The 142,751-nt window shown below is 45.8% G+C and overlaps 2 protein-coding genes across 5 annotated transcripts; one reads left to right on the top strand and one right to left on the bottom strand.

The window, feature by feature from the left end:
- Positions 1-43,867: 43,867 nt before the first annotated feature.
- CMTR1 (cap methyltransferase 1) lies at positions 43,868-90,822 on the top strand. 4 transcript variants are annotated; one of them, XM_037146208.2, is made up of 24 exons: positions 43,868-44,022; positions 46,000-46,137; positions 53,614-53,765; positions 55,228-55,386; positions 57,973-58,065; positions 59,849-59,920; positions 61,082-61,176; positions 61,284-61,356; positions 67,654-67,852; positions 68,623-68,741; positions 71,392-71,488; positions 71,811-71,943; positions 72,646-72,825; positions 77,934-77,990; positions 78,743-78,800; positions 79,536-79,604; positions 80,532-80,663; positions 83,836-83,958; positions 84,624-84,715; positions 85,579-85,647; positions 86,890-86,937; positions 87,814-87,926; positions 88,526-88,634; positions 89,433-90,822. In XM_037146208.2, the coding sequence occupies exons 2-24, from the start codon at positions 46,005-46,007 to the stop codon at positions 89,563-89,565; spliced, it is 2,508 nt and encodes an 835-aa protein (XP_037002103.2). In that variant the 5' UTR covers positions 43,868-44,022; positions 46,000-46,004; the 3' UTR covers positions 89,566-90,822. The 4 variants fall into 4 exon arrangements, with proteins under 4 accessions (XP_037002103.2, XP_037002107.2, XP_037002106.2 ...); XM_037146212.2 differs by lacking the exon at positions 72,646-72,825; XM_037146211.2 differs by lacking the exon at positions 80,532-80,663.
- Positions 90,823-92,152: 1,330 nt separating this feature from the next.
- On the bottom strand, positions 92,153-107,565 carry CCDC167 (coiled-coil domain containing 167). The gene is made up of 4 exons (XM_037146213.2): positions 107,482-107,565; positions 94,068-94,162; positions 93,819-93,871; positions 92,153-92,503 (listed from the first exon to the last, which is right to left on the bottom strand). The coding sequence occupies exons 1-4, from the start codon at positions 107,521-107,523 to the stop codon at positions 92,400-92,402; spliced, it is 294 nt and encodes a 97-aa protein (XP_037002108.1). The 5' UTR covers positions 107,524-107,565; the 3' UTR covers positions 92,153-92,399.
- Between the last annotated feature and the right edge of the window lie 35,186 nt (positions 107,566-142,751).

Below are 142,751 nucleotides of genomic sequence, written 5' to 3'. Positions count from 1 at the left end.
AAATCCCAACAATATTCTCTTTTTCAGAAATAGAAGAATCCATTCATAAAGAATCCATTCTGAATTCATCAGAATCTCAAGGAAACTTATAGCCAAAATAATCATGGAAAAGAAAAAAAATAGGGATTCATACTTTTTGTTTCAAAATTTACTACAAAGCTGCAATAAGCAAAAACAGGGTGGTACTGGCATAAATACAGACATAGAGACCAATGGAACAAGATAGAAAACCCAGAAATAAATTCTTGCATATATGGCCAAATAATTTTCTTAAAATATTTTTTATTTTAAAATTACAGTTGATGTACAATGTTACATTAGTTTTGGGTGTACAACCCAGTGATTAGACATTTATATAACTTACAGAATATCACCCCAGTGTATCTAGTACCCATCTGACACTATACATAGTTATTATAATATTATTGACTGTGTTTTACATCCTCATGACCATCCTGTAACTACCAATTTGTACTTCTCTTTTTTTAATTTTTTTATTGATTATGCTGTTACAGTTGTTCTATTCCCCCCTTCATTCCCCTCCACCCTACCCCCCCCATCCCCACCATTACCCCCCCTTTAGTTTATGACCATGTGTCTCAAGTCCTTTAGATTCTATATTTCCCATGCTTTCTTGCCCCCCATCTATTTTCTATCTACTGTCTATGCTACTTATTTTCTGTACCTTCTCCCCCCTTCTCCTCCTCCCACTCCCCTGTTGCTAACCCTCCTTGAGATCTTCATTTCTATGTTTCCACTCCTGATCTAGCTGTCCTTTTAGTTTGCTTTTGTTTTAGGTGTGGTTGTTAATAACTGTGAGTTTGTTGTCCTTTCACTGTTCATGTTTCTTTATCTTCTTTTTCTTAGGTAAGTCCCTTTAACATTTCATATAATAAGGGCTTGGTGATGATGAACTCCTTGAATTTGATCTTATCTGAGAAGCACCTTATCTGTCCTTCCATTCTAAATGAAAGTTTTGCTGGATAGAGCAATCTTGGTTGTAGGTCTTTGGATTTCATGACTTGGAATACCTCTTTCCAGCCCCTTCTTGTCTGTAAGGTCTCTTTTGAGAAATCCGCTGACAGTCTGATGGGGACTCCTTTGTAGGTGACTGTCCCCTTAGCTCTTGCTGCTTCTAGGATTCTCTCCTTCATTTTAATTTTGGCTAATGTAATGATGATGTGCCTTGGTGTGTTCCTTCTTGGGTCCAACTTCTTTGGGACTCCTGAGCTTCCTGGATTTCCTGGAAGTCTATTTCCTTTGCCAGATTGGGGAAATTCTCCTTTATTATTTGTTCAAATAAGTTTTCCACTGGTGGCTGTGCCTTTCCCCCTTCTGGTACCCCCTATGATTTGGATGTTGGAGCGTTTAAAGATGTCCTGGAGGTTCCTAAGACTCTCCTCATTTCTTTGAATTCTTGCTTCTTCACTGTTTTCTGTTTGGCCATTATTTGCTTTCTTCTGGTCCACTCCATTGATTTGAGTCCCAGTTTCCTTTTCATTGCTATTGGTTTCCCATGCAATTCCATTCATTTCAATTAGTTTCGCCTTCATATATTTGTCTAATTTGTGGCTATAATCAACCAGTTCTGTGAGGATCCTGATCACCAGTGTTTTAAACTGTGCGTCTGAGAGTTTTGCTATTTCTTCATCGCTTAGATTTATAGGCTCTGGGGCTTTGATATCTTCTTGAGCCATTTTTGGTCTGTTTGCGCGCGTTAAGTATGAGGAGCGGAGCCTTGGACACCGCAGTCGCTGGGTTGTGACGCTGTATGTGGCGGCGGGGTCAGAGCGGGGAAATGGCGGCCCCCTCCACTGCCGCTTGCCTCTGGGGCTGCTAGCTCTCGTCCAATCGCCCACTCCCTCACTTGTCTATCCACACACGCATGCGCGACCACAGTCAAACCGCAGCCCTGCTCCCTTGCTGTTTCCCTGAGGTCGCCACTGGGTTGCCCACCAGGTCCAACCCTGTGCCTGGGTTCTGCGCGTCTGAGTCCGTCTGACCGAGTTTTCCTGTGCTACCCCGCTCTGCCAGCTGCTGGTTTCGCCCCTCTTTCCGGTCAGGCTGAAGAATTTGTTATCAGACTTCCGAAAAGTTCAATTTTCTGTGTTCTGGCTGTGTTTTCTGTTGCTAATATTTAGTTGTCTCTAAACTTGGTTGTGTGAGAAGGCACGGATATCCACCTATGCCTCCATCTTGGCGGAAGTCGCAATTTGTACTTCTTAATATGTCCACCTTTTCGCCCATCCTCCAAGCCCCTTCCCATCCGGCAATCCTCAACATGTTTTTGTATCTATGAGTCTGTTTCTGTTCTGATTGTTTATTTATTTTGTTGTTTAGCTTCCTCGTGTAAGTGAAATACAGCATTCCTCTTTGACCGAATTCACCTGGCACATACCCTCTAGGTCTATGTGTTGCAGAGGGCAGGATTTTATTCCTTTTTATTGCTGAGTCATAGTCTGTTGTATATATGCACCACTTCTTCTTTATTCATTTATTTATTGGTAGAAACGCAGGTTGTTTCCATATCTTGGCTACTGTAAATAATGCTCCAATGAATATATGGATGCACATGTTTTTCAATTATGTAGTATTTCAGGTTTTTTTTCAGATAAATATCCAGAAGTGGAATTGTTGGGTGCTTCTTTGTTTCTTGTTATACCCTTGGTTTTAAAGTCATCTTGTATGGTTTATAAGTATTGCTACCCTAGATTTTTGTTTGCTTGTTTTCATTTTCTTGAAATATCTTCTTCCATCCCTTCACCTGCAGTCTGTGAGTGTCTTTCAATTTGAAGTGAGTCTTTTGTAGTCAGCATATGTGAGGGGCTTGTTTTGTTATCCAGTCAGCCAACCTGTATCTTCTGATCAGAGCATTTAATGCATTTGCATTTAAAGTAATTGTTGATAGATATGTGTTTATTGCCATTTTATTATTCAAATTTTTATCTTTTTTTGCCTTCTTCTTCTTAAAGAAGACCCTTTAACATTCCTTGTAATACTGGTTTGGTGGTGATAGACTCCTTTGAATTTTTTCTTGTCTGGGAAACTCATCTGTATTTCAATTATAAATGATAAATTTGCTCTGTAGAGTAACCTTGGTTGTAGGTCCCTGCTTTTCATCCCTTTGAATACTTCGTGCCAATCCCTTCTGTCCTGAAAAGTTTCTGTTGAGAAATCAGCTGACAGTCTTATGGCATCTCTCCTGTAGGTAACTGCCCATTTTCCTCTTGCTATTTTAAATTTTTTCATTTACTAATTTTAGAGAGAGAAGAAGAGAGGAAGAAACATTGATCTGTTGTTCCACACATTTATGCATTCATTTGTTGATTCTTGTGTGAGCCCTGACTAGGGATGGAACCGGCAACCTTAACATATCAGGACAATGCTCCAGCCAGCTGAGCTGCCTAGCCAAGGCTGCTGTGGGCCTCTTTGGGTTCATCATGTTTGGAATTGTCTGTGCTTCCTGGAATTGTATGTCTATTTTCTTCATCAGGTTAGGTAAGTTTTCTGTCATTTTTTTCAAATAGGTTTTCAATTCTTTGCTCTCTCTCATCTCCTTCCAGCACCCCTACAATATGAATGTTGGTACGCTCGAAGTTATTCCAGAGGCTCCTTACACTATCTTCATTTTTTAAAATTCTTTTTTCTTTTTGCTGTTCTCATTGAGTGCTTTCTGTTTCTTTATCTTCCAAATTACTGATTTGATCTTCTGCTTCCACTATTCTACTGTTTATTCCCAGTAAATTTTCAGATTTTATTCATTTCAGTTATGATATTCTTTATTTCTTACTAGTTCTTTTCTTTTTGTTTTAATCCTCACCAAGAATATATTTACTGATTTTGGGAGAGGGAGAGAGAGAAAAAAAAACCACCAATCAGTTGCCTCCTGTATGAACCTCAACCCAGTATAGAACCTGCAACCTAGGTATGTGCCTGACTGGGAATTAAACCCACAACCTCTTGCAACCTCATGGTGCATGGGACAATACTCCACCTGAGCCACCTGGCCAGGCATCTGACTAATTATTTTTTATGTTTTCTCTCTCCTTTTTGATGTTTCCTATCTCTTTGTTGACGTTCTCACTATCATGTACTCTTCCCCTAAATTTATTGAGCATCTTTATAACCAGTCTTTTGAGCTCTGCATCTGGTAGCTTGTTGCCTTCATTTTGTTTAGTTCTTTTTCTGGAGTTTTGTTCTGTCTTTTCATTTGAAATCTGTTGCTTTGTCTCCTGATTTGAGCTGTCTCACTGTGTCTATTTCTATGTATTGGCTGCTACATCTCCTGGGCTTGGTAGAGTGGCCTTATGTAGTACGTGCCCTGTAGGGCTCAGTGGCACAGCCTCCTGAGTCACTGGAGACAGGTGCTCCAAGTGCATTACCCCAGTGTGGGCTGTATGCACTCTCCTGCTGTTGTTGAGCCTCAATTGCTATTGGCATGTCAATGGGAGGAATTTACCCACAGGCAGAATGGCTGCGAGGACTGTCTATGACCATAACAGCTGCTGTTCAGGGGTGGACCTCATGGCACAGGACTCATTCAGTGGGACTCTGGTGCATGATGAGCTGTTCCTTGAATGTCTCACTTGTTGATATGGCTGGGTGGTGCTCTGATGTGGTCTGAGGCTGTCCACGAGGTGTGCTGACTTCAGGGACTCCCAGGAGGTGCAGCCAAGATCAGCCACTGCTTGCATCCTGTTCAGGGCCACCCACCTGGAGAGCTCCGCAATGCAATATGCAGATGACTGCTACCTGTGTGGGCTTGGAGGTGCCTGGGAGAGGCCTAGGTGCAAACCGATGGCCAAATGACTCTTTTTCCATGTAAAAGTAGAATTTATTTACATCATTGTATTGCAAAGGTTTTAACTATGTGTTGAATTCTTGCAGTCTCTGTGTAAAGTATGTTATTTGTTAGACCACTTCTTTCTTTTTCAAGATTTTTTATTGTTGTTCAAGTACAGTCTTCTGCCTTTCCCCCTCACCCCTCCCCACTACTCCAGGCCTCCCCACTTGCCTCCCCTGTTTCCACCCTCACTTGTTATTGTCCATGTGTCCTTTATAATTGTCCCTGCAAACCCTTCATCCTTTTCTCCTAAAATCCCCTCCCCTTTTCCCTCTGGTCACTGTCAGTCAGCCTGTTCTCTCTATTTCAATGTCTTTGGTTATATTTTGTTTGCTTGTTTGTTTTGTTGATTAGGTTTCTGTTAAAAGTGAGGTCATATGGTATTTGTCTTTCACCACCTGGCTTATTTCACTCAGCATAATGCTCTCCAGTTCCCTCCATGCTGTCAAAAAGGGTAATAGCTCCTTTTTTCTTTCTGCTGAATAGAATTCCATTGTGTAAATGTACCACAGTTTTTTGATCCACTCATTTACTGATAGAAACCTAGGTTGCTTCCAGCCCTTGGCTATTGTAAATTGTGCTGCTATGAATATTGGTGTGCATAGGTTCTTTTGAATTAGTGTTTCAGGGTTCTTAAGATATAATCCAAGCAGTGGAATTGCCAGGTCAAAAGGCAGTTTCATTTTTAGTTTTCTGAGGAAATTCCATACTGTTTTCCATAGTGGTTGCACCAGTCTGCATTCCCACCAACAGTGCACTAGGGTTCCCTTTTCTCCACATCCTCTCTAGCATTTGCTGTTTGTTTATGATGGCCATTCTCAATGGTGTGAAGTGGTATCTCATTGTGGTTTTAATTTGTACCTCTCTGATAGCTAGTGATATTGAGCATCTTTTCATATGTCACTGGACCCTCCGTATGTCCTCCTTGAAAAAGTATCTCTTCAAGTCTTTTGCCCATTTTTTAATTGGGTTGCTTGTCTTTTTAGAGTGGAGTCATGTGAGTTCTTTATATGTTTTGGAGATCAAACCCTTGTCTGAGATATCATTGGCAAATACGTTTTCCCATACAGTTGGTTCTCTTTTCATTTTAATGCTGTTTTCTTTAGCCATGCAGAAGCTTCTTATTTTGATGAGGTTCCATTTATTTATTCTTTTCTTTATGTCCCTTACTGTAGGGGACATATCAGTGAAAATATTGGTGCATATAATATCTGAAAATTTCCTGCCTATGTTCTCCTCCAGGACTTTAATGGTGTCACAGCTTATATTTAAATCTTTTATTCACCTTGAATTTATTTTTGTGTATGGTGTAAGTTGGTGCTCAAGTTTTATTTTTTTTTGCATGTAGCTGTCCAGCTCTCCTAATGCAATTTGTTGAAAAGGCTATTTTTACTTCATTTTATGCTGCTGCCCCCTTTGTTGAATATTAATCGACCATAGGGTCTTGGGTTTATTTCTGGGCTCCGTATTCTGTTCCATTGGTCTATGTGTCTGTTCTTATGCTAGTTCCAGGCTGTTTTGATTACAGTGGCCTTGTAATACAGTTTGGTATGAGGTATTGTGATCCCTCCTACTGTTGCATCCGCTGTCATGAGAAACAGAGATTCGGAGACTTTCAGAATTTTCAAGATGTTACTTTAATGGCCAAGTTTTACCTGCGCAGGGGTGAGCTCTCTGAGTGTCCGAGGACACTATGCTCAGGAGAGCTGCAGATGAGAGCCACGCCCCGGCGCTTACAGCTATGTCCTTATATAGGGGTATGCAAGCAAGCTTTGAACAGAAGCAGATATGGCTGTTAGCTATTGGCTAGCTCTAAACAGCTGATTGCCATTGGCTTATTAGGGAAATTGGCGGTTAGCCCTTTTAGGAAGTAAAAATTTCCCTGCTCCTGGTCAGCCTAACTTTAGTTCCTGGTCAGCCTAACTTTATCCGGGGCTCGTTCGGGATGGTCCCTTTTCAACATCTGTTTTGGACCTCAACACTACTTTGCTCTTCTTTTTCAAAGTTGCAGCAGCTATTCAGGGTCATTTATGGTTCCATATACATTTTTGAAGTGTTTGTTCCATATCTGTGAAATATGCCATTGGTACTTTAATAGGTATTGCATCGAATCTATAGATTGCTTTGGGTATCACAGACATTTTGATGATGTTAATTCTTTCAATCCATGAACATGGTATGTGTTTCCATTTGTGTCTTCCTTAATTTCTTTCTTCAGTGTTGTGTAGTTTTCTGAGTACAGGTCTTTTACCTCCTCGGTTAGGTTTATTCCTAGGTATTTTATTTTTATTGTTGCTATAACAAGTGGGATTTTTTTCCTGATTTCTATTTCTTTTTGTTTGTTTGTTTGGGTTTTTTTTTTTTTTGCTTTTTTAAAAATTTATTTATTTTTTATTGATTATGCCATTACAGTTGTTCTATTCTCCCCCTTCATTCCCCTCCACCCTACCTCCCCATCCCCATTACCCCCCTTTAGTTTATGACCATGTGTCTCAAGGTCTTTAGATTCTATATTTCCCATACTATTCTTGCCCCCCATCTATTTTCTATCTACTGTCTATGCTACTTATTTTCTGTACCTTCTCCCCCCCACTCCCCTGTTGCTAACCCTCCTTGAGATCTTCATTTCTATGTTTCCACTCCTGATCTAGCTGTCCTTTTAGTTTGATTTTATTTTAGGTGTGGTTGTTAATAACTGTGAGTTTGCTGTCCTTTCACTGTTCATGTTTTTTTAACTTCTTTTTCTTAGATAAGTCCCTTTAACATTTCATATAATAAGGGCTTGGTGATGATGAACTCCTTGAATTTGATCTTATCTGAGAAGCACCTTATCTGCCTTTTCATTCTAAATGAAAGCTTTGGTAAATAGAGCAATCCTGGATGTAGGTCCTTGGATTTCATGACTTGGAATACTTCTTTCCAGCCCCTTCTTGCCTGTAAGGTCTCTTTTGAGAAATCAGCTGACAGTCTGATGGGGACTCCTTTGTAGGTGACTGTCCCCTTAGCTCTTGCTGCTTCTAGGATTCTCTCCTTCATTTTAATCTTGGCTAATATAATTATGATGTGCCTTGGTGTGTTCCTTCTTGGGTCCAACTTCTTTGGGACTCTCTGAGCTTCCTGGACTTCCTGGAAGTCTATTTCCTTTGCCAGATTGGGGAAATTCTCCTTTATTATTTGTTCAAATAAGTTCTCCACTCGTGGCTGTTCCTCTTCCCCTTCTGGTACCCCTATAATTTGAATGTTGGAATGTTTAAAGATGTCCTGGAGGTTCCTGAGCCTCTCCTCATTTTTTTGGATTCTTGTTTCTTCATCCTTTTCTGTTTGGTCATTTTTTTCCTCTTTCTGGTCCACTCCTTTGATTAGAGTCCCAATTTCCTTTCCATTACTATTGGTTTCCTGTGTATTTCCCTTCATTTCAATTAGTTTTGCCTTCATATATTTGTCTAATTTGTGGCTATAATCAACCAGTTCTGCGAGGATCCTGATCACCAGTGTTTTAAACTGTGCATCTGAGAGTTTTGCTATTTCTTCATCGCTTAGATTTATAGGCTCTGGGGCTTTGAGATCTTCTTGAGCCATTTTGGTCTGTTCGCGCCCTTTAAGTGTGAGGAGCGGAGCCTTGGACTCCCAGGTTGCTGGGTTGTGACTCTGTATGTGGGGGCATGGTCAGAGCGGGGAAATGGAGGCCCCCTCTGCTGTTTCGTGCAGCTGGGTGAGGAGCAGAGCCTTAGGTGGTTCCCCAGGGTCGGGCCACTCAGAGTCGCTGGATTATGACGCTGTATGTAGAGGTGGGGTCCACTGCTGCCGCTTGCCGCTTGCCGTGGGGACCCGCTGGGTCCCCATCCAATCGCCCCTCCCTCGCTTGTCTATCCGCACACAAATGCGCGACCACAGTCAACCTGCAGCCCTGATCCTCGCTGTTTCCCCACGGTTGCTTGCTCAGTCTCTCACTAGGTCCAACCCTGCGCCTAGATTCCGCGCACCTGAGTCCGTCTGACCGAGTTTTCCTGTGCAACCCTGCTCCACCAGCTGCTGGTTTCCCCCCTTACCAGTCAGACTGAAGAATTTGTTGTTAACAGACTTCCAAAAAGTTCAATTTTCTGTGTTCTGGCTGTGTTTTCTGTTGCTAATATTTAGTTGTCTCTAAACTTGGTTGTGTGAGAAGGCACCGCATCTCCACCTATGCCTCCATCTTGGCGGAAGTCTGATTTCTATTTCTGATGTTTCATTTTTGGTATACAAAAATGTCTTTGATTTCTGGATATTGACTTTGCATCTTGCTGTTTTGCCAAATTCATTTATTAGGCCAAGTGGTTTTTTAGTGGAGTTTATGGAATTTTCTATGTACACTATCATGTCATCTGCAAACAATGACAGTTTTGTTTCCTCTTTTTCAATTTGGATGCCTTTATTTCCTTTTCTTGTCTGATTGTTATGTCTAGGACTTCTAATACTATGTTGAATAGAAGTGGTGAAAGTGGACAACCTGTTTTGATCCTGCTCTTAGGGGGAAAGATTTTAGTTTTTTCCCATTGAGTATGATGTTGGCTGCAGGTCTCTCATGTATGGCTTTTATTATGTTGAGAAATGCTCCCTCTATTCCCACTTTGCTGAGTATTTTTATCACAAATGGGTGTTGTACCTTATAAAGTGCTTTTCTGCATCTATTGATATGATCATGTGATTTTTGTCTTTGCTTTTATTTATGTGATGTATTATGTTTACTGATTTGTGAATATTGTACCATCCTTGCATCCCTGGGATGAATCCCACTTGGTCATGGCATATGGTCTTTTTAATGTATGGCTAGATGTGGTTTGCCAATATTTTGTTCAGGATTTTAGCATGTATGTTCATCAGCGATATTGGCCTGAAATTTTCTTTCCTTTTAGTCTTTATTTGGTTTTGGAATTAGGATGATGCTGCCTTCATAAAAAGAGTTTGGGAATCTTCCATCTTCTTGGATTTTTGGGAATAGCCTGTGAAGGATAGGGGTTAGCTCTTCCTTAAATGCTTTGTAGAATTCTCCTGTGAAACCATCCAGTGCAGGGCTTTTGCATGTTGGGAATTTTTTTATTACTGCTTCAGTTTTGCCAGCTGTTATTGGTTTGTTCAGGCTTTCTGCTTCTTCTTCATTGAGTTTTGGAAGATTATATGTTTCTAGAAGTTTGCCCATTTCACCTAGGTTTTCAAAATTCTCAACATATAGTTCTTCCTAGTAATTTCTTACAATCCTTTGTATTTCTGTGGTATCAGTTGTAATCTCTCCTCTTTCATTTCTGATTTTGTTTATTTGGGTTCTCTCTCTTTTTTTCTTGATGAGTCTGCTTAAGGGCTTGTCGATTTTGTTTATCTTTTCAAAGAACCAGCTCCTGGATTCATTGATCCTTAGAATTGTGCTTTTTAGTCTCTATGTCATTTAATTCTGCTATGATCTTGGTTACTTCCTTCCTTCTACTTTCTCTGGGCTGTCCTTGTTGTTGTTCTGTGAGTTATTGTAGGTATAGTGTTAGGTTGTTTGTTTGAAATGTTTCTTCTTTTTTTTTTTTTTTTAGGTAGGCCTCTATTACCAAGAACTTCCCTCTCAGAACTGCCTTCTCTGTGTCCCGTAAGTTTTGGATTGCTGTGAGTTCACTTTCAGTTGTTTCCAGAAACTTTCTGATTTCTTTCTTGATCTCCTTCTTGATCCATTCATTGCTTAATAGCATGTTATTCAATCTCCATGATTTTGAGTGTTTTTGAGTTTTTCCTTGAGGTTGCTTTCTAGTTTCAGTCCCTTGTGGTCAGAGAAAATGCTTGATATGATTTCAATTTTCTTCAAGTTGTTGAGGCTTGTTTTGTGTCCTACCATGTGGTCTGTCTTTGAAAGTGTTCTATGTACATTTGAAAAGAATGTATATTTAGCTTCTTTGGGATGAAGGGCTCTATATATATCAGTTAAGTCCATTTTTCTCTAGGGTGTTGTTTAATGCCACAATATCTTTGTTGATATTTTGTTTGGAAGATCCATCCATTTTTGACAGTGGGGTGTTGAAATCTCTTACTATAATTGTGTTGCTGTCAATATCTTTCTTGAAGGCCTCCAAGATTTTCTTTATGTATTTGGGTGCTCCTATGTTGGGTACATATATATTTACAAGGTTTGTATCTTCTTGATGAATTCTTCTCTTGAGTATTATGAAGTAACCTTCTGGGTCTCTTTTTATGGCCCTTTTTTTTGAAGTCTATTTTGTCTGATATGAGTATTGCTACCCCAGCTTTTTTTCCCTGTTTGCCTGGAAAATTTGTTTCCAGCCCTTTGCCTTCAGTCTGTGTAGGTCTTCTGTCCTGAGATGGGTCTTTTGTATACAACATATGTGTGGGTCATGCTTTCTTATCCATTCAGCTATTCTATGTCTTTTGATTGGGGCATTTAATCCATTTATGTTTAATGTTATTATTGATAGGTACTTACTCATTGCCACTTTTTATACCTGTGTTCCTCTCTCTCACTCTTTTCCTTCCTTTTCTTAAAGCAGTCCCTTTAGCATCTCTTGCAGAGCCGGTTTGGTGGAGGTGTATTTTTTTAAGACTTCTTTTGTCGGGGAAGCTCCTTACTCAGCCTTCCATCTTAATTGAGAGCCTTGCTGGACAAAGTAGCCTTGGTTTCAGGCCTCTGGTTCTCATTACTTGGAATATTTCTTGCCATTCTCTTCTGGCTTGGAGTGTTTTCCATTAAGAAATCATCTGCTAACCTTATTGGGGCGCCTTTGTATGTTACTTCCTGTTTCTCCCTTGTTGCTTTTAAGATTCTCTCTTTGTCTTAGAATTTTGCCATTTTAATTATGATGTGTTTTGAAGTTGGCCTCTTTGAGTTCCTTTTTTTTTTAAAAAAATTATTTATTTGTCTTTAGAGGGGAAGGGAAGGAGAGAGGGAGAGAAACATCAATGTATGGTTGCCTTTTATGCGACCTCTGCTGGGAACTGGCCTGCAGGGAACCAGCCTGCAACCCAGGCATGTACCCTGACTGGGAATGGAACCACGATTGCCTGGTTTGTAGGCCTGCACTCAATCCACTGAGCTACACCAGCCAGGGCTCTTTGAGTTCCTCTTGATTGTGACCCTTCATGTTTCCTGAATTTGTATGACTTTTTCTCTCCTTAAATTAGGGAAGTTTTCCATCATTACTTTTTCAAACAGGTTTTCTATTCCTTGCTCTTCTTCTCTTACTGGTATTCCTATTATACAGATACTGTTACATTTTATGTTGTTTTGACTCTCCCTTACCACCTCTTCATTCTTTCTAAATCTCTTTTTTTCCCTTGCTCCTTCTAGGTGTTTTTTTTTTCCTATCTTGTCCTCCAGCTCACTGATTTGATCCTCTGCTTTACCCAGCCTGCTTGCAATTCCTTCCAATGTGCTTATTTCTGAGATTTTATTGTTCATTTCTTCCTGGTTTTTGTTTAGAGTTTGTTTCCTTTTTCATGGTGATGTAGTTCTCACTGTTCCTTGTAGCTGCCTGTGAGTTCCTTGAGCATGTTTATAACCATTAATTTGAATTCTATATTTGATAGTTTGGTTACCTCCATTTCATTTAGATCTTTTATCGGGGAGTCTTCCATTCCTTTTGAGTGCATGTTCTTTTTTGTCTCCCTATTTTAAATAACTCTTTTTGTTTGTTTCTGCGCTTCCTGATGTTTCACTTTGCTAGCTGTCTTTGTATGGTGAACCTCTATGTTAGGAATTCTGTGAGATTCAGTGGTGTGGTCTCTGACCTCCTTGTCTGGATGCTCTAGGTTTGTTCTTTCTTCCGTTTGTGTGGGTACTCTTATTGTACTTGGGTTTTCACCTTTTGGTGGTTCCTTTGCTGGTGGTTTTTCTCCCAAAGCAGGGATACTGATAGTTGCAGCTCCCACCTATTCTTGTATGTGGCAGGGGGTCAAGGTCAGCAAAATGGATTAAGATAGCAGGAGAGTATTTTATGGGATTTAGAATACCAGCAAGTAAAGAAGAGATAGGAGATTCTTTGGATAAGCACAGCATTAACTGTGATATTTCACCCACCTGGCCACTTTTTATAGAAGGTGAAAGAGCGATAAGACTCTTGTTAGAGGGGAGGATGACTGTGAGCTGAATTCAGAAAACAGAGCACTTGTGCAAGGTTAGATGATGAGATGTAGTGAGAGTAAAGGATAGAAAGTAGTCATAGTGTCAGAGAGAATAGAGTTACCCAGAACAATAATAATGCTCAGGATTGAAGTGAGGAGGGCTAAGATCAGGGAGGGTTGCTGTGTAGTAGGTACAATTGTATAGAATGACAATCATTTACAATAGTACTGGAACAAAAATAATATGACAAGAAATATATGATTTGGATAACCAGAACAGAAAGTATCCAATCAAGAGTTGTGTGTTATTGGAACATGGGTGAAATGAAAGAGGGAAAATTGAAATACAATAAAGAGATAATAAGGAAAGCCAGTCAAACAGTGCAATTAAACAGAGAAATAAAATGAGGAAAACTAAACATAAGGAAGATAAATAAAAAATGCTAATAAAATTAAAATGCTAAAAATAATGAAAAGATAATAATACAATAAACAATAAAATGCCAGCTCTATGGGGTAGCAAAGTGACATTTGTCTCAGTTTCTCAGTTTTTGGGGTTAGCCTTGTGCTTCCCATTTCGATCTGTCTCTTGACCCTTTATAACTCCATGTCTTATTGTCTCACTTGGGGGAAGAAAACAAAAGGAAAAAATAAGAGGATCCAACAAGAAATAATAATAATAATAATAATAATAATAATAATAATAATAATAATAAAGCCTTATGCTGTCTTTAAACTTGTTGAATGAGTTCTGCCGGTCTTCCTAGCTGCCACAGGAAGAGAGGGGCTTGGCTTCACCTTCCTCTCTTCCTATAGTTTTGAGAGGACGGGGACCAGGTCTGGGTCGCAATTTTCTGGCCTCAGCTGGCCCAGGTCCTCTGTGAGCTGCCAGGCTCAAATCAGCCTCTCAGTGTTTGGGTGCACAGCATGGGTCAATCTTGGGCGCAGAGCCCAAGACAAGCCGGGTGTGCGTCGTTCTGCTCAGCTATTCAGCCGGCATGCACAGATGAAATCTCCCTGGGGGTGTGCCAGCCACTGCTGAGAGTTCCCTACAAAGGCCATTCTTAACGAGCACCCTGCTTTTCACACAGCCCAGCTTTCCAGCCTGTCTGGAGACTATCCGGGTCAGGGTCCAACAGGGCCCACCTTCTCCCTTCTCCAGGTGTCGCCTGGCACCTCAGTTTCTCTGGTGCCAGTGTCCACAGTCCCAGCGGATGTGTACCATCTCTGTGTGTCTCCCAGTTCATCTCTATTTCCCCCGTGACTTCCAGTATCCAGGTCCCTTCTGGTGCCAGGCTGCTTTCCCTGCTCTGACAGGAGAGGGGTCTGGTGTCCTAACTCTCCTTCCTGTGTTGTATGGCAGGCGCCAGGCCAGGGGTGCAGCAGCCTTGGTCCCCGTGTAGATCCCGTGGACCTTACCATCCTAGCTCAATCTCCTCACGGTCTGTTTTTCAACGTCCTCTGCAATTTTTTGCCTCCAAACTTCATGTAAGCTGGGATTCTGCTGGCTGTTCCCTCTGTTCCTCAGAAGATCGGCTAGGTGTTCAGCTGGGCACAGAGGGATCTGGGCTCTGCTCCCACCTGCTTTGCCACCATCTTCTGACTCCCCAGATAACTTTTGATAAGGATGAAAAATGCCATTCAATGGAGAAAGGACAGTCTTTTAAAAAAATTGTGTTGGAAAAACTGGATATTCACATTCAAAAGAATAACGCTGGATCCTCATCTTACACCATCTGCAAAAATGGACTCAAAATGGAATCAAGACCTAAATGTAAGAGCTAAAACTATAAAATTCTTAAAAGAAAAAATAGGAGTGAACATTCTTAACACTGGATTTAGCAATGAATGATTTCTTGGATATGACACTAAAAAAAAACACAGGTGATAAAAGAGAAGATAGATTTATTAGACTTTGTAAAAATTAAAACCTTTATCCCTGACTGGTGTGTCTTCATGGGTTGAGTGCTGGCCTGTGAACCAAAGGGTCACTGGTTCAATTCCCAGTCAGCGCACATGCCTGGCTTGCCGGCCTGGTCCCCAGTTGGGGGTGAGTGAGAGGCAACCTATCTATCACACATCAATGTTTCTCTCCCTAAATAAATAAAATCTTTAAAAAAAATTAAAACCATTAGTGTATGAAAGGACACTATCAACAGAGTAAAAAGGTAATGTATAAATTGGGAAAATATATTTTTTAAATATTTTATTTATTTGTTTTTGAGAGAGAGGGGAAGGGAAGGAGAAAGAGTGGGAAAGAAACATCAGTGTGTGGTTGCCTCTCATGTGTCCTCCACTGGGAACCCGGCCCGCAACCCAGGCATGTGCCCTGACTGGGAACTGAACTGGTGACCCTGTGCTTTACAGGCTTGTCCTCAATCCACTGAACTACACCAAGTAGGGCGGGAAAAATATTTTTAAATCATGTATCTGAGAAAGGATTAAGATCCAGAATATATGAAGAATTCCTATAACTCAACAACAAAGAAAACAAATAACTCAATTCAAAAATGCACAAAGGACTTGAACTGACATTTCTCTAAAGAAGATAATGGCTAATAAGCATATCAAGGAACATCACTAATCATTAGGGAAATGAAAATAAAAACAATGGGGTCGAGATATCACTTTATACCCATTAGATGGCTGTTATGGAAACATACACCCCACAAGTCCCCCAGAAAATAACAAATGCTAGTAAGGATGTGTAGAAATTAAAAATATTTCGCATTTGCTGCTGGCGATGCAAATGGTACAGCTGCTGTGGAAAACACAAGGATAATTACTAAAAATATTAAACATAAACTTACCATATGATCCAGTTATTACCCTCCTGGGTAAATACCCCAAAGAATTGGAAGCAGGTACATAAAAAGATACATATACACATATTTTCACTGAAGTTTATTCATGATAACCAAAAGATAGAAGCAATCTGAGTGCCCATTGATGGGTTAATGGACAAACAAAATGTGGTTTGTACATTTAATGGAATGTTGTTCAATCTTCAAAACGAAATCTGACACGTGGTACAGCATAAATGAACCTTGAAGTTACTATGCTAAGCAAAGATAGCCAATCACGAGAGGACAAATATTGTATAATCTCAATTTCCTGAGGTACCTAGAATGGGCAAATTCGCAGAGATGGCATGTAGAACGGTGGTTTTAAGGACTGAGGGGAGGGTAGAATGAGGAGCGATTGCTCAATGAGTATCAGAGTTTCGGTCTGGGAAGAAGGGAAGTTCTGACAGCCGTGTGACAACACAAACGCACTAACACCACTGAACTCTGCGTTTAAAATGGTTAAAGTGGTAAATTATACGTTAGGTGTGTTTAACCACAAAAAGTACAACTAAATTTGCCCTGGCCAGTGTAGCTCAGTGGATTGAGCGCAGTCTGAGAACCAAAGGGTCACTGGTTCAATTCCCAGTTAGGGCACACGCCTGGGTTGCAGGCCAGGTTCACAGTGGGGGCCATGTGGAAGGCAACCACACATCGATGTTTCTCTAACTCTCTTTCTCCTGCCCTTCACCTCTGTCTAAAAAATAAATTAAATATTTTTTAAAATGTACAACTAAATTAAAAATTCACTAGAGGGGCTTAACAGAAGATTCTAAATGACAGGAAATCTGTGAAATTGAGTACAAATAAGTAGAAATTAGGCAGTCTGAAGATTGAAGAAAAATGAACAGTGCTTAGAGGCCTGTGGAACAACGTCAAGTGTACTAACACAGATCTAGTGGTTGTATCCGAAGGAAAGGAGAGAGAGGAAAAAAAATAGGCTTTTTATTTTTCTCCAAGATTTTATTTATTTTTTAGAGAGCGGGGAGGGAGAGAGAAATAGAAGGAGAGAACCATCAGTTGGTTGCCTCTTGAACATCCCCAGCCGGGGACCTGGCCAGTGACCTAATCATGTGCCCTGATTGGGAATCGAACCAGCAACCTTTTGGTTCTCAGGCCAGCTTTCATTCCACTGAGCCACATCAGCCAGGGCAAAAGATAGGCTTTTTAAAAAGAAATAATGGTCAAACACTTTTATATCTGATGAAAACATGAATCTATATAACAAAGAATGCAACAAATCTCAAGATTAATATGAAGAGATCCACACCTAGACACATCATCATCTAATTGTTGAAAAACAGAGAAAACCTAAAAGCACCGAAAGAAAACTGACACACACAGGAGAAAAATGCATGAATACAGTAGGCTGACTTCTCACCTGAAACAATGGAGGCCAGAAGACAGTGGAATGACATGTTCGGTATGCTGGATGAAAACTTCTAGATTCAGCAAAACTACCCATCAAAAGTGAAAGTAAAACAAAGACATTCCTAGATAAAGACAGAAGACTTGTTGCTCTCAGAGCTGCCTTATAACATATGCTAAAGGAAGTCTTTTAGGCTGAAGGAAAATGACTCAAATCCGCAGAAACAAAAGAGGAGCACCATAAATGGTAAATATGTGAGTTGGTATGACTCTATAAACATATTTTTGCTCATTTCCTAACTATCTTAAAAACATAAGATTATTTAGAGCAATTATCGTAGCACTATTACTGTGTGATACTATATATGCTAAAAACTCACTGATATAAAAAAACAGTAACGATTATTTCTAAGAAGGTACAGAAAGCCATTCAGTGTCATGTGCAATGATAGCCAGATTATTGAAAGGTTACAACTCTTGAGTCATTGATGTTATAATCCATATTCTGAGGGCTGAAAGTCATTAAAGGTGATAAAGCCAGGGAAAGTATAAAATTTGTCTTATTTATTATATACACATTTCTTCTTTTAAAATCCTCACCAGAGTCCATGCTTATTGATTTTAGAGGGAGGGGAAAGGAGGTAGAGAGAGAGGGAGAGAAACATTGATGGGCTGCCTCTTGCATGCATCCAGACTGGGGACCAAACCTGCAACCTAGGTATGTGCCCAGACCAGGGATCAAGTCTGATTGTGACCTTCCGGTTTATGGGATGATGCTCCAACCAACTGAGCCACACCAACCAAGACTACATATTTCTTGAATATTTTATTTAGCGTACTAATTACTTATTTTTTCTGTGGGTTCATAAAAACTATTACAACCATAAAAAAGCAAGCTTCAAAAATGTCGCTTTGATCATTAAAATAAATAAATAACATTAGTAATGTATAATGACCTAATGCTGTTATAACTGTATACATACATGCAGATGTACATACATCAGGGAGTTTTCCTTCTTACTTGCAATAGAATGCCAACCACTAAAGTCAGAAATGAGGGTGTTAGAAAGCCACAACTGAGTAGACATCACAGTAAAAATTGGTTCAGGCAGAGTCACCACTGAACGCTAAAACTAGTTGGTACAACTTTGATGGGGTGCAAAACATTTTTATAGCTTTGAAATGCTTGTTAACTGCAAAGGGAAAGAGAGTAAGTTTATGGCAGAGAAACTTGATAGACACACCCTTAAACAGGTGATCCAAGTTACCATTACTACTCAGTGCAAACTGACTTATGCCCCACCCCATAAAAAGGACACAGTATCACTTCTATGGTATCCATGACAAAAGTATGACTTCTATTTAATTATGAAAAAGAATAGACAAATTGAAATTGTGGAGTATTCTACAAAATGACTCTTTTAAAATGTCAAGGTTATGAATGACAAAGATTTAGGAACTATTTCAGATTAAAGAAGACTAAAGAGACATTACATAATTTAATTATAACACTGGATTTGTCCCTGGACCAGAAATCTTTTCAGTTTTAATTAGATATAATTGACAAATAAAACTGTAAGATATTTAAAGTGTCTTACATGATGGATCAGATATATGCATACATTGTGGAAAGCTCCCCCCTCATTTAATTAATTCACACATTCATCACCTCATATGTTTATCTATTTGTGTGTGTGAGAGCATTTAAGTTTTCCTCTCCTTAGCACATTTTTATTGCAAGATACAGTTATCGACCAGAGTCACCATGATATATGTTAGATCCACAGACTTCATTCACCTCATAACTGAAAGTGTATACCCCTTTTCTAACCTCTTCCTAAACATTCCACTCCCAGCCCCTGGCAATCTCCTCTCTACTCTGTTTATATGAATTCAACTGTTCATTTGTTCAGATCTCACCTGCAGCATTTGCCTGTCCCTACCCATCCTATTTCACTTAGCATAATGCCCTCCAGTGTCATCCTTGTTGCAAATCACAGAATTTCCCTTTTTTTGAGGCTGAATAATAGTCATATATATATATTCGTGCACACACACACACATACAGGGCAGGGCAAAAGTAGGTTTACTTTTTTACAAAAGTTGTGTGGAAAATAAAAAATATTAAAAGTAATAATAGAAAAATGAACTGTTTTTGCATACTTACAAAAATTCATCGAAAAATTATTTACTACAGTGGACATTATAAGACAATTGGTGAAATATAAATAAGGCCTGCCAGTTAAACTATGTCAATGTTAACATCCTGATTTCTATCCTTTGTGCTTATGGAACGAGTTAGTGTTTAGGCTTGAAGAGCTACCATGCCTGCAATATACTTTTGGGTGGTTCATGAAAACAATATGTATTTATACAGAGAGATGTGTACGTGTGTATATGAAATAATAATAAAGAGAACTATGTATATATAGAAATATGTGTATATGGAGAGAAAATGATGAAATAAATGAGGTAAAATGTGGGGGAAATCCGGGAAAAAAGTTGAGGGTATGTGGGAATTCTTTGTAGTATTTTTGCAACTTTTCTATAAGTCTAAAATTATTTCAAAATAAGTAAATGGAATCAAATGATTTATTTTGTATCTTTTTAAAAAGATTTTATTTATTTATCTTTAGGAGAGATAGAGAAGTCTGTTTATGTATCTATCTTTAGGATTTTATTTATCTTTACTTATTTATCTTTAGGAAGGAAAGAGGGAGAGAAATATTAATGTATGGTTGCGTTTCGTGTGTCCCCTGATGGGAACTGGACTGCAATCCAGGCATGTGCCCTAACTGGGAATTGAACCTTGACCGTCTGGTTCTGGTTCGCAGACCCGCCCTCAATCCACTGAGCTACACCAGCCAGGGCTATTTTGTATTTTTTTATAAATCCAATTTAAAATAAAATGTCAAAAAAAAAACCAGAAATGGTGAAAACTATGTATCATATTGTTTCACTTCCATTATTTCTGAATGTGATGGGACAAAAAAAACCATAGTGGTGAGTGTGTGTGTGTGTGTGTGTGTGTGTGTGTGTGTGTGTGTCAGCAAAATTGAAAGAGCATCTGTATAAGATATGCCTCTCCACAGTCTCTCAATGTTACCAGCTCCCTCTTTTTGTCTTCTGTATACAGGCTGATGTCATCGAGGAAGAATTCTTATTTTGTAAGTCCTTTTGGAAACTACAAAGGCTGTGAACATTTTGGAAATGATGAAAATATTTTTTTGCCAAATTAAACTTTAGAAAGAAAACCTTCGTACTCATACGGAGAGAGCCCGTGAGGTGATTGGCGACTCATCTAGTCTTGCTGCTTTATGAAAAAGGAAGCTCTTCCCATTGACACTTTTCACACTGACAGCAAAGATCCTTCTTATAGCCCTGAAAAAGAAGTTTTGTCAACAGCCATAAATGTCACCAACTTTATCAGAGGCAGATCTTGACTCAAATGCATTTGTAAAATTTTTGTAAAGTTACGAGAATCACATATGAATTTATTTACTGCCGTAAAGAAGTCTGCTGGCCTTCATGAAGATTTGCCTTCAAGGGGCTGTTCAGAGGACAGGGTTTTACTTTAACTGAAATTTTAAAAAGAAACAAAGAAAATCCACTCTTGAGACACAAGAAAAGGAACTTTATCCATGTATTACCTGGCATATACTTTGAACCATGTAAATGAATTAAACATTTCAGTTCAGTGTTATGAAGTCAGCATTATAGATACTTCTTAAAAATTAGAAACATTTTTGGTTAAGTGATAGAAAAGAAAGAAACTGGACTATAGGCTTTTCTAAAATGGAGTCGTAGTGCAAAATTCTATTTGTTTCTTTGAAATGAAAAACCTGCAAATTTCTGGAACACTTCAGAAGTCTTTCAAGTGTTCCTTCTACCTTGATGGCTTCTCAGGTGAAGCATACATTGCAGTCCCTTTCTTTTCTGATATAACTGAGTCAAAGATGTTAAGATGTTTAGCTAATGAAGGAATTAATCCATTAATCTTCATTCATTAATGGGGGAGTAACTCAGCTTACTTGGAGAATTCTGGCATATTCCTAGAGGCAAGATTATCCTTGCCTTGATTAAAAAGAAATCTAGAAGCTTTAATCCAATTTACAACTATAGATCTTTACGAATCTATGAATGGGGATTTTCAACACTGACCATGAAAATAAAAATTAAACATTTATTAAATATCCAAAAACTTCCCACTAAGATGGAAGTGTAGGTAGATACGTTTTACTTCCTTGCACAACCAAAAGAAGGACAACAACAAATTTAAAAACAAAAAACAACTAGAACTGACAGTAAATCGAACTCTATGGAAGTCCAACAACCCAGGAGTTAAATAAGAAACATTCATCCAGACTGCTAGGAAGAGCAGTGACAGGCAGCCTGGGTAGAGAGGATGTCTGGCAAGGTGAAAGACCTGGCAGTCCCATATTCACATGTGGATAAGCAGGGAGGAACAACTGGGGAATGAGAGAGACTGAGCAACCCAGGATTCCAGTGCAGGGAAATAAAGCCTTAAAATAGTCTGGCTGTAAAAACCTGTGGGGGTTGCAGCAGCAGGAGAAACTCCCAGCTTCAAAGGAGAGTTTGTTGGAGAAACCCACAGGGTCCTACAATGTACACAATCCCAGCCACCTGGGAATCAGCCCCAGAAGGGCCCAATTTGCTTGTGAGTAGTATCGGAAGTAACTGAAAGCAGGGAAAGAGCTGAGCAAGAGGAATTGTTTCCTCTCAGACCTGCCTCCAACTATAGTGCCACATTCAAAGATGTGGGTTGCCCCACCCTGGTGAATATATAAGGCTCCACCCCTTACAACATAGTAAGTACACCAAGACAAAGGAATATGCCCCAAAGGAAAGAACAGATCAAAACTCCAGAAAAAGAAATAAGTGCTGAGGATATAGCCAACCTATCAGATGTGGAGTTCAAAATACTGGTAACCATGATGCTCACAGAAATGATGGAGTACAGATGCAAAATAGAGGGAAAAGTGAAGGCTATGCAAGAGTGAAATAAAGGAATATACACAGGGAACCAAGAGTGAAGTGAAGGAACATATGACTCAAATCAACGATTTGGAGCAGAAGGAACAAATAAACATTCAACCAGAACAGAATGAAGAAACAAGAATTCAAAAATATGAGGAAATGCTTAAGAATCTCTGAGACAGCTTTAAGCCTTCCAATATCTGAATCATAGGGGTGCCAGAAGGAGAACAGGAAGAGCAAGAAATTGAAAACTTATTTGAAAAATTAATGAAAGAAAACATTTCCAATCTGGCAAAGGAAATAGACTTCCAGGAACTCCAGGAAGCTCAGAGAATCCCAAAGAAATTGTACCCAAGGAGGAACACACCAAGACACATCATAATTAAACTACCCAAGACTAAAGATAAGGAGAGAATCTTAAAAGTAGCAGGAGGAAAGGAGACAGTTATGTACAAAGGAGTTCCTATTAAACTATCAGCTGATTTCTCAAAAGAGACCTTACAGGCAAGAAGGGACTAGAAAGAAGTATTCAAAGTCATAAAAGGCAAGGACCTGCACCCAAGATTGCTCTCTCCAGCAAAGCTATCATTTATAATGGAAGGGCAAATAAAATGCTTCCTAGATAAGGTGAAGTTAAAGGAATTAATCATCACCAAGCCCTTATTATATGAAATGTTAAAGGGACTTAGAAATTGAAGAAGATCAAAACTATGAATAGTAAAATGACAACAAACTCACAGCTATCAACAACTGAACCTAAAAAAACAAAAACAAAAACAAACTAAGCAAACAACTAGAACAAGAACAGAATCGCAGAAATGGAGATCACATTGAAGGTTATCAGCAGGGAGGAGAATGGGGGAAAAGGCACAGGGAATAAGAAGCATAAATGGTGGGTGCAAAATAGACAGGGGGAGGTTAAGAACAGCATAGGAAATGGAGAAGCCAAAGAACTTATATGCATGACCCATGGACATGAACTAAGGAGGCGGGGAATTCTCATAGGTGGGGGGTGCAGAACAGAGGGGGATAAAAAAGAGGAAAAAAATGGGACAATTGCAATAGCATAATCAATAAAATATGCAGAAAAAGAAATAAACTTTGATTAGGTTTGGGAAAAAAGATCACATCCAAAGAATGTTGTATGTATAAAATAATAATGGTTCTGCCAAATTGATTGTGAGATTAAAAACAAAACAAAACAAAAAACCAGGAGGCTTCAGTTTTTTTTTTTTTATTGCATTTTAGGACTTCTGGCCAAGATGGAGGTATAGGTAGACACACTGTGCCTCCTTGCACAACCAAAAGAAGGACAACAACAAAATTAAAAACAAGAAACAACCAGAACTGACAGAAAATTGAACTGTATGGAAGTCTGGCAACCAAAGAGATAAAGAAGAAACATTCATCCAGATTAGTAGGAGGGGCAGAGATGGACATCCAGGTGGGGAAGACTCACAGCAAGGCAGTGGCTGGAGGACTGGGGTGGGCAAGGCAGTGGCTGGTGGATCCAGCGAGGTGGTGAATTGTGGACTAGGTAGTCCCACATTTGCATGCAAATAAACGGGGAGGAAAAACTGGGGAGTGAGAGAGACCACACAACCCAGAGTTCCAATGCAGGGAAATAAAGCCTCAAAGCCTCTGACTGAGAACACCTGTGGGGATTGAGGCAGCAGCTGGGGAAACTTCCAGCCTCACAAGAGAGTTCGTTGGAGAGATCCACCCACCTGGGAATCAGCACCAGAAGGACACAATTTGATTCAGGTAGTGGAGAAAGTGACTGAAAGCCAGCCAAGAGCTGAGCAAGCGGCTCTGTTTCCTCTTGGACCCCTCCCCCACATACAGCACCACAACCCAGCAAAATGGGTGCCCCACCCTGGTGAACACCTAAGACTCCACCCATTACTACAAAACAGAAATGCCAAGACAAAAAAAAAAGGCCCAAATGAAAGAACAAGTCAAAGCTCCAGAAAAAATACAACTAAGCAATGAGAAGGTAGCCAACCTATCCTATGCACAGTTCAAAACACTGATAATCAGGATGCTCACAGAATTGGTCACAAATTAGATGAATAAAATGAAGGCTATGCTAAGTGAAATAAAGGAAAATGTACAGGGAACCAACAGTGACAGGAAGGAAACCAGACTCAAATCAATGCTGTGGACCAAAAGGAAGAAAGAGACATTCGATCAGAACAAAATGAAGAAACAAGAATTCAAAAAAAATGAGGAGAGGCTTAAGGACATCTTTACATTTCCAACATCTGAATTATAGGGGTGCCAGAAGGAGAAGAGGAAGAGCAAGACATTGAAAGCTTATTTGAAAACATAATGAAGGAGAACTTCCCCAATCTGGCAAAGGAGATAGACTTCCAGGAAGTCCAGGAAGCTCAGAGAGTCCCAAAGAAGGTGGACCTAAGGAGGAATACACCAAGGCACATCATCATTATATTAGCCAAGATTAAAATAAAGGAGAGGATTCTAGATGCAGCAAGAGATAAGGGGACAGTTACCTACAAAGGAGCACCCATCAGACTGTCAGCTAATTTCTCAAAAGAGACCTTACAGGCAAGAAGAGACTGGGAAGAAATATTCCAAGTCAGGAAAGGCAAAGACTACATCCAAGACTGCTCTATCCAGCAAAGCTTTCATTCAGCAGGGAAGGACAGATAAAGTGCTTCTCAGATAAGGTCAAGTTCAAGGAGTTCATCATCACCAAGCCCTTATTATATGAAATGTTAAAGGCACTTATATAAGAAAATGAAGATGAAAAATTTGAACAGTGAAAGGACAGCAAACTCACAGTTATTAACAACCACACCTAAAACAAAAGCGAACTAAGTGGACAACTAAAACAGGAGCAGAGCCCCAGAAATGGAGATCATGTGGAAGGTTAACAACAGGGCAGTGGGAGGAGGAGAGAGGGGGAGAAGGTACAGAGAATAAGTAGCATAGACGGTGGGGAGAAAATAGACAGGGGAAGGGCAAGAGTAGTGTGGGAAATGTAGAAGCTAAAAAACTTATGACACATGGACATGAACTAAAGGGGGTGGAATATGGGTGGGAGGGGTGTGCAGGGTGGAGGGGAATGAAGGGGGGGAAATGGGACAACTGTAATGTCATAATCAATAAAATATATTATAAAAAACAATCAATTTAGAAACAAAAAACAACCAGAACTTTCAGAAAAAATAAACTGTGTGGAAGTCTGATAACCAAGAGCTTAAAGAAGAAACATTTATCCAGACTGATAGGAGGGACCAAGACAGGTAGCCGGGGTAGACAGGACCTGTGGCAAGGCAGCAGCTGGTGGACCAGGAGATCCCACATTCATGTGTAGATAAGTGGGGAGGAGCAACTGGGAAGCAAGACAGCTGGAGCACCCCAGGGTTCCAGCCCGGGAAGACAAAGCCTCAAAACCTCTGGCTGTAAATACCTGTGGGGGTTGCAGCAGTGGAAGAAACTCTCCCCTCACAGGAGGGTCCTGAAAAGTACAAAAACCCACCCACCAGGCAACCAGCCAGAGAAGGGCCTAATTCACTTCTGGGTAGCACAGAAATTTACTGAAAGCCAGCTGAGAGCTGAGCAAGAGGCATTATTTCCTCTCTGACCCCTCCCCCACATACCGTGCCACAAGAAAGCCACCTGAGTTGCCCCACCCTGGTAACTACCTAAGGCTCCACCCCTTGAAACATAACAGGTGAGCCAAGACAAAGATATATGGCCCAAATGAAAGAACAGATCAAAACTTCCCCAAAAGAACTAAATGAAATGGGGATAACCAGCCTATCAGATGCAAGTTTCAAAACATTTGTGATCAGTATGCTCAGAAAACTCATGGAGTGCAGCAACAACATAAAAAAGACCCCAGAAGAAATAAAGGTTACACTAAGTGAAATGAAAAATCTACAGGGAACCAGCAATTGAGGAGATGAAGCCTGGATTCAAATCAACAATTTGGAACACAAGGAAGTAAAAAAGCATTCAACCATAATAGCAAGAAGAAAAAAAGAATTAAAAAAATGAGGATAGTAAAAGGAACCTCTGGGACATCTCCAAATGCACCAACATCCGAATAATAGGGATGCCAGCAGGAGAAGAGGAAGAGAAAGAAACAGAAAACTTATTTGAAAAAATAATGAAAAAAAATCCCTAATTTGGTGAAGGAAATAGACATGCAAGTTTGGGGAGCACGGAATCCCAAATAAGTTGGACCCAAAGAGGACCACATGAAGACACATAATTAAAATGCCAAAGGTTAAAGATAAAGAGAGAACATTAGAAGCAGCAAGAGGAAAGGAGACAGTTACCTACAAAGGAATTCTCATAAGACTGTCAGCTGATTTCTCAAAAGAAACTTTACCGACAAGAAGAGACTAGCAAGAAGTATTCAAAGTGATGAAAAGCAAGGACCTACAACCAAAATTACTCTAACCAGCAAAGCTTTCATTTAAAATGGAAGGGCAGATAAAGTGCTTCCCAGATAAGGTAAAGTTAAAGTACATCATCATCACCAAGCCCTTATTATATGAAATATTAAAGGGACTTATTTAAGAAAAAAAGATCAAAACTATGAACAGTAAAATGGCAATAACTTCACAACTATCAACAATTGAATCTAAAAAAAACAAACAGAACGGAAACAAAATCATAGATATGGAGATCACTTAGAGGATTATCATTTAGGAAAGAGAAAGCGGAGAATAAGAGAAAAGGTGCAGGATTAAGAAGCATAATTGGTAGGTATAAAATAGATGGGGGGAGGTTAAGAATAGTATAGGGAATGGAGAAGCCAAAGAACTTATGTGCATGACCCAGGAACATGAACTGGGGGCGGGGGGAATGCTGGAGGGAATGGGAGTACCATGTGGAGGGTAGAAAAGGGGAAAAATTGGAACAACTGTTAGCATAATCAATAAAAACATTTTTAAAATTTTTTAAAGATTTTATTTATTTATTTTTAGAGACAGAGTAAACTAGAGAGAAAGAGAGAAACATCAATGTATTGTTGCCTTTCCCACGCCCCCAATCAGAGAGCTGGCCCGCAAACCAGGCATGTGCCCTGACTGGGAATCTAACCAGCGAACCTTTGGTTCACAGGCCAGCACTCAATCCACTGAGCCACACCAGCCAGCGCAATAAAAAATATGTATTTTAAATGTAATATATCCAAAGAAACCAAGCATGTAAGAGTACATATTCTATGATTCCATTTATGTAAAGTTCAAGAACAGTCAAAACTAATCTGTAGGAATTTCACAACAGTGTTGGCCCATGGGACAGACTGAAAGGGAACTTCCTGGGGTGCTGGAAGCATTTTATATCTTGATTGATTTGTTGGTTACCAGGTACATGCCTTGTCGAAACTTATAAAACTGTTTTGAAATTTATGAAACTGTTCACTTAACATTTGTGACCTTCTAACTGCAGAACTAGCTCAAAATGGTGCTATCCTGCTTAACCAGATATTGGTTGCTTTTCAGAGACAACAGACCAAACACGCATGTCATGCCCAGAGGAGAGAATTTTGACCCTCACCTTCACCTGGAGCCAAAGTCTCTCCCTAACACACACACACACACACACACACACACACACACACACACACACACACACACACACGGAACCAAAGGACCAGGACATATCTGGAACATTCTGAAACTTTAACACTGGAAACCTTTCAGAAGCAGAGGGTCCATTATCCAGAAAGATATGGCCCTAACCCTTTTTTCCATAATGACCAAGTTCCAAGGTTCTCCAATTAAAACTTGCCCTACTAGAGTTTCTACATATGTTTTCCTTTTATACCATTAAACAGTCACCTAGACCCCTGGATAAGGGAGTTCAGACTGTTGGGCACTAGATTCCCATTCTCCTGGGTGGCACTGTTCGTAATAAAATAGCCAATATTTCTTCACTGCTATTCTTAATGTTCAGTGTTTGGCTCTGCTGGTGCCTGGGGGATGATCGAATGCTTTTTGTTCTGTAACAATCTCACTGGATATAAAATTTACCTCAATAGCCCTGGCTGGTATAGCTCAGTGGATTAAGTGTGGGCTACAAACCAAGGTGTCACCAGTTTGATTCCCAGTCAGGGCACATGCCTGGGTTGTGGGCCAGGTCCCCACTGGGGGCCATGTGAGAGGCAACCACACTTTGATGTTTCTCTCCCTCTTTCTCCCTCCCATCCCCTCTCTCTAAAAATAAATAAATAAAATCTTTAAAATTTTTTTACCTCGATAAAAAATTACCATGTGTATGAATAAAATAATCAAGAAAGCTGTTACTTAGCTTAAATAAGAAACCAAACTGTGAGATGGTCTTTGATGTGTATGTTTTGTTGCACATTTTTCTTTCAGAAAAGTTTATTTGTATTAACAGTTTAAAATGCATTATTTTTTAAAAATATATTTTATTGATTATGCTATTATGGTTGTCCCATTCCCCCCCTTTTATTCCCCTCCACCCTGCACACCCCTCCCACCCACATTCCACCCTTTAGTTTATGTCCATGTGTCATAAGTTCTTTATTCTTGCCCCCCATCTATTTTCTATCTACTGTCTATGCTACTTATTCTCTGTACCTTCTCCCCCCTTCTCCTCCTTCCACTCCCCTGTTGCTAACCCTCCATGTGATCTTCATTTCTATGGTTCTGCTGATCTAGCTCTGCTCTTAGTTTGCTTTTGTTTTAGGTGTGGTGTTAATAACTGCGAGTTTGCTGTCCTTTCACTGTTCATCTTTTTTATCTTCTTTCTCTTAGATAAGTCCCTTTAACATTTCATATAATAAGGGCTTGGTGATGATGAACTTCTTGAATTTGATCTTATCTGAGAAGCACTTTATCTGCCCTTCCATTCTAAATGAAAGCTTTGCTGGATAGAGCAATCTTGGATGTAGGTCTTTGGATTTCATGACTTGGAATACCTCTTTCCAGCCCCTTCTTGCCTGTAAGGTCTCTTTTGAGAAATCAGCTGACAGTCTGATGGGAACTCCTTTGTAGGTGACTGTCCCCTTATCTCTTGCTGCTTCTAGGATTCTCTCCATTTTAATCTTGGCTAATGTAATTATGATGTGCCTTAGTGTGTTCCTTCTTGGGTCCAACTTCTTTGGGACTCTCTGAGCTTCCTGGACTTCCTGGAAGTCTATTTCCTTTGCCAGATTGGGGAAGTTCTCCTTTATGATTTGTTCAAATAAGTTTTCCACTTGTTGCTCTTCCTCTTCCCCTTCTGGTACCCCTATAATTCGAATGTTGGAACGTTTAAAGATGTCCTGGAGGTTCCTAAGCCTGTCCTCATTTTTCTGAATTCTTGTTTCTTCATTCTTTTCTGTTTGGTCACTTTTATCTTCCTTCTGGTCCACTCTATTGATTTGAGTCCCAGTTTCCTTCCCATCACTATTGGTTCCCTGTGCATTTTCCTTCATTTCACTTAGTGTAGCCTTCATTGTTTCATCTAATTTGTGACCAAAATCAATCAGATCAGTTCTGTGAGCATCCTGATCACCAGTGTTTTGAACTCTGCATGTGATAGGTTGGCCATCTCTTGGTCGCTTAAAAGTACTGGCTCTGGGGCTTTGATTTGTTCTTCTGTTTGAGCAGTAATGTTTGGTCTGTTCATGCCTGTTAGGTATGAGAGGCGGAGCCTTAGGTGTTCACTAGAGGGAGGCGACCCAGGTCGCTGGGCTGTGAAGCTGTATGTGAGGGCTGGGTCAGAGAGGGGCAATGGCATTTGTTCAGCTGTCTCTCAGATTTTGGTCCCCTTGGCTGCTTCTGGCAAGCAAATTGGGCCCTTCTGGAGCTGGTTCCCAGGTGTGTGGGCCTGTGCACCTTCCAGGACCCTGTGGGTCTCTCCAACAAACTCTGTATGAGCCTGAGAGCTTCTCCCCGCACCTCAACCCCAAGAGTTTTTCCAATTGGTGCTTTTAGACTTTAATTCCTGTAGCAGGGGCCGTAGCCTGTGTGGTCTCTCTCACTGCTCGCTCCTTCGCCTGGTTTATCTGCATGAGAATGTGTGACCGCGGTCAGCCAGCCACCTTGAACCCCCACTGGGTCTGCCTGTTGCCACCCCACACCTGGGATCTGCCAACCGAGGCCTGCGTGCCTGGGTTGGTCTGGTAGCCCGCTTTTTCCTGAGCAACCCGACTCCATCGGCCGCTGACTCCGCCCCTCTTACTGGTCTGGGTGAATGGTTCATTGCTGTCGGACTTCTGTACAGTTCAATTTTCCGTGTTTTAGTTGCGTTTTTGTTACTAAAACTTTGTTGTCTTTAAACTTGGTTGTGTGAGGAGGCACGACGTTTCCACCTGGGCCTCCATCTTGTCCAGAAGTCAAGTTTCTTGGCTTCTGTATTTTCTATACTATTCTTAACCTCCCCCTGTCTGTTTTGTACCTACTGTTTATGCTTCTTATTCCCTGTACCTTTTCCCCCATTCTACCCCTTCCTCATCCCTGCTGATAACCCTCCATGTGATCTTCATTTCTGTGATTCTGTTCTTGTTCTAGTTGTTTGCTTAGCTCCTTTTTGTTTTTGTTTTTGTTTTAGGTTTGGTTGTTAATAACTGTGAGTTATTGTCATTTTACTGTTCACTTGGTCACTTAAAAGTATTGGCTCTGGGACTTTGATCTATTCTATTTGAGCCTTTTTTTGGGTGGGGGGGCAGGTTGTGCCTGTTATGTATGAGGGGGCGGAGCCGTAGGTGTTCACCACGGCAGGTCAACCCAGTCACTGGGTTGTGATGCCATATGGGGGCAGGAGAACAATGGTGCTTGCCCTGCTCTCTCTCGGATTTTAGTTCCCTCTGCCGCTTCTCACAAGCAAATTGGGCCCTTCTGGGGCTGGTTCCCAGGTGGGTGGGCTTGTATACCTTCTAGGACCCTGTGGGTCTCTCTCTCTCTGCGAGAGAACTCTTCTGTGAGGCTGAGAATCTCTCCCAACACCTTTTCAATCTGTGCTTTTAGGCTTTATTTCCCAGCACTGGGCCCTGGGTTGCTTGGTCTGTCTTGCTGCCAGTTTTCGCCTGGTTTATTCACACTCAAATGTGTGTCCACGGTCAGCCAACTGCCCTGTGCACCTCATTGGGTCTGCTCGTTTTCTCCCCATGCCCGGGGTCTGCTAGCCTCATGTCCCCTGCGTGCCTGGGTCTGCCAGCCACTGTCTTTTCCTGTTGCGACCCCTCTCGACTGGCCACAGACTCTGCCCCTCTTACTGGTCTAGATGAATGGTTGTCGGACTTCTGTACAGTTCAATTTTCTGTCCTGGTTGTGTTTTCTCTAAATTTTTGTTGTCCTTAATTTTGGTTGTGCGAGGAGGCACAATGTTTCCACCTATTCCTCCATCTTGGCCAGAAGTCCCCTAAACTGATTGTTGTCCTTCTTTTGTTTGTATGAGGAAGCAAACTATATTTATCTATGCATCCATCTTGGCTGGTCACTGATCTATTCTTTGTCCTATAGTATTTTTTTTTCCAGAGGGTCATGTAAATGTAATTATACAGTGTGTAATCATCAGAGCTTTTATTTTTTATTATTTCCTCCCCATGATTTTTTTCCTATTTCTTATTTGCTCTTCCTTTTCTATATTCTTAAGGTAGAAGTTTTGATTGTTGAATTGTGACCTCTCTGCTTTTCTGATAGAAGCATTTAATAAAATTTACCTTTAAGCTTGATATAGCCGCATCCTACTAATTTTGATATGTTGTATTTTCATTTTAATTTTGTTAAAAGTATTCTCTAGTTTCCATTGAGATTTTGTTGACTCATGGATTATTTTAAAAAATTAAAATAGTTTCCAAGTATTTGGAGATTTTTAGTTATCTTTCTGTTATTGATTTCTGCTTTAATGTTATATAGTCAGAGAACTTTGTGTTACTTCAATTATTTTAAATTTATTAAGTTTATTTTATGATTCAGGATGGTCTATTTTGGTGCACGTGTGTAGTTTAAAAGTGCGTATTTTGCTCTTGTTGGGTAGGTGTTCTATATTGTGAATTAGATACAGTTGGTTGATGATATTGTTCAGTTTGTCTATATCCTTGCTGATTTTTTTGTCTACTGTTATAATAGTTACAGAGAGATAACTTTTGAACACTTCAATCATACTGGAATTGTTCATTTTCCCTTTCATTTCTATCAGTCTTTACTTCTATTTTCAAGCTCTGGTGTTAGATACACACATAGGTAGGATTTTTAAATATTCTTGATGAATTATTATTATTATTATGCAATGTTTCTTTTATTATAATGCAATGTCTCTTTGCATTCCTGATAATTTTCCTCACTAACATCTACTTTAACTGATATTACTGTGGAAATTTCTGCTTTATTTTGATGAGTGTTTGCTTGGCATATAATTTCTTAATCTTTTAAATTTTAACTGACATATACCTTTACACAGTGGGGGGGGGCAAAAATAGTTTTACAGTTGTGAGTATGCAAAACAAAGTTTATTCTTATAATATTATTTATTCATTATTATATTATTTATTATTAATCTACATTTGACCACTATATTTAGTAGGTTTTTACAATCAGCATATAGTTGGTTCCTGATTTTTTTTAATTTGAATTTATTTTTAGAGAGAGGAGAAGGGAAAGAAACATCAATGTGCAAGAAAGTCGATCAGTTGCCTCTCAAATGCCCCCAACTGGGGACCTGGCCCACTACCCAGGCATGTGCCCCCAACTGGCAATTGAACAGGTGACCTTTTGGTTCATGGGCCCATCCTCAGTCCACTGAGACACGCCAGCCAGAGCTGGTCCTGATTTTAAAAAATCCTTTCTGATAATCTTTGTCTTTTAATTGATATGTTTAGACCACCAATATTTAATATAGTTATGGATGTGTTTGGATTTAGGTCAGTCACTTTATTTCTTGTTCTATTTTTGTTCACCATGTTTTTAATACCAATGTTCCCTCTTTCCTGACTTCTTTTAGATTATAACAAACTTTAAAATATTCCATTTTAATTTATCTAATGTGTTTTTGACTCTATGTCTTTGAATAGCTTTAAATATTCATGTTTGTTTTTTAAATAAGAAAAAGAAACTTTTCAAGCTGCTTCTAATTGGTTTTCTGATTAGGAAATAAGAATTATATGGGCGGCAAAATGAGACAGAGTGATCTGCATGCATTTGTTTACTCTGTTTCATTCCCCTGCTCCCAAAATGAATGTGAGGGAATATTTACTGATGCTATATATTTCTTTGTGTAGATTCCATTTATTGTCTAGTGTCCTTTCTTTAGCTCGAAGAACTCCTTTCAGTATTTCTTTTTACTGTTCTTCTTGGGCCACAGGTTTCACTTTATTCCATTTTACATTCAATATTGTTTTGTATAATAGTTTCAGGTATACCGCAGAGTGGTTACAAAGTGTTCCTCCCAATATTTCAAGTATCCAGCTGGCACTGTACATAATTATTTCAATATTATTTACTATATTCCTTGCTGCACTTTACATGCCCATGAACATTTTGAGACTACCAATTGGTACTTCTTAATCCTTCACCTTTTCCACCCAGCTCCTCAAACCCCCATCCCTCTGACAACCATCAGTCTATCTCTATACCTATGAGCCTCTTTTGATTTCGTTTGGTTGGCTTTTTTTTGTTCTTTGATTTCATATGTAAATAAAGTCATATAGTATTTGTCTTTCTCTGTCTGACTTATTTCACTTAGCATAACACTCTTTAGGTCCATCCATGCTGTCACAAATGATGAGATTTCATTGTTTTTTTTTATGGCTGAGTAATATTCCATTGTATGTATGTACTACAACTTCTTTATCCATTTGTTTATTGATGGACACTTAGGTTAATTCCATATTTCTGCTATTGTAAACAACATTGTAATGAACATATAATCACATTCTTTTAAATTAATGTTTTGGGTTTTTTTTTGGATATATACCCCAAAGTAGAATCTCTAAGTCATAAGGCATTTCAATTTTTAACTTTTTGAGGAAAATCAACACTGTTTTCCACAGTGGCTGTACCAATCTGTATTCCCACCAACAGTGCATGGGGGTAGCACGTGTCCTTTCTGTATTTCTTGTAAGGCAGGTGTATTAATGACAAATTGTATGTTTTTGTTTAAACATTGTATGTTTGTATGTCTTAACTTTTTTCTTTATGCATCTCCTCCCCCAGTTTGCTTCTTTTCATTGCTTTTTTTTCCCCAGGATAGTTTTTCTGGATATAGAATTTTTGGTTGACAGTGTTTTTTCCTTTCTGCTCTTTGAATGTTATCTGCTATCTGGCTTCCATGATGAGAAATGAGCTGCTAATCTTATTTAGAATCCATTATTACTCCATTTAACCATAATTACCTCCTTATATTATTTACATTATTTATATTATCTCCAAATGCAGTCACATTGGGAGTTTCGGCTTCAACATATTAATTTTGTGGGGTACACAAATCAGTCCATAGCAAGCCCCAATAATAAAGTTTTCATGTCAGTTATATTTTTCAAGTTTATAATTTCTATTTGATTCTTTAAAAATAATTTCTATTTCTTTATTGATGTTCTGTATTTGGTGCAACATTATCATCATATTTTCTTTTAATTATTTAAAAATTTTATTTATTTATTTTTAGAGAGAAAGGAGGGAAGGGAGAGAAACATCAATGTGAGAAACATGTCCTTGAATGTGTCATGACCAGAAACTGAACCTGCAACTTAGACATGTGTCCTGACCAGAAATCGAACCAGCCACCTTTTGCTTGGCAGGACAACACTCAACCAACTGAGCCATAGTGGTCAGGGCTCTTTTAACTTTTTAGATAAAATTTTCTTTAATTATTTAAACATATTATAATTACTGATTTAAAACCATTGTCTACTAGGCTCAGCTTCTGGGCTTCCTCAGGCATAGTTTCTATTGACTGTTCCCCTCACCCCTTCCTGTGGCTGGAGCATACTTTATCATTCATCTCTTAGTGTGTAGGGAACTGAGTATTTAAAATGATATGGAAATTGTGGATATAAGATACCGCATGATCAGTTGAACAGTAGACAGAAATCAGCATGGATATACAAAAACCTAGCAACATCATCTATCAGCTAGATCTAACTGACAATTGTGGAACATGTCACCCAACAACAGCAGAATACACATTCTTTGCAAGTAGATGTGGTTTTGTTGCTAGTTTTTAATGATTTTCCTGAACTAATTCTGTAAAGTCTATATTCTTTGTCATGCATGGGCACTGAAGTTTCTGTTTGGTTAGCTTAATGATCAGCTAATGACTAGACAGATTCCCTTAGGTACCTCAAACCAATAAATTTCCTTGCCTTCATCAAGAGTCTGTAAGGCTTCAATGCTCTGACAGGCTGTTTACAGCTCTGCCTTTGTCTTGTAGAGACTCAAAGTCAGTCAGAGGTGAGAGATTAGGGCCTTCTCGCATCTTTTCTCAGCATGTGCATAGCCCTGCACATTCACGTGGCCTTCTAACTACCTAGGAATATTCTGGGGCTTTTCAGAAACCCCAGTGGGCATCTCATTCCCAGATATTTCTTTTAAGGTTTTTGTTAGCTCCACTGGCAATGCTGCCTCAGGCAGATGCGATATTAAACAACTGCCACTGATTATTTTTGACAATGCCTTTCAAATAGCACTGTGTGCACAAAGGACCTCTGAGTCAGGTAAAATAAAGATAAGCTCTGAGAACGGGACTTTTAAGATGAGCTTCCGGGCAGGTCAGATAGTGACATGTTGAGGGAAAGGGATTGGGGGAGTTCTAAGCCTATTTTGTCCTCTTTAGTGGTTCCTAGGCTTCTGCTTTTTTCAGCTACCACAGTTACCAGGTTGTTGGCTTTCAGGTCTGCCATGGAGCTGGTGATAAGAAGATAGGATGGGCACAAGTTAAATGCAACGAAGCTCATTGTTCTTTTTACAGAAATGTATTTTATTGATTATGCTATTACAGTTGTCCCATTTTCCTCCCTTTATTCCCCTCCACCTTGCACCCCCACCCCACCAGAATTCACACCCTGCCCCCACCGACCCCACTGCTTAGTTCACATCCATGGGTCAGAATTTGTAAATCTTTTTTTTTTTTAAGAGGTTGCTCCAGGGATTACAATATAGGCATACCTCAGAGATTTTGTGTCTCTGTTTCCAGACCACTGCAATAGAGCAAGTCATAATCTTTTTGCTGGTGGAGGGTCTTGCCTTCATTTTGTAAAAAACACCACATCTGTGAAGCACAATAAAGCAAGTGCAATAAAATGAGGTATGCATATATATATATATATATATATATATATATATATATAATATATGCACATATATAAATATCTTTTCAGTCTGTTTAGAATTACTATTTTACCACTTTAAGTGGAATGTAAAAATCTTAACACCTTGTAGGTCCTTTTGCTCTACCTCATCTGTCGTAGTTGGTATATGTAGTACATCTACACCTATTGAAAATTCCATCAGACAGCATTACATATGTGTGTGTATATGATTTTATTTATTTGTTTTTAGAAACAGGGGAGGGGAGGGAGAAACAGATGGGGAGAAACATCAATGGCTTGCCTCTCATACACGCCCTGACCTGTAACCGAACCTGCAAACCAGCTGTGATGCTCTGACCACAATCGGTCAGGGGCCTTTGGCTCTGTAGGACAACACCCGGCCAGCTGAGCCACACCAGTCAGGGCCAGTGCTAAATTTTTTGCTTTTTGCTGTCATATATATTTTTGAGAACTTTAGAGGAGAAAAATATTTACCTAGATATTAACTGTTATTCTAGACATTTCTGATGTGAAATCCACAGCCATTCTATTGTTCTGTCCCTATATAAGGTGCATAGTTCTTATCCATTTGTTTTCAAGATATTTTCTTTGCCTTTAGTTTTCTGCAGTTTGGTCATTATAAGCTTGGAAATAGGTTTCTTTGAGTTTTCCCTGTTTGGAGATGGCTGAACTTCCTTTTTAAAAAAAATATTTTATTGATTATACCATTACAGTTGTCCTATTCCCCCCTCATTCCCCTCCACCCTGCACACCCCCTCCCCCACCATCCCCCCCTTTTGTTTATGTCCATGTGCCACAAGTTCTTTAGATTCTACATTTCCCATACTATTCTTGCCCTCCCCCCTGTCTATTTTCTACCTACCGTCTATGCTTATTCTCTGTACCTTCTCCCCCCTTGTCCTCCTTCCACTCCCCTGTTGCTAACCCTCCATGTGATCTCCATTTCTATGGTTCTGCTCCTGATCTAGCTCTCCTCTTAGTTTGCTTTTGTTTTAGGTGTGGTTCTTAATAACTGTGAGTTTGTTGTCCTTCTACTGTTCAAATTTTTCATCTTCTTTTTCTTAGATAAGTCCCTTTAACATTTCATAAAATAAGGGCTTGGTGATGTTGAATTCTTTGAATTTGACCTTATCTGAGAAGCACTTTATCTGCCCTTCCATTCTAAATGAAAGCTTTGCTGGATAGAGCAATCTTGGATGTAGGTCTTTGGATTTCATGACTTGGAATACTTCTTTCCAGCCCCTTCTTGCATGTAAGGTCTCTTTTGAGAAATCAGCTGACAGTCTGATGGGAACTCCTTTGTAGGTAACTGTCCCCTTATCTCTTGCTGCTTCTAGGATTCTCTCCTTCATTTTAATCTTGGCTAATATAATTATGATGTGCCTTAGTGTGTTCCTTCTTGGGTCCAACTTCTTTGGGACTCTCTGAGCTTCCTGGACTTCCTGGAAGTCTATTTCCTTTGCCAGATTGGGGAAATTCTCCTTTATTATTTGTTCAATTAAGTTTTCCACTGGTGGCTGTTTCTTTCCCCCTTCTGGTACCCCTATAATTTGGATGTTGGAAGGTTTAAAGATGTCCTGGAGGTTCCTAAGCCTCTCCTCATTTTTTCAAATTCTTGTTTCTTCATTCTTTTCTGTTTGGTCATTTTTTTCTTCCTTCTGGTCCACTCCCTTGATTTGAGTCCCAGTTTCCTTCCCATCACTATTGGTTCCCTGTGCATTTCCCTTCATTTCACTTAGTTTAGCCTTCATTTGTTCCTCTAATTTGTGACTAAAATCAACCAGTTCTGTGAGCATCCTGATCACCAGTGTTTTGAACTGTGCATGTGATAAGTTGGCTATCTCTTGGTTGCTTAAAAGTATTGGCTCTGGGGTTTTGAGCTGTAATTATTGAGCCATAATGTTTTGGTCTGTTCACGCCTGTTATGTATGAGGGGCGGAGCCTTAGGTGTTCACCAGGGTGGGGTGACCCAGTTGCTGGGTTGTGATGCTGTATGTGGGGGCGGTGTCAGAGAGGGGCAATGGTGTTTGTTCTGCTCTCTCTCATATTTCTGTCCCCTCTGCTGCTTCCCATAAGCAAATTGGGCCCTTCTGGTGCTGGTTTCCGGGTGTGTGGGCTTGTGTAGCAAGGACCCTGTGGGTCTCTCCAACAAACTCTCCCGGCACCTCAACCCCAAAAGTCTTTCCAATTGGTGCTTTCAGGCTCTAATTCCTGTTGCTGGGGCCCTAGCCTGAGCGGTCTGTCTTATTGTTCTCTCCTTCCCTTGGTTTATCTGCGCTTGAATGCATGACTACTGTAAGCCAGCCGCCCTGGGCCCTCACTGGGTCTGCCCATTGCCACCCCGCTTGCACTCCTGGGTCAGTCCACGGATCTTTCCTGCACAAGCCCCCCCCACCCCCACCCGCTGCTGACTCGCCCCTCTTACTGATCTGGCTGAATGGTTCGTTGTTGTCAGACTTCTGTACAGTTCAATTTTCTGTGTTTTAGCTGCATTTTTGTTACTAAAACTTTATTGTCTTTAAACTTGGTTGTGTGAGGAGGTACAGTGTTTCCACCTATGCCTTCATCTTGGCCAGAAGTCTGGCTGAACTTCTTAAGCCTGTAAGTTTAAGTCTTTTGCCAACTTCTGGAAGTTTTTAAGAATTATTTCTTTCAATATTTTATCTGCATCAAATATATCTTCTTTCTTCTTTCCTTCTGAAACCCTGATGACATGAGTGTTGGACCTTTAGGTTTTTCCCACAGGTTCTTGATGCTCTGCTCAATTTTCCTTCCCTTTGTCACTCATATTTGATACTTTCCATCTATCTCTCTTCAAATTCAGTGACTCTCCATTTGCATCTCCATTCTTCTCTTGAGTCTATCTTGTGAAAATTTTGCTTTTGTAGTTGTATTTTTCAATTCTAAAATTCTCATTTGGTCCTTTTTATAGTTTATCTTTCTATTTATTTTAAGAGTCTTTACTTCTCCTTGGATTATAATTATAACAAATGTTTTCCTTCAAACTGTGGTAAAAAAAAAAACCCAGATAACATAAAATTTACCATCTTAACCATTTTAAAGTGTTAGTAGCGTTAATTATGTTTATATTGTTGTGTAACATATCTTTAGAGATTTTTCATCTCTTTTTAAATTGATTTTAGAGAGAGAGAGAGAGGAAGGAGGTGAGAGAAAGAGAGAGAGAGAGAGATTTATTTGTTTAACCTTTTATAAACCCACATCCTTGGCATATGGCATGACTATTTAACCAACTGAGCTACCTGGCTAGGGCAGAAACTCTTCATCTTATGAAACTGAAACTCTATAACTATTGAACAATAACTTCCCATGTCTTCCTCCTTTCAGTCCTTGGCAAATACAATTCTACTTTCTCTCTCTATGATTTTTACTACTATAGATACCTCATATAAGTATAATGAGACAGTATTTTTCTTTTTATGACTGGTTTATTTCACTTAGCATAATGTCCTGAAGGTTCATCCTTGTTACTCTATGTGATGAGATTTCTTACTTTTTAAGGCCGAAATATACTTAAGAAGGAAATGAGCTATCAAGCCATGAAAAGACATTCAGGGACCTGAAATACACATTTCTAACTGAAAGAGGCCACCCTGAAAAGGCAACCTCCTGCAGATTCCAATTGTATGACATTCAGAAAAAGATAAAACTGTGGAGACAAAAAAACAGATCAATGGTTTCAGGGATTCAGAGGGGAAGGATAAATGGACAGAGCACAGAGGACATTCAGGGCAGTTTCAGATTTCATGCTGCCTTTCAGTCTGGGCTGGGAGATAGTGTGTGTGGGGGGATTTGGGAAACTCACTCCTGATTTGGTGATTGGCTTCCACTTTCCTTCCTCAATAATCCTGCCACCATTAACTTCTCAGAATTCCTAACATAGGTGTTTCATACGTTCTACCTAGGTTTTATATTGTACTTAGTGAGAGAGATGGGATGGAATGTGTTTTCTCCATTTTGACAGGTTTTAGAATCTTCTGTTTTTCTTTCCATTACTTGGGTGTTATATATATATTTGGGTATAAGTAGATTGTCAGATATATGTATTGTGACTGTTTTTCTCTCAGTCTGTAGTTTGCCTATTTAATTTCTTAATGGTGTCTTTTGATGAGGAGACATACCTTTTATTTTATTTTATTTTTTTTAAAGATTTTATTTATTTATCTTTAGAGGGGAAGGGACAGAGAGAGGGAGAGAAACATCAATGTACGGTTGCCTTTCATGCATCCCCTGCTGGGTACTGGCCTGCAGGGAACCAGCCTGCAACCCAGGCATGTGCCCTGACTGGGAATCGAACCACGACTGTCTGGTTCGCAGGCCTGCGCTCAATCCACTGAGCTACACCAGCCAGGGCCATACCTTTTATTTTAATGAGGTCTATGTTAAATTTTTTCTTCCAACTAATGCTCTCTGAGTTTTACATATAAAATCTTTGTCTATTCCAGGTCTGCAAAGATATTCTCCAATGTCACTTTTTCCTGTTTTATTGAGATAGAATTAACCTATAACATTGTAGTAGTTGAAGGTGTACAACATAATGATTTGATATATGTACATATTGGGAAATGATTAACAATAAGTTTAGTTAACATTTGTCACCTCACATAGTCACAGATTTTTTTCTTGTAATGAGGACTCTTTTTTAAAAATTTTTTTATTTTTAGATTTTATTTATTTATCTTTAGAGGGGAAGGGAAGGAGAGTGGGAGAGAATATCAAGGTATGGTTGCCTGTTGTGCATCCCCTACTGGGAACTGGCCTGCAACCCAGGCATGTGCCCTGACTGGGAATTTGAACCACAATCCTCTGGTTTGCAGGCCCACGCTCAATCCACTGAGCTACACCAGCCAGGGCGTAATGAGGACTCTTAAGATCTACTCTCTTAGAAACTTTCAAATGCACAATACGCGATGTCTATGTTGTTAACTATAGACATCTTTGTTTTCTTTTACAAGATTTATTATTTTAGCTCTGATCCATTTTGACTTAATTTTACGTATGGTGTAAGGTAGGAATTAAGGTTCATCTTTCCCCCATGCATTTATCTGGTTGTTGCTGTATTACGCATTGGATTCACTCATATACATTAAAAAATAAACTTGAACTTTTCTATATTTTAAGTGTTTTCCCTAATTACTTAATGCTTTACATTAAAATTAATAATACATCACACAACTGGTAGATATATTAATTGTACTTCAACCTAGTTGATTTTCTTTGTCATTCTGTACATTTTATGTCCTTCAAATTGTTATTTTGAGAATGGGCCCATAAACTTTATCATATTGCCAAAGATGTCCAAGGTACAACACATGTGAAAAACCCCTGTTGATGTTTCCACATGTGGAAAAACACTCAGCTTCAGAATCAAAGAGACCTGGTTTTAAATGCTCACTTGCTGCTTTCTAGCTCTGACCTTGGGCACATCATTTAATCTTCATTGATATTCCGTATTTCCACAGATTCAGTAAATGTCTATTAAGAACCCACTGCCAGCCACCGTACTAAACATCTAACACAGACACATAGACATAACCTTTCCTCTACCTGGTTTACAACTGAGTGGGGGAGACAGATGAGTCAATGGGTGGTAAGTGCTTTGATTAAGAAGTGATGGCGTGCTCAGTGGAAGGATCAGGAAAGATTTCCAGATATAAGGACACTAAACTGCTAGGTAGACATTGGCCAAGCAAAGAGGGGTTGGAGTGACCCAGGCAGTGGAATGAACCCTTAATAGATATGGCATGGTTGAGAAACAGAGAAAACCAGGATAGGGAGAAGGAAGAGACAAGGTAGCAGAAGGGGTTAAACTAGAAGTTTTTGTAACCATCTTAAGGACATTAGCTTCATCCTAAGAGAAATGAGAAGCCATTGATGGGTTTTAATCATTGACCTATTGTGACAGCATCAGAATAAAAAATTTTGAAATCATGTTGGTTTTATGGAGAATGCACTGGAACACAGATTTTCAACCATTTTTATTTCATGACACACAAACTAATTGCTAACACTCTTTGGCACATCAAAAAAAAACTTTTTGCTGATTTGACAAAAAAATAGGTATACTTTTGTTCATTCACAGCAAGATGGCTATTGTTGTGCTGGCTATTGTTATGCCTTTTTTAAAAAGATTTTATTTATTTATTTTTAGAGGGGAAGGGAAGGAGAGAGGGAGAGAAATATCAATGTATGGTTGCCTCTGGTGTGTCCCCTGCTGGGAACTGGCCTGCAACCCAGGCATGTGCCCCGACTGGGAATCGAACCGTGCTCAATCCATTAAGCTACACCAGCCAGGGTGAAAAAGATTTTATTTATTTATCTTTAGAGAAAGGATGAGAGAAAGAAAGGGAGAGAAATAGCAATGTGTAGTTGCCTCTCACACTCCCCTACTGGGGACCTGGCCCACAACCCAGGCATGTGCCCTGACTGGGAACAGAACTGGTGAACCCTTGGTTTGCAGGCCAGCGCTCAGTGAATTGAGCTACAATCCACTGAGGTACACCAGCCAGGGTGTCATGCTTTTATTTGACAGTCTAAGGGAAAAGAGGTCAATGCCCCTGACTAAATAGTCAGGTATTGCCATGTTTTAAATATTCTTGCAGCACACCAGTTGAACATCACTTCACTAGAGGGATTGTGATTGGAGACGGTCAAAATGAGTTGAAAATTATTGGACAAATCCAAGTGAGAGAGGGTTGTGGCAATGGGGTGAGAGAAGAATGGTTAGATTTGAGTAGTTAGGAGATGTACTCAATTAAGTGGATGTTGGAGACTCGGGAAAATGAGGAAGATGGAACCTCCTCAGATTTCTGCTTGGACCGACAGAATGAATGATGGTGCTATTCACTGGAAAAAGGGTAGGCCTATGGGAGAACACTGGGTCAGATTTGCATTTTGGGTGTGAGTGACTGAGGATGTCTTGCAGACTTATGGCCATATTGGCCTGAAAACTGGAAAAGAGGTTTGGGGTGGGAAGCCATCTATGTCCATATGGTAAGTTGCCAACGATAGTATTCCTTCTATTTTTCTGAGGTTCTGCTCAACATCTTTTGAGGATATACTATGTGGTAGATGTTGGGGATCCATCAGTGAACATGAAGACTGGGTTTCTGCTCTCAACCAGTTTACCGGCTACCTCTTTAAACTTGTTCTTAATCTGTAAAATGAATAGAATGAGACGAAGTGAGATGAGGTGAGGTAATGGCACGTGGCTCTTCAATTTTTGTCCTTCGCCCTCAGAGACGAAGAAAAGATACTAAGTTACTTTTGCTTTTGTATCCTTTTCCGGCTTGCTCTTCTGCGCAGGCGCCCTGGATCGCTTGACCGGAGGCGGGGCGGGCCCAAACCCTAGAGGTCTTCCCTGGGGGCCAGGACCTTGACAAACGAAGGGAGCGGCTGTCTCGTGACGTCATCAAACTGCGCTTCCGTAGGGCGGGATCTGAGCGCGACTGCGCGGCCGGCGCCCCTGGACTGGCTTGGGAAACGAAAGTGAGGGAGGAGCCGGCGGCTCTGGCAGCAGCAGGGCCAGGCCCGGTGGCGGCGGCGGCATTGGTGGCCTGACCACTCCCCCCTCTCCGCTCCCTGGCAGCCTGCCCTCTCCCCTCAGTGTGAGTGCCGACGCGCGGCCCCGGGGGGAGCGAGCGGGCGGGCGCGCGGGCTCCGCATCCTCTTCTCCACCGCCGCCTCGCCCCCCCAATCCGCGCGCGGTCTTGACCCTCACCGCCTCCTCGCTCTCTCTTCCTCCTCCCTTCCCCCAACCGCGCTCCTCCAGCTCCCCGGAGCCAGAACTGCCGCTGACTTCGTCTCTGCGCACACATTCACACACTCACGTTATCTTCAAATGAGAAAACTGATCTGGGCAGATGGGAGCTCATTTCTCCCCTCTATGGATAGGGGTGGCTGTGCGAAACGGAGGCCCAGGGAGAGAAAACTGGAGAGGGGATTATGAAGCCCTTCCCTGAGGAAGCAACGGTTATAACCATGCCTTCTGCTTAACAGTTCCCTGCCAGAGCACATTTAGGCCTGTGTAGGTCACTTGAGCTGGGCACTAGTTACCCGTAAGGCCTTACCCTCTCGGGCTTCAGTTTTTTCCAGTGGAAAAATGAGAGCGTTGGATTAGATGATTTGGAAGGTTCTAATCTAAGGTGGTTTGGAGAGGAGCGCCAGCATCTCCTGCCTTTAACACAACTATGTCCTCGCCTTTCCTTGCACCCACCCCAACACCCCAACACTGTCTACATTGAGTTTCCCCGCTTCCAGCCTCCCCCAGACTTGCTAAGAACCACAGGGACCTTTTTGCTTTTGTTAGGAACCTTTGTTAGGGGGGCATTTAAGATGGGTTTAAAGTGAAATGTGGCTCAGCTTGGTCTTGCTTTCCGTTTGTTAAGTGTCTTCCGTTTTTCCTGCGGCTTCAGGATAGCCCCTGCCTGTGCCTCATTCGAAGCTGCCTCCTTAGGAAGGATGAGATTGAGCATTGGGTTGACTGTCTCATCTTTGAGCTGGAGGGAAGTGAAACATGTGATTCGGAGTTTTGTGAGGTTTAGGGGGTCAGTGGTATATTTGGATTTTATTGCTCTTTTGATGCTCTTACTCATATTATATAACGTAAGCATGTTCTTTTGCCCCTGCACCAACTCCCTCCCCAAGGATTGCAGCCCTGCTGGTCACCCACCTGTTTGCTCTGTGTTGAGCCTTACAGCCAGTCAGTTGTGTATGAACTACACGGTATTCGCTACTACTCTTGCTTGCTCTTTAACTTGATAATCTCTTAAAATTTCCAGGTCTTCATAATCTCTTTGTTCCGTCCCATGTTTTTTTTCTTATGCACACCTCTCATGTACCCGTGGGAATGGATGGTGGTGGCATGGTACCTGCCTGTTTTTATTTATTTTTATTTATTTGGTGGAGGTGGTTTCCTGTTCTTATAATAATTGCTTTTGTACTTGAGTCCTGTGCTATGGCCACCTCCAGTTCTGATAACATTCCCACTTTTATTTTCTCATTCTTAAGTCAACCACTGCTTCCATTCCTTACTCTGGTGAAAAACTTTCCCACTGTTTTCAAACATCCTGAAGTAAACCAAAAGCCAGTATTTGTATCATATTATGTAATATCTTAACTAACTTGGTAAAATAAAACAGTGATGGAATAATCATTCTGGGTTGGTCCCTTTCACCTTGGAAACATTGGTTGATATTCATTAGGTTTCATAATAAACTTCCACTGTACATGGTTGTTACTTGTGGGCAATGTTGCCTTAAAAGTATAGAATGACAAATTTCCAAGTCTTTTTCCTCCCTGTGGTGTGTGGAGCTGGTCCATGACTTTTTGGTATCTGACCTCAGTGGCCCAGAGGCCTTTGAGTCTGTGAGTACCACATTTGCCAGTGAAACCAATAGCTATTTTTGAAAACCAGAGCTTGGCTAGCAGTCCTTACTGGACTTCTTTGAGGAACAGGCTATTCAAGTGCTGGCACTGAAAGTTTTTGGAGTTGCCAAATCCTGTCCCATTTATACCTTAGAATTCCTGCTCTGAGCCTAGTGACTCTGACATGAGCAGCCAATTGTCTGGATTTATGGTTGCAGTAACAATGAAGAGGAGAAATGACCCGGAATGCACTGCTCCTATCAAGAAACAGAAGAAAAGAGTTGCAGAGCTTGCCCTGAACCTCAGCTCTACATCTGATGATGAACCTCCCTCCTCTGTCAATCATGCAGCAAAAGGTATGCTTGCCTGTGTGGTGTGAGGCCACTGGTCACCTGGTTTGAATCCCTGGAGTTCGAATTGGGCAGCATACAGTCCACTGCTCCTTGAGGAAAATTAGGCAAATTCTGTAGAGATATGTTGGCTGTAGACTCTCTTCCCTTTCTTACCATTCTCCTAATAGGGTGGGGGACTTGTCTTAAATAAAAATTGGAATTTTTGCAGAAATGCGTTAGTTTTGTTGCTGGTCCTTCAGTAGGTGGCACTCTTTTGCTGCCATAAACCAAGTTGAAGTACAGGCATACTTTCAACAGGATACTGCAAGCTCGGTTCCAGACCACCACAATAACTTATTATTTGTGTAATAAATTATTATACAATGAATTGTAATAATTTTGCTGGTGGAGGGTCTTGCCTTCAATTTGTACAAACCACAGCATCTGTGAAGTGCAGTAAAATGAGGTATGTCTGTAGTGGTGAGCATCGAGTGTCCTGTGCTCTTAATAGTTGTTAATGATCTTGAGGCTCTCTGCTGCAGTGATCTGGCCTAATCCCCCTTAGGTTTTTGCATTATTTTTTCAATTCCCTCAGCAGGAATTGGAACATCCCTGTATTCAGTGTTTACATTAAGCTCAAAGGATTTTGCTGATCTTATTGAAAGTGGCATTTTGCTTTGCCTCTTTTTTAGGATTATGAACATTGACAGCTTCCACAGACACTCTCACTGAGAAATTGTAAAGTGTCTAGGAGCTTACCCCAAGTACCAAGCAATTAATAGTAGTCCCATTTGCATTTACCTTGACTTACTAGTTGTATTAATTTCCTATGACTGCTATAACAAATTGCAGACTAGGTGACTTAAAACAACAGCAGTGTATTCTTCACAATCCTGGAGACCAGAAATCTGAAATCAAGGTGTCAGCAGGGCCAAACTTCCTCTTAAGGCTCTTGGGAAGAATGCATTTTTTACTCCTCTAGCTTCTGGTGGTTGGCAGCAGCGCTTGCTCTTCCTTGGTGTATAGCAGCATAATTACGGTGTCTGCCTCTGTGTGTGTCTGTGTTCAAATTTCCCTCTTCATTTAAGAACATCAGTCATTGGATTAGGGCCCACCCTAATACAGTATTGCCTCATTTAATTTGATTTCATCTGCAAAGATCCTATTTCACATTCCCAGGTGTGAGGTGACATGACCTTTTAGGAGATACTATTTAACCAGCTGTCATGCATTTTGGATCATCTGCCGTATCACTGGTAAATTGGAATGAATTTGGTAACAGATTGGTAACTGTAAGGGTGTGAAGCATCCTTTGAGGGTGTGAGAAAATACAGCTTATTCCTGAGTGTGGCTAGTTGAAGGGCAGTTACTCTTTAGCTGTACTGAGAAGCTGGTCCAGAGAGGAGAAGCTTGACAGGTGTTACAGCTAGTGAAGTATTTGATGTGGCTGTGGTCCTGGCTGGATAAGAGACTCTTATAAACTTGCTTTGTGGGGATATGTGTGCCTTGAAAGTAGTCACGGGTGAATTTCAGGGTAGATGAGGAGAGCTGTATGTAACCGAGGTTACTAAATGGGAAGGAAGGTAAAGAACATACTGGGTGCACTTGTTCTAGGGACTATTGAGGAAAGGGAATTGTGGTTCTCACTCAGGATCTGAGAAGCTTGGTGAAGATAGACGGTCTCCTTGGGTAGGGCTCTGGGGTTTTAGGAGAGAGAGACCCAGAAGGGAACAAGGGAGAGTGTGTGTGGGGGAATCAGTGACACTTAGCTGGTGGCAGTATCTAGTTCCAAGCAGATCTTGGGGAACATTTGCTCTCAAGGAACAGCTCTTTGAAATAAGGAGAGGACCACTTCCACGTAGAGGAAGGTAAGTGTATGTGGTTGAGGATCTTTCAAGTGAACCGGTCTGATTTAAATTTCAAGCTTTCAAAACTGTGACTTTGAATTGAGATTATCTCCCTCCCCCCCATAAACTCCCTTTGATTGTACCAAATAGCTTTAACCTTTTCTGTAAGTAGCACCATGTGACTCAGGATTGACTCTTGCTGTCGTGTGAACAGAATGGGAATCTGGAGGGGGCCGGTACCTTGTATGCTTCTGGCAGTAGGCCCTTTGTCCCTTTCATTTGCAGAAAATGAAGCAGGAGGCAGAGGCAAGCAAACATTGCTAGATTTCCCCGGGTCAACTTACTTTAGTAAGGGGCAGTGCCACTCTGACACACAAACTCTGAGGGCTAGAGTCTAGTGTCTTCATCAGCAAGATTGGGCCCTGTGGCTCCCCTGCCCCTCTACACTAGACCCAGCACGGTGGAGTAAATGTTAAGTAAATATTTACCTAATAAAATTAATAGAAGGCAACAGTAGTATCTTTTCCAAGAAGCTTAAAATGCTTCTCCACTTTCATTTGCCTATCCCCTCTTCAAGTCTACAGAAGGTCATTTCATTAAGTATTTATAATCATTTATGTCATTTCTGTACCGTATTGGTTCCTCTAAGGCATCCCCTGGACAGTGTGCCGTCTCACCAGACATCGTTGTGTGTACCCACTCAAGTCACAGCTTTGAAGCACATGCGTTCCAGCCCCACCTCTCCCTGGACATACTGTTTAAAAGGGTGATTGGAAAATGCTCTTTGGGGAGGACAATTAGAAAAACAAAAAAAGTGGTTATTATTTCCGCCTGTTGGCCTTGTTTGTGCTTCTGCCAGATCAATGTGATGACTCATTAATAGATTTATTTAGTTTAATCAATTTGTTTATTTTACATTATTGACAAGGTAGCTGTATTGCCAGTTTAGAAACTGACATCTGACCAAAGTAAAGAAGAAAAAGGGATTTTGTTTTTATGGCCACTGTAGCATCATGTGATTTTTAAAAAGATTATTTTAAGAGGAGTTTGAAAGCATTTTCAAGCCCAAATAAACCCTTGGAAATTTGCTAGTAAATAACAACCTTTTGAAGTTAAGGAGAGACAGATAGAGGCCATTTTCATCTAGTTCTTTTGGTTCTTTCTCACAGGGAGACTATAGTATAGACCCCAAGACAATTTCCTTTTCTCCTTAGCTGTGGGTCTAGTCGGGGCTTCATTCAGGCTTTCCCACAGTGTGTTGATTTGGAGGTTGCCAGGGTCCTTCACTGGCACCACACTAAAGGTGCCTTCCCCCTACCAGGTTTAATTCTTCCCTAAGTAGGTTTTTTTCCCTGAAACACCATTGCTTTCCTGTCAGTTCAGATTCATGACCTTAGTCAAAAACTTCCTTTATCGGTATCTGTTTAAATTGTTCTAACGAGTCACCATTTATCTGCCATGACAGAGAAATTGAGTCTTTAAACAAGAGTGAGTGCATTCCACAGCAATTGTTAGGCATGATAGGATGTTTATTAAAGTCCATAGTTTATTCTTCTGCATCTTTGTGCTGCTCACCTGGGCCACTGGTGGTCGGATCGGCCTCTCCCTGTGTGTTGTCACTGTCGTTTCTAATCTCAGCGTGTTTGCCCTGCTGTTCTGCAATGTGGAAAAAATTGCCAGCAGCTGGGAAACCTCTGATTCTTCTATAGAGCTAACCTCCCTTCTGTAAAATGGCTCGAGAGTAAGTACCTGGGCCTCTTTCAGGTGGAGAGGAAATCTTCAATGAAAACTCTAAATAATGTTTTGGGTTCTCTGGTAGGTTTTAGAAGGGGAGTTCCTAGGGAGGTAAATGGGAATGCCACCCAGCCTTGGCAAGTTCTTAATGAAACTAATGATTTTAATAGACTGACCTTATTACTCCCCTTAATTTATATCCTCATTACAAGAGTGTCTGTTCAGTGTTTGCTACATTTTTATCAGCCTTGGGAGGCCAGACCTCCTCCTCAGTTTCTGCTACAGCCACAACAGTTGTCTCCTTTTTATCTGAAAAGAGTGGCCCCAAAGGTCCAGGGATAAAAATGAGGAGTGACTGTGGTAGTCTGGGAAACTTTGTCTTAAATCATGTCATGCTAAGAATTGGCTTCAGAACACTACATAAAAGAGAAATAAGGATTATCTGTTTATCCATCACACTTCATCTCACAAAGAAATGTCTAGTAGGGTGGTATTATAGCTCCCATCAGCCTCACTCCCAGGACATGGACAGGTCAACTGTACATTAGGCGACTGACACCTGGGCAAGAGGAATGGAGGGGAAAGATCTTTGTACCAGAGTGTGTGGTGTTGGAATTTTGTACCAGTATTGTCACTGGTTTGCCTAATGAACCTTCCACCCAGATGTGGTTCTGTCACTTTGGTCTAAAAATGTTATGAAGACAAAACAAATGATCTTTCTCCCTGAGGTTTGAGGGTGGCAGAAACCCTGCATGCTCAGGAATGATACTAATACCTTTGACGGATGCCCGTTAATGGGTCTGCAAGCAAATCTAACATCCTGGCAACTCGCAAGAGCTGGACCAAGTGCACATTTCTCCCTTGAGGACACCAGGTTTTCCTAATCTTTTCATAGATAGACCTATGAGTCCCCAGATAGCTGGTGACAGGAGTAATAATTGATTTAACATTGTAGGTTCTGGTTAGTCAGGGCCTGGATCCCTGGGATACCCTGCAGGAAACTGCCCACATTCCTGGCACCACCTCTCCCAGGATTAAGCAGTACCGGTTGGAGGCGTGGAAGCAACTGAGTGAAGAGAATCTGCACCTTTGGAAGGGGGTCTTCGGCATGTGGGCACTCTCCCAGAGCCCATCTCACTCCTCCTCGTGGGAGATAAGCCCAGGCTTAGTCTTCATCCATTCAGGAGGTCTTTTCCCTCAGAACCATTGTTCTCTGAAGATTTCTCTGGAAAGGAACCAAACTCTTCCCAAGGCTTGGAATGGTACTTTTGCAATAGCATTGTATTTTTTACCCTAATTTTTAAACTAATATATTCTTACTTCTCCCATAGAAAAGCAGAAAAGCGTGAAACAAAATAAATATCACTTCACTTCTCAGTTTCCATGGTTACTCATTGTTAATTTTCTGGGTCTTTCCTTCTGAGTGGCACTCTGGCACTCTGATGTGTGCTGCCTTGGTCTGGGTAAACAAGTCGGCTCCTTACCAAGGAAACTGGATAGCCACCTTAAGGGGGACTGGCAGATTTGGTGCCTCTTGTGCACAGATATTCTCAACCAGAATTCCTCCTTGTTAACTGCTTAGGAGCCAGGATTTTGGTTTTTACATTTATTCTGATTTTTCGTACATATTCACACCTCCCTTTTCTTTTGCAAAATGTTGTATCTTTTAACAATGTCTGTCTTAGCAATTCTATTTTTAAGCTCTTTTAGGGTAGGATTGTTACTTTTGAATGGTGCCTCATTATATATAGCATAGACCTTTTATAGAACAGATCTATTAAACAATAATAATGCTACTAAATAATAGTAATAGATAATAAATAATAATAATAATAGATAATAAGTCAATAATAAATAATATAGTCTAAGTAGGACCCAGTTCTCTTTCAGGATATAGGTATTCCATCCTCGTGCTCAAATTTTTGGTTGGTGTTTTACCTTTAAAAATCTTTTTCAACACTTCATTTCTTTTTAGAGCAGTTGAAGGTTCACAGCAAAATTGAGAGGAAAGTACGAAGTTGTCTCCTATACCCCTTGCTCCTACCCGTGCATGTCCTCCCCCATTATCAACGTACTTCACCAGAATGGAGCGTTTGTTACAATTGATGCATCTGCATTGACACGTCACTCTCATCCAGAGCACATAGGTTACATTAGGGTTCCTTCCCTTTTGGTGTTGTGCGCTCCGGGTTTGAACAAATGTAATCACATGTGTCCTTATACTTCTGAGGGCCGAATGTCTTGTGCTATTTGTATGAGGTGTTATACTAGGAAATATCTTAACTAGCTGTACATTTAGTAGGTGCTTATTAGCAAAGGTGGCAGCTGGATAAGAGACCCCTATATTCACTACCAGTGGGCATGTAATTTCTGTTAAGTAGGAAGCTTCAGTCCAGCTGTGGGAGATGGAAGGTTGTCTGGGCTTCAGTACTGGCTCTCGGTGCTGTGCGGATGGGGCGAATACTGATGTCGTGCTGGAGCCCAGTGGAAGGGTGCTGGGGAAGGCTCGGCTCCTTCCAGTGTCAGCCCTTTGCCAGTTTGTGTTCTTGTAGGGAAGCAGATGGATCAGCACACCGGAGTTAGGATGCCGTGCTCATGGGTATGGTCTTGCTCTTCTGCTCACTGACAGTGTGTCTGGGTGATCTGCTGCTTCCAGTACACAGAAAGAGGCGCCTGAATTTGCTTGGGTCTTGGGCCTTAGTGCCACCCTAATTTTTTTCGCCATGCCCCGAGGCCCAAAGAAATACCTGACAGTTCAGTTTATTAAGTGCTTAGGTCTAAATAATAAACATTCATATCCTTAAAACTAATAGATGTTTGAAGAACAATACACATAAATTGAAAAAAATTATTCTTAAATAAGCACAATAACTTACTAATGACATAGTACACATATCTCATTGGGATCAGGTTGGACACCACCACCCTCATTTCCTGTTCTGCATTTCTCCTTGCTTGCAAATTATACTATTTTCCATGGGAATGTGCATAAATTTAAGCAAATGTTTTTGAGCTGTACTCTATTTACAAATTGGGGTGGGTTTGTCTGGGAAATTATCTGAGTAAAATTAATTTGGGTTGAAATAGCTTTCAAGTTAATAGATTCATATATCTATAAGAGGGAAAGAGCCAGTCATAATAAATGTCCAGAGTGGATCATCCCGCTTTTGGCCAGGAGACACATTAACTCACCCCTTTTGGCAGCTGCTAAGGTAGGTCTTAATTGGGATCCTTTGGCAACAAGGTTGTTGGCAATGAAGTTAATGGCAGAGCTCACTCAGGCCACCAGCTCCCTCCAGCAGCATCTCTGCTCTCCGCCTCAGTTGGTGCTGCTGCCTGAGCATCTCCCTCCTCCCTGTCCTTCATCTCTTTCCTCCTCTTTTTCCTGCCTTCTTCGTTCCCCTCCCCCTTCTCTTCTTTTTCTCTGCCCCCCCCCACCCCCATGAGTCAGCTTCTCCCTCAAGCTGTGCTGCAGACCCGCCCTCACCTCTGCATTTGGAGGACCATGAAAACAGGAAACTGGGACATTAAACAGAAACTGTTAGTCTGACAATTGTATCTTCAATAAAGACATTTTATATTTAGCAGCATCCTTTAAATATGTTACTTCATTTCGTTTTCAAACAATCCTGTGAGGAAGGTATTACCATCGAAGTTTGTAGGGGAAGAAATTGAAAGGATGAGAATGGAAATTGATATTTTTGAGTCCCAATTGTATGTCAGGTACCACTAGAAATGTTTAGTGACTTGACGAAGATTACACGGTAAGAGGGAGAGAATACATTTGACCCTGGGTCATTTAATGAAATTTATGTGAGCAGTGCATATGCTGAACACTAGTTGAGTAAATGAAATTGGGCTTCTAGAGGCTATCTTGTGCAACAAAACACCTAAATATTTTCTTTTTTTTCTTTTTTAGTATCTACCACAAGCCTCAGTGGGTCTGACAGTGACACCGAGGGGAAGCAGCGTGGCTCTGACTCTTTTAATGATGCATTCAAAGCAGACTCTCTCGTGGAGGGAACTTCTTCTCGCTATTCCATGTACAACAGCGTCTCCCGGAAGCTTATGGTATGTCCGTGCTTGGGTTGGGTTTCTAGAGCTCCACCAGCAGAGGGAGAAAATAAGAAATGCTACCGCATGATTTTTTCATTTGCTTTTCAGCTACTGAAATTTAGCAGTGTGCAGCCCGTCTCTCAATAGAGTTATCAATCACATTGAAGTCATCTGTGGGCAGTGGCTGTTTAGGCCTGCTTTTCCTGCCTCATTCAGAGCTGTATCACCCTTTGGTCTTCTGATTAATGAATTCTTGTTATGAGTATGTGTGAACATACTTCTTTACACACGGATGTGTGTCGACAGGTAAAGAGGCTTCATGTGGTGAATTTTTGTTCTAGTGAATTATCTCAAAAGATATGAATAAAATCCTGCTCACTCCCAGGTGCCTAAAGTAGAAGGGAGTAGTACAGTCTTCTGTATTGCTTCCAAAAGAAGGCCCAGTTCTCCTTCCCAGCTTCTGTACACCACTGACGTACCACAGAAGGAAGATGACTAGGGAGAGCTGCCTAGTTTCCTCATCAAGCTTGGGTATATATGCAAAGGTTGGAGAAATCCAAGTTTGCTTTCCATCTAGCTTCAGAAATATCACACTCTTCCATTTTCTGTTGGATCCATTTAAGAATGAGAACTGCCAGTTCTGAAGTCATAGTTGGGATTGTAGTTGGGGTGCTGTAAACTTTGGGGAAGTGGAAGATAGGCAGAGTGGTGACAGCCTCTGAGCTGGGGAAGATTTGTTGCTACTATAGGAATTCCATCTGGCTCTTGAGCTGCTAGTGCCCCTTCCAGAGGGGATGCAGAGACCCTCTAGAGGAAGTCAGATCTTAGGATTGGAGTTCTTTTATTAGACAAAGACCTTAGGGTTTGGGATTCAGGTCTCTGATTTTGAGGGTATGAAAGTGAGCCCAGTGATTCTAGAGTTCAGTGTGAGCTTATAGACAATTGTGACGTTTTAAAAAATGGTTCCATCCATGATCTTACAGTACCTTCCATACCTCAGTTTGTGATTTTTCAGTTAATCTCTCAATTTGGGCTCCTGTAGGCCCTCATTGGCTTTGCCTGGCTGAGGTATGGCAAAAGTAGTCACTTGAAGTGGTTCCATTTTAAATTAAGTTCTCTTTATCAACCCTACTTGGAGATCTACTTGCCACTCACTTACACACATTAGCTGGAAGGGTAGCTGTGCAAATATCCAATGATATTCATCAGGTGCCCTTGTACTTTTAATTGCGGCTGTGAGGTCCCTTCTCATCTATTTAACTTCTGGCTGCCATAGACTTTCACTTCAGGACAGACAGCCCCTGGGCTCACAGTTAAACTGCAGTTACTTATTTATGCTTCTTTCTTTATTAGGCTAGAGGAAAACTTGTAGGGCTTTTCTGATTTTCTTAGGGTTTAGCACAATGTCTGGTACATGATAGGGGCTAAATAAATGTTTGTTTATTTATATAAACGCTCCATTACTTCTCTCTTTCAGGCCAAGATGGGCTTCAAGGAAGGTGAAGGATTAGGTAAACACAACCAGGGTCGGAAGGACATCGTTGAAGCCTCTAATCAGAAAGGTCGAAGAGGCTTGGGTCTGACTTTGCAAGGCTTTGACCAGGAGTTGAATGTGGACTGGCGAGATGAGCCGGAGGTAACTGGTGTGGGGAGAAAGGGGCAGGAAAGCCTCTTGTGTTTTGGGGTGCATGTCTTTAAGTACTTATATTAACAGACTAGAAGTCTCCAGAGGCAGTATGATCAGAGTGGTTAGTGGGGTTGAACTAGTTTCTTATGTGGAAGGTTCTGGGGATGTCCAGAATAGAAAACAAGCCTCAGGCGGGGGAATGTTAGGATGTGGATTTGTTTCCTGCTGTTTCACATAGGACTAAGACCAGTGGGTAGGAGACGCTGGAAGGTAGAGTTTGCCTCCACACTCAGCTTTCTACTATTGACTAAGAAACCTCACAAGGTAGTGAGTTCCCTACTGCTGAAAGGATTCAAGTGGCTGAACAAGGACCCCACTCTTCTGTTGTGTGAGTGGATTAGGTGCCCTCTAAGGTCCTCTCACCTCCACGGGCTTACGACATCCTGGTTCTAAACAGGTGTTTGTTTATGCCTTATGGCTTTTTCACTGTAGGTTTAGTCTGCTTACCTACTTGGATACCAATTTGTTTTAACCTTGAATATCAAAAGAGACTCTTACTCCTTTTCATGGCACAGATAATATTGAGATTTTATTTTTATTCATTTATTTATGCCTTAATCTTATTCCACAAAGGATTTGAAGTAGGTATAATGAAAACCCCTAAAAATAATGATGAAATATTATTATTATGGAGTTGAAATTAAAGAAAATAGAAAACAAATGCCTAGTCTTCTATACAGTTGCTGTAATTTAGCTTTAGATGTGGCTCTGAACACTGGAAAATTGCATTGATATTTCCAGTTCAGGAAAAACTTCCATGAACCTGTGCATGGTAAAAGCCCAACGTGGCTTCAGAGTAAGAAGCCCACAAGCCCAGAGCTCATGGGTTTGGGGTGGTGGGGGTGGTCCTACTGTTTTGCCTTGTAGTTGTGAGGTGACGAGACCAGAAGAACAGCAGATGGCAGTGCAGAGTAAGGTGAATATTCATAATGGGGTGCTAGGTGTAGGTTTCTTCTTCAGAAATATTTGATGCTTTCTGTGTCCTCATTTGTGTGAAAACAAGTAAAGAGCCCTGATCTTCTCTGTGGGGCAGAATTAGAACTAATTTTGCTAAACTTGAAATGCAAAATTTGCTCATAAAAATCTCTGCTTTTAATGGAGGCAGGCTATTGAAATTCCTTTTTGAACCAAGGCCCTCCTAATTACCACCTGCCATGTTTTTCAGGTTTTTCTCTTACAGAAGACACTGTGTCTTTTGGTTAAGAGTTTGGCTTAACTGTTAGGTGGTGGCTACTTCTTGAAGGGTCTGAATGGCCTGAGGCTGACTGTCCTGTTCCTAGAGACACCACAGGGAAAGCATGCAGTGGCTTCTGTAGCTCAGGAGTGGGGAGTGTAAGGCTGGATGCTTTGGTCCACTTCGCAGGTAGCCTTATAATTAGGCTTGAGTCTGCTTTTTTTCTCCAAAGGGATATGTATCCAAAGCGTATATGAACTTTTAAAAAAAGGGTTTATAAATCAGGACCATTAATCAGGGTTTAATAATCAGGGTTTATTAATGAGGACCATATGCTTAAAGGTGATGAATTTGACCCAAGGAGAGAAGCCATGATTCACTGCCAGGTTCATTGACAAAAGGCTTCAGTAATTTTTCTTTTAAACTTTTTCTCTGTTGATGGTGGCTGCCCTAGAGACCTTGTATTGCGATACCATTTTATGCCTTTCAGAGCATGTAATATTGTCTTTAACCGCACTGCTTCAATTTGCAGTGGTGAATCTCCTCTCCACACTCGCTCGGGGGGAGTGCGTAAAGCCGCCATACAGGTTAGCCACCTACTTAGGTTTCATGGTCCATGTCTCTCTAGCCCAGTGAACTTAGCCCTGGCTGCACATGAGACTCATCTGGGGACTTCTGAAAACGTATTTATACCCAGTCCCCACCTCAGACCAACAGATACTCTGAGGGTAGGGTCCAGGCATCAGCACTTTTTAAAAGGACTGCAGATGATCCTAATGTATAGCCAGGTTGAAAACCACTGATTTAGCTTGATAAGGAAAGTAATTGAAAAATTAAGAGGCGACAGTGTGTTAGAGATCAGTGTCTACCCTATCTCAGAATGAAGAGATGAGGAACCCTCTTCGTGTAACACATGCAGTCCTCTTGTGTGTTAACACTTCGAGAGGCTTCAGTGGGTGAGACTCACTGCTTTGTGTCTTCCTGACGTGATTGCCTCGTCACAGACACACATTCTGTGTGTGCCTCTCTGTATCCCCACTGCCTCTTGCATCTTCTTAACTGTGCTTTCTGAGCACATAGTCCAGAGCAGGTATTCATCACAAATATTAGAACAAATGAAATACACATTGAAGGTTTGAGAAGTTTCTAGGGATCCAACCAGAATTGGACCTGGCCTTCAGAAGTTAAACTTTAGAATTCTAGCTCACCATTCTCACGTCTGAGCATGGACTGGACTGCCTTTGGCCTCAGCTCCCCAGACCCTTCCCCCTCTTGGTTGTTTTGGGGCAGTCCTGATGCATTAGGGCATAGCCCCAAGGGTCTATCTTACCTGATGTAGCTTGCCTGTCTTTTGTTTTCAGCCCAGCGCCTGTGAGCAGGTGTCATGGTTCCCAGAATGCACCACTGAGATTCCTGACACGCAGGAAATGAGTGATTGGATGGTTGTGGGAAAGGTAGGCTTTCGGGAAGATGTGCTCTGAAATTGTTGGTGCTTATCTCCTGACCTTCTTCTCTTCAAGTTGGTGTGTGTGTATTCATGCTCACATGTGAAAATCTTGAGTCTGACCATTCTGGCCGGGATAAAACTGTCAAGAGGGCACCTCAAGGACTTTACAGACATACCCCTGGGAGATGCGGCAAACGGTTTTTTCCCTCCTACTCATTTAACTTGCAAGACAACACAAAATGCATAACTTTTATCTTCCTCACAGATGTTTTTTAGAGAAGCTTATTATACATCTGTGTATATTCTGGTCACTACTGGGCTCTGTACCAGGTGGATGAAAAGACACTGTACCTGTCCTTAGAAAGTAATGAGGGTGTTAGAGAGGGAATTTGTTTAATATCCTTCTGGAAAATAGAATGAAGTAGATAGCTACTAAATGAATATGGTCTGGAGAGCAGTTCTCAAAGCGTAGGGGCCCCTAGGGATCTCCAAGACACTTCCAGGGGGGATCTGCAAGGTCAAAGTTATTTTCATAATGATACTGAAATGTTTTTTCACTTTCATTCTCTCCTAAAGTTTCCAGTAGAGTTTTCCAGAGGTTGTGACATGATATTACAACCAATTGAATGCAAACACGAATAGGAGAATCTGGGTGTTTTCTATTCAGCTAGATACTAAGAGATTTACAAAACTGGAAAATGGTGCTGTTCCCCTCACCAAGTTAATTTTGGAAACATAGTTATTTTTCATAAAACATAAAAATATGTTATGTTAACATAATACTGTTCTTTTAAACTGAATAAATATTTTAACATTTTATGTTTTAATTTCTAATAAATCTTGAGTATATAGGTACACTAAATAAAAAATAAATAAGCAAACAAATAAATAAAGGCAAGGTCCTCCGTGATTTTGAAGAGTGAAACTGAGAACGCCAAGGTTGAGCACTGTTGCTTTAGAAGTAGCTGCACTCAGACATGAGGTTGGACTGTACTCCTGTGAGGCTGTCTGAGCCCTTGTTTACTGTGATGCTTCCAGGTCAGTGCGTAGTGTCCTGCAGTCATACTTAGCACAGAGCAAGAGGCTTACTACTTGAAGGACAGGCTGCTGTTATTTGAGGTAGTCTCCCTCCTGCCCCCATGCCTTAGGGACATAGAGCTTGAATGTCTCCTTCCAGTTTGCTTTTCTCCACCTGAGCATTCATGGGTCTCATATCCATATGGTGCTATAGTCACAGCACCCGAGGGACTGCTCCGCCTCACAGCCCTCTGGAGTATAGCCAGAGGGGTTTCTTGTCCCTGCCCCTCGGGGATTGATGTTCTTTGACAGGGACTCAAGCTTCTTCTCTACTCAGAACCCTAGTTTCTCTTTTCATCTCCCCAAATGCAGTCACACATGGTCATTATTTATTTTTTAATATATTTTATTAATTATGTTACAACATTTGTCCCATTCCCCCTTTCGTTCCCCTCCACCCTGCACATGCCCTCCCACCCACATTCCCCCCTTTAGTTCATGTTTATGTGTCAGAAGTTCTTTAACTTCTACATTTCTCACACTACTCTGGCCCTCCCCCTGTCTATTTTCTCCCCACTGTCTGCACTACTTATTCTCTGTACCTTTCCCCCCTCTCCTCCCACTGCTCTGTTGCTAACCCTCCATGTGTTCTCTGTTTTTGTGGTTCTGTTCCTGTTCCTAGTTGTTTTCTTAGTTTTTGGTTTAGGTGTGGTTGTTAATCATTGTGTTTGCTGTCACACACGGTCATTGTTGACTGTTTTCTTCTCCTGTAGCGAAAGATGGTTATTGAAGATGAAACAGAGTTTTGTGGGGAAGACCTGCTTCACAGTGTGCTGCAGTGTAAGGTAAGGCCTTGTGGCTAGAGCTGGAGTTAGGAACTTCCTGTGGGGGGCTGTGTTGGGCTTTTCTAGTTCTTTTAAATCAGTTGTGGGTGGCTGAAGTTTAGCTAATATTTTCCTGGAGATCAAGATGTGTAGCTTGTACATTTCTCCAAGGTACCCTTTTCCTGGTGACTGTCCTGCCTTGTAGTGTTTGTTGTGCTGTCCTGTGGTCAGTAGCCAGGAAAGGATCCACTTAACCTCAGTGGGTCAGTTCATTGTAGTCTTGGTCAGGGGGTGGGGCGAGCTGGTGTAATGAAAAGTTTGGAATCATTCTTTAGCCTCAGATAGACCTGAATTCAAATCCTAGTTTTGCAACATTTTTTACTATGTGACCTTGGGCCAGTTGCTTTCACTTCTCTGAGTTTTAGTTCCCTCATCTATAAGATAGGGAGCAAATACTTCCTAGGGTTGCTGTGAGAATCAAATAAAATACTGGGTGTGAGGCTCCTAACATGCAGGGTGAATATTAGTCTTCTCTTGATATCTTGTGGCCTGAGTTTTGGGCCAGGAAGTGCATTGCCCAGGACAGAATAAGCCAAGGAAACTGAGGAGGAAATGGGTTGGAGAAGCACTAAGGCCTCAGACTAGCCTCACAGGTTTTATTTTCTGACAGGCAGAGGGTTGGGAATATCCTTCCAGTGACTGGTGCTCAAGTGAAGTGAGGCTTTCTTTCAGAGAGGAAATAGGAGGATGGAGAAGGGATCCCTCCTGTGTGGTAGGTCTTGGTTTGTTTACTCTCTCTCAGTGAGCCCTGGTCAAGAGAGCCTTGGTATCAGAACTCTTGTCCTTGGAAAGTTGCTGCTGGAGTGGAGAAACATTTGCTGCAAGGAATAGCAATGCCAAGAGGTGGCCCTGTGTATTACCACGGTTGCCATTTATTAACCAGTTACCGTGTGCCAGGGACATGCTTATATTTGATTTTTTCACATTTTGCTGATGATGTAGTTGAGGGTCAGAGTGATCGAGTAACTTGTCCAGGGTCACACAACTGGTTGTTTTCAAGCTGGGATACAGCAGGAGCCTTGCTCTGTGGAGGGCTGCTTGTTGGGCTCCTCCAGTTGTTATGAGCCCTGTCCCATCCCGGAGGGTGATGCTCACCCTGAGTTTCTGATTCTCTCTGGGCAGAGTGTGTTTGATGTCCTGGACGGGGAGGAGATGCGGCGAGCTCGGACCCGGGCCAATCCCTACGAGATGATCCGAGGAGTCTTCTTCCTAAACAGGTTTGCTGACGTTCCCCTGACGCATGTACCCTTCAGCCTTTTCTTTGAGCTTCAGCTTCCTATATGTCTGGTACCGAATTGAGCTTCTCTGTCTGACTTTGTTGTAGGGCGGCAATGAAGATGGCTAACATGGATTTTGTGTTTGATCGCATTTTTACAAATCCACGGGACTCTTACGGGGTGAGAACAAGTTTCTGCTTCTGAAATCATAGTGTTAAATGAGCTTAAGTGGCTCAGAAATTGACATTTTATTTATTTTTTATTTTTTATTTTTTTAATGTATTTTTTTATTGATTATGCCATTACATTTGTTCTATTCCCCCCTTCATTCCCCTCCACCCTAGCCCCCTCCCCACCTTACCCCCCTTTAGTTTATGACCATGTGTCTCAAGTTCTTTAGATTCTATATTTCCCATACTATTCTTGCCCCCCATCTATTTTCTATCTACTGTCTATGCTACTTATTTTCTGTACCTTCTCCCCCCTTCTCCTCCTCCCACTCCCCTGTTGCTAACCCTCCTTGAGATCTTCATTTCTATGTTTCCACTCCTGGTCTAGCTGTCCTTTTAGTTTGCTTTCGTTTTAGGTGTGGTTGTTAATAACTGTGAGTTTGCTGTCCTTTCACTGTTCGTGTTTTTTTAACTTCTTTTTCTTAGGTAAATCCCTTTAACATTTCATATAATAAGGGCTTGGTGATGATGAACTTCTTGAACTTGATCTTACCTGAGAAGCACTTTATCTGTGCTTCCATTCTAAATGAAAGTTTTGCTGGATAGAGCAGTCTTGGTTGTAGGTCTTTGGATTTCATGACTTGGAATACCTCTTTCCAGCCCCTTCTTGCCTGTAAGGTCTCTTTTGAGAAATCCGCTGACAGTCTGATGGTAACTGCTTTGTAGGTGACTGTCCCCTTATGTCTTGCTGCTTCTAGGATTCTCTTCTTCATTTGAATCTTGGCTAATGTAATGATGATGTGCCTTGGTGTGTTCCTTCTTGGGTCCAACTTCTTTGGGACTCTCTGAGCTTCCTGGATTTCCTGGAAGTCTATTTCCTTTGCCAGCCTGGGGAAATTCTCCTTTATTATTTGTTCAAATAAGTTTTCCACTGGTGGCTGTTTCTTTCCCCCTTCTGGTACCCCTATAATGCAGATGTTGGAGCATTTAAAGATGTCCTGGAGGTTCCTAAGACTCTCCTCATTTTTTTGAATTCTTGCTTCTTCACTCTTTTCTGTTTGGCCATTATTTGCTTTCTTCTGGTCCACTCCATTGATTTGAGTCCCAGTTTCCTTTTCATCGCTATTGGTTTCCCATGCAATTCCATTCATTTCAATTAGTTTCGCTTTCATATCTTTGTCTAATTTGTGACTATAATCAACCAGTTCTGTGAGGATCCTGATCACCAGTGTTTTAAACTGTGTGTCTGAGAGTTTTGCTATTTCTTCATCGCTTAGATTTATAGGCTCTGGGGCTTTGAGATCTTCTTGAGCCATTTTTGGTCTGTTTGCACCCATTAAATCTAAGGAGCGGAGCCTTGGACTCCCAGCAGGTTGCTGGGTTGTGACACTGTATGTGGGGGCGTGGTCAGAGCAGGGAAATGGCGGCCCTCTCTGCTGTTTCGAGGGCTGCTGGGTGATGAGCAGAACCTTAGGTGGTTCCCCAGGGCAGGGCTACTCAGAGTCGCTGAGTTATGACACTGTATGTGGAGGCGGGGTCAGAGTGGGGAAATGGTTGCACCCTCCGCTGCCGCTCGCCACAGGGACCCACTGGGTCCCGTCCAATCGCCCATTCCCTCGTTTGTCTATCCAGCAGGAATGCGCGACCACAGTCAACCCGCAGCCCTGCTCTCTCGCTGTTTCCCCGAGGTTGCTCGCTGGGTCTCTCACTAGGTCCAACCCTGAGCCTGGATTCCGGGCACCTGAGTCCGTCTGACTGAGTTTTTCTGTGCTACCCCACTCCACCAGCTGCTGGTTTCGCCCCTCTTACCGGTCAGACTGAAGAATTTGTTGTTAACAGACTTCCGAAAAGTTCAATTTTCTGTGTTCTGGCTGTGTTTTCTGTTGCTAATATTTAGTTGTCTCTAAACTTGGTTGTGTGAGGAAGCAGGGCGTCTCCACCTATGCCTCCATCTTGGCGGAAGTCCTAGAAATTGACATTTGTGCAATGCAGTTATTCCTGCTGTGTGTTAGAGATACATACTTTATGTTAGAGATATAATTTGCTTTGAGCTCCTCAGATGGGGCCCCACAGTGTTTTCTGTGGTCCCAGGAGTGCCCCAATAAGCATTGTCTCCAGGGCTTCATGTCCTAGTCCCCAACTCTGCAGATCCTCTTGCTCACTCCAGGTGGAGGTAAGTAGGGCTTCCAGCAGTGGAGAAGGGACATTCCTGGGAACAGTCAGCAGGTGTGGCATCTAACGGCCTAGGGAACAGGTAGATGAGGCCACAAGTTAGAGCATGGGCCTGCCTCCTGCACTCATTAAACATGTATTTATCCAGCCCCTACTTTGTGCCAGGCACAGTGCTAAGGCACCAGGAATATAATTTGGAATGAGATAGATGTGATTCCTTTCCCCATAGTGCTTAGGTTCTGGACATTCTAGGGGACCTGAGAGCTGGTAAGTGTGCAGGGTTGGGGTATTTGTAAAGCCTGTTGTGTTTACTGACATGTGAGGCCAGTTATCACCAGGGCGCTTTAGCCTGTCTCTGTACCATGGATGAGGTGGAGTAGAAGGGGGACTGTGCAGTCCTCAGAGTGAGCTTATTTTCTGATTATTTGAAACTGACATCATCTGACTCGGGTGCTGTTTCTGGTATAAGAAGGGAGTGCTCTGGGGAATGTTGAGAGGTGATGAAATGTGGGCCTCTGGAGCCTTCCGCTGATCCATTTACAGTCAGTGTCAGGGCTGTGTCACAGTGGGGAATGCAGCACTTACAGTCACAGGTGGTGTCATTTAAGATCACACCTTCTCTGTGCCTCAGCTGCCTGCTCTCTGAAAATAGCCCTACTAACCTGCCACAGGGCCAGTGTAGGACCAAAGGTTCTTAAGAGTTGTTCCAGCTCTCAGATCTGTGATTTCTGATGTGGCTGCTTTCGCTTCCTGCCTCTTAGAACAAGTTTTGTGTGGGGTCATAGTTATCAGGCTTTGGCCCTTCTCAAGAAGCGGTAGAGCAAAATGATCTTCTGTGCCGCTGCATCTCATCTTTCTGAACACACACCCTCTGTGACGATAGAGAAAAAATAAAGGAAATTTCGTTCTGGCATTACCTTGGCTGGGTTTCGAAGCATTTTTACCCAGTTCTAGAAAGTGAGCTCTCTGTTCCTGCTTTATTCACCCTTCTTCCATTAGGCCCCTGATTATTCTTTTCCAAGCTCTTTAATGTTTCAGTTCCACCTGCCTCACTGCTTTCTCTGCACTGGCAAAGCTGGCATAGAGACCCCTCCAGCCTTTAGTCATTTCTCTCTCAGGTCTCCCACCCCATTTTCTAGTACCAGCAGGCAGCACAAAAGCGTTCTTGGAATTAGCATCTTGAGAAAATTAGGTTGATATAATGTTGATTAAATTTTCTGAGCTCCAAATGATTTTAAACTCCTGCCTGGCAGAGGAGCTCTGTCAAGCTGATGGGAAGTCACAGCATCCTTTTGGGCTTTTGAATGAAAGTGCCTCCAGCAGCTGGTATCTGATTATTGTCTCTTGCTGTCAGGAAGGTAAAGCAGGCACCAGGCCGAACCATTCAGGTCGAGGGAGATGTTAGTTACATAGGAAAAGGCAGCCGTGTTTGTAATGCTTCAGGCAGAGTCTTGACCTGAATTGATTATTAGTGGCCATGGAGAATTGCCCTTTCAGGATGTTTCTCCACACTCTACTATAAAAAGTGATTTCTCTCCGGCCCCTGGTATTTTCTTCTTTTTTTAATCTCTGTTTTTCCCTGAGCACCAGAGTGACAGCCAGGGCCAGTAGACTTGGTATGTTTTTCAGGTGAGCAGAGATGCTTTGGAGCAGTTACCAGAAAAGATGGGAGTGGCTGAAGCCCCAGCCACATACCAGGTGGCGGTAGAAGTTGAAAAGAGACTAGGGTGCGAAATAAAGGAATTCTGAACAGGAGTTGGAAGAGACAAAGGAAAGAAGGAAATTTAGATTCTTTGGGTACATGGAAGTGTATTATAAACCATAACATCGTGTGAGGAATTTGTGTGCCTCCGGATGTTGTCGAGGTAAGAAAACGTGTTTTGAAGTGTAACAGGTGACAGAAACTGAAGGTCGGTGTTTAAGTTTCAGTGCTGTTTCAGAGGAAGTGAGAGCACTTAGAAAGTGCCCAGTGAGGCACCGGAAAGAGAACAAGATGGAAGAGGACGGGAGTTTTCACTCTGAGATAGTTAATCTAGTTGAATACAGTATCTTACATTTTAGTATTTTACAGTTTATTAAGGTTTTTGACATTTGGTAATTTATTTAATCCTACAGCAGTCTTAAATAACCTACATTAGTCCCAGTTTATAGTTGAGGAAGCTTGAACTTCAAAGCATAAATTGTGTGCTTGCTGGTGACTACACAGCCAGTAGGTAGCAGAGGTGAAAACCCCAGCTGTCCTTTCTATGACAGGTCCTTCTGGCTGTGGCCTGTGAGGGCCCCAAGTCTTGAAATCACAGAATGAGATCATAGTTACCGTCTCTTTTTGGAGGTGAGATGCTTTTGTTGGTGTACACCCCTTTCTTCCCCTAATCTTCCTTTGGGCCAGCTGCCCACCCGGAGAGGCTAGAGCCTGGGCCTGGGGCACTGGGGCCCACCCTGTGGTGAGGACCAGTGTCCAGCCTGTGCAGGCCTTAGGCTTGTGACCCCCGGCTCATTACTGCTGTACTGTCGGGAAAGTGCTACATGATGTTCTTGGTAAGTGCCATTAGGTCTTTTGTGTGTGCAAATGAATATAATCCAAATATATGAGCCGTTGATGGCTTAGGAACAAGGAATGGGGCAGAGTGGTAGGGAAGGGACGAAGGAACTGATACTGCATAGCATGCCTGGGTGGGCTTGTCGCAGGATAGTGAAGTGTGTTTTTAGCTAAAGTCACTTATTCCAGAAACATATTCACTGTTTTTGATAAAGCTAGATAGCTATAGTCAGAGGGAACACCTTTGTCACCTAGAAATGGACTGAATTGTGGATGTTAGTTTTTCTATTTCTTTCTTAAAACTGTTTTCCCTAAAGCTTTCTGATCTTTATCTGGTGGTTACAGAACTCTGGAGAGCACTGGGCCGTGTCAGTCTGTAGAGAGCACAGGCCAAGCTGCCTGAGCCCCTTCGTCAGGGCCCTCCTCTGCCACTACCTAGAGCCCAACCTCTTGTTGGAGATGGGGCCTTCTCTCCACTGTGGAGGGTCGGGGCAAGGAGAGTCCCCGTCCGGGGACCAGGTGTGTAAAAGAGAAGTGTTAAACACAACACAGGTCAGTGCTGCGTTTAGCACGAATTTTAGATTAAGAGTTAAAGCTACTCAAGTGGCCCAAACTATAATCCAACAAAAATTCAAATGGTTATTATAATGTAGTTATTTCTGAGCTGTGGGTGTTCTGAGGGTGCTCTGGAAGCTGCACACCTATGTTTCCTTTTCCCTCTGTCTCGTCCGCTGCCAGCTGTGCACCGTCCAGGCCCCCAGCTACCAGAGAGGCACAGGCAAGAGAAGAGAGGGGTGTTAAAAAGGAGGAGACCAAATGCCCTGTGGTGTCTTAGATCCTGGAGCAGAACAAGGACTCTAGTGGAATCTGAATCAAGTCTGAGTTTAGTCAATAATCGAGTACCAATGTTAGTTTCTTGGTTTTGACAAATGGCAGTGTAAGATGTCAGTAAAACTGGAAACTGGGTGAAGGGTGTACGAGAGCTCTGTCTTTGCAACTTTTCTGTAAACCTAAAATTATTACAAAATAAAAAGTTAATTGAAAGAAAAGGAAGAGCCTAGGAGGAAGGGGAGCAGGGAAGCAGAGGCTGTGGTCTGGGAAGGTAGGTAGGTGCTGTGGCTGAGGCCGACGACTTCAGAGTCGCCAGACATGGGTTGGACAGCAAGACCCGAGTCTGGCACTCAGGCCAAATGGCTCCCGGTTTTCCTTTGCTGCACACTGGTTGGGAACAGGACAGTGTGTCTTGGTGTCTCTTCCTGTGTGTAATGCATCAATTCTGCTCAGTAGGACTCTTGTAAGGCAGGATATAGTGAAGAAAAGAGGCCGAGAAACAAAAAATGCACACTCAGGTGCCCATTAAGATGTGTTTATGAGGAGTCTGAGCTAGGCCTGTTGGTGGGGAAGGCATCAGGGGTATTTCAAGGTGGGGATGGGCAACTCCGGAGGGTGACGGTCACAGAGTTGCATTTCCTGGGTGTCGTGGTCCTGGCAGGAACTCTGCCTCGTGCTTGGGGAAAGGGTGATTTCACTCCCTGCCTGCTCCCCACTGAGCCATCTCTTTTCTCTTTCTCCCTTGTTTTCCACTTGCCTTTGCAGAAACCTCTGGTAAAGGACCGGGAAGCCGAGCTTCTGTACTTCGCTGATGTCTGTGCAGGCCCAGGTGGCTTCTCGGAGTACGTGCTGTGGAGGAAGAAGTGGCACGCGAAGGGCTTCGGAATGACTCTGAAGGGCCCAAATGACTTCAAGCTGGAGGACTTCTATTCAGCCTCCAGCGAACTCTTTGAACCTTACTATGGTAGGGACACAGAGGGTACAAGGGGACTTTAGGTCAGTAGCAGCTACTGTCCACTTGCCATGTTTTCTTTCCTAGGTCTCTCAGCCTGGGGGTCCTAGTCCTATGCCATGAAGGTCTCGGTTCCCCCTGGGCTGTCCCTTTTTACCCCAGGCCTGCGGGGTACAGGTTCAGCGCTCTGCTAGGCAAACTCTCATCCAGACCATACTCATTCCATCTTTCTTCTCTGGGGTAACAGGAGATAATGAAACTGCCTGACCTCCAGCTGAGGACTGGCAGGGTTATTAACATACACACCCCATGTCCACCCCAGCCTGGGGCCGGGGTGTGGAAAGTATTGGTAACAGACAGCTCAGCAACCTCGCAGCAGTCCCCTCCACTCGGTCTTGATTGTTGTGATTTGACAGCAGGTTCTAAGTCCTTTCTTAATGGTCCTTCTTAGAAAGTCAGTACTGCTTCTGAAATGTAGGCACTTTAAACATAATGTTGGCCTTAGGGAGGAAGGCCCTGTGTTTCAGTTGCTGACTTTTGGCTGGTTAACTCCTTTTCATCTCTGTTTTATTACATACAGCAGGGCCCTGTTTCTGCCTCTTGGTCCATCACTACAAGGCAGTCTTGCAAGAGGGGTCCTGCAGAGAGTTGCTCCTCACAGGGGCTTTTCTCCTGGACCTCGTGACCCACCTGGTAGCTTTTTCACAGCCCCAGAGAGCTCTTGCCCCAGCTCTTGGGATGCATAGGACCAACGAGATTAATGTGAATCTTGTGTCCTACAGGCGAGGGTGGGGTCGATGGAGATGGAGACATCACCCGCCCAGAGAACATCACTGCTTTCCGGAATTTTGTCCTGGATAACACGGATCGCAAGGGAGTCCACTTTCTGATGGCTGATGGGGTAGGTGTTCTGCTCTCCATAGGCTGATGCTTTAGGTATTTATCACAGAGGCTTCAGAATTGTTTTTGTTTTATTATGTTAGCCCTTTAGCTGCCCTGGAAGGTGCTAGCCCACTGTTCAGATAGTAAGGGATGCATGATTTATGTTTCTATTCTTTTGTGCATATGTTTCAATGATAACTTTGTCAAGGCAATGATGTTGTGGACACCTTTGCTCGGAGCAGGTGGCCCCTCTCAGCTCACTTCTTCAAAGGGCCTTGGTCGGCTGTGAGATTCAGTGAGGTAAGGACCATGACTCAGGTGAACTAGGCAAAACTGAGAAGAGCATTTCCATTGTTTGTCACCTGGGTGCCACTCTTGACAGAGGCTGTTTATACACCGCCACCTCTAGGCCTCTGGATGGGCTGATAGATGAGCACATAACCAAAGGCAGCAGTTCCAGGGAACCCACAGCAGGCTTTCTGTCAGTGGCTGGGCTAAAGTGAATATTCTTGGAGCCTCGTTCTTTGGGCAGCTGCTTAAAGTACGGAGAGGAACCCACTGCTGCTTTCTCACCCACTAGTCTGATGTGACAGGTAGTCTTTTCTGGAGTGGGCCACCACTTAGTCTAGAGGAGGGACAGAGAATATGGCAGTCGCTCCAGAGTCACATGGCTAGAGTTGAGAAAAACCTCTGGAACAGCTTGGGTAGCCTTTCAAGTATCAGCTTCTGGAAAGATGAAGGAATGTGCAGGATGCCAGCGTGGGCTCTCAGAGTGTTGTGCATAGTAGGGAATAACACAGGCTGGGGGGCGGGGGCTGCCCCGGCTGAGCAGCCAGTGTGTTTCTTGCAGTGCTTGGGAGGCCCTGTTGCAATCGGGCAGCTGGAGTAGCAAACTCAGGGGTTGTGTTTCTTCTTCAGTAGTGTAGACCAGTGACCTGAGCTGCTCTTTTTCTTCTTCTTTTTGATTGACCCTATAAACAGGCATGTATTTTTGACAAGCATTGATCAATTTAGAAGGCATTGCTAAACACTTTTTAAAATATTTTATTATTCATTTTTAGAGAGACAGGAAGAAAGGGAAAAAGAGTGGGAGATAATCATCAATGTGTATTGTATTGAGAGATACAATATATCAATTGGTTGCCTCTCAAATACCCTCCAGCCTGGGGATCCAGCCCGCAACCCAGGCATGTGGCCCAACCAGGAACTGAACCAGCAGTCTTTCAATTCATAGGCTGGCATTCAGTCCACACCAGCCAGAGTCTGCTAAACGTTTTTGATTTCTGGATCATTTAGCTACTACCTTCGTAAGACTGAGTCAGGGAAATCTGGCCTGGCTGGGGCCAGCTTAATGAATGACAGCCTCATTTACTTTTTAAAAAATTATTGTGGTTAAAGCCCTGGCTGGTGTAGCTCAGTGGATTGAGTGCAGGCCTAGAAACCAAAGGATCGCGGTTTGATTCCCAGTCAGGGCACATGCCTGGGTTGCAGGCCAGTTCCCAGTGGAGGACGCACAGAAAACAACCAAACATTGACATTTCTCTCCCTCTCTCCTTCCCTTCCCCTCTGAAGATAAAGAAATAAAATCTTTTAAAAAATTATTGTGGTAAAAAACATGCAACACATTTATCATCTCAACCAGTTGTATGTGTACACAGTTCAGTAGTGTTAAATATATTAACATTATTCTGAAAGAGATCTTCGGGATGTTTTGATTTTACAGAATTGAAACCATGCCCATTAAACAGCTGCGCTCTCCCCTCCCCCGGCCTTCAGCCTCCTTTTCTTCTCTGTGAGTTCGGCTCTCTGCTCCCTGCGGGGCTCTCACAGGAGGAGACCACTCCGAACAGCAACATATGTACTTTGAACAAACGTCCTGGCCAGAGACCCTGCTAGCTAGAGGGTGAAACTTTGAACAGGAAAGTGGGTTTCGTGATTAAATCCTTGTTCAGCAGAGAAAGTGAGATCACTGAGTGTCAGAGGTTTGCTGACTTTTCTTCTGTCACAAAACCGGGGCCTGTGCAGCGTTCAGCACAGAGGCTGAGGGAGGCCAAGCAGAGCACTCGCGCCACACGTACTTCCTGGGTCTCATCAGACTCACCAGAGCATCGTTTCCTATATTTGGCCTGTGACTAGCCAGTGCGTTGCTTCTATTCTGCCTTACTCTTCCCTCGGATTTTTTTTTTTTTAAGATTTTATCTTTAGAGGGAAAGGGAAGGAGAGAGGGAGAGAAATATCAATGTACGGTTGCCTCTAGTGTGTCCCCTGCTGGGAACTGGCCTGCAACCCAGGCACGTGCCCCGACTTGGAATCAAACCAGCATCCCTTTGGTTCACAGGCCCACGCTCAATCCACTGAGCTACATCAGCCAGGGCCTTCCCTTGGATTCTTAAGTGAGTGTTGCTGGACCACCTCCTTGGAAAACCAGACTTGGTTCCACCCTCTGGGTGTGTTAGAGCAGATGGCACTGGTCCAGTTGTCAGGCCTAGGTCCTGTTCATAATGAACCATATGACCTGCCAAAATAATTCAAATGCCGAGCTGTATCTTTATCAGTCAGGTGGTGGAGATCCATGAAAACACTTGAAGAAATCTTAATGAAGATGAGAGATGTTTTTGCAGTCGTCTTCACTTCTGTTTCCCACCCCAGTTCTTGTGCTGCCATTTCAGGGTTTCTCTGTGGAGGGACAGGAGAACCTGCAAGAGATCCTGAGCAAGCAGCTGCTGCTCTGTCAGTTCCTCATGGCACTCTCTGTGGTCCGGACAGGTGACACTCCCTCAGCCATCTCCCCATCCCAGGACCCGCTGGAGGCCCCATTAGCAAAGAGCATGCATGAGTGTGGGCTCAGAAGTTAAAAAAAGAAACCTGCTTGTGTTAGGTGACGGGTGACTGAATGAGGAGTTTAGGGAAGAAAGTGCTGCAGAATCCTCTAAGTCCCCCTCTAAAACTAAATGAACCCCTTAAACTGCCTCTGACATTTGATGGACCTAGGTTCTGAGTCCCTGACTTGGTCACATTTATTCCCTGAGATCACCTTACCTACCTCCTGGACTAGAACCTACTGACAGGTGTTTTTTCTCTAATCCAGGAGGCCACTTCATCTGTAAAACCTTTGACTTGTTCACACCATTCAGCGTGGGGCTCATCTACCTGCTGTACTGCTGCTTTGAACGAGTATGTCTGTTTAAGCCGATTACCAGCCGTCCTGCCAACTCAGAGAGGTGAGGTTTTCCTTTCCATTTTAATCCGAGTAGTTGGCTAAATGTCAGAACACACATCCTGGTGCATCTCTGGCATGTTCCCTCAAGCTACATTAAAAACCTTGACTCGAAAGAAGTGATTAAGCCCAGAGGAGTCAGGATTTGGACCTTTAGTGGGTCTGTGATATGCCAGTTCAGTCTCTGCCTCCTCCTTTACAAGCCTTATTCACCACACTTACGTGGGGGGATCCTTGGGTTGGCCCAGGAAGGAGGAGGTGACCAATGGAAGGGACACCTGGAGAAACATGGGTTGGGCCAGGGCAAAGGGACCACCAGTCAGAAGCCTCCTAGGCAGGACACAGTGCCATGCACAGTGTGAGAAAATGCGGCCAAACTGAATTGCTAGGTGGCCTGTTAAAAACACAAGATTTCCGAGCCCCATCCCTGGAACGTCTGATTGATGAGTCTTTAATTTATCAGAATCCCCAGGTGATGGTGATGCAGGCAGCTTGGCACAGGGCCCTTGGGAACCACAGCCATAAAGACTAGAAATATAGTCCAACATAAAAAAGAAGGATTTGAGGTGAACTTTTGCAGCACAGAGTCTGTGCTGTTCCTTGTACATAGACTTAAGGCTGTTAAACTTCATGACTCCAGGGGTCTGGGGAGGAGGAATGTTGGCAGAAAGTCCTTGTTCGTGGAGTGAAATTTTTCTCCTGCCAGGTATGTGGTGTGCAAGGGCCTGAAGGTGGGCGTAGATGATGTGCGGGAGTACCTCTTCTCAGTCAATATTAAACTCAACCAGCTGCGAAATACTGATTCCGATGTCAACCTTGTGGTCCCTTTGGAAGTGATCAAGGGAGACCATGAATTTACTGACTATATGATACGGTCCAATGAGAGGTAAGCAAACCAGGTATTTGTTGTTGGCACCACTAGGGTATTAGGGAAGGCCAGAGAATGAAGGACTACATGATTGGCTCTTGGTATCAGTTTGTCAACCCTGAAAAATTGGTAATTGGATTTGGTCTGCTTGTTCTTGGGCCCCTGGGACTTAGAATACCTTAGAGACTCTCATCCTGCTCCCACGCCCTTTCACGAGGGCGGCCAGTGGGAGCCTGGGTGCCATAGCTCTGCCCTGGGGGCCTGAAGAGCAGCCTCCTCTTGTGGCCCTTGTGGTGGGAGTAATTTCCCTTTAATTGCTTGTTTGTAACAGGCTGTTGTGGTTGTTGGCTTGTGGAGCCCCTGATTGGAGGCGGGAGGTAGCTGGAAACAAGTACATGACAGGCTTTGGAAGTTTTGATACTAAAGCCTTTGCCAGTTCATGAGTTCCCCAGATGGGTGATTTGAATGCTGCTGTTGTGTGTGTGTTTTTTGTTTTGTTTTTAAACCTTGTTTAATTGTTTCTCCTCCTCCTGGGTAGTGGTAATATAAAGTTGTGACAGTTGGCTCAGTTTTTTAGGGGCACGCGTGAGAAACAAGTTTTTTTGTGGTAGGTTGGAGAGCTGTATAGTAGCAGTGAGTCTGTGGAAGTGCTTTCTTGGGGGACTGAATAAGGTCATTCTATCCATTCCTCTGTCCATGGACATTTAGGTTGTTTCCGCATCTTGGCTGTTTTGAATAATGGTACAGTGAACATAGGGATGCTAATATCTTTTCAAGATCCCAGTTTCAGTTATTTTGGGTAAATACTCAGAAGAGGAATTGCTGGATCCTAATGGTGTTTCTCTTTTTTTTCCTTGCTTCGTTGCACCTCTGGTTCCTCCAGTGTGATGTTCAATTGAAGTGATGAGAGCAGACGCCCTAGCCTTGTTCTTGATTTTAAGTGTGAAATCTTTACCCATCAAATATGGTGTTAGCTGTAGGTTTTTCGTAGATATCTTTTATCAGGTTGACAAAGTTTTCTTCTATTCCTTTGTTTGCTGAGAATTTTTACTATGCCTAGATGTTTAATTTTGTCAAATATTTTTTATGTATCTATAGAAATTATTTTTCTTCTATTTCATTTATAGTGAATCACATTGATGATTTCCAAATGGCAAACAGATCTTGTGTTTTTATTTTTATATTTTTTAAAGATTTTATTTATTTATCTTTAGAGGGGAAGGGAAGGAGAGAGAGAGAGAAATATCAATGTATGGTTGCCTCTTGTGTGTCCCCTGCTGGGAACTGGCCTGCGACCGAGGCATGTGCCCCGACTGGGAATCAATCCCAAACTGTGGTTGCTTGGTTCCCAGGCCTGTGCTCAATCCACTGAGCTACACCAGCCAGGGCCAGATCTTGTGTTTTTAGATTAAGTCAAGTTGGTCATGAGTTACACTCTAATATGTTGCTATATTTGATTTATTATATTATCAAATATAATATATATTTGATTTAATATATGTTATATCTTATTACATATTAATGATTTTTGTGTCTATGATCATTAGGGATATTAGTCTCTAAATCTCTACTCTTTTGAAGTTCTCGTCTGGTTTAAATATATATGTGTATTTAAGTGCTATATATTTCTCTTTATAATCCTGTAATTTATACATAAATATATAAAAAGAAAAAGAGCCTAAAAATCAAGAAGTTAGAAAAAGAAAAGCAAATTGAGCCCAAATTAAGAAGCATAAAGGAATTAGCCTTGACCACTGTGGCTTGGTTGGGTGCAATCCTATAAAGAGGAGGTTTTTGGTTCAATTCCCATTGGAGGCACATGCCTGGGTTGTGGAGCAGGTGCCCAGTCGGGATGCATGAGAGAGGCAACTGACTGCTGTTCCCCTCCTACATTGATGTTTCTCTCTCTCTCTTTCTCCCTCCCTTCCTGTCTCTCTAAAAATAAATAACTATATTTTTAAAAAAGGAATTAATAATTTTATTTTACTTAATCAATTATTCATAGCATTTACATGTATCTATATTAAATTTTCCTTTAAGGACTGTTTAGCTGAGTCTCCCACATTTTGATATCTTTTTTTCATCATTACATCATTCAAAATATTTTAAAAAATTTTCTTACAATTTGTTCTTTGATTTATGGATTATATAGATATGTGATATTCAATATCCAGATATTTTGGGATTTCTAAGATATACTCTATGATTTTCATCCTTTGAAACTTACTGAGATTTTTTTTCTGGCCTATCCTGTGATCTATCTTTGTGAATACTCCAACTGCTATTATTGAGTATAGTGTTTTATGAACATTAATTTGGTCAAGTTGGTTCATAGTGATTTTCAGATCTTACATATCTTAACTGATACTGACTACTGCTATCGGTAGCTTAAAGAAGGATGTTAAAATGATTTGTCTATTTTTTAGTTTTCCTTCACATATTTGGGGTCTTTGTTATTAGCAGGCACACACACATTTAAGGTTATTTTTTCTTCTTAACAAATTGACCTTCTGTCAGTGTGGCGTGTCCTTCCTTATCTGAGGTATACCCTTAGTCTTGAAGTCTACTTGTCTGATAGCAATGTAGCCACATCATCTTTCCTTTGTTCACTATTTATGTGGTTTATCTTTTCATGTCTTTTTATTTTCAATTTGTCTTTGTGTTTGTAAAAAACATATGGTTGGGTCCTGACTGGTGTGGCTTGGCAGGTTGGGCATTGTCCCATGAACTGAAAGGTCACTGGTTCTATTCCCTGTCAGGGCACATGCCTAGGTTGTGGGCTAGGTTCCTGGTTGGGGGTGTGTTAGGGGCAACTGATGTCTTTCTCCCTCTCTTTCTCCCTCTCTTCCCCTCTCTCTGAAAATAAAAAAGTAAAATATTTAAAATAAGTAACATATGGTAGGTCCAACCTTTTTTATCTAGTGTAACAGTCTCTCTCTCTTTTTTTAAATCCTCACCTGAGGATATGTTTATTGATTTTGTGGGGGGTGGGGCGAGGATATCAATTGGCTGCCTCCATTATGTGCCCTGACTGGGGAATGAACCTGAAATCTTTTGGTTGGACACTCCAACCAACTGAGCGACTTGGCAAAGGCCAGGCTCTACCTTGTAATTGGGGTGTTCAGTACTTTTACACGGACTGCAGTTATTGATATGTTTGGGTTTAAATCCCTTGTCTTGGTTGTTTGGTTTCTGTTTACCCTGCCTTCTGTTTCTCTGTTCCTTCGGGGAAGCAAATGAAGTGTGTTAGTAGTGTGTCTTTTTTATCTTCTTGGGGTTTTCTTTTTATGCTCTTTGTATGTTATGTTGCAGTTAACTCCAGAGATTACGGTGTGTGTCTTCAGTTTGTCATAGCGTCTTCAAAAAGTGTTCTGCTTTATGAATAGTGTAAGAACCTCTCCAGATGTAAACATGCTTTTGTAATTCTCCTTCCTTTGTGCTCCTGTTTTATATAAAAATCTTACTTTACATTGCCCTTTTTATTTTAAACAATCTATAGTCTTTTATTTTTTATTAAAAAATTATTTATTGATTTGAGAAAGAGAAACATCAATTTTGTTGTTCCACTTATTCATGCATTCATTGGTTGATTCCTGTATGTGCTCTCACCAAGGGTCGAACCCACAACCTTGCTGTATCAGGATAACGCTCTAACCAACTGAGCCACCCGGCCAGTCTAACAGTCTTTTAAAGAGATTTAAAGATATATGTGTGTGAGTATTTATTCTTACTTATTTATTTTTAAAGGTTTCTTGGTATTTACTGACGTTCCCATTTCGGTGTTCTGCATTGCTTCCTGCAGAGCCAGGTTTCTGTGTGGAATCATCTCTCTTCACCCTGAAGGATTTCTTTTAGCCTGTGTTTGTAGTGCACTCGCTGGAGACTAACTCCCTCAGCTTTTGTCTTTTGAAAATGTTTTTATTTACTTTTCACTTTTGAAGGATATTTTCATTGGATATAGATTTCGAAGTTGGTCATATTTTTCTTTCAGCACTTTAAAGATACTGTTCTCTGCTTTCCTTGGTTTTTGATTAGAAGTCAGTCAGTAGTGTTGCCATTGTTTCCCTGTGTGTCTGTTTCATTTGTGCTTTTCTCTGTATCTTTTGTTTCCAGCATGTTGAACATGATGTGTTTTATGTTTGTATATGGCTTCTTTTTTTCAGTGTGGATTCTGCTTGGGGTTGTTCTTTTTACTTTGGGTCTGTAGATTGACTTTATTCATCAATTTGGGGAAATTCTTAGTTACTATCTTGTCATTATATTTGTCCTTTCTTTCCTCTGCTTCTGAGATTCCGGTTATATTTATGTTACATTATTTGTTATTATCCACAGAGCTCACATGCTTTGTTAGGGTGTTCACTTTTTTTATGTTTTAGTTTGAGTTTTTATCTGTCAGGTTCACTGATTCTTTCCTCTACTGTGTTCAGTCTGCTGGTGAGCCCATCAGAGTCATTCTTTAACTCTAACATCCTATTAAGTCTAATTTTATTTGCTTTAAAAATATCGTTTATATATTTCTGTTGATATTCTTCATCTGTTTATGCATGTTGTACACCTTTTCTAGTAGATCCTTTAAGGTGTTTTTCAGTTATTGTACAGGCCCTGTCTGATAATTCCAACATTTGGACCATCTCTGGATCTTGCTCTGTTGCACTGTTTTCTTTCTCATCAGTGGGTCATCTTTTCTTGCTGTAGCACAGGTTTTATATGTCTTTATTAAATTCCAGACAGTGTATGTAAAAGAAAAATGGAGACTAGAATAAAAAGAGCAGCTGTTAGTGTTTATGGATTAAGTCAGTTTAGTCTGTAAACTAGGTCTGTGCTTTGTTGTTGCTTTATTTAGAATCAGTTCACCAGTGCTTTCACCTTAGTAAGGATGGGATCAGAACCATCCTTTTAGCAGGACCTGAGTGTATGAAGAATCTGATTCTTTTTTCTACTTTACCATCAGCCTTCAGGAGGCCCATGTAACCATACTTTGGGGTGTGGTTGAAGGGGTTCTGTATCAACTCTCAGTCTCTCCCCTAAATATAGATGGTGATTGTTCCTGCTAAACTTGTCTGTCCTGATGTCTTTTGGCTGTGTTTTTGGTAATCCTTCTGAGATTTTTTTTTTTTCCCTTCTAGACACTGTAGTCTGCAGATCAAAGCTCTGGCCAAAATCCATGCCTTTGTTCAAGACACGTGAGTCTTGCCCATGCTCTAGAATTTCACTTCAAAGGAGGATCTCTTCATTTTGCTCCTCCCCCTGAGCTCTTTATTTCATTTCAGCAAACATTTAAAAATTTGTACTCTTTTATCTCCTACTCTGCTGTGGTCTGTGAAGGATGTCAGAGAAACATATGGCATGATGAACCTTGCCCTCCAAGGCTTTATGATGTCTTTGGGAAGATAAGATTCTAGGAAGAGGATACAGGAAAAGTTATTAACTGTGTATCAGAGGGCGTAGAATACATCACTCAGGAGACACAGAATAAAGAGTGCTCAGAGAGGAAAAGTAGGACTGGTTAGGGAATATCTCTAGTCGGGGCAAGCATAAGCTAATTCATCTTTCTGTGGCATAGTGATGTCCACCAGGATGGATTTATTGGGGCCTGTGTCAGCAGAGGAGGAATCAGGATGTACCCTTGGGTAACTGGAGGGAGGGTGTGTGGGGAACCCTGGCGGGTGTCCAGGTGGTCAGACGGGGAGTCTCCTTTCCCGTTGTGGCAGTGAGGGAAGGTCATCCCCTTTTGTGTACATCTGAACTCCCGTCTTCAGGAGGCAGAACCATGGGCCTGTGATAAGCTCTCTGGGCTGACGGTAGCATGGCCTCTGTGTACGCACACACATTTATGCATGTGGGCTGCTTCTCTCTTGGGTTCTGAGGGGTGCAGAGAGGCACACTCCTTGTACCTCATGGAGGTTTTAATCACTTGCTGTCTTTATTTTCCCAGGACCTTGAGTGAGCCTCGGCAGGCAGAGATCCGGAAACAGTGCCTTCGTCTTTGGGAGGTGAGCATCTCGCCCTAGCCCCTTGTCCCTCCAGGGCAGGGAAGCTGTAGAGAAGAATAGGTTTGACTCCCAAGCATTTCACGTTAAGGTCTTTCTTTTGCCTCGTGAACATGTCTGCCCTCCCTCACAGCATTCCAGAGCTGGAAGTTTCATCATTATTGGCTTTTACCTCCTTGGCCCTTTCACTGCCAGTTTGGCCCTGCAGCTGGGTCATAAAGGCCAAGAGTGGTGGGTGAATAGGTCTCGTGTCACTGCTGGCTGTCCTAAGTGGCAACACCGACCACAGACAGCTGCAGAGAAAAGGAAGTGGCACATGGGGTGTGCTACCACAGGCCCGAAAGGGAGCAGTGACTGCACTGTCCCCCTCCACCCCCGCCCTGTGGTCTCCTGTGCTCCGTGCCACTTCCTCCTCCCCACTCCTCTGACCTGTCCCCTCGCCCACATAGACTAACGCAGCCTTGGTCAGAAGTAGCCTCACCTGGCTGGTGAGGCTCAGTGGATTGCGTTTGGCCTATGAATCAAAGGGTCGCCAGTTCAATTCCTAGTCAGGACACATGCCTGGGTTGCAGGCCAGGTCCCTGGTAGCAGGGTGCACCAGAGGCAACCACACATTGATGTTTCTTTCCTTCTCTTTCTCTCCTCTCCTCCCCTTTGTCTAAAAATAAATAAAATATTTGAAAAATACTTTTAAAAAAGTACATTTGAAAATCCAAGCTCTTTGCTATCTGTTTTCAGATCCCAGACCAGGCTCGAGTTGCTCCTTCTTCCTCAGACCCAAAGTCTAAGTTCTTCGAGCTAATTCAGGTAAGTGTGGTATCTGGCAAAAATAAAAAGAGAGGCCTACGTCTACATGTGGAAAGTATCATTGCGACCCCAGATGCCTGGCCTCCAAAGGGTTTGTGCAGGCACCACCCGGTGCCAAGGGGCCAGGCTGAGGGGCAGCCTGCAGCATGGAGTGTTGAGTTTCCCAGGAGCCCATCAGGCTGTCTAAAGACTTTTGTCCTGAGATGTGCTGTGTTCATCATTCCTGCCGCCCAAAGGATGGTGCAGACAGTCACTAGCAAGTGTAGGGTCCCGTGAGATTTGCCTGCAGGGGAGACATTAAATGTGGGGTGATCTTGGTCTGGGGAACTGAGCAGGGGGCCAAGGAGGGGCTGCCAGGAGAGCTTTGCAACGGGCTCCCTGACCTATTTCTGGTAGGTTGGTCCTTGGATTTCTTCTGCCTTGTTTCTTTCCTACCACCTGACTTCCAGCTCTTCTCTGGGTTTCATTTAAATCGGGCCCAGATCATGGGCCATTGTGCTGGTTTTGAGAATGAGTTTGAAGCCTCATGTGTCATGTGTCCATTTTTTTGAATGGGGTGGAGATATCACTTAAGTGCTCTCGTGTCAGCTGCTGGTGAGTCCTTGCCTTCAGTTTTATTGAGGGGTTGGCTTTTGTATTCTGGTGACATTTGCTTATAGCTCAGGTAAATTGATCTGTACTGGAGGCGTGGCGTTGTTTCCTTTCCCAGCCTTCCGTAATAGGTCCTAAAGGAACACTCCAGGCAGATGGAACTAGCTCCCAAGAAGTGCTTGGTTAGGGAGAGCAGGGGTGCAGGGGATGGTTCAGAGAGCAGGCGCTTCCTGTCCTTACCTCTCCCAGCCTGCCCCCACCCGTGTACAGGCACCCATACTGAGTGCCTGTCCCTTCCCCCAACCCAGCCGTGTTTTCTCTGACCCGGGGCTGCAGGGCACTGAGATTGACATCTTCAGCTATAAGCCCACGCTGCTCACCTCCAAAACCTTGGAGAAGATCCGCCCAGTGCTCGACTACCGCTGCATGGTGTCTGGCAGTGAGCAGAAGTTCCTCCTTGGCCTGGGGGTAAGTCTGCAGCTGGCTTCCTACCCAGTGATGGGTGGCGGAACCTTGCCTTTTGTCTGGGAACCTAGACAGCTGCCTGCCCGACTCAGTGCATGTTCTCTTGGCACTGAGGAATTGGGGCTTTGACCCCAAGGAGGTATTTCTTGAAACTTCCTTTTCTTCCTCTGAGTTAGCCAAGTGTTTTCATTATCTCATTTATTTATGTATTTGCTTATTCATCTCTGTGAATTGCTAAAGGGAATACTGCCTTTTTTCTTGTGATACGGAACTTCCAAGGCTAGTAGGATGGTCAGTGGGCTAATCTGGCTTGGGCCAATGTAACCATTTCTTTGCAACACCACTGGCATCCCATTTCATCACTTCCGGCAAAGCCACTACCTGTCTTCAACTCTGGGGCCCTAGGAATCTAAAATGAGCTGAAGGAAAGCCTTGACGGTTCTGTGAGTTACTTGATTGGGTCATCTCTGTGCATTGAGGGCCCTGGTGGGCCTGCTAGGTATTTTTTAGCTGCTTTTTTATTTTATTTTATTTTATTTTATTTTATTTTATTTTTATTTTTAATATATTGTACTTATTACGCCATTACAGTTGTCCCATTCCCCCCCTTCATTCCCCTCCACCCTGCACACCCCCTCCCCCACCATTCCCCCTTTAGTTTAAGTCCATGTGTCACAAGTTCTTTAGATTCTATATTTCCCATACTATTATTGCCCTCCCCCTGTCTATTTTCTACCTACCATCTATGCTACTTATTTTCTGTACTTTCTCCCCCCTTCTCCTCCTCCCACTCCCCTGTTGCTAACCCTCCATGTGATCTCCATTTCTGTGACTCTGCTCCTGATCTAGCTCTCCTCTTAGTTTGCTTTTGTTTTAGGTGTGGTTGTTAATAACTGTGAGTTTGCTGTCCTTTCACTGTTCAAATTTTTTGTCTTCTTTTTCTTAGATAAGTCCCTTTAACATTTCATATAATAAGGGCTTGGTGATGATGAACTCCTTGAACTTGATCTTATCTGAGAAGCACTTTGTCTGTCCTTCCATTCTAAATGAAAGTTTTGCTGGATAGAGCAATCTTGGTTGTAGGTCTCTGAATTTCATGACTTGGAATACTTCTTTCCAGCCCCTTCTTGCCTGTAAGGTCTCTTTTGAGAAATCAGCTGACAGTCTGATGGGAACTCCTTTGTAAATGACTGTCCCCTTATGTCTTGCTGCTTCTAAGATTCTTTCCTTCATTTTAATCTTGGGTAGTGCAATTATGATGTGCCTTGGTGTGTTCCTTCTTGGGTCCAACTTCTTTGGGATTCTCTGAGTTTCCTGGACTTCTTGGAAGTCTATTTCCTTTGCCAGATTAGGGAAATTCTCCTTTATTATTTGTTCAAATAAGTTTTCCACTGGTGGCTGTCCCTCTTCCCTTTCTGGTACCCCTATAATTCGGATGTTGGAAGGTTTAAAGATGTCCTGGAGGTTCCTTAGCCTCTCCTCCTTATTTTGAATTCTTGTTTCTTCATATTTTTCTGTTTGGTCATTTTTTTAAGATTTATTTATTTATTTATCTGTAGAGGGGAAAGGAAGGAGAGAGGGAGAGAAACATCAATGTATGGTTGCCTTTTGTGTGCCCCCTGCTGGGAAGTGGCCTGCAACCCAGGCATGTGCCCTGGCTGGGAATCGAACCTCAATTGTCTGGTTCTGAGGCCCGCACTCAATCCACTGAGCTATACCAGCCAGGGCCTGTTTGGTCATTTTTTTTCTTCCTTCTGGTCCACTCCCTTGATTTGAGTCCCAGTTTCCTTTCCATCACTATTGGTTTCCTGTGCATTTCCCTTCATTTCACTTAGTTTAGCCTTCATTAGTTCCTCTAATTTGTGACTAAAATCAACCAGTTCTGTGAACATCCTGATCACCAGTGTTTTGAACTGTGCATGTGATAAGTTGGCTATCTCTTGGTTGCTTAAAAGTATTGGCTCTGGGGTTTTGAGCTGTAATTCTTGAGCCATAATGTTTTGGTCTGTTCACGCCTGTTATGTATGAGGGGCGGAGCCTTAGGTGTTCACCAGGGTGGGGTGACCCAGTTGCTGGGTTGTGACACTGTATGTGGGGGCAGGGTCAGAGAGGGACAATGGTGTTTGTTCTGCTTTCTCTCAGATTTTGGTCCCCTCTGCTGCTTCCCGCAAGCAAACCAGGCCCCCCTGGTGCTGGTTCCCGGATGTGTGGGCCTGCGTACCCTCCAGGACCCTGTGGGTCTCTCTGTTGAACTCTCTCTGAGCCTAGGAGCCTCTCCCTGCACCTTGACCCTGAAAGTTTTTCCAATTGGTGCTTTTAGGCTTTAATTCCCCTCGCTGGGACCCTAGCTTGTGCAGTCTGTCTCACTGCTTGCTCCTTCGCCTGGTTTATCTGAGTGTGAATGTGTGACTGCAGTTAGCCAGCCACCTTGGGTACCCACTGGGTTCGCCCATTGCCACCTCTGGAATCTGCCAACCACTGCCTGTGTGCCTGGGTCGGTCTGGCCACTTTTTCCTGCCTGACCCCGCTCTGAGAGCCACTGACTCCGCCCCTCTTCCTGGCCAGGCTGAATGGTTCGTTGTTGTCGGACTTCTGTATAGTTCAATTTTCTGTGTTTGGTTGCATCTTTGTTACTAAAACTTTGTTGTCTTTAGGCTTAGTTGTGCGAGGAGGCACAATGTTTCCACCTACGCCTCCATCTTGGCCAGAGGTTGTTGATTTATTTTGTGATGAGGGATAATTGCTCTTTCTTTCCACTCTGAGTTGTCTCTCTATATAATTTTCTCTTTGCTTTCTCACTTTCCTTGTGTCTTCTCACACTTTATCCTCTGCTTTCTGGATCCTTTACCAAACCCACCTCAGTCTAAGGGGGATATGCACTAAGCTGGATCTTTCTTGAGAACCACTATTCGTGGACCTTGGCCTTTTGAATGCTGCCCTGGGTCCATGTACGTCAGGACTGAGTTGATCTCTACTTCTCTCCCGCCGAAGCTGTGGAAGATAACACTGTCTTATCGCTGAAGTATATAACAGACTGGTCTCTCCTAGACATTTTCTTCCGACATTTCCCAGCCCCATGAGCTTATAGCCACCAAATAAAAGCCATTTTAAGAATTGAGCCTCTGATCCCTCAGTCTCCATGCCTGTCTGACCCAGCCCTTCTTTCTGCCCTTAGAAGTCACAGATCTACACGTGGGATGGCCGCCAGTCAGACCGCTGGGTCAAGCTGGACCTGAAGACAGAGCTACCCCGGGACACTCTGCTCTCTGTGGAGATTGTCCATGAGCTGAAAGGGGAGGTCAGAGGTTGTTCTGCTCACGTGTCCTGCCCCTGCCAGCCAGGAACCTGGGGCATAGCTGAGTCTGGCCCTTTTCCCCCTGAGTTAACTGGGTTACATTGTATGTGGTGCTTGATAGGCCCAGGGCCAGGGTAAGGCTTGGGAATTACTCCTTGAGCAGTTGCCATGACATATTCAGGTAGGAAGGACCACAGTCTCCAAATGTGAAGGAGGAGACCTCTGTCATCTCTGTGCATCAAGGGCTCTGGTGGGCTTACTAGGTATTTTTTAGCTGCTGATTTAGTTTTTGACCAGAGATCCCTTGGGAAAGAAGCAATTTTCTCATGAGATTTGGCTGTTAACAGCCTTACGGAGGACTCTTAGAACAGTCAGTAGGAAAGTCTGGCAATAGTGGGGGGCCAGGCCCTTGGCTGGAGCACCATGACAGCAGCTTCACTGGGTTTGAGATTCAAGGAAGCTCAATACCCAGAGCCTCAGATCTCTGCCTGCTCAGAAGCCTGGTGCTGAGCTCAGCACCAGGCTGGTGCTGAGAATTCAGCAGGGAGGGGGGCAAGAGAAATAGCCCGTGTTTAGAGCCAGTCCCGTTCCCAGCTATAGGTAGAATGGTGGGCAGAGTGGTCCCAGGCCAGTCCCTGGCAAGGTGGGCAGTGTACTTGTCCTTCTAGGGGAAGGCCCAGCGAAAAATTAGTGCGATCCACATCCTTGATGTCCTCGTGCTGAATGGCAGCGACGTGCGGGAACAACACTTTAACCAGAGGTCTGACCTGGGCCCTGGGGGAGGGACATGGGGTGGGCCAGGGCACCTCTGTGGAAGCAGCCCCTGAGGCTTCGCCACTTACCCAGGCCTTCTGTGCTTAAGGACGTCCTTAGTTTTCCTTCTCCACCCATAGCTGGTTTCAAGGGCAGCGTGAGAAATTGGTGTTGGCACTTCAGACTTTGTTTAAGCCTTGTTGGTCATCGATACCAGCACAGTCCTATGTTGCTACAGTTGTTCAGATGACAGGTGATATTTGTGTTAAGGTTGAGAAAGAGGGTCACCGTATAGGGAGAAGGAGAGTCTTCTTGGAAGAACATGTCTCATGCTTGGTGGTTCCATTTAAGTTGGTTCATCTGGGCCCCACAATTCCCATAGGGGCACTTCTGTTGGAGGGTGCACGCCTAATCAGTTGTGAAAAAGGAGGGAGGGCAAAAAGGAGGGACGTCTTGTACCACCCTCCTCCAGTAATGTTGACATAGCTCCTAAGTTGGGTCATCGAAGTGAGTGTGCTGCAGTGTCTATGGTCTGGGGTGAGGGAGCAGACGCGTACAGTAGGGGTGATGCTGGAGTTCTGGAGGAGGGGCCTGAACGCAGCTGCAGGCGCACTTCGGGAGCACCATCCAAGCCATAGCAAAGTCAGAGCTCAGCATCCAGAAGTGGAGGGCGCATAGAGAAAGACACTAGTGGAAAAGGGCAGGGTAAGTCTCCTGGGGCGCACGAGCGCTGCCTCGGAGCAGTGGCCTACTTCTTGCTGCAGTCAGGAGTGTTCTCGCACGGGTGCTGTGAGAGTGCCCTGGGGCGGGCAGGGTGCTGCTGGTGGAGGCACCCTTGCTCGCGTCTGAGTGATTCTGTTTGGATTGTAGAATTCAGCTCGCTGAGAAATTCGTGAAAGCTGTTTCCAAGCCTAGTCGGCCTGACATGAATCCCATCAGGTAAACATACCATCTCCTTCCCAAATCCCTGTCCCCTTTGCTTCTTTCTGGCCAGTGTCTCCTTCCTCATCCTGTCGGGGAGACCAGGTGAGTTTGGTGATAGAGATGACTGCCCTTGATGAGTGATTTGTTTGGGGTGCTAGGTAGATGGCTTCTTCACCCCAGACTAACTCCCCATCCCGACTGTCACGGTGGGGGAACCTCCACAGGAGAGTCATTCCTAGTGGCTAAGGTGTCCTCATTTAAGACGTGCTTTTGAGAGCTCACACACCTCTGCGGGTCCCACGTTCACCCTTGGGTATCATTAGCGTGTCGCCTGACGTTTCCATTTTTTTTCTGATGAGAAAGGATCCTGAGGAGTGGGATCCCTGATGCTTGGCGGAAGGCCAGGGTGCGCTGCCGTACTAGGCTGTGTGGAAGTTCAGGGCTGAGGGAGGAGGGGGGTGAGGACAGTCAGGGAGCAGGTGGAGAGAAGACTTCTCGTGGCTGGGCTGAGGGCTGAAGCTATTACCTGAGGTTTCATAGGGCTAGAGACTGAGATGTCTATATTTTATCAAAATCATTTTTATTCTTTTTAATGTGAATTTAGTTAAAATTAAATCCAGTAATGAAAATGCATTTTATAGATGCCTTCTGAAAGTCTAAAAGCAATTTCTTCCTGTGCTTGCAAATGCCCTGTCTGCCTGGCCCTGGGAGGCAGCTCCCAGGAATTCTGCCTGTGGCCTGGTTGCTGGGTCGCTGGGGACCTTCCCAGTGGCAGTTCCCAGGGCGAGTTCAAGGGCCCCCAGAGGTGGAGGGCAGGGCATCAAACAGGAGCCCTGCATCCTGGTTAGGAGTCCCCCTGCCCCCTATGGTAACAGACCTGTTAGGACTATTTGGAAGTAACTCTGCTGCAAAAATGTCTAAAACCCACGTAGTCAGATGTGGCCAGGAGCCTGGACCTTGGTGTTCTGGCCTCCGGCAACAGTGATGACACACTGGGGTGGGATGCTGGCAGAGACGCCTGTGCCGCCAGCCCTTCCACTCGCTCCCGCCTTCCCTAACCACAGTTGCTTTCCCCAGTTCCCCTTGGTAGGCTCCAGGGGACTCTTGGCAGCTCTGACACCTCGGGTTTGTCTGTGTAGTGCAGCAGGCTGGGGGCAGAGAGCAAGGACAGGCATAGCCTCCCGCCTACCAGCTGCTGCCTGGACAAGAATGTGCCCCCAGGAAGCCCTTGTCCTCTCCCTGTCCCTCTCCCTGCAGGGTGAAGGAGGTGTACAGGCTGGAAGAAATGGAGAAGATTTTTGTCAGGTGAGTGACTCAACCAAGGCAGCTCAGGGTTTGAGCGCAGTTAAGATGGGGGCCATCAGTGTCCAGGATTCACTGTTTTTTTTCTGTAGAGGTTGTTTGGGGTGGGTGGTAAGTTGGCCCCTGCAAGCTGCCTTTACCCCCAACCTCCCTTGCCTTGTGCAGCGAGGTTCCACTGCAGCCAAGGCACCCCCCACCCTCTCCCCCGGCCGAGAGCTGATTCAGCACCCTGTCAGGAGGGAAGCAGGCTGGTGTGCGTCAGGCAGAAATACGGGCTCATTGATGCTGTAATAGTTACGATTGTCCCTGCGAGGGGCCGAGCAGTAAGCTGCACGAAACACTATAAATCCCAGCTCCTGGTGCTGACAGAGAGATTGAGCCTGGAGGGTTAGGGGGCATAACTGCCTCTTCAGATTCTTAGCCATGCGGGGGTGGCGGGGATCTGTGGGTCCGTCCTAGGCTTGCGCTGCCGCCTCTATTCTCCATGCTCTCATGTTAACTCTCCATTGGCCACGGTGATGCCATGGGTGGTGGACTGAAGACCCAGTGGTACTCAGAGGCGCTCAGGTCTTACCCTTGCCCTTACTGGTGTCACCCTGAAATACAACAATAGCAGTATTTCAGGGGCATGTTACTCCCCTGCCTCCATTACTCCGTTGGGAGTTCAGCGCCTGAGCCTGATTTCTGAAGGCAGCACTGCACGCACTCACTTGCAGTGTGGCATGGAGCATTCACTCATGTCTCTGTCTCAGTTTCTTACGTTGAACTGCTAGTACTTTGGTTGCTGTGATTTTGATAATAGCAAGGGGCTAATGTTAGGGCTTTCTCTCTCTGTCGTGCACACGCACTTCCTGTTGCACACCTACGTGGGGACATCAGGTTGGAGATGAAGATCATCAAGGGCTCCAGCGGCACACCGAGGCTCAGCTACACGGGGCGGGACGACCGGCACTTCGTGCCCACGGGCCTCTACATCGTCAGGACGGTGAATGGTGGGTGATAAGCGACTCTTCTCTGTCCTTGCCCCTCAGTCCCATTGACTGGCCCAGACCCTGCCTAAGCCAGAGCTAAGGGTTCTCTACGAATATGGGTAGCAGCCAGGCTGGCATTTCTTTGAGATGCCTGGGGCTGGGGGGACAGTTGTGTGCCGAGCCTCTTCCGTTCTTCGGCAGTTAGGTTGGGGCGGGGAAGAGAGGAGCCCAACTCGTTCATGCACATGGTGTCCTCGTGGCGGGAAGAGGATTTCTCAGCAGGCAGCGGCAGATTCAGAAAGTCAGTCTCGGACAGTGCACCCCTGTAAAAGCCTTCTTCACGGTTCCACTCTGGTTGACAGAGTTGTGCTCCGTGCTCCCTCTGCCAGGGTCCTGAGTTGTTGGCAGGATCAGGTGGGGTTGTTAATTAACAGTCATTCTTCAGGAGCCCCTTTGGGCTGGTAGTGAAATCTGCATCCTCACAGGCTGGTCTCTGCCTGCACTTTGGGGGAGGGGGGTGGAAGAATGGGAATGGAGGAAGGCACACCCCTGCTTTGTCCTGACCTATTCCCCGTGGGTTTGTGTCTTCTCTGGGCTGCTGCTCCTCTTCCTCCTGTCAGAGCCATGGACTATGAGAATCAGCAAAAGCTTTAAGAGGAAGTTCTTCTACAACAAGAAAACTGGGACCTCTACCTATGAGCTCCCTCCAGACTCCATTGCCCCATTTCAGTAAGTAGCCCTCCTCCAGGCCTGCCTGTGCAGGGGCTCCCCTGAGCAAGGGCCTGGGTCCTCCCCACAAGGGTGCAGAGGGCAGTCCCCTCCAGGGTGTGGCTGGACCTGGGTAGTAAGCAAGTTCAGTTAAGAGGAGTGACGCCAGGACCTGCTGTGACAGTTGGGAGTCCTGGGTGGGAAGGGCCCCACTTAGGCAGGGCATTGGCCCCACGGAGCAGCTTATGTACAGCTGGCCTGGTGATGGGAGCGTGGCTGAGTACCACAGCGCTGCCCCTTGAAACCGAGGGTCCTAGGTGTCCCTTCTCAAGGCCCAGGGTCCATTTGCCAGATTGTTGGTCACAGGTTTCAACAGCTACCAGTAGCCCTAATGTGCCCAAGATGAGCCATTGACAATAATTCCTGTCACCACACGAATACTATTTATTAGACCAGCACAGACAGGTGAACCAGGAGTATCAGTAATTGTGAAAACCCAGCTGGGTGCAGTCAGTAAGTGGCAGCTGTTGGGAAAAGCTGGTTTGAGGAGGTGAGGAGCTGGAACCTTCTGGGGTTTTGGCTGCCAGAGGAAAGATCCCCCCAATCCCAACTCCTGCCCCCTCCTGGCCACACAGCAGGAGGTGAGGGGCGGGCGGGGCAAGCTAGCAAAGCTTCGCTGGCATTACAGCCTGAGCTCCATACCTGTCTGGCCCCTGCCCTGGCTCTGGCAAAATTCTCTCACAAAACCAGTCCCTGGTGCCAGAAAGGTTGGGGACCATTGCCCTAAGCCAGCTCTCTGACCTCCTTTCTCCTTCTTAGCATCTGCTACTATGGCCGGCTCTTTTGGGAGTGGGGCGATGGCATCCGTGTGCATGACTCCCAGAAGCCCCAGGACCCAGACAAGCTGTCCAAGGAAGATGTCCTCTCCTTCATCCAGATGCACAGCGCCTGAGGGCCCAGGGACGCCCACCCCTGCGGAATGCCCTGTTGTGTGGAGTCAGCGTGCTCTGCCTGGGGCACACAGTCACTGCAGCCTGGCCATGAGTGGGTGGTCTCCTCTCCGTCTCCCCTGAAGAGTTCAGTCGGGGGCCTTCTGAGGACACTCACAGGTTCCTTCTTGGACACCTTTTAGACTTCCCTCCCCAGAGACCTGCCTGGGAACCGTCTCCCATGCCAGGACTCAGCCTGAAAGATGCTGCTCCTGTGGCGGGTTTGTGGTCAGGGCCCAGGGTACGTGGGGCTGGTGAGGGACTTGTTGGAGAGCCCAGGGCCTTAGCTCTGCTGTTTTCTCCTGTATCCTGTAGACTCACTTTTCTGAGTTCCATGCACTGCCCTGAGGGCAGCCATTGCCCAGCTTTGCCCAACTTTTTACTGGGCCAACGCTGAGTGGGTGAAGGCCCACTGTCGCGAGCTGGCCAGGAGCAGCTGCTGTACAAATCAAGGTTTTGTTTCTTTGAACTTGCTCTGTTTTGATGCCAAGTTGGAGATTTTCTTGTCTCGTCCCACACCGTCTTGGTCTTTCCTGGAATTCTTCGCAGCCTAGACCTCTGACAGTCCCGCAGGCCGGGAAGGGAGGTATGAGGGCCCCACGCCCCTGATACCACATCAGGATGCAGGTAGCACCCCCTTTGGTAGTGTGACTGCTTCCTTGGGTGATAGAGCCTTCCCGGGCCCTGTCCCCTTTGGACCCGAACCATGGACAGCTGTGGAAGGGGAGGATCCTCAAAGCCCTGCCTTTCTCTGTGGCCTCACCTTAACAGGTGTGTGTGGGGGTGCACCCCACCCTCTGGCAATTGTGACACCCTAATTTGCCACAGCCACCTTGTACCCTTCCCCCTCTTTATTCCCCAGTAAGGGGGTACAGTCACTCTGTCATTTTATGGTCACTATTTTCTCTGTGGTGGTGGAGGGGGAAGAGGGGAAGCTAGGCAGTAGCTTTGGGTGGGGAGGGTACCTGTCAGATGTTTGCACAGGCTCCCTAGGGCCCCATCCCAGTGCTAGATTGGTTTCCATGGAGATAGGGCACTGAGGCTTCCTGTGAGGTTGCAATTGGCTCCACCTGGGTGGGGCGGGTCTCCAGCCAGTATCCAGTCCCCCTTCCCCCACTGGGTTGGCAGAGCACTGCTAAACTGCTGTCTTTCCACCCAGTTCTAGGTATAACAGTGTGTCTTGCAAAATCTTGGATCATTAAAGATAAACATATTTTTAATTGCCTGTGTGGCTCTGTGCTGGGGCTGCTGCTGATTGTCCTTGGTACTTTGTGGTCTGGGACTGGCTGGGATAAAACAGCTTGGGCTGAAGGTGAAGGGGAGAAAGCTGTGCTGGAAGAAGAGAGGGTTTGTTTAATCAGGGCCTTGTCCAAACGCAGGGCTCCCAGAGCTGCTGCTTGCTGCCAGAAAGGGGCCCAAGGAAGTGAGGAAATGATGCAGCTCCTGTTAGCAGGGACTGGAGGATGAATGGACCCACAGCCCAGCAGGGTGCAGACACTTTCCCCCTTACAATAATCACACAGCTCTGGTGGCACTGTGACAATCCAGGATCAGTCTGTGTGACTAAAATATCACAGGTGTCAGACCAATTAGTGCCACTAGACCAGAGGGAGGGAGAGATGGTTTCGCTGACCCATAGCCAGCATCCCTCCTTCCTTCTGCACTGGGTGCTGTGCTTGGGGCAGGGGACATGCAGGTGCTGGCAGCACCTCCCAGTCCATTCCAGTCCAGTCTCTTCACCAGTTCCATCACCAGTGCTGGTTTCTTCCTAGAGCCTGCCTGCATTTTGCTTGGCTCCTTCACCCTGGCCTCAAGGGTCCTTCCCCAAGCTCCCAGGACAACAACTTTCCTTCTTTACTTACTTGGGGAGATCTCAGCTCCTAGGCCTTTCACCTTTTTGGCTGCCCTGCACTGCTCTGCTTGCTCTAGCCTCCCACTCCAGACTCCTGGCCCTGGGCTGGGAGTAGGATTAGGGATGTGCTCAGGGGCTATATGAGATGTCTGTGTTTGCGCCTCCGGCCTCCCCCTCCAGTGGGCCCCGCCTCTACTGCTGCTTTCCCGCAAACCCCACCTGATTTACTGGCCACTGTCATTATAAGTCTGTCTGGTCATTACCGTGGCTCTTGTTGCCCACTCACTCCACCAGGCCTCACCAGCTTGCCTGCCTCTTGAAGATGGATTAACTCCTTGCCTCCACAGGACTGCCACACGACCACTTCAAGTCCCCAAGTTGCCTTTTGCAGCATAGGCTACATTTTTTCTGCCATAACTACAGGCAGTGGCACTGATTAGAGAGCAAGGCACCGTGTTTGGGGGGGTGAAGGGGTGGACACACGGCACATTTCCCAAGCCCTGGAAGTGGCTCCCAGTGTAGTTCTGGCTTGGAGAGCACTTCCTCCTTATCCCCCACTTAAGCCAGGGGCTCACCTTTGCAGCCTTCCTTCTTTCTGATTTCTAAGCCAAGAGCTTTCCCTTAACATCTCTTCCTTGATTCCTGAGTGTGCAATCCCTCCTCCCCCTCCCCAGCTATAGTGGGACCAGGACACTGACTCAGCAGACAGGCGCAGCCCTGGTGTTCTTTATTGCCTCTCCCGTGGGCTAAGGGAGGGGCCAGCACGCAGTCCTGGAGACCCAGGCCCCAAGGCAGGGCAGGGCAGGGCAGCAGGAGGGACTGAGCCAACGGGAAGCCCTGCTCCAGTGTCCGGGTGGAGCAGAAACGTCCCTGTACCTTGGTCCTCTTGAGGCCTGAAGGGCCTGCTTGGTTGCAACCAGGCTACAAACTGGAGAAATCTTGGGCTCACATGGTCCAGCAGGCATAGATGAGGCTCAGGAGGACAAAGATGGCCACAGAGAGCAGCATGTTCTTCCGGTTCTCCTGCCGAAGCAACTTCAGCTCCTTTTCTGGGAGGATACAGAGTGTTAGGCAGGTGGTTTGGGCCCATCTGCTACTGTCATCTGCTCTCCCACAGATGGACGCACACACTGCTACGGGCAGAGGTGTTCCCTACCAGCCGCTTCCTTATCTGTAAAAATGACTCCCCCTTGCCCACAAAAGTCCTAGCACTCAGTGCTGCTCAAATGCAGCTGAGGCTGAGAATGGAATGTGTGAGGGGGTCACCAAAGAGGCCACTCGTGAAAGCCAAGCTATGTGGTGGCATTGCGTCACCAGGTGAGTCCTTGGCTTGTCACTGGGTGGGCTCTGTGGTGCTCACCCCTTCAGGGTGTCTCAACTAGACACCGAGGGCACCTGGGACCGCCTGCGTGCTGACGCTGGGGTAGGTACAGGGGAACTGCACCACCACTGCTCCCAGTCCGCTGGGTGCCCGGCCAGCGAAGTGGGGGAGCTGTGATGAGGCAGTTTGTGCTGCGAGTAGTCGGGCTCTCCTCCAGAGGAAGCCAGTCCGACTCTGCAGCCCTGCAGTCTCTATTCATCTCCCTGTGTGACATGCAGGTGTGTGACAATTGCTAGGCTGGAGGGGTAACTGATGTCCCACTTCTACCTGTGTGAGGGAGCAGGGAGAGATCTGCAGACCAGATGGAGCCCAGGTAGGGCTGTGGGTGTGCACATGGACTGTGCTTAGTGTTTTTCAAAATGGCTCCCCGGAAGGTTCCCTGCCATGTGGACTGTTCTAGGCTGGTTCTTGGCAACATATGGCCCCTGAGAATAGAACAGACAAGTCAAGGAGCTTCTGTGGACCATCTTTCCTCCAGGCCGGCAGGGGCGGAGCAGCGGAAGGGGTGGTAGTGGGCCTAGCAGCTGCCCTCCAGGCCCTGCCTAGGCTCTGCCTGGCTCTGCCCCCAGCACCCAGGAGGTGGCAGCATTGCTCCACCCCAGCAGCCCTTCACAGCCGCTAAGTGGGAGGTTCACTCTCCTTCACCAAGGCCCTCATTCGCACCACAAGGTTTTCCTCAGGGTGGAGTGGAGGTCTGGGAAGAGTGGGCAGGGAAAACAGACCTCCCAAGTCTGAGTGGATGTGAGAACCTTTTCTGGACCTGGCTACCATCGTACCCCTTCATTCCAGGAAGACAGACCCGCAGGCCACTCTAGCTCCCTAGGAACAAAGGAACAAACTGCTCTTCCAGGCTGCGGGGCCTGTGGTGGGTTCCTGCAGCCTCCTGGACCCCTGTCACCTAGTGGGCTGGCTCTCTGGGCTGCCTGCCCCTCTGGACCCTGGGACTGGAGGGTGGGGCTGCCAACAGAAGGGAACTTTCTTACCATAGTCGGAGGCTTTGTTCATCAAGCTGTTTTTCTCCTTCTCCAGAGACTTCCTGTGAGGGGGAAGGAGTTTTATGGCTCCAGCCCTTTTCCTTCTTCCCATCAGAGGGACAGTTGGCATACCAGGGCAGGTTGGACAAGGGCCCAGGACTCTGGTGGCAGTTGGAGGAGGGACTAGAAGCTCAGGGCCTAGGTTAGACAGGAAGGGCTGAAGGAGGGTGGGGCACAGGGCATGGACAGGAGCATTACCTGGTGTCTGGGCTCAGCTCTGCCCCACAGAGCCTGGAGTTCACAGCCTCCAGGTCCCTCTGACATTGTGACAGCTTCTCCTCCAGCCCATCGATCTGAAACATACAGCACACCAGCAGTGAGAGGTGGGCAGCAGAGCCTTTCAACTTTCAAAATAGGACTTTGGGGAGGGGAGGAGGAAGCCTCTAGGAGTCTTCCAGCACAGCCCCCCGCCCCACCATTCCTAACATTTCTGGTTTGCCGTCCTCTACCTCCACGTGGTACAGCCTGAGCCCCACTGCAGACAGGTGGGGGTGTTGCTCAGGGTCTCACAGCTGTGCTGACCCCATGGGCCACGTCGTGGGTTGGGGACAGATAGGGAGAGGCCCTTAGTCACTGTCTCTCTGGCACAGGCCCCAGTGGGCCCCACAACAGGACTAACCAGAGCTCTGAGCACGGCGGACGCCTGCCGCACGGGCGTGTCCTGGAGGGAAGTGAGACGCCGTGGGAAGGCTCTGCCCTTCTGACGCACCCCCATGGGCGGGATGGGCCAACACACATCCAGGGGCAAAGTGCAGGTGTTTTTTCCACTGATCACACTTCATCTCTAAGTAATCTCAGCTGTGAGACAATATATCTTTCCATGAGAGTCACCAGAAACCACTGTAAAAACATGCAAAACACTTCCATTTCTTTCTGACCAGGTTCTTGAGCAAAAACACTGCTCATCATCAAGGTGGCTGTAACTTGTGAGCAAAATAATGTCTGAAAGGTTGGCTGCCAAAGGTATCAGTTTTCCTATTTGATTTTAATTTCAGAGATGTGCACTTGATAAAATAATGAGTTGTGAGAAAATGTACATAAAACACTGGACTGGATCATCCAAACCTGGGTCCTGGTGTCATATTTGGCCTTGAAAGTTCATTTGTGTCCATCTGTCCCCAGGCATCTATCTACCTGGCCACCATGCTGGGCCTGGGTCTGCTTTTCTCAAACCACCGCCCTGCTGGCAGGAGCCTAGATCTTGGTGGGCAGGAAGGCCCACAGGGCCCTGAAATGCTCAATTTTCCATCTGACTTAACTCATTCTCACCACGTCCCTGGGAGGGATAGCAAATATGACCTCTATTTCATAAACGGAAGAAAAGGTCCCCCAAACAGAATCACTTCTCTGAGCAGTCAAAGTGGAACACCCCTCTCTCCTTATCGCTCTCAGCCAGTTCCCTGCTCCAGTCCCTTCCAGAGTGACCCCTGAAGAGACGGTAATCAATGGTCGCAAGTACGAATCCCAGAGTCCCGGGCAGGTGTTCTGGGGCCAGTGTGTCAGCCTCTAGGCCATCTGCCCCTCTCCCTGGTCAGCACCTATCCCGGGGCAGCCTCTTTCCCTCATCCCAGTGCCCGGCACAGATGATGCCCCATCTACCCCCTTCCCTGCAGCCCAGCATGCTGCCAGCTCTACCTCCAGAAGCAGGGCCCTGTGGGAGAGAGTAACTGCACATGGTTAACTGCCTGGTTATTTGTGTCATTTCTGTGCAAATGGGCACCAAAGGAAACAGCCCCAGCCAGGAGATGGGGCCTGTGCCTGAGGTCAAAGGCCACCCTAGAACAGGAGCCGTAGGGAAATGAGCTCCAGGGAGCCAGATTCTGAGAACAACTGTAGCCTGCTGCAATGGCTAGTGGAGCCAGGGAGCCAGAGCTGAGAGCAGCAGGTGCTTCAGGCTGCCGTGCGGCCCACCCTTCACAGCAGCATCCCCAACACAGAGCCCAGCCCCTCAGAACCCCAAGACTCTGTTTCCATTTCATGGTGTAGAAAGTCCCACCGAGGCACCAAATTCCATGCTGCATCCCAAGCAAAGCTTAATTCTTGAAGCCGCTCTACCTCCTCTATAGACCTCTCTACCAGAGGGGTACTGCCTCCCGCCCACAGCAAATCAGTCTGTCCTTGTCTCATGAGGCTGATGTCATTCCTTCATTCCAGCCTGTGCATCCAAACTCATCTTCCCAAACTCTGGGAGCCCCGTGGGCAGATGGGGTAAACTTGCAGCCTAGGGGTTCAACTCTAGCCCAGATTGGGCCACTCTAGTCATGTATGTGCCTTCCTGGCCCCTAGGGATGCCTGACCTTGTAGCTCCCGTCCGAGAGAGCATGTCAGCTATTTGTTTCCTCTTTGTGGCCGTAAGGCCCAGCCCACTGCAGTCTTTGTAGCCATGGCTGGGGCTGAGGAGATGGAGACAGGTTTAGGCCTCATGTGACAGTGGCCTCTGAAACCCTCTACTTGTGCCCACAAAAGCTGGAAGGAGGAAGGGAAGCAACTACACAAGCACACAGACATGGATTTGTGGGTTGCCCAGTGTGAGTATTAGTCCCAGGTGAGGTTCCTCCCTGCCACCCTTGGGCCAGGCCCTGGCTTACATGTCATTCTGGGAAGAAAAAAGGCTGGGGATTTCCATCCCTAAACACCTCTAGGAGGCCACCAGGTACCCAAACAAGCACTAACTCGCCGGGAGCAAGACCAGGAATTCATGCTAGGCAAAACCTTTAAATCGAGGTTGGCAAACCACAAGTAGCCAAGCCAACCAGTGGCTGTGCTCTGGGCAGGGCCCAAGGAGCTGGCAGCCACAGCCTCTCTCTGAACAAGCCCCATTTACCTGTAGTTCCACTGAATAGCCCCCCACTTTCCTTTACCACTTTTTAATGAGGCTCAAACAAACACAAATCAAGGTCTTAGGGACTCAAGTTCTAGCCTTCCTACATGAACATTTATGTCCTGCAGACAGCTCTGATACCCTTCTAAACACCAAGTTCCCCTTCCTAATAACCCAGCTGCTTGAGGTGGGCTGTGTGAGGGGAGCTGAGACTGTTCGGCGGCTGGCTGGCCCTTCAGAAGGCCAGAAACCTGCCTCAGGAGACCATGCCAGCAAACACCCTGAAGCATATGCTGAAGCAGAAGCGGACTCCAGAGCAGCTAGCTATCACAGTGCACTGATTCTAGGTGACCTCCTGGCTGCAGGAAAGGCAGGGTAGAGGGTCAGGATTCGTCTCTTAGTTGTGACTGGATCAGGAGTGGTCAAGAGAGCAGAGCTGACAAGATAGGCCCAGAAATGAGGGAAAAGACCCAGAAAGTGGGCCTTAAAGGAAGCCTCTCATTGGGTTTTCGGTCAACTCTCAACAACATGCAGGTGGACTATTCACTTCGCTGAATCCCCAGTGTAAATCCGGAATCCTTAGTTTACTCCCTGCCAGCAGGCTGAAGGCAAATGAGAACACGACAGTCAGGACCAGGAGAGGAGACAAGGGAATTCAGACCAGAATAAGGAAACAAATGTCAAGAAAATTCTAGAAACCTAAGGGTCAGAACTGAGGAAATGGTTGGAAGCCTAAGTACCTAGAAGCCTGAAATTGTGGCTCCCAAAAAGTGCGGTCGCACGGAGCGGGGGTGGCAATCACATCCTCAGCTTGTTGCTCACTTGCCATGCCCCTTAATCCCGTGTCTCAGTGTCTTCGTGTGTAAAGCAGAGATAATGTTTGGTACTTCAAAGACCTGTGAGGGGGATGTGACCAATACACATAAGGTGCTTGAAGAGTATCCAGCACACAGGGTAGTCCAGTGTGTGAGTGCTGCCATTATCATCAGAGAACAGCTTTCATTGGTCCTTTGGGGAATAAAATGAAAAAAGTTCATTTGTAGCGAGAGTAAGAGAAGGAGCTAGAAGTGGAGTTGTGTGATGGACAGAAATCCCCCTGGTCACCGGTAGCCATCCTCTGAGTCGGGATGGGTTCAGCAGGGGTGGGGGCCTGCAGGGTAGACCATCAGAGCAGCATTCGGCTGGCTCGGGACATGGCATGCTAGGAACCTCGTAAGTGCCTGTGGATGAAGCTGGCCTGGGGCTCAGGAGACAGCACCAAGTTCTGGAGGCGGGGCTGGTGCAACCCGAGGATAACAAGCCTAGAGCAGTGTGGAAGGGCAGAACAGACTCAGGTGTGATCTGGGCACTCTAGAGAGACACGGACGGCAGGTGGAGCCCAGATTCAGCCACACCGTGGCTCTATGGGGCCGGGCGTGCAGCTAAGCTGGAAGCAGGAATGCAAAGCCCCAGGATTAAAGTAGAAAGAGGCCCCAGCAAAGAGATCCAGACAACACCAGTGGGGAGAGTTACACTCTGGAGGCCACGGGGGTCCCAGGACTCCTGCCCAACCAGCTGGAGAGCAGGTCAATTAGCAGGACGAGCATGCCACGCCCAAGATTGGCTCCGGTGCTGAGATTTTCCTGGAGCTATAGGCAGGTAGCAATGCTAGCTGTGACTCACGGGTCACGTGGTTATGGCCAAAGTGAGGACTGAGACAGGGAACTCATTCAGACAGTGCGGGGGTAGAGAGTAGATGCCCCGATGTGCAATGGCATTAACAAGTGTTCATACATTGCATTTATATTCAGAAGACCAAGAGCCTGTTTTTATACAGGGAAAATGAACACTTAAGGCACTGAGATGACAGCAGGTGCAGCACAGCTGGCAAAGGAACCCAAGGGGTCAAGAAGGCAGTGATGTGTGGTGTGAGCTCCCTGCAGGTTAGTACCCTGTGCCTTCTTCCACCTCACAGAGTTGAGGACCTGGTAGGTGTCATGCGAACCTGTGTGCAAGCAATTCAAAGAACCAAGAAGTAGGTGGTGAGTGTGCAGGGGGTCCCTGTGGGTAAGTCAGATTTGACCCCAAGCCCAGCAGTGGCTAAAACCTGGCCTGAGCCTAGACAGGGAAGACACAGAACCATGACAGGATGAGAAAGACGGGAAAGAGAAGTCCATACGGTAGGGAGTGGGAAGGAGCATCCCTCAAGTGGGAGGGAGCTGAAGGTCCCAGGGAGGCCTGGAGCAGGAGCCAGGATGTCTATACTATAACAGGAACAGCTCGCAAGTGGTTCCACCACCAAACACTGCCTCTCTTATCCAAGCATGGACTGGGGAATCAGTGCTTGAAGGGCAGCTTCAGGAGTGAGCAGAGGAACTGGTGCAGTGAGAAGTGTAATACCAAGGATTCTCCACAGAAGCAGGGACGTTCCCTGCAAAAGAATGTCAAGATCTGAAGTCAGCCTGACAGTCAAGATCAGCATGGGTTGCAACCCCAGCCAAGTGGGGCCATCGCTTCTGCTGGCAGATACTAAGGGAAGAAAGGACTTCTCCATTTTCAGTCATCAGGGGCAGAGCTTCTCCCCCCTCAGAGGCAGCTCTGAGTGCTGTGTGCTCCACGGTGCTCTGCTGGCAGCTCAGTAACCCCAAGCCAGCTGAGCAAAATCCCCTCTGCCACCTGACTCGGGGAATAACACCTTGGAGCTTTAGGGAACTCTCCCTGGGGTCCTATATGCCATAAAACCACTGTGTTAAGAGAAACTGTAAAATTCATCTTGAATCCCGTGAGGCATCTTTTCAGGAGTATGGAGCCTCCTGGCAAAGCCCTCAATGAGACCTCTTTGGGGGCAAGAAACAGGAGCACTAGCTTACGTGCAAACTGATTGGCACATTGGTCAGGTCAGGTCAGGCCAGGCTCCCTGCGTCTGGCTGCTGCCAGGGCCTCACCTGCAGCTTTTGTTCTGTTGACAACAAGCCACAGGCAGTCACACCCCTAGCAAAGGTTCCCCTACTGAGAATGGCTAACTCATGTTCCCATGAGCATCCTGACAGCCTGGGAGATGGCTCCCTGCCCACTGCCTAAGGGGCCACTGTCTAGGGCTGGACCTTCTTCTGGGAAAGGGCAGAAAACGCCCTCAGGGCTTGGCACTCGTCCACTGCTTTCCAGGTTGGGAGGTGTTTTGGTCTTGCTGGTCTTGCTGGTCTTGCTCTCAGGAGCTTTGGATCAGCCAGTGGCTGGCAATGAGTTAATCTCGGGAGTCGGGCCATGGTCACAGGGCATATCCTGCACCTGCCTGGCTAGGTCCTTGCTGGGTACCAAGAACTGATAAAGAACATGGTGTAGGGTATCTGAGCCCAACTCAAACTGCTGGGTTCGCATGTGTGGATGGCACAAAATGAGTCAAGGCAGCCTCACGGAAGCCTAAACTAAACCACCCCAGGAGCAGCCACCTCTTCTGTAGTGCGTGCTGTGTACCAGGTGCTGCTCTGGGCTTGTCTCAGGTTCCCTCACACAGTGCTCACAATTCCCTTCTGAGCGAGCAGCACTATTAGTATCCATACTTCGCAGATGAAGAAACTCATGCCATAGAAGAAAAGTAGTTTGTCCTCGGTCACACAGTGAGTCTGCCAACTCACATCGACAAAGCAGTGAGCCACCAGCCCTGAGCCACTGGGTCCAACCTCCACCCTGGGCGACGCCGTTTTTGGGGTGTCTGCACCATCGACACTACAAGGAAGGGGCTGCCCCATTTTACAGAGGGAGCAAACACCCGCACAGAGATTTCAAGCAACTGCCCCAAGTCATGGAACTGGGAAGTGGCAGAAGTGGGTTCTGAATCTGGGTTTTTCTCCGCCAGGGCTCATTTCTTTAAAAATCCCTCATGAAAACATTCATGACAAAGAAGGGTTGTGTGGACCAGTTATTCCACATCCCGGTCAAAGTCTATCTAAGCTTCCTGATCTGGCTTCAATAGACTCTACTCTGAATAATCTTGTATGAGAGCTTTTCTTGGTCTCCGTCCACACAACAGATACTCTCTGTGAAGGAGGGACCTGATTGAAATCTGTTTGCTTGGAGACAGTGAGACAAGGAGCTGAGCATCTGTCCTCACATTGGAGGCAATTACCCTCCAGCCCTGGCTTCACAAACATGCCAGCCAGCCTCCCCCAAATCACCAAGGCACCTTCCAAAATGCACACAAAACAGACCCAGTTTGCCCACGTCCACCTCCGCCATCCCACTTTCCAGTATGCAGGTGATGTTTTGAGTTGTACGAATGAAACCTGTGTGGTTTTATTAACTAATGTCACCCCAATAAATTAAATTTTTAAAAAATGGACTCAGTTTGGAGAAGGAAAAGGGTGGGTGAGTGGGGCTGATAAGCCCTTCTTTCCCTGTGGGTATCGAAGCCTTTCTTCTCACTTGCTAATTCACAGCCTAAGAGTGGTGTCAGCTGTTCCCGTCCAGCCCCAGCAGCCTGGGAACTGGATTTCTGGAAACCCACTCATTTGCACATGTCAGGGAGGCCCCAGGATGTTTATTATAATGGATAAAGAAGCCAGACCGCCTGCCCAGATGGTCTTTGGCAAGAGCGCTGGGCTTTCCATCTGGGGCCTTTAGGCCACACAGTCAAGTCACATGGGGGTCACGGGCCTCAATTTCTCAGGTGACTGGCTTCAAACCCCAATGGGCTGATTACTCTGACACTAATTAAGGGGAGTTTCTCTGTGGAGCAGGCTCACAGGACTCTGTGGGGGCGGAAAAACCTCCCCAAATCATCAGGCCCTGTGAGAGGTTCCTCTCGTGGGAGCGCAGATGGAGACAGGCACCCTTTCCAGTTTCTGATCAATGGACAGTTGTCAGGAAAAGCAGAGGACCCAGGGGCTTGTCATTCCTCTGGAGAGACCCTCACCCTGCGTCAGGGACAAGAGGGGCTCTCCGAAGCCCAAGCCGGCTCCGAGACGTTCTGAGACCTTCCCGCCTGCAGAGCAGCTGCAAGGGGAGACGCGTCACCCTCTGCCTGAAGCCTTCGTCTGTCCCTGGCCAGAATGTTGTTTGGAGTTTGTTTTCTCTTCTTTCCTCAAATACATTTTTTGGTAAATTAGCAAAAGCTTCTTCATTGCTGAAAGGCTCAAAGCATTTTTTAAGAACTGGCATCCACTCCGCACCTTATGAATTCATTAATTAAGATGCTGGCAAACAGCCACTCCACACACGCTGACATCCAGCCGTGTTAGGTAATGAGGTTTTAGTCTCCTGACCCCCGTCAAGTGGAGCGGAGCCAGACACAGGCTGCCAAGAGAAATCACCTGCCCAGTGGTGCCCTGTCGCTTGTGTCTGGCAGCAGGTGAGGCTCATTTAATGGTCAGCATTCCTTGAACGATCTCCACATGTTGCAAGCCTTTGTCCCAGCCCCTGGCTGGACAGCACCCCAGCCAAGCAGCATCCAACTGCCTGCTCCACTGTGGCCTCCTAACCTCTGACCAGCAAATCACCCTACTGGGCTCAGATGTCAGAGGCAAGGGTTCAAGTGCCCCCTCCAGCCACTCAAGCCAATTCAGTAACATTTATTGATAGTCCACTAAGCTGCTTCTAGTCCTTGTCTCAGCAAATTGGTAGGCTCCTGTCAGCTTTGTGCACAGGCGGCTCCAGAACGGAGACTGTCTCCAAGCAGGCTTGGTGCTTCTGCCCCTCCCTGCCCTCAGGCAGCTTATAGCAGTGGCTGACAGATAAACAATTACCAGTGTCAAGACTCCTTTCCTTTGGCGCTCATCATGGCTAGGCCATTTCTTCTCTCAACCTACCACCTCAACCTCATCGTCACTGATCGTAGCCTCTTTTTCTGAGAAGGATTCCAGTAAATTTTAAATGACTCCCATTAAATTGTATTCCCTGTAGCAGACACTATTAGTTGGCCAGCACAGCACTAATTCCCAACCCCCCTCCTTTGTCTAACTCCATTACAGAAGTTAGAACAGCTCAACAAATGCTTTGCCAGCCTCACTGCAGCTAGGCGTGCTCATGAACCAGTTCTGGCCAACAAGATGTTCAGAAGTCAGCTGGGAGATTCCTAGGAGGGCTTATGCTTTCCTTATAAAAGGAACAAAGAGTGTTATAGTTCCTTTCTCCTTCCTCATTTAAAGTTGGATATGAGCCCTGGCTGGTGTGGCTCAGTGGATTGAGTGCCAGCCTGCAAACCAAAGGTTCACCAGTTTGATTCCCAGTCAGGGCACATGCCTGGGTTGCAGGCCAGGTCCCCAGTAGAGGGCATGTGAGAGTCAACCACACATAGATGTTTCTCTCCCTCTCTTTCTCCCTCCCTTCCCCTCTCTAAAAACAAATAAATAAAATCTTAAAAATCAGATATGATGACTGGAACTTGGGCAGCTATATTGAGACTATGAGGAAACAACTTAGAGAATGCAGAAATACCAGCCCTGACATTGCTGAGCTTTTGAACCAAAGTCACCAACCTCCAAATTTCCTGTTATGGGAAAAAAATATACTCCTATTTGTTTAGATAACTAAGGACAGTTTTTTGTAACTTGTAGCCCAAAACTTTCCAAACTGATAGATTTTTGTACTAGGAAAAAGATCAAGCCCAGTATCTCCTTTAAAATGTCAGTAAGACACTGCACATCTGTTAAGACAATTGGCTGTTGAAACATCTAAGGACACCACGTTGAATAGTCCCGCTTCAAAAGAAAAGCACAATGACCAAGTAATGACAGCTCATTATTATCAGAGATTTAAAAACATCAACAGGTTTTACACCAGCCAAAAATCCTATCACTTTAGACTGAAATGCAACCTTTCCCTCAGCCAGAACCCACCTATCAGTTTAGAGTAAAATACACCTTCTCCCTCCTCCCACACAACATTAAAATCAGTACCAGAGCTGGTGATTTCTCATCTGAATTGAAATTTTCTTGCTATTTAGAATTAACTCTCTGAAGCTAAAACTCATAGCCAGTTTTTTCCAACTCTGAGATCTCACGAGGTGTCAAATGAGTTAGATAAAAAGGCGTTAAGAGAAGCCACGCGTCATGAAGGCTAGGAGGAGTCATGGCTGTCCTGGGAGGGAACTGCCCAGTACAGTGGCCACGCTGGCCCTCGGGCTGAGTGCTGCCTGCGCGGCCATTGTTGCATTACAACAAGTGGAGACTGTTTGCAGGTGCTCAGCTCACTCATCTGTGGGGATTTTATCGGTCTCTCAGATTAACAAACACTGTTGATTAAATCATCATCTCATTGGCTCTAAACACACGACTTTCAATAACAGTATTTACTGCTACTGAGCATCAGTACACATTCGACACTCAGACTCACTGGGGCAACAGAGGAGCAAGGTGAGGAGACAGCCAGATGCCAAGCTTTTCCTAAGGTGCACAGTTACAGATCTCAAACTTTAGACTACCCAAGCAAAAAGTAACCTTAGAGATGAAGATGGCAAATGTAAGTATCTATATGGGTACTGATATATCAAAAAGTATATTGGCAAATGTGACTGGTGTAAGGCGGTATTAGAACATGTGTCCCAGCAAATTCAAAACACTTTTAAAGCCTGTGTCAGCCAAATAGACAACTATGATCTGTACTTGGACCATGTGAGTCTATAGACCATGGTGAAGTTACAGTCCTTTGTGTTACAGATGAGGAAACTGAAGTCCAAACAAGGGGGTGGACTTAACCATGATAAAAAGATGCAAAAGAACTACAAAGTCTGCTGATAAGAGAGCACTGTTTGTTGATCATAACACTGCCAGGCCCCTTAGGCTCTTTAAATAGATTTTCTCATTTAATCCTCAAAACCACTCTTCGAGGTAAGCTTTGATCTATGCGGACCATGGGCTGTCCACTAAAACACACTAGCCCCTTCTTCCCTACAATCAAGCTGCATTGTGGCATGTGGCCTCCTAGCCGAATGCATTTTCCAGCCTCCCCCTGCAGACAGGTGAGGCCTCGCTTCCTACCTCACATCTTTGCCAATGAAAAGTGGGCACTTTAGGTCCAGGACTCTTAAGACACTAAGTGTGCTTCCTCCACTCTGTCCTTCCCTGCCAGTGGGTAGGTACATCAGTGCGGTATGGCCTGGTTTCACTCACGAGGTGACAATAACATCCTCAGGGAAGGCAGAACCACTACTGTCCTAGTACTCTAGACCAGGGGTTGGCAAACTATACAGACTGTGGGCCAAACACAGCCCATCATCCATTTTGTAAATAAAGTGGTATTGGAACACAGCCACACCCATTAGTTTACATAATGTCTATGGCTACTTTTGTGCTAAGACAGCCTATCTTGAGTATAGTTGATTCACATTATTTGTTGGTAGTTATGTTCTATAAAGTTGCCACCAAAAAATGAATTAGCAAATACTGAACCAGGTTAAGCTCCTGTGAGCCTCTGGTCACAATATTATCAACTGATCAATACAAAACCTTGTTTTGCGTGTTTAACAAGACCTAATATAATATATATTCTCGATTCATTAACACTGAACTCACAGTCAAACAGCCCTATAACTCAGACTGGAACAAAGGCACACACAAAGCTGTTCTGCGAGGCACAGGAAGCTTTCCTGCACTCGGAAAACTAGACAGCACTTCAGCACTGCATTTCAGAGCCATTTTAAACAGCAAAATCCCCAGCAAAAAGCCCAACATTACAAAAAAGTGTGGCACTAAAGAGACCACAAAAAGGACGCTTGTTTCCCATATAAGAACTGAAACAAGATGGCAGAGGGACTGCCTTGTTCAACCTTAGCAAGATACATGGGCCTCAGATGGCTCAAATTTTTTACTGCTTTGAGTTTGTGAATTACTGCAAAAGCATTGCAGGCAGTGATTTTACAAATACATTTTGACGAGTAGACAAATTCACAAATATAGACTCCATGAATAATGAGGATCAACTGTAGTTACAAGAGACTATATGGTCCGCAAAGACTAAATATTTATATCTGACCCTTTACAGACAACACCTACCTGCCCATCCCTGCTCTAGCATGTTAGAAAACCCCCCACAGCTTTCTTGTTCTTGACACCACTGACTTTTGAGGTCTGTTATAGCAGCTTATTGTGTCCTGATACAGACTATAAAATCTATGCTCTTCCCACTACATAGTGTCTTCTCATTTTACCATCTATATTCTCTTTCAGAAAACTTATATTTCCATCAACTTTTTTCCCTACCAAGTAGGCTGATATTTCTTGAGGGTGTTACTAAAACCTCCTGCTTCAGCATGATGTGGGTAGCTTGTTAAAACCACAAACTCCTGCCATGGCCGGGTAGCTCAGTGAGTGAGAGCAGAGTCCCAATGTGTCAAGGTTGTGGATTCAATCCCCACTCAGGGCACATACAAGAATCAACCAAAGAATGTGTAGATAAGTGGAACAACAATTTGACTTTTTTTTTCTCTAAAATCAATCAATACAATTTTTAAAAAACATTCTTTGGCTCTGGCCAGGTAGCTTAGTTGGTTAGAGCATCATGCTAATATGCCAAGGTTGCAGGCTCAATACATGGTTAGAGCTCAAAGAAGAATCAACCAATGAAAACATAAATAAGTGGAACAACAAATCGATGTACCTACCTCTCTCTCTCAAATCAATGAAACCCCCCCCACAAATTCTTTGTTAAAAATACACTCTCTCCACCCCCAAATACACACCCAAGTCTTAATGAAATTACTCCAGGTGAGAGGGAATTCAACAACTCTCCATTGTAACAAGCTCTCCAATGATTCTTAGTGCAGCCTTACATTTGAGAAGCACTAAACTGGGTAGTAAGCTCAAGACTACTACCCTGTTTCTTGCAACCTCTGGGAAGTGATCTCCAGGGATTGTAACAGGTTAGAAACAAGATGCACTAGAACAGGGCTCTTAGGAACCATGGGAGCGCCTCCTGTCACCGCGCCCCGCAATACCCCCTCACCCCATCCGTCCACAGCAGGGGAGGGAAGCTCACCAGAGCTCCGCCTCCTGTCACCCTTGCCCGCCCCCCTTCTCCCAGGAAATGGGTCCCTGGCCAAAGAGGTTGGAGACCGCTGCACTAGAAGACCAATCACCTGGCTTGTGTTTCTCAGCTCCTCTACTGCTTCAACCTGTGCTCTGCTCGACCTCAGTCTCCTCACCTGTACAAGTCTCACGGGTTTATACTGAGAATTAACTGAGAATGCAAACAAAGTAGCATATAGACGCCGCTCAATATGCATCAATTTCCTTTCCCTTTCATAGGCAGCAAATTATTTTTAAGCAATTTGGAAGCATCACCATTCCACAATTCTCTACAAATTCCCACAGGTTCCCAAAGTAATTTTCAAGCTACAAGCTTCAGCACCCTAGAGGAAAAATTTCCCACCTCAGAGGAAAGCCAAGCCACTACTAATACACTAAACAGTACGGGTTCCTAACCTTTGGGGGTTCCTCATCTACAGGTCTCTACACCTCTGGGGTACCCCTCAACCTCCGTCCTTTTAGGGTCTTCACTTAACGTCTCCCTTCGGGGCCTCCTTAATTTCTTTGTCCCGTCCTCTTTGGAGCTCCCGTTCACTTCCAAGTCTCTTCCCCTCTGGAGGTCCCCTCACCTCCGGTTCCCACCTCCGGCGCCTCCTCGGGCTCTGCAGCCTTCGGGCCCCTCCAGGTGCGCACGGGGGGGCCCCCTCTCGTCCCTGGCTTCCCTCTTCCAAACCCGCGTCCCCCCGACTGCCTCCCTCTGGCCCCTCCTCCAGTCTACAGCTGGGCAGACCCACGACCCCGCCGCGGGAAGTAGGCCACTGACGACGTGGCCCACTCCAACTTCTCTTCTCACCTCTAGAGCGACGCCCAGTTTCTCCCGCTTCTTTTTAGCCATTTTTACTTGCCCGGATCCCCTAGTCGTTATTGGACGCTCCCGTTGGTGGTATCACGCATGCGCAAACAGTCGTGCTTCTCCTTTATTGGCCACAAGGCGGTGAGAGGTGGGGTTACCGGTCATTGAGGGGCGGGGCCAGCGTGGCGCGGCCATGTTTATGAGGGGCAACCTCAGGCTTGGGCCGGGGGGAGGGAGGATGGGTCACTAGATGCCCCGGGGAGGAAAAACACCCAACCCTGGAACTCCCAACCCTGGAGTAGAGCCGCCTCTTTCCGTATTTACGCAAAGCCACTGTACAACACCGAGAGCCTTTTTTTCCCCACCCCATCTTCTTCTTCGTTGCCCTTCATCTCTTTACTCATCACCCTGCACACTTTGTGGCCAACCTGCACCTCCCACCCCACCCCCATTCACACCCTGCCCAGCCTTCAAAGTCCATCCTGAAGCACTGCTTTCCAGGAAGCCCTATTCTGAGTCCCTTAGCCTTTGGAGATCTGATAATGAGCGTGTTATTCTTCCTTTCGGTCTTGTGTTCTTATTCATTTTCCTTGTTTCATTGTTTCCTTGTTTCATTCACAGCCCACAAACATCACAGAAAATCTAAAGCAGCATCCCTTATATTCTACCAGTCTTAACACCAGTTCCTTGTCTCATACTCCCTTCCAGTCATCCTTTCAAACATAGTATTGTATACTGTTGTCATCCTACTTACAGTACACTGTAGACCCAGGTACTTGAAATGTTTTCACTGTGACCCCATGATAAAAAATGTTATTCTGTATCATGGCCCAGTTACCCACATGACTGAAACTAAAATTTCCTGATAAACCCCTTTACCACCTGTGATGCACTGTGATATTTCTTATTCTAGCCTGTTTCATTTTTTTAAAGTTGGTGGCAGGAGACTTGTTAAGTTTATTTCATGACCCGCTAATGGATTATTGAACTGCAATTTGTAAAACACTGTCATAGACACTTCCCTGTTTTTGAAATCACCGTTTGTGATAGTGGTGTATGCCACCATGTAAAACATCAGTCTTAGATTGGACGTCACCTCTAAATAATGGGAGAGCAAATATCTTTGCATACATATAGCTTTGTCTTTCTGAATTCTTTGGGATAAGTTTGTATAAGTGGAATTATTGGGTCAAAGAATATGAAGAATTGAAGCTCCTTATTTTCTGACCAGTTATCTCTTCGTTGGAGCCTGTTGTTTCTGTGTGTGAATAATGGCCCCAACTCAGTGTTTGGGGCAAAGATGTTTTCGGATCTCTGTTCTCGTCTTGATAGAGTCATTGAAGGGTGGAGCTGGAGGAGACCTGACCTATCACCTCCCTGGCCACCTGACTGAGGCCAGCAGAGGAAAAGTGTAGTAAATTCTGTCTGAACTGTCAGCAGGCTGTTGAGCAGTTCCCTGGTGCAGATCTCAGCCTAACACCCAGCACAGAAGAAACTTACTCAAGAACGTTGTCCAGCAACTGTCAGTCAGCAACATTTATTGTCAGAACACTCTTCACAGTATTGGTTCCAATCCCAGAAAAACCAGACTTTGTGCCTCCCAATTATCACAGGCACGGGCCCAGGGGAGGTGAGAAAAGGAGGAAAAACACTCTGTGCTTTTAGAAGTGGCTCCTTTTGCGTTCGTTTGGCGCCATGAAAAAGTCACGGAGACTGGGTGAGCTTCATGTGGGTGCCTTGACTTTCTCTCTTATTTCCCTGTGAAGCAATGGGCAAGCTGTCATCCATCTTCCCCCAAGGTCAGGTTTTCCAAACCAGACCTGTCTCCTGGTTCTCATAACGAGACCAATACTTGAAATGGGACTGGAATGAGAGCCCAAGTGGGTTATGTGAAAGGGAAGCTTTTAGAATGAGACTGACCTGGATTCCAATCCCAGCTGGGCACTTAGCGGCTGTAGTTTTGGGTCAAGGTATTTAAGTTAGCTGAGCCTAGGTTTCCACATCTGTAGAAGAAGCTGGTGGTGCCAGGCTTGTAGGGCCATTGTGAGAATTATTAAGTGGTCAGTGCTGTGGCTTGTTAGCAGCCAGGAGAGAGAGTCATCAGGATGGATTCTCCTGCTGCCAGTTTTTCATTATCAGGTTTCACTTAGCAACGGTTGCCTTTTGTATTTTGATTATATTTTGATATTGGTTTCTATCAGCTTTGACACAATTGTAAAGCTTCTGTTGTTAGGAGTTAGGAGTTAGTACCTGGGTTGTTTCCTGCTATCAAGGGTGAGTAGTTCACTACGAAAGGCAGCCCCCAAATACTCTAGGGAGTGTCTCTCCCTAGAGAGTAGATGCCATCTCCACCTTTACTTGTCCTTCCTGATAAGACCATCAATCACGGGTTTCATGTGCCCAGACGTTATGGACATTGCTGACCCCTGTGGTGTTGGGGAAGCTGCAAGAGCCCCGGGTAACCTGCTGAGGTCCTTCATCCCCCTGGTACACACAAAGACCAGCTTTGATTGCCCGTAGGTCTGTTTGCTGATCCTGCTGCAGCTTGGCCTGGCTTCTGGAAATTCTGCCCACGTACAGACAGATTACTGTGGACCAGCTTTCTGTCTGTCTGTCTTTGTTCTTTAGTGAGCTGTGGTCCTGCACTTCCCATTTGGGAGTTTTGGAGCGAAGTGTTGAAGGCGAATAGAGCATACAATGGCAGACTGGAGAGCTGGGTTTATACCTGGGTGTAAACCCAGTGAGAAGCCAGATTCTCACTGTGTGACCTTGGGCAGGTCAAGCCCCCTTTTTGGCTCTCCATTTCCTTGTCTGTGAAACAGGCACAGCGGGGAGGACGAGACACCTTAGACACCCTTGAATGCTGTTTTTAATGACCTTGTTATTTGTAAAGAGGTCAGACATAGGCACTTCTGTTGGCTATAAGGTAGACATATAAAATAAGAACCAATCATTACCTTTAATCCAGTTAGAGAGACAGACTGACAACCTGAAATAGTAAATACCAGACGTCATAAAATGAAATGCCAACTGTCTGGTACTTACTGTTGATGAATTAGGAGCTCAAAAGAGAAGAGAATGCTGTGGGTTTTGTCAAGGCAATGAATGGGTCCTGGAGAATAATCGAAACTGGATTAGGTAAAGAAGGGGAAGAGAGCACCCCAGGTGGGAACCCAAGGGGCTTCCTGTGCTTTAGGGGGCTCCCTTTTCAACAAAAGCACTGCACAGGCTAGCCGTAGCCCTGCCTCTGTCCTGAAGACTCTTGGGTCAATCCTTCCACCCCTTGTCCCTGTTGCATCCACCAACGCGAGAGACAAATTGTCAGAAACTTTCAGGATTCAGAGTTGTTATTTTATTGGCCAAAGTTTTAACCTGCGCAGGGGCGGACCCTCAGAGTGTCCGGAGACACGGTGCTCATAAGAGCTGCAAACGAGAGCCACGCCAAGCGCTTACAGCTAAGTCTTTTTATAGACGCGAGCAAGCAAGCATTGTATAAAAGCAAATGTGGCTGTTAGCTACTGGCTACTCAGGTGGCACGAGCATGACCTAAGCTTTCTGGGTTTTGAGTAATGGAAAAATTTTAATCTAGACACTTGAACAGGTGGTCCTCTCCTTGTTCAGCCCCATTGGTTTTGTAGTTCCGCCTTCTCCACTCCCTATGTTCTTCCTTAATTTCCTTGTGGTTTCTGCCTTCAGGCCAAATTTCTTTAAGGCAGTCCCTATTTTAACCTCTATTTTTCTGGTTTCGACAGTCTCATCCTGGGCTTGACTGACCTGTGGGGCCAGGCTGGGACCCCCACAGCCGCCCCAGGGGTACCTTCTCAGAGCAAGAGTGAGGAAGTGGAATCATTCACTGTCAGAAACATTTTGGGCAGGAATTGAAAAATTCCGTAGGTGGTTAAAAATGTAGTGGAGGCTGATTTATGTTTGAATATTGTTCCAGGGCAGCAGATTTAGTCCAGGTTCTGAGGCAAAGGCAGTCTTTATGGCCTACTTGGATCAGTTTTATATCTTGGTGATTTTTATGTTTTAGCTTAGCCAGGATGCTCAAACTTTCTGTCCCATCCCTCACTGGGGAACTTCTCTACTGCTCCTTGCACTCAACCTCATTTTATTGTAAAAAGAAAAGAAAGCAGAAAAGATGAAAGGGACAATTTTGTTTGATATTTAATTAGTATCCAGTTTTTAGCTAAATTAAATCAAATCATAAATAGATGATGAATTCACAGGAGATCCTGAAGTAGATGTCAGATGACATTGTGAAAACGAAAGGACAGGAATTGAAATATTGTTGAATAAGCATATTCATAATATCTTGACATACATAATATCTTCTTGATGAGAAGACATTTTTATTAAGCATTAGTGCCAAGACAAGCTATGTGGTCTCTCAAAGCCTGCTGTACACTTTTACCTCATGGTTTCAGTGCCTTTTGTAACTGATGATGGCTCCCACCTTTTCATTCATGAGGAAGTTCCCATCTGAACTTGTTCAGGAGTTTTGGGTGTAGGTTTCCCTGTGCTAGTGTTTTTCCTGGCTTTGTTTTACTTTTCTACTCTCCTTTTCCCTTTGCTCCGTCACTTTATTTTTATCCCAGCGTATGGCATGCATACCTCGAATTTGAGGATACTTTGAATTTTTTTCTGGGACACACGGGAGCATAATAAATCAGTAAGTACATCCCGTGTTTGTAAATATGGCACTTCGTTCTTTCTAGAGCAATTTTCGCATCTGCTAGCTTGTGGGTCCTCACACAGTTCTGTAGGGAAAGTCAGGCCGGCTCAGTTACTCCCCATTTTGTAGACAAGGAAGCTGAGGTACATTGAAGAATAAAGTTTCTTGCAGAAGAGGGACCGCCTGCTCCTCCATCTACAGAGAAAACCACCTGAGCCCCGCCGGAGGAGACAAAAATATGAAACTAACAGCTCACTAGGTGACTTTTTATTAGTATATATGGGTCGACAAGGAGGAAACCAAGGTTGGGGTCACCGGTTAGGACATAAATTGGGGGGTGACCACTGGCTTCAGAGATACCCCCAGAATCTGCATCTGTGCAGCCATCTTTATCTCCATCCCTCTGTTCTGATAACAGCTCTCACTTCTCACAAGGGCAGGTGGCATGTGATCCAAGCAGGACAGCCAATCACAGAACCACACTCTTATTGGTTCAAAGGCCAAGACACATGACTTGAGCTGAGCCAATAGGAGTTCACCGAGATTTTAACTTTCTTGCTGGACATGAAATCCCATCTCAGCTCTGGTTGCAAAGCTGTTGGAATGCCATCCTGGAACAGCTGGCAGCAGTGCTCCCTCACGTGAGAAGCCCCCGTGGGATGTGAGAGAAGGCAGGCAGCAAGCATGGGCGGCAGCTCTGAGAGCCTGTGACAGAGAGTGCCCTGCGGGAGTTCGGAGCTCAGCTGGCAAGTGCCTAACATTTGCCCTTCCCAGGATGAAGGCCAATAAATCCCCTTTTTTTGAGTAAGCTAGTTCGAGCTGGTTTTTTTTTTTTCACTGATAGCCCAAAGATTTTTTAATCATGTAGTTTTTAGACTGATTTTTTTCCTAGAGGGAATAAATCCCCAACGTCTGCTTCTCTGGAATCTATTAGGGTCTCATAGGTCCATGGGTCTGCAACCTTAAAGTTTAGCTTATCCAGGGGGCCTACGTGCTGGGAAGCCACCACAATAACTACTGCCTCATCGTCATGCGTCTTTCCATAGCTGGACCGCAGACAAAGGCAGGAAGGAGGGCTGGTGGTTTAGAGCGTGGCACCCGACTGTGTTGCTCCTCAACTGTGTGCCCTTCTGCAAGCACTTAACTGAGCCTTGGTTTTAGTCATCTGTAAAATGGGGACAATAATACTAGGTACCTCATAAAATTCTTGCATAGATTATACAAAAATAAAAATCTTAGCACACCACAAGTGTAGTTCAATTTATTTAGCAATTAATATCCCTCAAGCGCCACTATGAATGAGGCAGAACAAATATGTTCACATCTGTTTGGTCAGTGAAGACCCTGATGTCCGGAGGGGTAAGGGACCCACCCAGGTCATGTAATATATGAAAGAGTCTGGATTCTAGACATTGGATTCAAATCCTCTCCAGTGGCCCATGTTAACACTGTGCCAGTTATTTTCAGGAAGCCAACTTAACAGCTGATAAAGGTCACTATCTCTCTAGAGACAGAGTCCATTAGATTAGAGAAGCCAAATTCCATACAGAAAGCTGCTCGGTGAGGACAGAGGATTGGCACTAGAAAGATGCCCAGAGAAAAGGCTGCTTAAATTGGCTTCCTGGGGCACCAGTGTCTGTCCGCCCTTCTCTCTCTCCTCTTCCTCACTGTCAGCTCCCAGCACCCACACAGCTCACATATAAGAATTCTCAAAGATAGACTATCAGAATGTGACATGGAGATTGCTCTAGTCCATTCATTAATTCAACAAACATGTCTTAAACATCTAATCTGCCAGGCACCGTGGATGTAAAGGGGAACAAGGCAAAGATCAATCTCTCATTTTATGAAGGAGAAAACTGAATTCTAGGAAGGAAGATGGCTTCGCTAAGGTCAACAGTGAATTTGTAATGTTGTTAAATACCTTCTGGGGATATCTGCCTTGCTCACCATGGCCCCCCTTTTCCTGAGGTGTTTGATGGCACCTCCCTAATCACAGCTTATTCGACTGGAGGAAAACACCTAACTGAAGCTAGGCCAATCAGACGTCATGTAAGAATCTGACCCTGGAGTGAGATGCTCGTCTTAGAGAGAAAGGCACAGAATGAATGCAAGGTCCTATCAAATTTTGAAGGTGGTTCAAATCTTGGTTCAATCCTTTGGTGTCCCACCAGTACCGCCCATCCCCTACAGTGCAGCCTTTCTCTTCATTTGAGGAGTTTTGAAGTTATAAAAAATTTTTTTCTCTCAACAAAAATAACCTAAACTAAGACTGGGGCTGAGCTTGGATTAAAACCAAAGTCTCCTGGCTCCAGACCTGTTTTCTTTCAACCGCGCTGCTGGCAGCAGAGATGCCCTTCTCAAGGATGTCTCAGAACTCCGACCTTTGGATCTGACCTTGGATATACCAAACAAAACCATGACATCCAGAGAGGTTCTCCTCGCCTCAGGGAAGAAATCTCTGGGAGGTGCCAAGCTCCTTGATGTCTAAAGTAATTGCCTTGAGGTGTGTGTGATGATTTTCAGAACAGCAGCAGAGAATGGTGATTAAAAAGTTCAGGCCCTGAAGCCAGACTGCCTGAGTTCAAACCAGTCCAGGTCCTCCACTCCCCGGCTATGTATCTTAGGCAAGTTGCTTTTCTCATTTTCCTCCTCTGATATTTACCCCCATAGGGTTGTTGGAAGGCTCTAAATATATGTAAAGTGCTTAGAACAGTGTGCAACAAATGCTAGCTATTTGCTATTGCCTGCTTTTTTTAGATTGCATTTGCCCACAAAACATCCCCAGATCCTTAGAGTTTAGTTTTCATTCACTTCTTTAGCTCCTGCTAGTCTCCTGAGATCTGCCTGGGTCTGATCTCATTTTAGCATAAAAACAAGTACCATTTCAAAGCCCAAGTCAGATGCCTGTGTGAAAAGCAATGAGTCTCCGACCTTTCACCCACCTTGGTGCGTGTGTATCATCCCTGTGATGAGTTAGTTGTCTCGGCTTGTACATTCCCCTATGGCAGGAGGCGACCAGTGTGATGAAGTTTTCTCATCAAACCTTTGTTCAACAATTATTTACTAAGTGCCTGCTATGTGCTGAGAGCTCTATACTGGGGCTGGAGGACAGGGGCTCTCTGTTTGGTGATAGACTGAAAGATAAATGCAAAACCAGGTTACCAGCACTGTAAGAGAGGCAAGCATAAGGAGCTCTGGGTACATTGAAAACGTGGATCTAGTTAAGACTGGGGAGTTGGGAAGGAGGTTCAGAGAAAGGGAAAGAGGTGCAAAAGTTAGACAGGCAATGCAATTTCACACCCAGCTGACGTCTGACAGAACCAAGTGTTGACAAGGATGTGCAACCATGGAAACTGAGACACTGCTGGTGGAGTGTAGACTAGTAAAAACTTCAGAGAACAAATCAGCATTAACTAGAAAATTTGTAGATGCACTGACGCACCATTTGAGATATTGCAAGCATGCACGTTGTTGCAATACCAAAGAATTAGAAACAACTTAAATGTTCATTGTATTAGTTAGATACTGATATAATAACTCTGTGTAACAAATAATCATTAAAAAAATCTCAGTGACATGAAACAAGATTTACTTCTTGATCACAAGATTTTAGGTTATCTGGGGTGATTCTGCTTAGGTTTACTCCGCTCCATGCGTCTCTCATTTGGGGACTCGGGCCAAAGAGACAACCTGCCGGATGCATGCTCTTCTCATGGCAAATGGCAGGACTGCAACAGGTTCAGTTAAACCATTCAAGTACATTTAAAACCTCTATTTGCATGCATCACATTCTCCAGCATTCTGTTGGTCAAAATTCTGTTAGGCCAGACCCAAAGTTAATGGGGCAGGAATATGTTCCCCAGCTTGCTGCCTGTTTCCATAATTAAAATTGTATTGGAACATGGTCACGTTTACTCATTTACGTATTATCTACGGCTGCTTTCAGACTGTAATGGCAGGGTTGAGTGGTTGCGACAGACTGTTGTGCCCATAACGTTTAAAATATTTATTATTTGTCCATTCCAGAACAGTGTGCTGACCTGTGATCTAGAGCTACATACATCAACGTGAATAAATCTCACAAATATAATGTATGAAAAAAAGTTGCAGAAGAACGTAACCCATATGATACTATTTACCTAAATTTTATTTGATCTTTAAAAATCTTATTTATTGATTTTTTTTGAGAGAGAGGAAGGGGGAGAGAGAGAGAAGAGAGGAGGAAGACAGAGAGAGACATCAATTCGTCGATGTTCCACTTATTTATGCATTCATTGGTTGCTAGTCTGTGCCCTGACCAGAGATCACACTTGCAACCGTGGCCTGTTGGGATGATACTGTAACCAATTGTGCTACTCAACCAGGACTCCCTAAAGCTTAAAAACATTCATAATGTTCAGAACAATACAATATATTGTTTAACTCTCGAAACCAATGCTGTGTACATTGTAAACGTCATAAGAAGGATGAGCATCCCAGTAACTGGGGAGAGGCATGTGAATGGCGACAGGCGCCGGGGACCTTCTACTGTTTGGTCATGTTTTCTTTCTTCAATCGAGTGATGGTGGCAGTACAAGGATATTAATTGCATTACTATTTATAGCTTCGATTAGGTCCTAAATATTTCATAATAGGAAAAAATGAGTTAGGGCAACACAGGGAATGGGTGAAGAGTGTCCTAGGCCCAGGCTCTAGGATGCAAAGCTAACGGCAGAGGGAGACTAAATGACTGAAGCGTGAAATGCACGGGGAAGGGGGAAGCAGGGAGAAGAGGCTGGCAAGACAGATGGAGTCTCTACATTATTCTAAAAAGTTTGATTTCTTACCAAGACAGAGAGGAGCTCTTGGGCAGTTCTGAGTTTGAGTGGCATGGTGATCAGACTTGTGTTTCAGGAGCATCAGCCTGGTTGCAGATGGTGAGCAGCAGAGCCGCAACACGGCCCTGTGACTGAGCACCTCCTTACATTTTGCCTGCCAGGTGCCTCACTCACCTCACTCTGCTGCCAGCTCTGGTTTGGAAGAGAGTGGAACTGGAGGCAGGAACCAGGGTGAGAAGCTGTGGCAGTGGTCCAGGGCTGAGCCAAAGCCGTCACAGTGAGGCTGGAAAGGAGGTCACGTTTCGAAGAGCTATGAAGAAGGTGATTTATAAAGGGATGTGGAGAGTAAATGAGGAGGAGAATCCCAGAAGCCACCCACCTTTCTGCCTTGGACCAATGGATGGTTTGCCATCTGCTGGGATGGGAACGCCAGGCAGATTGGCTGATTTGGGAAGAACGATGGTGAGTTCAGCGGAGCGTTAGCCCTGGAGGGACTACAGAGAAGGTGGGAGGGTAAGGCGGCTGGTGGAGGGAGCCTGAAGGTCTTTGTTTTCTTCGTGGTACAAAAGGGGTGCAGTGGGGATTGGGGTGGGCATGGCAGACACTGCCTATCGCGTGGCCCACGGCACTTCTCCTCCCTTGCTAGAAGAGCCCCAGTTTCCTCCAGAAGTCAATGTGCTCAGCCCCAAGACGTCATAAGCAGTACAAATCAGTTGTGACTATCTGTACCCCTCTGCCACTGATTGGCATAGGAGTAGACACGTGACTCCAATGGCCAATGAGACATAAGGGAGAGTCTGCTGGGTCTTCTAGACGACTGTTCTCCTCCATGATAAGAGGCATGTGTGAGGAGAAAGTCTTCCTGTCCTCTCACTCTACACATGCATTTTTGTCTTCCTGACACCTTTATTTCTACATGGAAAGCTGCTGGGAGGGAGTGTGAGGCTCGGCTCTCCAGAAGCAATCTTGTCACCATGAGGATACACACTGAGGATGGAGAATGAAAGAACGGGAAGAGCCTTGGTTCTCTGTGACATCTGTGAACTGTTAAACTGGCTTCGGAGTCCACTACCTTCAGACACTTGTCTGGAACAAATGTATATACTTATGATTTGAGCCACTGCCATTTAGTTTTTCTGTTACTTGAATCCAAATGCATCCCAACTGGCACATGCGATTTGAAATTTCGAAATAATAAGTATGTTTAGAAAGAAAGACACTAAGCACAGTGTGGAGGGTTCAGTTGAGAATGAAGATCTTATAATAGCCTAAAATATCCTCCATACTGTATCCCCCGCTCACTCTCTGCCTTCACCTCTGTTTACTCTGACTTCCTCACCCTGCCCCAGCTACACTGGCCTTTTGCTGTTGGTCAGACGTGCCAGCACGTTCCCACCTCAGGGCCTTTGTGCCTGCTGTTGCCACTGCCTGTAATGCTCTCCCTCCAGATGCCCAGATGGCTTCCTCTCTAACCTCCTTCAAGTCTTTACTCGGAAGTCACCTTTTCAATGAAATCTTCTCTGGTAACTGTCTTTAGATTGAACCCCCTCCTAAGTCTTCTTTATTTTCCTTTTTTCTGCATAGCATTTACTATATATACATTTTAATTTATTTTGTTTATGGTCTCTCTCCACCAGAATGTAGCTCCACATTATTCACTAATGTATCCCTCAGGCCCTACAATAGTGAATATAAATGATCGATAAATATTTGTTCAGTGAATGAATTTGTAGGGACTCCAGGACGGACAGGAAGGTGTTGTTTTCTCTTGCTGACTCTGGCAGCCTAAAGAATCAAAGTAGCCCTGGTCAGTGTTGGTTGGAGTGTCCTGCTGTACACCAAATGGTCACAGGTTTGGTTCCCAGCCAAAGCACATGCCTAAGTTGCAGGTTTGGCTCCTGGTTGGGGTGTGTACAAGAGTCAGCTGATCAATATTTCTCCCTTACATGAGTGTTTCTCTCCCTGCCCCCCAAAACAATAAAAAAAATGGCCTTGGATGAGGACAAAATAAACACAATTTTTTTAAAGAATCAAAGCATACTTCTGGACTGATTCGGGGGTGAGGCTTTGCTCAGAGCAGGTTTTGGAAAGACAGCAAGAGAGGCCGGGTTTGGAAGGGATTCTCTGGGGCAGGGCCTCTATGTCTGTGGTTGTCGAGACCCATGGTGTGGAGCGTGAGGGCAAGGACTCCAGGACCTGAGCCTGGCCCTTCCTGCCAGCTCGCCCGCAGAGATGGCCAGCGCGCAGAGACCTCCCTGCCCTGCCTCCCTCCCCGGCGCGGCTCTGGTTCCAGGCCCTGCCTTCCGCCTCGGTGACCCACCTCCCCTGGAATTCTGATCCGACGGCGCTGCTTGGCCACACACCCTGTCTCCTCCAGCCCAATTTCCCCCTCCTCGGAATTCCCGTACACGATGGTGTTTCCCTCCCAGAGTTCCCCGTTGCTTCCTGTGTGTTTGATCTCCATCCCGTCCCTGCCGCAGGGCAGTCCCCAAGGCTGGGCCCAGGAGACACACTGAGTGAACCCTTAGGAAAATGTGCTGTGTGTTCAAGGAGACACTTTTGGAGACAGTATTCCTTTTGGGTATTCCATAAAATGGCACTTGCCCGCCATCCTCCATTTCTTCTGCGGAGGAACATGTGCTTTCACAGGCGCTGTCACAGTCGCTGGGCCCCCGAACTCACTGGGTGGGTGCTGTTATTACCACTTTCCACCTGAGGACACTGTGGCCCACAGAACTGTGGGGAGCCGCCTGGAGCCTCGCAGACAGATGCAGAGACAGGCCTGGGGGCTCCTGAGCTTTCCCGGGGAGGAGAGAGAGAAACCTCCCTCCCTGCTGCTCTGCCAGCTGGCTCCCTGTCTCCTCTCGTTCAGAGCCACGAGCGCCAGAACCCCCAGCTCTGGAGAGAAAGCCAGAACCTGACGTGTGTACTTTGCAGTGAACAAAGGCACCAGAGCTCTTCCTCACAAGCTTTGCTGGAGGCACCAGTGTTTTCATCTATGGCCTCGGTCTCCCTCGCGTCTCTTTGAGTGTCTGAGGAATCAGAGAGCCAGCACGCCGGCCTCCCAGCCCTTTCCCGGATTCCCCTCCAGGGCGGTGGCTCAGGCCTATGGTTAGCTGGATCACTGCTTAGCTGCCAACCCGGGTCTGCCTGGGGAAAGCTCAGAGTTCTTCCTCTGACATTGCGCAGGTGCCTGGATCCCTCCCCTCCCCGGCTCCCTCCCACAGCCTCCCTGAATTCTCACCACTCCCCTCAGGTTTTGTGAAGTTGGGCTGAGGTTATCTCTGAGGGCCTGGGGACAGGAAGGCCTTTCCAGAACAGCTGGTCAGGTCGTTTCCTGTGCTGTGCCTCTGTCCGGACCCAGAGCCAGCCTGTCAACACCCTGCTCCCTGGCCTGGATGGCCGCGATCTCTGAGGGCTCCAGGTTGGGGGAAAAGGAGCAGAGCAAGGACAGGGAATGATTACCTTAGCTCCCTCCTTGCCAGGTCACCGGGGCTTGGCTGTTCCCTCTACCCACAGTTACCCTCGGGCGGGCAGCCCTGTCCACACTGCTGCCCTCCCCGCTCTCGCTAGCCCCGGAGCACAGCTGCAACAGCCCTGTCGGCTGCCCTAACCCTGCCTGCACCTCTGTAAACAAACTATTAAACTCTCCTTGCATTATCCAGGGTGAGGCTGTCATTTCATTGCTTCCAGGCACCTGAACAAACGGAGTACTGGCTGCTTGAGAAATAGCTGAATCGCCCACAGGAAATAGGGATGGAGGGGGCTGCCTTCGTGAACAGGACGACCTGACACCCCTCCCTGGCCATGGGTCCCTGGAACGGAGGGACCCCTCCCTGGTGGGCCACAGATGGGAATGTAGTCAACTTCATCTCCTCTTAAACAGACGTTCTAAATGCCTGCTGCTTCCAGGCTGGGAGGGGAGAGCAAACGCTGAAAACAGCAGCATTGGCTTCTCCCAGGAAGAGAAAGACTGCCCTGTCAGGCCCGGGTTCCAGGGCACCCACCGAACCACAAATGGACAGCATACTGGGCGGTAAACTATGATCTCCAAATATTTTGATCACACACCCCTGTGGATAAAACATTTTTGAGGACACACCTGTGTATCGGTCAGGGTCCCAGCAGGAAACAGATGTCACAGTTAAATGAATCCAAGGAGGCTTATTTACAAAGGACTCTTTATAAAGGGGTGGGTACAGAGGAGCCACAAGGGACAGCGCAGCAGGCAGAGCTGTGACCTGCCCGCGGTCCACAGGGTGGCGATGGAGTGGTTATCCAAATCTGGAGGGGGAGAGCTGATCTGTGGGGAGCTTCCCAGGAAGGGACCAGGCCACCTGAGGTGGCCCTGCCGGAGGGAGCCACTATGACAAATTCCCTGGTCGCACCTTCCTCCTTGTGGCCCTTCCATTGACCTATTCCTGCCTGAACCCACAGGGCAGGTGAGGGAGGGGGGCAAAGGAGCCCCGGGGATGAACAGGAGATACTCAGTTTCTGTCTCCAGCAAAAGTATGTTTAGTTTTTAACAAACCCTAAACGTGTTACTGAACAGGAATGTTCTGCTGCCCACAGCCCGTAGGCAATTCTGGCGGCAGAGATTTGGTGAAAAAGGAAAAGAGTCTTTTATTTAGAAGCTACACAATGTTGGAAGAAAGGCGGGCTTCTGCCCCGGAGCCCATCCCCTCTAGACACCCAGAGAATAATGGGGCCACCCTCTGCCAGGCCAGGCCAAGGCTGCATCCAGAGTTCCTTCTCCCACACAAAAATACCATTCTCTGAGGACCGCAGGCAGCCAGTGTGTGATCATCCGGGCGGCTCAGCGTGCTCCTGGTTGCAGTCTGGTTCAGGCTCCCTTCCCCGAGTCTGTGCGTGTACAACCTGTGCCTCCAGCCACCGCCGCCCCTTCCAGAGCAGGGGGTCCAGGGCCTGCCCCTGGCCGTGCAGCCTCGAGGGCTTACTGGTCTGTGAGTGCCCTGGCCCCCAACAGGGTGGGCAAGGGAAAGAAAAGGGCGTGCGTTTTTCCCTTCCCTCCATTTAAATCTACCAATCCAAAATTTCTCACTCTCCGGAAAAGTTCAGCACTGAGGAGGTGCTGACCTGCCAATCTAGCCTGTCCTTTCCCCAGGCTAGATCGGCAGGTCAGCACCTCCTCGGCCACTGCTTCCTGGAAGGGAGTAGGAGGGCTCCTCACCAGCCTTGCCCACGCTTCCTGCAAGGCCTCCTTCTGGGCTAATTGCCTCAGGTGTTGCCTGTGACCCCTTCCTCACTCAGGGGCCCGGCAGACACTGGTTATCAAGCAGGCACAAATGTGCTAATATGTTTATTTTTTTAAAATTTACTTATTCATTTTTAGAGAGGGGAAGGGAGGGAGAAAGGGAGAGAAACATCAAGGTGTGGTTGCCTCTTGAGTGCCCCCTACTGGAGGCCTGGCCCGCAACCCAGGCATGTGCCCTGACTGGGAATGGAACTGGTGACCCTTTGATTCCTAGTCTGATACTCAATATGCTGAGCCATAGCAGCAGGGCCGTAATATGTATATTATAGAATACACACAAAAAGAAAAACTGAAAAAGATGAAATAAAATGGATAGAAGTGGCAGCCCAATAGATTATTTCATCCCCCCTTGGGGTGTGGGCTCTCTGCTCTGATGAAGACTGTATTAAAGGCCACTGTCCCTAAAGGGACGTTTTGGGGGATGAAAATGTTATCTTGAATTGCATGGTGATTATAAAGTGTACACAGATGTAAAATCTGATCAAACTACACCCTCAGGTGCAGAACCTCTGACCGCACATAAATCACTGTATGACTGGGCCCAGAGGGTTCCCGCTTTTCTTCCATCACTAACTCAGGAGGCTGGAGCCACCTGGAGTGTCAGGGCTACTTCTCTCCCTTTCCCCTCTTCTCACTCTGCTCTCTGCTGTCCCCAGGCCCGGGGTGGGGGTGGTGCTTGTTGCCACAGGAGGCTCAGCCACCTAGTGCTCTTGGAATAACAACGAGTGACACTTCTGTGGCTCTTACTGCATGCTGGGAGCCGCTCTGGGCACTTGCTGTGGTTAACTCATCTGATCCCCACAACTCTGGGAGCACTGGCACTATTTTTACTTTCATTTTACGCAGGAGGAAACTGAGGACAGAGAAGAAAGAGACTCACCCAAGGTCGCACAGCTAGTGAGGGGTGGAACTAGAATTCGACCTGGGGTCTGCACTCTGACCCACAGCATGAGGCTTCCCCTGGCTTCAGGAAGCAGACTTGGGCCTGGTCTCAAATGTTGGTGCTTTCATAAGCTTTGACATTGTTCCGTGGGCTCACAGAGAGTCATCAGAGGCTTTTCAGCACGTGCATTTCACGATCAGAATGCTCTAAGTACCCAGGGTGCTTGGGGCTGACATCTTCCTTCCCTTCTGAGGACTGTTTGCTGAGAGGTATAGCAGCTTGACAAGACCCCTCCCAGAGGCTGCAAAAGAAAGAGTGGGTCCAGGCTCATTAGCAGCATGAGCCATGGGCAGCCAGACAGGGCAGCACTTACAAGGCCAGCTCCTCTGACTGCAGGCCCCGTGAGTGCCTACCCAGGAGGTACAGAGCCACCGGAATGGGCCTCCAGGTGGCCTGACGGCAGAATGCCCTGGGGAGGCCGAACTCTGTCGCCTCACAAGACAGGTCATTTCCCTCCCCAGCTTCCAAGCCTTGACCGGAGCTGTTTTCCTGCTCCTTAACTCTGTTGGTATTGAAGTCTAGGCAGCCTGACAACCCTGGCAGACAGCCCAGAGGCCAGCGCCCCAGGCAGACACTCTCTGCCTTGTAATTCAGCCTCTGCGGCTTCTGCGATTGGGTGGCATTTGTGAGCACAAAAGAGAAGATGCAGGCTTTCAGGAGGCCCTTTCAGCAAAGGGCTCCGCAGGCCTCCTGGCTGAAGTCTCCCGAGGTCTAGCTTGAGTTTATTTTCAGCCGTCCAGGCATTTCAATTTGCATCCTGACCCTGGCAGCTGGGCACTGAAGGGTGGGCTTTGCTTGCCTGCGGAAAGGGAGCTGGCTCAAGATTTCCACCAGAGCCTCCTTGACTGGAGGACTGGGTGGCGGCTGGCTGCCCAGAGCTGAAGTTACAGTCTTCTCCTGGCCCAGACACCCTCCTTGCCTATTCTCTCACAAATGGGGTGATGACAGTGACATCCACAGGGGTCAGTCCCCTGCCACGGTCACCTGCATCCACCTCTTTGCAGGCCCCACGGAGAAGTGAGCAGAAGCAGCTGCCTATAACTGCAAGTCAGCAATAAAGGGCCAGCTCCCTTAATTGGTGCCTCCGGCAATTCAGGGTGGCTTTGTCACCCGCATCATCACCAGTGGTACCCGGATCAAAGCTCCTCTGGCAGAGCACCAAGCCCTGCTCTCAGCAGGGAACAGACAGCTGGAGCCAGTGAGGACGACAGATGACACTCGGTGGAAAGGCCTGTTCCTCTGCAACAGCCTGGTCCCCCCGCGGCTCCCTGCTGGCCCGGCCCCCAATCTTGTTTCTAGTCGTGGGAGAAACAGGCTTTGAAAATTCCACCCAGAAAGGTGCACTGGTTCCCGGCATGCTCTGTGGCCGTCTGCTATTGATTTGGATTTGAAAGCCGTTTGCCCGGGAGTCCCAGTTCGGCTCAGCAGACAACAGTATTTGCTTATTAATTTGCTTATTGATTTACTGAGCTGTACTTGGGGCTTCTCCTGGGAAGAATTCCAGACATGCAGGCTTCCCAGGATCCAGACATCAGTCAGACTCAAGTTTGGACTTCAGATGCCACAAGGCCTGGAGTGGGCAGGCCTTCTTCGGTCAGGGCAAGCCCCATAGGGGCTGCTGAGCAGGGCAGTGGAGCACTGAGGGGCTGTGGTCAGTCGGTAAGGAAGTGGGCTGGCGGCAGCAGCTCCAGGGATCAAGGCACCCTGAGCGGTGGAAATGACGCCCCCTGGAGTTGTGTGATGTGGCACTCCTACTGCTAGCCTCTCCCTGTAGAGAATTTACAGACCCACGGCCGGAGCAGGAAAAGCGCACAAGTCCGTCTCAGGAGCAGTTCTGCTCCGCGGTGCTATGAAGCCTCCCTCGCAGAGGCAGGAGATGGAGAACCGTCCCGGGTCTTGGTGGCTGAAGGTGCTCAGATTCACTTCTTAGGATGGCTCTTCAGAACGTGCCAGGACTGAGGAGGACAGAGGGTGTTTCTGGCAACGATTTTCTCAGCTCTTGCATAATAATACTGCATTTTAGAAAGCTTCTGAGGACGCTTGTGGCTTTGTGGACTTTGAGAGGATGTTGTCTACAGATTGTGGTAGCAGGACGGGAGAGGGAGGGAAGGGAAGGGAGGGCGTGAGGGAGGAGGCAGGAGCATCTGAATAAAATTCTGTCACGGATATAAAGATCTCTGACAGAGAACTGGTAAGAGCAGGATGACTGTGAGTTTGGGCTTGGGGTGGCACAGACCTGGGGCAGGCCCTGGCTCCACTGTTTATGAGCTGGGCAACCTCAGCCTAGTGACTGACTTATCACATCTGTGCCTTATCTCATTTCTGAAGTGAGTGTGAGCACGTCAACCTCATAGAACTGATGTCAGGGCACAAATGGGACCATGAGAGAAATGCTCTAACACATTCATGAGGTTAGAGAGGTGATGTTTCCTAGTGGAAGTCTCACCCCTAAAATGGGAGCCCCCTTTCCAGACGTACCTTTCTCTGGCTGAGAGCACCTTCCAGGAAGCCCACAGCGCCGTGAGGAGGGTGTACAGGGTCTTGGAGAGCACGCAGGCTGAGGAGTCCCACTGCCCAACCTCCAAGCCCAGCTCAGCCACTCGCTGCTGAGCAGCCTGGAGCAAGGGGTTTAACCCTGCTGACCAGGTTCCGCATCTGCAGAAGGAGATCAGCAAAGTGCTTGCCTCCGCGGGTTGTGGTGAAGCTGACAGGTGTTACTCCCTTAAAACACGAGGCACCTGGTAGCCGGCTTCCCAGTCTTACTCCACATGGGGCTTTAAACACTAATAACTCATCTCCCGTCACTTCTACCACATTCCTGTGCACGCTGTGCTCAAACCCTGCCTCTCGGCCTTGGCTTCTTCACCTCTGCACTTGTTCCTTAGCCAGAAGTGCCCTCCCTCCCAGCCTTGACCTGTGAAAGTCCTCGTCAGAGTCTGGCTCCATCATTATGGAAAACCGTTCTTGATCTCTCAGGACAAAGTTCCTCTCTGTCCCTCCTTCTGTTCCTGCCTCCCCCTCAAACCCTCAGCATCCTCGTATGTCTCAGACATAGTACATTCATCCCCCTCACCCCACACCCACCGTCTTGAAATTCCTTCCCATCCTTTGGGATTCATGAGAAGTGAGTGGCACTCCCTCCGGGAAGCCTTCTTGGATCCCTCCCCCACTCCCAGCCCCAACCACCGCTGGGTCCCTGTTCCTCCCCCCTGTGCCTTTGCCCACAGTACCCCGTGCATACCCATGACCGCAGCACTGGGAGAGTCCACCTGCTTTCTCAAATGCCCCTCCCTCAGCTGACTTGCAGCTGCCAAGGACAGGGTCTGCACCAGTTAGGAGTGAAACGAGCTACAGGTCACAGCAAACACCCAAATATTGGTTTATTCCATTTAGAAGCTTTCTTTCTTTCTCTCTCGAAAGTCTGGAGTCTACCAAGGTTTCTACTACCTTGTTGCTCTGTGATGGGTGACTTCCCTGACCAAGGTCCCCTCACTGTCCTACATAGCTGCTCCGATTCCAGCCATTGCTCCTACTTTCCTGTCAACTGGAACTCTCTCTTAAGGAGAGTTCCAAAAGCTGTCATTTGACACTTCCCATTACATTTTATTGATTAGAATTTAGTCACATGGGTATGTCCAGCTGCAAGGGAGGCTGGGAAATGTAGTCTTTGTTCTGTTTGGCCATGTGACTGGCCAAAATTTCCAGGACTAGGGAAGAAAAGGAGAGTGGAATGGAGACAACTGGCAGCGCCCTTTGTCCCTGTGCTGTGCCCCAATCGTACTACAGCACATTTCCGGGCATAGAGACCGGCTCCTATGAACAGTCACAAGGAGTGTCAGTCGGTCTTGCTGACAGGACAGGTATGTGGCAGCCTGTGATGGATCTGTATGTTCACCTCCTCCACTTTTTCAGAAATATTTGTTGATGCCTCCTGCCTATGTTATTCTAGGTACAGGGATAAAGCAGTGACTAAAAGACACAAGTGTGCAATAGCCAGTGTGGCCCAGTGGGGTAGGCGTCATCTGCAAAACAAAATGTCGCCGGTTTGATTCCTGGCTGGGGCACGTGCCTAGGTTGCAGATTCGGACCCCAGTTGGGGACATGTGGGAGGCAAACCATCCATGTTTCTCTACCTCTGAAAAAGCTAATTTTAAAAAATAAATAAAAGAGCCAAAGTCTGCACCTTTCTGAGCTTGTATTCCCAGTAGCTTCTATAGTGACAGGAAGTACTGTCCTGAGTTCTTTCTGAAGATGAACTCGCTGGGGATGGATACCCACGGTAGTCATCTCTACTTTACAGATGAGGAAACTGCGAACAGGAAGATGAAGTGACTCGCCGAGGTCACACAGGTTAGGAGAGAGCGAGCTGCGTGGTAAGCCCAGGTGGCCCGGCTCCAGCGCCGGTCCTCTTAGCCTCTTCCTGACCCCACCTCTCAGCCTCTCCACACCATGTTACTTCTGCTGCACACTGTGCTTTGCCCTGTTCTCTGCCTCTAACTGTGCCGCAGACACTTTCTTCTGATTTATGTAATCACCGTTTGTGGTGGGCACACGCGGGTGGGCGGGGCGGAGCAGCAGGCTCCACAGTTGAGGGGAAAGGAGTGGGCGTGGTCACCGTTCGAGGGGGCAGGAAGGATCTGTGTGCTTCTGACCGGGAGGGGCCTGCTGGGGGCCCCTTTGCTTTTTATTCCTCTGAGCACATCTGAAAACCCTTTCCTGTCCCGGGGGTGGGGCGAGAAAGTAAGAGGGCTCTGGAGGAAGGTGAGCGGTACCAAGGATAAGATGCTGGGGCTCACGTCTCTCCACCTCTCCACTTCCCCTCGCCCCCAGACGTCCTCTACTGCGCTTCAGGGCAGGGCGTGCGACCAAGGAGAAGGGAGCGAATGTCCCCGAACGCTTAGTCCCTGGGAGAACACTGCTACATTTTATTGCAAGGACACTGGGATTAAGAAGGCCTGTTCTATGGCCGGGGTAACTGGCGGGTCAGTGGCAGGGTGGAGACTGAAGCTCTGCAGCTTGCGCTGGGGGGAGGGAGGGGGTGGAAAGTGGTTGTCCATTTTGCAGGTGGGCACATTAAGGCATAGAAATTTGATTAAGCTGTACCAAGGCCACAGGCTACACAGTGAATTGGGGGTGGAACTTGGGTCTTAGGAAGTCCTGGTCCAGGGCAGGCCCATCAAACTCCACATTTGGTCCCATAAGTTTGGTTTCTAAGACCCCAGAGATCTCCAAACCCCTGGTTAGACCTGTGGAAGGCCTGGTAATCAGCAAGGGTTTGTGGCCGAGCTGAGTCCTGGCAAGAACTGAATGGAATACTGTGGGGGTGCAAAAGGAATGACGTTGTGATTCTTATTTGGAGGTAACAGGGAGGCGGTGCCAGTGGGCTGGGGAGATGAGTTCTTAGAGACAGGACACACATCTGACCCCATTATTTCAGGGTGTGGCAATGCCCCTGAGCACCCACTTTGAGGGTTGGTGCAGATGGAAGCAATGAAGAAAAGCCTGATGGGGGAGGAGGGTTTGAGCTGGGCCTTACGAAGTCGTAGGAATTAAACTCATACACAAAGGATGGAGAGTTGGCAGGAGGGTAAGTGGTGCCACCCTGAGTAGAGGCACAGAGGCTGCTCTGAAGTGGCACGTGCCAGGTATGACGTGAGCAGGATGGCCTTGTGGGAGAGCAGTGGGCAATAATTCGGGGAAGGGGCCAGGCCTGGGAGGGGTTGGAAAGACCAGCCAAGGTATTTGAACTTATTTCTGAAATCCTAGGAAGACAGCTCTTCAGCAATGGTGTCTGGGAGACACCCCTAATCAACACCACACTTTCCCTGCTGAGCCATGCGGGGCCTTAGAGTCCTCATTAACCCACAGCTCCAGGCTACTCCTGCCTACCACTTGAAATTAAGAGGAAATTTAGTTGCTCTGGGTAATTGGGAGCCACTGCAGGTTCTTGAGCAGGAGTTTCAGAATGGGTTTTGTATTCCTGGAGCCTGTGTGGACTGCCTGCTATCATCCCAATGAGCTTTGAGTCACAACTGTGGTGAGGTCAAGGCCTCCGAAGACCACAGGGCAATGGAGCATCTATCTTCATCCCTATAAACCCACCTAGTCCAGGCCTGCTCTCTGGGGAAGGGCCCAGCTTATCTCCTCATGGGAATTGAGCTGAGAGAGAGGCAGACACACCATTTAGGTGAGATTGAATTCTGAATGAGGCCCTGGTTGACTGCCTATCTGCTGAGGGAGAGAGGAGGCCAGGTCAGGGCTGGGTGGGTGCCAGCGCCGACCCAGATTCTAATTTAGTGAGTTGAAATGCACCTTTAAAATGCATAGAGGTCTGAACAAAACCTATCTGTCATGGTTTTCAGGGTGAGAAAAATCCATCCATCCACCCCAGATATGTGCGTGTGTGTGTATGTGTATGTGTGTGTGGTTTCTTTCCCAAATGTGAGTATTGATTCCCTGTGACTATAAGCAGGCTATAAGAATGCTCTTGGGCGTCCCAGCTTCTGATTTCAACCATGCAGATGTGACTCTGAGATGACATTCCTCTTGTGGTTCTGGTCTGCTTGTCATTGCTGGAGCGTGTGTGTGTGTGTGTGTGTGTGGTAGGTTGTGAGAAGCACAGGGACCAGAAAGGTGGAAATAAAAAGGAAATTATCCCATCTGCCCAGAGCTGCTATGGACACCGAGCGCAGGCATCTGCCTGTTGCAGGCCTTGGAGGCTGGCGGTGGGGAGGGAACTCTTGCAGAGCTGGTGTGAGGGCTGCAGGTTCCCCAGACAGGCCCCTGGACCCCACCCCACTTGCAGGCTGCAAGTTTGCCCCCAGCAGCGAAGGCGGTTGATAATCCAGCTCCCTGCCCAGTGCCAGCCATGAGCTCCCTGGATCCAGGAGCAGCTGAGGGGCATGTTCATTTCCCTTTAGTGTTGTTCAGGGTTCAATTTACCCAGTGGCCCGCCAGTAAATAAATAAGAAAACCGAACATTTGACAGGGTGAAATATGGAGTTTTCCTTCTATATACCTGAGTAATACCTCAAACTTTTGTGACTCAAGAGGGCCCGAAGTGTTTGGCTAAAAATAAATAAATAAATAATTTTAAAAAGGAAAAGAAACCCATCTTTTTTCTTATGTTTGTCCACAGCTTTACAGCAAGTGGAGAACGCTCTACGTGAGGTGGCCTGGTTCCCCGAGGTCCGTGGCTGTGTCTGAAGCCAGGCAAGTGTAACCTGCATAATTGTATCCTTGAAAGGGGCCGTTTGCTATTGCCCAGAACCCATTACCCACCAAATCTCCTGACACTAATCTCCCCAGCCTCCAAAATCTGGGCATCGGGGGTGGGGAGTTATGGCACAAAAATCGTTCAAACGCTTTGGCTTGGAACACAGCAGTAGTTAAGAAAGAAAGAAAAAGGCAAATGAGAGAGAAGCTGTCACAGGCGAATGAGGCAGTAGGAGGGGAGACCAGGAGGGTGCAGGGGACGACTCCACACTCTGGTGTGTGCTTACCTGGAAGATGGTGTTGAGAGTTTCCGCGCGAAGCACTGGGGAAGGTGTGAAGAGAGGAGGTGACGGTAACAACAGGAGTGCAATCGTGGTAAGAGTAATAACCCTGAGCACTGACTAGGTGCTGGGCGCTGTGCTGGGCATATTATCTCAGAGGTGAGTAGTCCAGCTCCTTGTTTTCAGCGAGTTTTCCATCTGGTGGAAGATAGGGGAGCAGATCAGCTGCCCACTGAAAATCCTGGGAGAGTTCTGCTCTGGAAGGGTAGTTGGGAAAACCCCAAATTGGAGAGTTTTTATAAATTTTGAAATTTGGGCTCTGATCGATGCTGGAAATCTCAGCCCTGTTTCTTTCAGCAACTAAGGGCCAAGGTGACCAGGAACCTTGGGCATCGAGGTCTTTATGGGAAAGCTCGCCAAATCTAGCACAAAGCGGATGGGCAAAGGGAAGAATAGGGGAGGGGTCCGGGGAAATATGACAGGGGGAAGGAGGACATTCAGGGCACAGAGGAAGGGAGGAAGGGGGTGGGGAGATGGCTGAGCACTAGGGTATGAAATCACTAAAATGTGCTTGACTTGGGTAGTGAACACACAATACAATATATGGATAATGTATTATTATAGGATTATACTCGTATACCTGAAACCGATGTAATTTTATTAACCAATGTCACCCCAATAAATTCAATACAAATAAAATAAAATACGTAACATGCAGATGAGGACTAGGGACTTGGGATCCCCCAGCTCACACCACGGTTTTGGGAAGGAGGGGAGGGGGGCGCTCCACTGGCCGGCTGGGAGCCAGGTCCAGTGGTACCTGGGGGTCTTCTACAGCTTTAAAGGAATCAGTGAAGGCGACTGAGAGTGAAATTGCTCCTTCAGTTGCAGGACAGAGTTTGGAGCTTGCCTCCTGGGGGAGGGAGTGGGGAAGGAGGGGCTGTGAGTGGAACCCAAGGGGCAGCAGCTGGAGGGAGAGGGTGGGGAAATGGCTGTCCTCAGAGCGCCCCTGTCTCGGGCCTGGTTGGGAGATTCCCAAGTGGCCGGAGACGCTGGCAGCTGTGCAGGGCCTGAAGGGCTGCGAGGGGGATTGGCCCGTAGACGCCGAGGACATCCTCCTACCCAGTGCTCCTCAAAGCGCAGTCCCCGAACCAGCATGGACAGCACCACCCGGAAGCTAGCTAGAAATGCACATTCCCAGGCCACCCCAGAGTTAACGAATCAGAATTGGGGGTGGGGCGTTGGGTATGCACCGCAGGGATTTGTTTCTGATGCTGTTCAATCCGGAGAACCACCGCTCTAACCAGTAACTGCTCCTGTTCCCAACCCCAGCCGGCTCTTTTCAGCCACAGTCGAACCCTGTGCACAGCTCTACCGTGGCACTAGCCAGTCTGCCTTTAAAGCCGCATTGTGTTCTTTTCTCATCAGTGCTAAGCTCCGTGAGGGGAGGGTAATGCTCTGCTCCAGGCTGAACCAGCGATCCTCGGCACAGCTGGCAGAAAGTAGGCGTGCAGTACGTCTTGTTAGGAACAGATAGAAGGGTACATGGGTGAATTCTGGACAGGCAGCTGAAGTGACCTGGACCTGTGCCCTTGCCACCCTGATTTATCCTGCTGTCCCCCTCAGCCAGTCTTCCAAACACTCCACGTTTACTCCCAAAGGCCGTCCACGGCCTTTGCAGGGCTGCGCCCTCTCTCTGGTGTGTGCATTGCCCAGGTGGTCACATAACGGGCTTCCTCTCACTCATCAGGGCATGGCTGTGATACCTTCTCAGAGAGGCCTTCCCTGAGTACACACCTAAAGCACTGCCTCCCACCCTGACGGGTGTAGACCAGTGGTCTCAGCACCATCCAGCAAACTGCAGGGTCGCCAGTTCGATTACTGGTCAGGGCACAAGCCTGGATTGAGAGCCAGGCTCTGACCAATGTTTCTCTCCTTTTTCTCCCTCATTTCTCCTCTCTCTAAAAGTAAATAAAATCTTTTTTTAAAAAAAGAAAGCATCACCTCCCTCCCGTTCCGTTGCCTTCTTGGTTGGTTGGTTGGTTGGTTGGTTGGTTTTCCCCTTCCCAGGACTATTCCGGTGCCCGGGGTGTCCTGGGAGGGATGTCCTCCGCCATTCCGTCCCCGTGCTCCTCCAGATGTCTCCCATATAAAAGAAAATCATCATTCATATGGAAAATGGACACTTCACCAATTAAAAAGCGTTCTTATATTTATTTCAATATTAGGTAACATCGTTGCGTGTGCTTAGTGAACCAGGCTTTGGCACGTGCTCCCTTCAGAGCAGCTCGCCGCCTCTCAGTCCATTTGGGCGGACCTTCCGGAACGGCCGCGGCCGAGCCCCTCGAACCCCACCTGCTGGCAGTTGTAGGCTTAGGGCAAGGTGGGCCCTGTAATCTGGGCTGTTTTGTTTTTCGAGAAGAAATACGGGCCACCCAGGAGGACATAGAGACGGTGGATGAAGACCTCAGCACACTCAGAGCAAGAGGGGAGTGTGGGTGCTGCGGGCTGGGGGTGCTGGTCTCATTACGGGTGGTCAGAGAATGCTTCCTGCCTAACCGGGGGTTTGTGCTGCACTGGGGAGATCTTAATGGGACAGAGAGGACTAAAATAACTGTAAAATAGTTATTCTATTTAGTACTTGACCCCTGCCAAGCACTGTTCTAAAAATCATGCTATTTTCACCCCCATTTGACAGATGTGGAAACTGAGCTTCAGAGACATGAAGCGACCTCTCCGAGGTACCCAGATAGTAAGAGGTCGGGGGAGGAAGCCTGGTCTGAATCTCAACCATCACACTGCACTGCCTCTCCAATAACGACATCAGCAGTTCTTTAAGCTTCTGTGCAGTTCCCAAGCCTGCCTCGCACCCCGGCTGGTTCTCAGTGCCCATGAAGTAGCCAGGGCAGGTGTTTCATCCCCATTTTCTAGGTGAGGGTGCTGAAGTTGGTGCGGTTAAGCAAACCACCTGAGGCTCCACAAAAAAGAAGAGGCGGAAGTGGGACTCACATCCTTGCCACCAGACCTGGCCACCTGCCTGCAAGAAAGCTTTCGGGATGTCTATCCTCCAACCAGTCAGAAGGCGCTGGCCTGGGCAAGCAGAGGGCATTTGGGAAATGACATTGAGAGCCAGCAGGCAGGCAGCGTTCTGCTCCTCTCCCCAGCCCACCCTCTCCCAGCCGTAAGATATATATAGCATCAACGGAGAAACGAACCGTGTGTTTGTCTGCAGCCGCTTTCTGCAGATCCATCACGGAGCAGCGCTCGGTGCAGATTTTGCAAACAGCTTGAGATTACTGAATTAATTAGAATAAAATTAATCAAAACACCCACCACAAAGGAACCTGAGCGTGTGGCGTGTGACTTGGGTGAGGGAGGAGGCTTGGCAGAGGCAGGGCAGCACCGGCTGTGCTGGCTGTCCGCCCAGAGCCCACCGGGGTAGGCCCAGGGCCTCAGGGTGGGGTCTGACTGCTGTCAGCACTCTCGCCTGCTCCCCGGCCCCCACGCTGGGCCTTGAAAAGGGAGGCCTCTGTCCCTTCTGTCCAGGCTTTACATCCTGTGGGGACTGACGCTTGGGTCTGGTAAGAATGTTCAAGGAGGTGATGAATGGGAGGGAGGGAGAGAGGCGAGAATAATGCAACAGGTCAGAGGTCAGAAGAGCTAAGTCTCTGAGCATTATTATCTCATTTTCAGCCCTTGTAAGTTGTATAAAATAGACAACAGGTTAAGAGCATGGACTTTAGGCCAGAGTGTCTTGGTTCAAAGCTCGGTTGTACCACTTACTAGCTGTGTGAGATTACTGCGTAACGTGTAATTTCTCTGAACTTTAGTTTTCTCACCTGCTAAATGGGGATGGTAATAGTATCTCCCTTATGGGGTCTGGTACACAGTGAGGGTTGTATAAAGGCAAGCTGTTATTACTGCATATCTCCATTCAGGAGGCCCTGTCCATCTGCTTTCACCTTGGTTTCGCCTTCCCTTTTTTCTTCCTGCTGCCACAGTCTGACAGGCCTTCACACTTCATTCATTCATCCATCCGTTCCATTAGTGTTTATGGAGCTTCCGCTCTTTACCTGACACTGGGATGCAAAGATAACACTCACCCACTGCTTTTGGGGCATTCCGTCTAACAAAGGGGCAGGGAATGCTTCACAGGGGGCTTTCAGCTACAGTTTTCCCACTATACAAACCCGGGAGGGGCGTTTCAGGCAGGGGAAGAGCATGGGGAAGTTACTGCCACCAGAGTTAGTGTCTTAAAACACAAATTTGATCAAGTCTTGTCCTGGCGCAAGAACCTACAATCACCTGGTTAGTTCGCTGGGGTCCATGTCATGGTCAACAGAGAGCCGTCTGCCTGTGTTGCAGGCTTCTCCCCGGACCTTCTCCACTTACAGACCACTGTGCTCTCCACCTCTCAGAAACCTCCTTCTTCAGCTGGGTTCTCGTGGAACGTAAGTGGCTGTGTGTAAGCAGTAGGTGCTTAATAATTGAGGCCCCCCACCCCCATACAATGATACACTAAGCAGCTTGGTCAGGTTCTCTTGGTTGACATGTATACAGGAGGCAGCACCGGGTGCGTTCAGAGCCCTGAGTCATGACCTGGGGGTCAGCAGAGCAATTTCTAGTCTTGGCTTTGCCTCTGTGAGCCTGGCTGTATTCCTGCCCCTGCCCCCTGTGGACCCTCCCTGTACTTCTTCCTCTACAGAACAGGGGGTCCCAGATTTCTCAGCAGGGAAGCTGTGGACATTTTTAGGGGAGCGATCCTTTGTGAGACCCTCCCATGCAGCCTGGGACAGTTTAGCACTCCAGTGAGCTGCAAGGCATCAAAGCAACCAGAACCATCCCCTCACTTTTCCAACTTCTCCCTCCCTGCTCCAGGCAGAAACCCTGCTCTGAAAGGTATTTGTGAGGTTCTTTCCAGCTCTGACCTTCTCTCAGTCTCTGGCTCCTCAATTCCATGTCCAAAACTTTGAGGGGAGTTTGCCTGTGCAGCCCCCACAGTGACTGGAGGGCTGAGGGGCACACAGTAAAGCAGCAAACACACAGTCGGTGAGAGTGTCCTGGGAGAAACTGTAGCCCAGGAGCCACGCTGAGAAGTTTTGAACCTGGTTCTGCTAGCTACTGGCTGTGTGATACTGGGAAAGCTCTTAACCTCTCTGAACTCTAACACTTGGTTCATCTGTAAAATGAATGGTGATGGTAAGAGAGCCCACCTCAGAGTATTACTTGGAAGGGTTAAATAAGGTAATGAATGTAAAGCGCTTAGCACAGAGCCTGGCATGTCACTTACATGCCCAGTGAAAGTTTTATGGGCTCATCTTGGGCAAATTTGACTCTCTCTCAATTTTCTCATCAAACAAGGATAATCATATGCCACCCTCCTGGGGCTGTTGTGAGTCCCAAGTCAGCAAAGCACATACATACACAGTTGGTTCTCAGCAGGGCACACGACTGGTGAAGGTGGAAATGATTCACCATTTTTGGAGGTCCGTTTGGCAGCATCTTTCAAATGACAAAGGCACATGTCTCTTGCGCCAGCAATTCCATCTCTAGCTATTTTTCCTGTAGATATACTTCCAAGTGTGCAGAATAACATATGTACAGGCTCGGTGTTGGCAAAAGTTTGATGATAACTCAAATATCCATCCATTGGGGACTGGTTATGTCAGTTATGGGACAAAAATGCACTGGAATACTAGACAGCTATAAAAAGGAACAAGGAAGTTGTTTATGAAAGAAAGAACTCACATAGAAAGATCTCCAAGATCCGTTGTTCTGGAGAGGAAAGAAAAGAGTGTGCTGTGACGCCCCCTTTGTGTGCTCATCCACCGGAGAACCTCTCCAGAAGGGCTCCCAGTAAACCAGCAACGGCGGCTGTTGTGTTCAGTGGGGGAAAGTGGGGTACAGGGGCGGGAGGCTTTTGTGAACTTACAACCATGTTCATATAAAAGCTATGGATGAGTTTAATGCCTGACTTAAGACTTCAGGCACTATACTGAGCCCAGGTCTGAAGCGAGGTCCCCTCTGAGGGAATGACAGTGAGGCTGGGCTCCTCTGGTCTCAGGCAATAGCCCATTCATTGCTCTGATGTCAGTTCACACTTTCAGAGGCAGAGAGGGGGGCTCCGCTGGGGGCCAGGAAACACGGTGCCCCCTCAGGGCAGGCAGCAGCCTGGTCCGTCCCCGGCGCCTTGGGAGACCACTTTCCCCCAAGGGTCCCCACGTGTTAGCACTTCCACTGGGGCTATGATATCAGGAGCCTGATTGCTCTGCCCCAGACTGCACCACCCAAGGGCTCCGTGGATGTCTGTGTGATTGGAAAAGGAGTCCCTGGGGGGGCCTCTCAGTCCTTGGGATGGCTGCCAGAGAGGAAGCGTCACAGATGGCCCTGGCCCCGGGGCCCTTTTCCTTGCTTGGAGCGAAGGAGCTGCTGCTGAGGCTCTGAAGGAACGAGGTGCCTGTGCCCGAAGCTGCCTCGGCCTCTCAGGGGGAGCAGAGGGAGGCAGGCACATCTGGATTCAACTCACGGCCAGGCCACTTACCCACTGCGTGATCTCGGGCAGGGCACTTAACCTCGGTGGGCCTCGGTTTCCACGCCTGTGACATGGAGTGATCACACTCACTTCACAAGTGAAGGGAATGTCTGTAAAGTGCATTGGCACAAGATAGTGAGGCGAGGATTTGAGTTTGAGGAGTTTGCTTGGAGGGTGAACTTGGGAAGCCCTGGGTGAGGGAGCCAGGCAGGGAGGGAAGCCAATGAAGAGTATGTCGAAGAGCAGTTACCACCCTGAGTCCTGGGCTCTCTCCTGCTGGACCTCTGGGAGACCACGGGACAAGCCTCAGATTTATCTGAGCGAGCGTGTTGGGTGTTTGCATGTCAATGCCTAACCTTCCCTGGTTGAGGGTGGTCGTGGGCACTTAACTCCTTGTGCTTGCAGCCTGTCCGGGACCGAGGGCAGGCAGGCTGGGGCGGGGGCGGGTGTGCGGGCGTCCAACACACTGTCGGGCGGAGAGACGCGGAGGAAGTCCAAGGGCCGCGAGTGGGACCCGTGAGCACCGAGGGCGTATGTCAGGGCCGCCAACGTCTCTGTCCTACCTGCGTTAGCATACACTTGACATTGTTTAAGCACTTTCCAAATATTAACTCGCTTAATCCTTACTACACACCAGTAAGGTAGATGAAGATGCTGAGGCACAGGAAGGTTAAGTAACTGGCCCAAGTTCACCCAGCTAGAAGGGGGACGGAGGAAGTCTGGTCTGTTAGGTTTAAATGAACCTTAGAGACAACCTAGGTCAGTCCCTTCATTTTGTGATGAGAAAACCAAAGTTCAGAGAGGGGGAGCAATTTGTCCAAAATCACATAGCTAGCTAGTGACAGAACCAGAACTTGAACTTGGGTCTCCCCCTCCTTCACTGACACCTGCCCTCACCCGAGCCTTCCTTCTCTGAGTTCCCAGCCTTGGCTGGGGGGGTGTGGAGGACGGCGTTCTGCAGAGCACTGGGTGCTGCAGTGCGGAAGCCAGGGGGCCATTAATCGGCCGGGAAGGCGGGCGCGGCGAAAGCAGATTATGATCTTTAAGATGCATGCTCTGAATCTCAAAATCAGCAAAGGCATCAGGACCTGGAAGAGACATGTGTTGGCGGTCCCTGCTTTTTAACCCCGGGCTGGCAACAAAGAGAAGAGGAGCTGGGCTCACTAGGGTGTGAAATTTCCCTTTTGTCTCCTGAGGTGGAGAGGGAGAGATGAGAAATTGTGGTGTACCCCATGTGTAATTAAAGGCTCTAGAATTTTTTGAGGATTATGTTGCTCAAGGAGACACAGGGAGCTCTGTGTGGTGTAGCCGAGCCCTGGCTGATGTGCCTCTGGATAGACCGAGGGAGGTGGGGGCGGGGGTGTGTGTGTGCACATGCGTGCTTGCTTGGATCAAGAGGAAATCATAACTGACAAGACATAAATTAACACTTGCAGCTTTTTACTTCTCAGAAAAACCGGAGCAGGGCCCAGCTGTCCTTGTCCAGAGACAAGCCTCTAAAACCTTTACCCTTGAGTTGCCAAGGGGTGTCTCTGCCAGACCCTCAGTGGGTTACTGTAGACATGGCTGGCATAGCAAGAGTGACCATGTTCACTTTGCCTAAGATTGCCCCAACTTTAGCACTGAAAGTCCTGCATCCTTGGAACCTTCTCAGTTCTGGACAAATCAAAATGGTCGGATATCCTCTGCATGGCCCTGCAGTCCCCACCCCCACTAAAGCTGGACCAAGAGAAGCCAGCTGTATCAGAACACTAGGTCTGTCCAGGATGGATGAGGGCAGGGTCATGGGCAAGTGCAGGTCACCCAGCTAGCTGTCCAAATTCATCTCCAACTCTTGTCTTTGGTTCCCCTGCCTTTATCCGATTGTTCTATCTAGTTGGGTCAGACTTCTGTCAGGAGCCCTTCTCATTAATAGAAGGGGTTCTGTGATTCCCTCGTGGGCCTGGCTAGCAGGGAAGGAGCCTGGTATGTGGACAGTGTAGGACGGGGACTGGACACGGGCTGTGAGCACTGTGTAAGCTGGGAAAGTCTCTTTCCCTCTCTGGGCCCAGTTTCAGATGAGAAGTTTGGACTGGAAGATTTCTTTTCTTCTTTTCTTGTTTTGGGAGAAGAGGAAAGATTTATATTTAAATTATGAAAGTAATGCAATGGTTAGTTGAAAAAATTTAACAGTATAAAAATGTAAGCATGAGAGGTTAAAGTCCCTTTCTTCCTCTTATCCCTGTTAACAGTTTTTTATCTTCCCAGACATTTTCATGCATATGCGCATGGGTATACGTAGCCTTTATTTAAAAGGTAACACAATAAGATCATTCTCTATATGCTATTTTGCATCTTGCTTTTTCTGTTGAACAATATATCCTGGACATCTTTCCAAACATGCGCAAATCTCCCTCATCCTTGCTGGCTGTGGAATATTCTGCTGTAAGAATGCACTGGAACCTCCGGTCAAGATGTTGTGGGCAGACAGGGCCGCCTCTTCACATGGCCACATCATAGTCACAGCTAAAATACAGAACAACCATCACTCGGAACTGTCAGAATGGAAGTCTGACAACTACAGAATTAAAGAAACCACACCCATCCAGACTGAGCAGGCAAGCTGGTGCCATATCTGAGACTCCGGCAACCTGGCTAATACAGTTGGACCCACTTTGGAGATCCTCAGAGGCTCCACTCCACCCAATTTATGGGCCCACCCAAGCTGCTTTTCCATATGAATAGCTGGTCTTGGTTTATGTTTCACAATTTCCTAAATCCTCTCAAACAAGCAACAGCTGGCCTCAGTGAGCCCCAGGCCCAGCACTAGCAGCAGCCAGCCTAGATTCACAGCTTGGCTTCACCTGTGAATCTCCAAGCCCAGCACAACCAGCAGCCATCTCAGGCTGCTTTACAGCTCAGGCAGGTTGCCCCCCACTCCTTCTGGACAAAACACAGGTGGGGGCTGACCTTGGCCTGTACCACCAAGGAAACCTTAGGACCAGCACCCCCAGTGGACAGCTACAGATCACCTTGGAGCACCATCACCTTGTCCCTGCACAGCTGATTCTCCATGAAGGATCAAGGTTAATGGTCAGTGGTCACAGCGAGTCCTGGCAGCTGACTGGCCTGGGTAAATCTGTCTCATTGATCAGCCAACAGCAACCAAAGCTTAATTATGGGAGGAGAGTGTACTCAGCCCACACAGAGGACCTACCTTGGGTGCTAGGGGAGGCCGTGCCACTGGGCCCTACAAAACACCTGCTACATTAGGCCTCACTAGCAAGACAGGGAGACATAGCAGCTCTACCTAATGCACAGAAAGAAACACAGGGAGGCTGCCAAAATGAAGAGACAAAGAAACAAGACCCAAGTGAAAAACAAATCAAAACTCCGGAAAAAGAGTTAAACAAGATAGAGATAAGCAAACAATCACATGCAGAATTGAAAACACTGGTTATAAGGACACTCAAGGAATTTAGTGAGGACCTCAACAACATAAAAAAGATCCAGTCAGAAACGAAGGATACACTAATTGAAATAAAGAACAATTTACATGGAAACAACAGTAGAGTGGTTATAGCCAAGAATCAAATCAATGATATGGAACAGAAAGAAACAAACAACAAGAAGAAAAAAGAATCCAAAAAAATGAGGATAGTGTAAGCAGCCTCTGGGACAACTTCCAGAGATCCAACATTTGCATCCATAGGGGCGCCGGAAGAAGAAGAGAAAGAGCAAGAAATTGGACATCTATTGGAAAAAAATAATGAAAGAAAATTTCCCTAATTTGGTGAAGGAAATAGACACGCAAGTTCAGGAAGCACAGAGAGTCCCAAACAAGATGGATACAAAGAGGCCCACTCCAAGACACATCATAAAATGCCAAGGGCTAAAGATAAAGAGAGAATCCTAAAAGCAGCAAGAGAAAAGCAGTTAGTTACCTATGGGGGAGTTCTCATAATCTGTCAGCTGATTTCTCCAAAGAAACTTTGCAGGCTAGAAGGGATTGGCAAGAAATAATCAAAGTGATAAAAACCAGGGACCTACACCCAACTACTCTACCCAGCAAAATGATCATTTAGAATCAAAGAGCAGATGAAGAGCTTCCCAGACAAGAAAAAACTAAAGAAGTTCATCATCACCAAACCATTATTATACAAAATGTTAAGGGGACTTCTTTAAGGAAAAGATCAAAACTATGAATAATAAAATGGCAAAAAATACATATCTATCAACAATCTAAAAAGCATACTAAGCAAACAAGAAGAACAGAGACAGAATCATGGACACAGAGCGTTTTGATGGTCGCCAGATGGGAAGGGGGTGGGGGAGAATGGGTGAAGAGGTGAGGGGATTAAGAAGAACAAATAGGTAGTCACAGAGTAGCCATGGGGATGTAAAGTACAGTATAGGAAATGGAGTAGCCAAAGAACTTATATGCATGACCCATGGACATGAACCATGTGGGGGAATTTCCTGACGGAGTGGGGGCTACGGGGTGGAGGGGGGACATAGGGGGGAAATCACAACGAGTGTAATAGCTTAGTCAATAAAATATAATTTTAAAAAATAGAATGCACCATGGCTTGTTTAGCCAGAACTGCTGGTTTCTGAGGGCGCTTCAGGTTCTCCTGCTTGCTATCCGGCTAAAGATAGACAACCACAGGGCGGGATGGGGTTGGGGAGTATTAGCAGTCTGTCCAGAAAAGGCTGGCGGGCGTGGCACCTCTTCGCTGAGTAAAGAAAACGACTTGGAGAGGGAGGCAGAGGAACGGGGAGCTCCTGGTCCTGACCATCAGACATGGGGTTGGGGGCTTCTGAATACACACAAAACAGCCCTGTGGCCCCCGAGGCGGGGCCACAGACACAAAGCCTTCTGCTAATGCAATGCGACCGGCTGCAGGGCCTGATAAGTTTTTTCATTTCTTTGTCTTTTCTGAGAGAAGCTCATGATTATCGCCTTCTAGGTCACCAGGAGCGGAGCCCCAGAGGGACAGAGCACAGCTCTTGCGCGTCCAGCTGGCTCCCATCAAGAAGTTAGAAGGGAGCCTACAAATACATTTCCGGTTATCATCTCTCCGAGGGGCCGGAGGAGCGGGGGCGGGCAGCCTGCCCCTCGGAAGAACCTGGGCAGGAATCTTAAATGTCCCGAAGACTTTCTAGCGCAGGGCGGGGAGCGGCCTCGGTCCAGCTAGGTCCTTGGAGGGTCTGCCTGGAAGATGGTTGCGGAGCAGTCCCCGGGAGGGTAGATCCCCGGCTCGCTTCAGGGTCGGCCCGAGTCCTAATGAACACATGCCCCGCTGTTGGGAGGGCTCCCCGACGCACTGCCAGCGCCTCTCTCCGGTGCCTGGGAGAGGAGGGGCGCAGAGCGCGGACGCCCAGAGTGTCTGGTGGTGTGCGCCCAGCGACAGCACTTTACTCACGGCGGGGCATCCGTCTCGCAGGATGTAGATAGATAATACAGTCTCTCTGCCCACACCCCATTTGCTAGCAGACAGCCTCGGTTTCTGAATTTTTTATGGCCTCACTTAGCTTGGAGGAAATCCA

The sequence above is a fragment of the Artibeus jamaicensis genome, unplaced genomic scaffold, assembly GCF_021234435.1.
Source record: "Artibeus jamaicensis isolate MK-2021 breed Jamaican fruit bat unplaced genomic scaffold, CSHL_Jam_final contig_1803, whole genome shotgun sequence".
NCBI classification, from domain to species: Eukaryota; Metazoa; Chordata; class Mammalia; order Chiroptera; family Phyllostomidae; genus Artibeus; species Artibeus jamaicensis.
Note: the sequence above shows the minus strand (reverse complement) of the source record. Positions and strands in the feature narration are given on the sequence as shown.

Excerpts from the sequence above, each read along its gene's own strand:
- CMTR1 (XM_053671081.1), top strand. The coding sequence starts at position 45,990 with ATGGTTGCAGTAACAATGAAGAGGAGAAATGACCCGGAATGCACTGCT. Across the intron at positions 71,489-71,810 it reads ACTCTCTGTGGTCCGGACAG|GAGGCCACTTCATCTGTAAA; the intron begins GTGACACTCCCT and ends TCTCTAATCCAG. Across the intron at positions 72,826-77,933 it reads ATGATACGGTCCAATGAGAG|ACACTGTAGTCTGCAGATCA; the intron begins GTAAGCAAACCA and ends TTTCCCTTCTAG.
- CCDC167 (XM_037146213.2), bottom strand. The coding sequence starts at position 107,523 with ATGGCTAAAAAGAAGCGGGAGAAACTGGGCGTCGCTCTAGAG. Across the intron at positions 93,872-94,067 it reads GAGCTGAGCCCAGACACCAG|GAAGTCTCTGGAGAAGGAGA; the intron begins GTAATGCTCCTG and ends TCCCCCTCACAG. Across the intron at positions 92,504-93,818 it reads GAACAAAGCCTCCGACTATG|AAAAGGAGCTGAAGTTGCTT; the intron begins GTAAGAAAGTTC and ends GTATCCTCCCAG.